We start from the raw sequence: 132,043 nt of genomic DNA, 5'->3' as shown, positions 1-132,043 counted from the left end.
TATTACAGAACTCATTCAGAGGATCAGTTCTGTGAAGTCGTCTCCATCCACTCATAGCTCCGTTTCAATAACAGGATCTAAGTTCTAATTTTGCTTATAAAAGTTTTTACAAATTCAGTTACCATCAATAAAAAACTCCAGAGTTAAAATGTTTAATGGAATCAGACAAAAATTCGTTTGCGAAGTGGTGATGTCGAATTTAAAAAAAATAGGATTTTGTTGTTTACCTTGAGATCAAATAGATCCACATATTTGAGTAAGCATTTCAAATTTATTGAATTGGTGCAGGTACAATGTAATTTGTTTCGTTACAAATTGTTTAAAAGCCTTTGGCCTGGAAGAGTTCACTTGTGATAAATTGGCCGTTCGTTGAATAACAATTTCCAATCTTTATACGTACATGATTTTGCTCATGCAAGTTATAAGCAAATTTTTCGTTCCGTTTTTATGAATTGCGGGGAAATTTCGTTACACGTTCTCGTTCGAATCGAATACCATTTTGATTCAATACAAAAAGGGGGTTGCCGTGCCAGGACATATTGCAATGAAAAATCAAATTTCTAGAAACTGGTAGGGTTGGAATTTCTAATTTTGACAGTGCAAACTGGAACTTACTTTTCATAAATTTTTGGTAACATTTTAATCCGAATTCGTAAAACAAATGTGTTGCGTGAGCCAAGTTTTGACGACAAGCTGGCTCCAGCATTAAAAATTCAAATTTCTCCAAATCGGTGAGGGTACAAATTCTAATTTTTGTGGTAGAAATTGGTACACATCGAGTACACATTTTTGGTACCGTTTTCATTCAAATTGCAAAGGAAAATAAGTTATGCGGGCCAGTTTCACCCGCCACCAAAAATTATTAATATAATTTCTCGAAATTAGTGGGGGTACAAATTCTTGTTGCGGCGGTGCAAATTGGTACATATTGGGTTCAAGTTTTTGGTGCGGTTTTGATTCGAATTGGAAACAAAAATAATTTAGCCGGCCAGTTTGACCTGCCAAATTCATATTTCTTGAAATTGGTGGGTATACAAATTCTAGTTTTGGTGATACAAGTTGTTACATATTGGAAACAAATTTTTGGTACAGTTTTGATTGAATTGGGAAGAAAAACGTTTTGTGCTCGCTATCTTGACCTCCTAACAAAAATTCAAATTTCTCGAAATTATTCCGGGTACAAATTCTTATTTTGGTAGTTCAAATTGGTACATACTAGGTACAAATTTTGTAAGTTTTTTGATTCGAATTGGAAAGAAAGTGTTTGTGGGTCAGTTTGAACCGCCATAAAAAATTCAAGTTCCTCGAAATTGGTGGGGCTAGAAATTATAATTTTTGTGGCAAAAGTTGGTACATTTCGGGTACAAATTTTTGAACAATTTTGATTCAAATTGGAAGAAAAATAAGTTGTGTGGGAAAGTTTGACCTGCCAACAAAATTCTGCCTGACATGACCTGCCATGCTTCACGAAATTTCTTGGGATACAAATTCTAATTTTGGTGTTACAAATTGGTACACATTGGGTAAAAATTCTGGTATCGTTTTGATTTGAATTGGGAAGATAAAAGTGTTGTGCAAGCCTGCTAGACTCGCCATTAAAAATTCAATTCTCGCGAAATTGGTGAGGTTGCAAATCAATTTTGGAGGTACAAATTTTTACATAGTGTTTGCAAAGTTTAGTACCGTTTTCATTCGAATTAAAAAATGTGTTGTGTAGGCCAGATTGACGTCATACTGGTTCTCTATAAAATTCAAATTTTGCCGAAATAAGTATGGTGTACAAATTCTAATTTTGGTGGTACAGGTTGGCGCATATTGGATACAATTTTTTGGTATCGTTGTAATTCGAATTTGAAAGAAAAATAAATTGTGCGATCCAGTTTGACCCACCATCGAAAACTCAAATTTCTTGAAATTGGTGGAAATACAAGTTTTAATTTTGTGGTACAAATTGATAAGAATGGGGTACCAATTTATGGTGTCATTTTGATTCAAATTGGAAGAAGAGTTGTGCGGCTCTGCTCCACCCGTTATCAAAAATTCAATCTTTCGAAATTGATGAGAGGACAAATTTTAATTTTGGCGATACAAATTGGTGCATATAGAGTATAAATGTTCGGTACTATTTTGATTCAAATTTTAATGAAAATAAGTTGTGCGGGCCAGTCTAATCCGCCAACCTAAATCCAAATTTCTCGAAATTGGTGGTTGTACATATTATAATTTTGGTAGTACAAATTGGTAAATATTGGCTACAAATTTTTGATACCGTTATGATACTATTCGAAAGAAAAATAGGTTATGCGTGACAGTTTGACCCACAATCAACAATTCATACTTCTAAGTATTGCTGGGGGTGCTAATTCGATTTTTGGTGGTACAAATTAGTACATAACTGGTACAAATTTTTGGTCCCGTTTTCATTCGAATTGTAAAGAAATTGTGTTGTTCGGGCCAGCTTGTCCTCAACCAGCTTCACACAGCCCCCAATTTTGTTTTCTTAATTTTGCATAATCTATTACGGTTAAATTAAAACTCATTCTGGTACAATACAGTACTAACTAAGTACTTTCATATGACATACAAAAGTCATGTGTACCCGGTGTATTATGTGGTGATGTGAGGGCGTGCTTGACCTGGGACTCCATTTTGTTTCATTAATTTTTTCATAATGCAAGACGGCACAAACGAAACAAACTACGGTACAATCCGGTACAAACGAAAATCTTTCAAATGAGCCAACTAAATCGTTTATACAACGTTGGGAGGGGGACAGGTTCACACAGCACCCCCAATTTTGTTTTCTTAATTTATCATTAGCGTTGTCACGAGACGAGACTTCAAGCTGTCTCGTCTCGTCTCGTGCAAAGCATGTCTCGCCTCGTGTCTCGTCTCGAAAGGATATGCTCGTCTCGTCTCAAAGGGTTTTGTCTCGTCTCGTCTCGTTTATCTCGTTTTGTCTCGTCTTGTCTCGTAAAATATTGTAGCATATCATCCGAACGAAATTAATATGTAGCACTCTGCGCCATGCTGATCAAGATACAACGAAGTTATTACTCAGAACACAGAAGATAAGAAATGTCACGGTAGCTACAACGTGAAGCATTCACCTCTGGTGCGTATGGTAGTCGGTTCGATCTCGGTTAGTGCCATGTGAGCTTTGTGGTGAAAAACGAGTATGTGTGTTGCCTCGTATCCTACCACTTTCTTCATTCTACTTATTTTCTCATCATCATCCATTCAGCGTGAGCCAAAGTTGCCTAAAGATCTTAAAAATAAATTCAAAAAAGCTCACAAGCCAAGGACAAATAGTTTACAAAATAATATTTCTCTGCTGTTAGTTGTCTGATTTTCCTCGACCCTTTCTTTTCTTTCTTTTTTTTTTAATATTCTGAAACATTGAAATTTATTTCACGAGTTTCAATACACGAATATACAGTAAATTGCTCATAATTACATCGAAGACGAAGACACTTGATTCCATATATTCTAGAAATATATACCTAGGTATGTACTTTGATTTCATATATTCCAGCCTTTAGGTTTTGCAGTGTTAACCCAGACCAATCCAAAAACTACTTTCCATTTTAGCATGTTTAGATGTGTTGCAATTATTTAAAAAAAACAATAGCTTGGAACAAAATAATTTTATTGAGTAATAAAAAGTATTTAATTGAAATTTAATAGGTTACTGCACAATAAGCTCTATTTAAAGTGCCATAGTACTGGAAGCTGAGCGACACATCGGAGGAAAGAATGCTTGGGGGACATTCTACACAATTTTACAAATCTGTCCCCATCCCCACGATGTCTGTGCCCCTATATGGTGTTTGCCCCGTTTGTGTAACATACTCATGACGGTACACCCAGATTAGCAAGTGGTGTAAAAAATGATTTTTGGGTGGCCATTTTCGATTAAAGATGGCGACTTTTTAAAACATTTTCTTATATTGTCGTGATTTATTCGTGACCGTACAACGTATACCTCATACCAAGTCGAGCAGTCTGCGGCGATATACCATCGGCTCGAAGGCCCCGGGTTGAGTCCCGGAAGGGTCATGTGTGTGGATTTTAACAGCGCTTGTCTTTTCGTATCAGTGTCAGAGAGCAAAACCGTGCGGGATAAGAGGATTTCAATTTGAAAAATTTGGGGAGAATATCCTCCCCAGGTTACTTTCATGCGGGTAAGAAATTAGTAAAAATATAGGATATACATTTTATAACAGGATTAAAAATATGATTTGGTATCCTATTTCTTTTTTGTTAATTATGCTGTCAGTGTTCAAATTTTGCCCGTTCTCATGATATTTTCTGCTTTCAACGGACTTCCATGAATATTATACCAAATGTTCTTTACACTTATCAAGTTCGAAAGGTTTTATGTGCCTGTAGGAAACCGTTTCTGAAGATAATCCAGGTTCTAATTAATATTATTCACTAGGAAAGGGAAGTATTCCCCTCCTCTCAACATCGAAGCAGAGGCCAATTTCGCACTCTGGTCAGATCCAGCATTTCCGCGTAACAAAACAAAGACAACCTCTTCACCTCCAGCGTTATCGTTAGTATCATAAATTTACTGAATGCAAACAACAATTTGAAGGGTTCGTCGACAATATCTTGGCTTTCTTTGTCCTTCGCCCGGCTTCCAAACGAAGAGCTGAATTTTACAACATGACTGCTGTATATTGCAGATGCCACTAAGCTAGCGATTGGTAAAATGGTAAAAGTATGTGTGTAAGTGTGTGTGTACACGCGCGCGAGAGAGATACAGAGAGAGAGAGAGAGAAAGAGAGAGAGAGAGAGAGGAGACAAAATTTTAGTTGCAGGACGACGTGCTTCAATTGCCGTTTTCGTTGCATTTAGCAAAAAGAATACCGCCACGAGAAAATAAAGACCACTGTAGTCTATACTCTTCCGCCAACTCAGCCAGAACATTCAACTACAGCTTGTGAAGAGTGTACCCAGTTTTCAAATTGAATGGATGGTGGTGGTAGTTCGGTTTCTTGAGCTTGTAAAAATGTTTTGTTTTCATCATTCCACCCAGAAATGGAGAAAATATAGAGAATTCCTCAGTTTACAGTAAGGAGAATTTGGGACAAGACATTAAGTATGATATTCCTGGAAGCTCATGTAGCACGATTGTTTCATTAAATAGACAGAGGACACTTTTCTATGAAGGCTTTTCAAAATGTTTTCTCAGAAAGGGGATTTTCTTTTGCAATCTATATGACAACTGGCAACTTCAGTCTTGGCCTTTCCCGCCAGCGTTTTCATTTTCGAGACACGAGACGCGACGAGACATTCCACGAGACGTCACGTCTCGTCTCTTGTCTCGTCAAAAAGGGGTTCGTCTTGTCTTGTGGCAACACTATTTATCATAATCTATTATGGTTAGACTAAAACTCATTGCGGTACAATTCGGTACTAACCAAGTACTTTCATATGATATTCAAAAGTCATGTGTGCCTTGTATATTAAGTGGTGATTTGAGGGCCTGCTTGATCTGGACCCCCATTTTGTTTCGTTAATTTTTCATAATCAAAGACGGTACAAACGAAACAAATTACGGTACAATCCGGTACAAACGAAAATCTTTCAAATGAGCCAATTAAATTGACCCTAGGACATTTGGGGGGGGGGCAATTTTACGAAGCCCCCACTTTGTTTTCTTAATTCCTCATACTGCAGTGCAGTACAAACAAAAATACTTGCAGTACAAACCGGTACAAACGAAGTACTTTTTATTGATATATTGGGAATCGTTTGTACCAAGAAGTGCGGGGGTGGGCAGGTTCACAAGGGTGAGTTTGATCTCTAAATGTGGAAGCTGAATCCTTTGGGAGAATAATTTAATTCCCAGTGTCTGTGGTATGTAGTGCGATCTCCCAGCTTATAGTGTACACAAGTATTAGTTTGATTTGGGAGATAGAGTCACCGAGTAATAAACTTCTTTCAATAATATTGTATTTCTGTATTTATTTTTTATTTTTTTATTTATTTTTTGTATTTTTATATTTTTATTTATTTTCTGTATTTATTTTTTCTTTATTTTTTTCCCTGCTCAATTATAAATTTTCTAAGAGCAAACCTACCATGAGCAAAATATGTCTCAATGGAGCACGTTTACTTACGCGATCAAACATCTCTCGAATACTACTTGCATTCTTCGTTTGTGTATTGGAAGCAGGCAAAGTGAAACAATTCCACTTTGCTCGCCGTTTGTTATTCCTCTTTGCCCGCGTCAGCACAATTTACATTTTATACGTCTCCAAATCAAGGTTTTCATCAATTCACAAAACCATTTCATCTATTTCTACTATGAACGATGCCGTACTTACCTGATTGCAAACTACGTATTTCCATCGAATATTCAGGAACAGGGACGTACGCAGGGGGGTGTCCTGGAGGTCCAGACCCCCTCCCGAAATTTCGACTTTTGTGTAAATTTAGCCTAATTTTAGGTGCAATTTTAGGAATTTTAATATCAAATGCCCTCATATTGAGTTTGGACACCCCGAAATAAATTCCTGCATACGCTACTGTTCAGGAACTACAACTCTTTTCTTCTTGGCCTTTTGAAAACGCCTTTTTATATCACATGTTTTCCCTCTATTACTCACCCGCAACGCAGCACATGGAGTTTTTCATTACATCATAACGCCATGCCACTTGCCTCTCTTCAGTGCTACCACCTATGTCTTGATGTATAGCTTCGTGTTTCTGGAAATTACAAATTACACTTTGACCGCACGTTTCACTTTGCCCACCCTTCCCCTACATATTTGAATTTTAGCATTTAAGTCAATTACTTTGCTCGATTTCTATTGAAATATAGCCGCCTTATGCAGAATCGTTTTGACTTATGATTAGCGTCATACTAAAGGTTTGACTACTGCAGGAAACATATGTTAGTCGAGCTCTTTAGTATTGCACTAATCACTTGTCAGAACGACTCTGCATAAGGCTCTTAATGTCTAACGTTATATTTGCTTAATATTCTCTCTTACCTCGTTTTCACCTAATGTGTTCTGACAATCCTACGGAAAAGTAGTGATAAGAATCTTATGACATAAGTCATGGACAACATTACGAACATGCTTTGGAACACGGAAACTTTAATGACGCTACTAGTCAAAGCCTTTAATACGACGCTAATCAGATGTGAAACAATTATGAATACCACCCTGACTCTGTCTTGGTGTTAAAATGAATATTTAAATGTTAAATTAGTCATTTGCTTTAGAAACCATCGTATCCAAGTGCCTACTTGAGTTTCAATGCACCATGAAATATTATTGTGTTCATAGGTCTATACGAGAAATGAAGCTAGTTAACTTCCATCATTACTTAGTTTTTTCCTTGTATCCATTTCAAATTGTACCTAGGTATGTGCTGTTGGATATGTAACCGACAATTCCTCTTTTGAAGTTTAACGTCGTGCGGATACGTTTCGAGGCAAAGTAATACAGTGATAATCATGATGAACGAAATGGTGGAATGAAAAATGGGAAGAAACGGGATATCCCCAAGACAAGCCACACACTTGATGTTTGTCCACCACAAAAGCTCACTTGGTGCGAACTGGATTAGAACTAAGGATCCACGCAGAAGAAATGAGGTTGAGTTGTTTTAGCAACATTAACTGTTTTCCATTTCGTGAATAGCAGGAATTCTTTGTGCTGAGTGAATCCTGGTGGACCTTTGTGCTGGTACTTGTGTTGAAGTTCAATAACTCTGTATGGAAAACATTTATATTTGAAAACAAGCTCCTCATATAATCTCAATATGATTATTTAAGCCAGTACAGTCATTTTGCAGTCTCTGTCATGGTAACTGGCAAAGCGAGATGTATAGATTACACACAATCCCTTCGTCGGAACTTCAGATACGAAACATCAGTTTGATAACCATTTATCGTTTGAAATACGACTTTGCTTTTCTAAATAAAGAATTTGGGGCAAAAACCCGTCAAGTCCAAAAAATTAAAGTGTAAAAAATATAGCTTCTTAAGGGTTTCTCGTCATCCGATTTTCTTCAAACTTGGCACATATTTACTAGACCAAATACAAATCAACATTTATTTTTTGTTTCTTTTGAAAAATACGTTAGGGGTCCAAAGGGTCCTTTTTTAAAAAATGGTCCCCTTAATTAAAGGGCCACATTAAAAAAACGAAACTCTGCCGATACAAAGATGACTTCAAAGTAGGAAATATGTGTTTTGTCGTTTTTGCGAGAAAAGGGTTGCAGGGGACAATGCCCCTGGTTCCCTTAATTAAAGGGCCACATTAAAAAAACGAAACTCTGCCGATGCAAAGATGACTTCAAAGTAGGAAATATGTGTTTTGTCGTTTTTGCGAGAAAAGGGTTGCAGGGGACAATGCCCCCTTCGAAATGACAAAGGACACCACACAATCCTTACAGAAATTGGATTTCGGTGGAATTGCTTGAAACCGTGATATGTTGTAGATATGTTCCTGAGAGAAACTTTCAATGGGCACAATAAAAAATCACTGACCGTTCGGCCATTTTTTTTTTTTAAACAGTCGAAGACAACGATATTCTGGATTTCGGTAAACATGACCAAAACCGCGACATGTTCTAAACATTGTGATCCTGAGAAATAGTTCCAATGGCATAACCACCAATCTCTGATCGTTTGGCCACTTGTTTGAAAGCAGCCGAAGATAACGATATTTTGGATTTCGGTGAAAATGACTGAAATTGTGATATGTTATAGATGTTCTGATCCCGAGAAAAAGTCTCAACAGGTACAACCACCCATCGCTGACTGTTTGGCCACTATAGGGCCACATTTTTGAAAGCAGCAGAAAGTGAACGCAGAAGAATGCTGCTTTAATAAATGTTGTCCTATAGTGGACAAACGGTCAGTGATGGATGGTTGTACCCAGGAGTGCCCATCCCCCCCAAAGCTGATGGCGCACTCCCCCCAAAACTAATAATCTCTTCCCTCCTCAAAACTCAATTCCTCTAAAACAATTGCCCAGTGTAGCAGTAGTTTTTATAGTACTAGTAATTGTTATTTTTGTTGTTGTTTTTATTTCCTGTAGTAGTATTATAGAATGCTTGTAGTAGTAGTAGGGGCAGTAGTAATTATAAAAATGGCATTACTTTTATTAGTAGTCTTGGTAGTGTACAATACTAAATATGTTCTATAAGGATATTGAAGGGTATAAAAACTTCTACACACTGTGTATGGCAGTGGTGCCCCCCACCTTATGTCCATGACGCACCCCCCCTTCCGCAATTGTCTATCCATAGGTGTTCTTCTATGAAAAAAATCTTTTCGATAAATTTTTACTCCCCCTCAAACATATTTATATAGATTTTTACCCCCCAAATATTTCAATGACGCAGTTTGCGTCATAGCCCTCCTTTGTGGGCACCCCTGGTGTATGGCACAGGTATTCTTTTTTTACAATTAGTAGTATTATTTTTTCTTTGCAAAATATTGATATAATTCCCTTGTACATGAAAAGTAAGACGCAAGTTACAAGTTATTGAGTTTGATACCAAAAGAAAATGTTATCCTCGAAATTAGCCTACAAAAAGAAGTGATATCCAACAAAAAACATTCCTGTAAAAGAGCCAAGTACGAATGGCCTTAAAAAGAATTGAAATCACAAAAATAGGCGCCAAGTTCTGATGGACAACAGTTACAAACACTCACTTGCTCACTTCAAATTTAGATTTGAAACTTGGCTGTTGTATGTATGGTTACCACTACCTCACAATTATGTCAAACCACTTTATAATTTTCAACAGACAACATAGGCAAGTTTCAAATCTAAATTTGAAAGTGATTCCTTGAGTGTTTGTAACTGTTGTTCACCAGAACTTGGCGCTCATTTTTGTGATTTCACTTCTTTTTAAGGCCGCTCATACTTTTTTTTTTTTTTTTTTTTTTTTTACAGGAATGATTTTGTTGGATTAAATTATTACTGGTCGTGGTGGTGACATTAACCTACCCTTGATATCCTTTATAGAGTAATAATTTTTTTCTTTGCTCACTCGACAAAGCAAATTTGTCTATAATATCGCTGTTGGGAATGCATTCTAAAATGTATTTTTCATAAGAAAGGACAAGCATGTCGGAGAGCCATACATCTCCCATGCTGCTTCTTAGTCTATTTTTTACAATCTTTACTTTACTCATAATCCTGTCTGCTGAGCAACTCGTTGCTGGTAATGACAGAAGTATCTGGTATAATATTGTTATGTATGGAAAACCAGACATATTCAACAAACCTTTGGGCGGCCCTTCTCTCTTAAAACGAACCAACCTTTCCTTTCATACGGCTACTTGCGCGGTACTTCATTCATCGAGTATCGAAGCAGGGGGTACGGGGGTTCACCCCGGAAAATTTTTGAAAATTAGCTTCTCAAAATCGTGTTTTAATGCTATTCCGACAGTAAAATTGCTAGTTCGAAAGTAGAGTAAAATCCCCCCAAAATTTTTCTCAATGGGGCAGCTTGCGCCATACACCCCCCCTGTGGGCGGCCCTGGTTGTACCTTTGAGACTTTTCCTAGGAATCACAATATATACAACGTATCACAGTTTCAGTCACTTCCATCGAAATCTAGAATATCGCTATCTTCGTCTGCTTTCAAAAAAGTGGCCTCGTAGTCGCCAAACTATCAGAGATTGGTGGTTTTGCCCATTGGGACTTTCAGGATCACAATATCTAAACGTATCACGGTTTCAGTCATTTTACCGAAATCTAGAATATCGTTATCTTCGGCTGTTTTTAAAAAAACTGGCCCTGTAGTGACCAAACGGTCAGTGACTTTTGGCTGTGCCCATTGAAACTTTCTCTCAAGAACACAATATGTACAACATCACGGTTTCAAGCAATTCCACCGAAATCCAATTTCTGTAAGGATTGTGCGATGTACTTTGTCATTTCGAAGGAGAGCATTGTCCCCTGAAACCATTTTCTCGCAAAAACGACAAAACACGTATTTCCTACTTTGAAATCGTCTTTGCATCGGCAGAGTTTCGTTTCTTTAATGTGGCCTTTTAATTAAGGGTACCATTTTTTAAAAGGACCCTTTGACTCCCGTAACGTATTTTTCGAAAGAAATAAAAAAGTAAATGTTGATTTGTATTTGATCTAGTAAATATGTGCCAAGTTTGAAGAAAATCTGATGATGAGAAACCCTTGTGAAGCTATCTCCTTTACACTTTCACTTTTTGAACTTGACTGATATTTGCCACAAAGTCTTCAATTGTACAACCGTCCCCATTAGCCTAAAGCTCATAATAGTGGGACGTTAAACTGAAAGACTTCATTTCAGTTTTTTAATTGTACAACCTAGGGGTAAAAGTGAATCTGAAAAGGTGGGGAAACGGTAGGTATCGGCATCACGCTACGCCGTTCCCCCTGCCTATGTTTGCCCATTTTAATTTTTTTAGGAACTGGGGGGACGCCATACATATTTTTCCGAGGTGGGAGGACGGCGTACCCTCGCATCCCCCCTCACTTTTATCTCTGGTACAACCATAAAATTGTTAAAATTTAAACATTAAATTCAAGACACAATTCCAAAGATACAAATATCTTACCGTCTATCACCCCCTTTTTTTCGAATTTCCGCGACACATTTCAGTGGGAATATTAAGAACTCCCGAAAGCTGTCATTGAAAGTCCAGGAGATGAGAAACCAAACAACATTTCAAGCAGCATTAAGGTTTTGGGCCTCTTAAGAGTGCGTGTACCTGTATCGAAACGTTAGCTACAGAAAATCAAACTCTAGATAGTGAAATAGTTGAAATGGATGGGTTTCTTGTACAGTGAACAGTGTTAGTGTGATGTGTAATTATGAGCAGATATTTGCTTTAGTAATTACAGAATACGTGAGTAGACAAACCTTTCTAACATTATCTGAACCTACCATTATTGTCCATTCTCAGCGTAATTTCCATCTAAGCTATGAGTCTGAGTTCTTGGGGAATAATTATTGAATTTTTAGTCAACATATCGCATATTCGCTGATTTTAATGGTATTTTGGCCTATCAACTCGGGATCTACCTGTCACGCATAAATCTTGGCTGTCTGTATCCAGGTGATCTAGCGGTTCTCTCCTTTTAATCATGTGTTTGAATAATTTTTGCAAGCTAAACTAGCTCAATGTTTCCGTTCTAGGTTGGAATTATATCTAGACATTCATCATCACATGATAGTAGTATGAACTTTTGTTTGCTCAAATTAGTTCTAAGCTAATCAGAGGCCAGGAAATGCTCACATGATCTAGGTCGTTGTCAGTCTTGGGAAGTAACGTAACGCAAGTAACGCGTTACTTGTAACGCGTTACTTTTTAAGTAACGTTTCCTAGTAACGCGTTACATTTTTTCCAAAGTAACTGTAACGGTAACGCGTTACAAATTTTTAAGTAACGCACCTAGTTTGCGTTACTTTTTTCGCGTTACATTTCGGATGAGTAACTACAATATATGTATATTTTTTTCGGAAACAAATATTTCTTTCCTGTAAGTGAATTTCTCAGAATGGAACAATGGAGCATGAACGATGTCAGTGACCGACAATTCCTGTTCTGTTCGCCTTTTCCCGTTTCGCCTTATGACCTCTAGCAATGAGATTTGCATGTTAAACCTGTTATCACTTTTCATCTTAATGCAAGGCGGAACGGGAAATCTCGATGTGCATTTTCCTGTTTCGCCTTACGAACTTTACGTTGGTAGGCTTTCATAGATACAATTTGATTTTTTATTTACATTTAAAAAAAAGTGCCACTTGCTGTTTTTGGAAGATGAGGACAGCCTCAGGGAAATTACGTGTACTGATTGCAAGCACCTGGAATATTTTGTCTTAGATTTTTGCTGCTCCAAATCAATACATTCAGTGAGTGAACTACGAGTGCAATGGTACTGGTAGTCTATTTTACTTTGAATGGTGTTGTTTTTTTATAAAGATGGAGAACGAAAATATTTTTTCGTTCGAACATTTGAAAGAATACTTTTTCTTAAAAGCTGAAGATGATGGTAAACAGCAGTGGCGTATTTAGGGGTGGGGCTTCCAGGCTTAATCCCCCCCGAAATCTCACTTACTATAGTAAAGTATATAAAATATCTTGCATAATTTTCACATTTCCAGGCAAAGCCCCCTCCCCCCGAAAGTTAGCAAAGCCCCACCGAAACAAAATCGTAAATACGCCACTGGTGAACAGAATTTAAAAATAAAGTGGTGCCCCGGCGGGAAATATTTATCAACAATTAGGGTGCCATAATTAACGACATTCAGTAAGGGTTTAATATGAATAAACTGTGTTCTGATGATCAGGCCTACTTTATTGATGTAATGTTGATGGTATGTAATATTAAGGTTCTTTTAGATCAGTTTGCATATCCTAAAGTCCCGTTGATTATATACTTTGGAACAACTAGATTTAAAAAGCATGTATCGATTTTAGAGTTATTGGCAAATTTTGATTCACCCCCAGTTCATGTATTCTCATTTTCTCAGTTGTAGGGTAATGTTTCTCTATATTCTGTATTTTTAATTTTACATAGCAACATTGTTATTATTATATAATTAGTTTAGCAGAATAATAATAAGCAACCATTTTTTCTAACGCATAGGGATGGGCACGAGTCAAGCTAAAACTCGACTCGAATCCAAGTCGAGTTTCGAGTCGAGTCAAAAGTAATATTCTCGAGTCGAGTTCCGAGCCGATTCACTGCTTTTGGCGTCGAGTTTCGAGTCGAGTCGAGTTTGATAAATGGCTCGCTCGTTTTAACTCGTTTTGAAATCTCGGCCTGATTACACTGGAAAGTGAAAGCCATGAGAAATGTAAGCTAAACAGTAATATGAAATACTTTTAGTGTTGTTCACGAGAGGGGACACTGCTCGCATCTCGTCTCGTATCGATAGCAAGAAAACAAAAGATTTTTTTTATAGCAAGCTTAGCTCGGCTCGGCTTAACTAAGCCGATGGCTCGAGCCGGCTCGCTTGGGGTGAACCATCGGTCGAGCTGGCTTGGTTGGGATAAGCCATCTGCTCGATTCGACTCAACTGAGCGAAGGGCTCTAGCCAACTCGGTTGGGTGAGTTGTTGGCTCAGCTCACTTCCCGGTGTCGATAGTGAATAAGCTGTGAGCCGATCTGGTCGAGTCGTTGACAATTCTAAACTCGAGCCGAGCAGTTTTGAAGATATTTGGCTAGTGCCCTATAACTTTTAACAACGTTTGGCTCGAGCCCGAATACTCAACGTAGACCCTCAACCCACATTCAGAAGCTCGTGAACAATGTCCTTGACTCCTAGACTTCGCGACTACCGAGGTTGGCAATCAACTACTTTTTTAGTATTCATATATAAACCGCCTATCTTTCATGTTTATACACAGTGTTATACTACTACTACTACTACTACTACTACTACTACTACTACTACTACTACTACTACTACTAATAATAATAATAATAATAATAATAATAATAATAATAATGAGAAGAAGAAGAAGTTGTAGTAGTAGTAGTACCATTTATAATAATTATATTGTCTATGTAAGATACTTGAAGAGAGTACTCGAAACTATACACCAGATTTGGCTCGGCTCGACTCGAAACTCGACCCGATTTCGAGTCGAGTTGGAGGAAATTTTTCAGGCTGAGTTCTCGGGTCGAGCTCAAATATGTCTGTTTCTAGTCGGATCGAGTTTCAAAGAAACCTTGCTCGTATTCACTCGTGCCCATCCCTACGAGTAACGCAGTATGGCATTTTAGTCAATGTTATATTACATTAAAATGTTCATATAGTTGTCAAGTAAAAATTTGTCCTTGCATTTACATAAATCGATTCAGAACGTGCTACAATAATAATAATAATAATAATAATAATAATAATAATAATAATAATAATAATAATAATAATAATAATAATAATAATAATAATAATAATAATAATAATAGCGGTAGTAATAGCAGTACGGAAAACTGAAGTAATAAGATTTTTTTCACATATTCAACGTTTCGGACCTAAAAGTAACGCGTTAGTAACGCGTTACTTTTGAAGTAAAGTAACAGTTACTTTTTTGAGGCAAGTAACGCGTTACTAACGCGTTACATTTTAAGACAAAGTAAAGTAACTTGTAACGCGTTACATTTTTACAAGGAACTTACCCAACACTGGTCGTTGTCCTTGGTCACGCGATGTGATATCATGTTAAGTAATCTTGAGGTCATTGACTGCGGTGACGTACTGTGATGTCATAGTGTCTTGTGACCTCCGGGTATTGACCTCGACCACGTGGCATGAACAAAAGGCCATTTGACTACCTAATTTTGGAAGGGTCTATGGGTCCTAAGTATGTACCTCTGAAAATTTAGGGTTCTAACAGTGACGTAACATGAAGCTTCAGCGCCCCCAGCAAACTTTAGTTATGCGCCCCTACTTTTCATATGCTTTGCGCCCTACTTTCTATATATTTTGTGATCCTGGAGCTCGTGTGTCCCACGCGCCGCAGGGGTTGCGGTGCTGCTATTTACGCCTATGAGTCCTAGCTCCTTACCTTAGATGAGTTAAAATTGCCAGAAGTTGTAAATTTCATGGATTTTGGCGTTATTTGTCCTCTATGATTGGTGTTTTTGGACCCATACAGGGGTATTTCACTCACTTTCATATCTCTTAAGGACCAATTATGTACCCGTGTGGTTGCTTTGAATTAGTGTGAGGTGGCCCAACCTTGTACCCCTTATGTTTAAGATGGATGTTCGTGGTTCTCAAACTCACTTGGTCTGGGATTCAACCAGGGACCGCTATTATCAGAAGTGAACCACTGTACTCCCCACAATACTAATACAACTAAAATTACAGAAATAGTTTTCAAGAAGCGGTTAATTCTACAAGAATGGTTTTATGCGAAGGAGTCAAAGCTGAATTAGATAACACTGTAAGTGCACATAATACGGATCATTTTCGAGAACAGCACACAATTAACGCCGATAACTATGAATCATGAAATATGCAAGCTTTTAAGTGTCATGTGGATAATACATATTCATGGCAAGAAAACACAGACAAACTAAGCAATAAGAAGATCCTAAGCTAGATGCATTATCCGTATTCTAGGCCCAACCTTAATCTACAATCTCTCATGTCGCTGTACCACACCATATTTGATCTAATATTAAATACGGGATTACTTTCTGGGGATCTTTGCCACAACCTTAGAATATATTCAAAGAAAACTTTAATGAAAACATTACTATACGCACTTTGTTAAATACGATGCCAGTTTGTTGTTTGTACATAGGCCTACTTGGACTACATGAAATTGCATGGGATCAGTAATATTAAATGAGTAGTTAGTTTATTATAGTCACAACTTCCTATGGAGACTGGAAAAGATAATTTACCTTCTGTGTATTATCGACCTCCGCATATAAAATTGAAAGTCTATATTTGTTCTAATTACTATGGCTGTTTTGAGCATTGGAGAATTTCATTCCATTTAGTATTAGACCTATACATAAAACGTACGTGAGATTCTATCATTAACAATAAATCAAATAATATCAAATGTCATTACCAATCTTCGTAAAATTTTTGTACAAAACAATAGAACGCAAAAATGGCGCAAACTCAATACATAATTTTGCGTTGCGTTGAAACTAAGCGTTATGTAATGTGAGTGTTATTCTCACATAAATTTCATGGAATAGTTGTTTTGAACAAGCATGAAGTCACACAATTGAAACACATTGGGCCTTATGCACAGTCGTTTTGACGTATTATTAATGTCATGCTAAAGGTCTGACTACTGCAAGAAGCATAGTCGAACTCTTTAGTGCCGTTCTAATCATGAGTCAGAACGACTCTGTATAAGGCCAATTATGTCTGTCCCATTTATACTTCCGATAATACGATTATATAATAGTTTTTATTCTAGGAAGAATAGAGGAAATAAAAAACATAAAATATAGTGATATTATTCAGCGAGAATTCCGAAAATTATATTTTCTCAGATCTCTAATGTAAGTTCATTCATACGAGAAGCGACAACGTTATTCATTCTTATTACTGTAATAGTACAAATTGTGGGATTTCTGAGAAGAAAGAGGACTAATAAATAGTTAACAAGTGTTTTCGTTGTAGGTTGTGGAAATGTTACGGTAACAAGAAAGTGTTTTATATTGATTTTCTTTCTGAATTGTTAAATTATAAAGCTTGCCAAGATGATGATGCAATATATGAAAGAGTTAGAACAGGTAATATACTTATATCATACACTATGGGGTAGGATAGTTGTCTTCTGAAATTTTCAGATTGACCCCTGAGTGCAGGGGCGTAATGTTTAGAAAATAAACATAGGAGAGGAAATGATTCTTTGATTTCGGGAAACTGTAATTAAAAGTTACAAACAATAGATTGAAGGCTCCTCCGAGCAGGCTTCAAATTAGTGGCATGCAAAAATCCGGGAGAAGTGAATTAATGCATAAAGAATAGTCTGTCAATTTTTAAAGAACGTTTTTCTTTCACTGTTCTTGCCTTAAATGATTCGCTATGAAGTTCCATGGTTTGTTATTACCCTAGAACATGCTCAAATAATTACGTACATATTGATAAAATATTAATATGTATTATCCCTAACTGAAAACTTACTCTGGAAATATAATGCTACTGTTGTATTATATGGAATTATAGGTATGTGTTCAGATGTATGGCATTAAATGCTCTATTGCCGGACCTCACGAGAATTAAAAAAAGGAACATTATTTAGTTTTGGCCTATGTTTAGCAGAAGAGGTCCACCTATTTTGTCTAAAAAAAAAAAAAAAAAAGGTACAATTTTGGTATTTTCTATTCACATTAGGTTAGGACAGGTCAGTTTAGTTTAGGTTAGTTTAGTTTATTTTATAGTATGTTAGTGTAGGGTTCCAGCATAATTTTCAAAAAAATGATAGAATTTTGCGTATTTCCTCTAAAATTAGGTTAGATTTGGTTACGTTATGTTACGCCTAATTACTTGCATCACCCATTTCTCTTATAAATTTTGTGTTCTTTTCGTGTTTCTGGATCCCTTCTGCTAAACATATTCCTTAGTTTCTCCCCCAAAGCACTAGGTAGTGATTATTCGAAATACAGTGTAGACGTATGGCATAAAAGCTAATGCATAAAACAGGAACCAACTTGTGCTACTTGATCATTAAAAAGCATGAATGGTATCTGACTTTCGAGAGGAGCGTATCAGAGGGGCTCGGACGTTTGCAAGAGGATGGGTCTAAGGGGGCAGGAGCGTCAGAGGCGGTGGGTATACGCATAAACGAGTATATTGGAAAAACACTTTATTCCTATATGTCATAAAATACGTGACTTACATGTTCTACAGCTTTGGGAAAGATACTAAATGTCATCCAAAATAGTACCAAAATGTACTAAATTACAGGGCTCATAGCGAGTCACTTTTTAAAAGTAAAAGTTACTGTTTTGGGAGGTAAAGTGACTTTTTCGTGTTTTTTATGTTTTGCATTGGCAGTTTTCTAAGAAAAGTATTATAAAAATAAATGGAAAAAGGCAGAAACTTGTTACTTTACTCTTCTAAAAGCTTCAGTACTTGCTACCACATGTGAAACAGTCACCTTTATTCTCACTTGAGCTTTTATTCTTTGTAAAGCACAGTGGATGGTTGTTGGATGCTTAAACTCTCAAGGTGGGGTTAAGAACCCTTCTGTGTCTCTTTCTTCTATCATAATGGTCTTTTAGTTTTCTCTCGTAGTAGTTAACGTTCCGCTCAACGTTGTGTGGTTCATCATGTTCGTCTTGTATTATGCTTTTTGTATGTTCTTCTTACGAGTAGGTGATGAATTCGAATATTTCATGACTTTGAGAACTCTCAGTGCTAAGTTAACGTCTGGGATGAGCAAATTCAGAGATGGGCCAGAACTGATTCCACTTACTCAGAAGCTTCTTACATCTGCTAAGTCTGCTTACCGTAACTACAAAGCATACTTAGAAGACGTAAGAAAGGAGGAAGCTCATAGCGAAGTAAAGAAGAAAAGATGAAGCAAAACAACAAAAAAGAGAGAGGTGATGGAGAAATTGACAAAGGAGAAAAGGGCATGATGAGATTTTGGTCACTTTTCAACTGTTCACAGATCAGACCACTATGAGCCCTGAAATTAGATTAGATTTGGTTTGATTAGATGTTTTCTTCTTTTGTGTAGTTTCAATTCGTTTTTACACTTACAATAAACTGTTCACCTATTTAGTGGACTATACCTTTCACACAATTTCAACAACTGACACTCTTTATTTTTGTACAAGTCGATAAAACTCGAAACACGATAGGTGACAATCTTGTCATTTACTCACTGCTATTTCCATAAATTATAACAAGTGTACCTTTGCGCCAAATAGTCCCTTCGGCCTCCACATATAGTGCCGCTTATATCAAAAACAACTAACAATAACCCGTATTGCCTTAAATTCAACTATTCCTCTCTTCCTTACAAATCAAAATAAATTCTCCATTTCATCTGGTAAATTTTCTAAAGTTGATCCGGCGATACAGTAGTTAACCCTAAACGACTGTGCGAAAACCAGACCTTAAACCAACTTGTGTTAGGTTGTCATTAAAAAGAGAAAGCTAGCTAACCGAGTCAGGGGGAGCGCAGCGGGGGGTGTCCGCAAGGAGCAGGCGCGCGAGGGACGGAGAGCATGCGCATAAACGTGGATATTGAAAAGAACATATCTCATACGTTAGAGCACTTGTAGTGGTTTTTCATTAGCAGATACACTTATATATATATATATATATATTTCAAATTTGGTACATGATTGCAGATTAACTCCGCTGATATATTTGTAAGTATGTTACACAGTCGTATTTAACATGCGATCATACATTTTAACCGTGGTGGTTTTACATTAGTAAAATAAAGTAGGCCTACTGGTTTCTTACATTGTGCAGACATGCTCCGACAGAGAAGATTTACAATCTTCTTTTATATGCACTCAGTCATTTCAACCGTAAATTTACTTCTACGGGGAATTCTGCACCAGTAGCCAAGTTCATAGTATCTTCTTTGATGGGCATTCTTAGACACATTAACATTGCAAAGAAATCTATCTATGGGATCGCAGTTGTTCATTGGGAGAGTGCTCAGCTCACCTCTGGTACGTGGGATTCCTAGTTCGATCCCAGCTCTCACCAAGTGGTCTTCGTGATGGATGAACGGTGCGGATTTAGGATAGGGATTCATACTTAATTTATGCATATATATATTTCTTTACTACATCGGCTGTTTGTAGCTTAAAACGGTCTTTTTTGGTGTATGGAACTGTATTTCTTGCTGCAGAATCACCGTAGAAGGGGTATGCCAGAATATTGTACAAAAAACTACAAACTGGCTACTGAAAAACACGAATGCCATCTAACTGAATCAGAGCAGGAATGCAGCAGAGGGACCCCCGCGGGAGTACGTCCGTAGAGGGAAGGCGCGTCAGCAGTAAAGGGATACGCATAATCGAGACGGCGAAAAAACACTGTATATGAAAAAATGGAAACTTACATATCGGATTATGTATTCGCCAAGTTATTATGGACGTTAGACATAAAATTCTGAGGTGTTTTCATTGCTTACACATTAGTGTTCCAAAATAACTATCACACTACTTACATAAATTTTATTAATTTGGGGGATCCCTTAACACGGATACCGTACTCGTCTATGGTTAAACATCATGAGTTAGCACTCCAAATATTTAACTTCACCTCACTTTTCTTTATATAGTGCTTGGTGGTTACTTTATGGAAAAATTGATGCTTAATAAATTAGACTTTCATTAATGTATTTCTAGGTATGCTTGTGGTGTAAATTTAATAGGAAATGATAGGATAACAATAGAAATAAGTGCAGGGCTCTTATTAAACGCTTGCAGGAACACGGGTTTAAAATTAAATGCAGGGAAAACTAAATACATGGAAGTACGTCAGGATCGTAATACGGCAAATTATGGATGCGTAAAAAAAATATCGAATAATACTTTTGATAAAGTGGATACTTTCAGATATCTAGGATCAATATTAACAGACGAAAACCATATTCACGAAGAAATTAAGTGTCGACTGAAAGCAGGCAATTCGTGTTATTATTCTGTAGTCTCCTTTATGGCTTACTACATTTAGAAGGAAAAAAAAATGTATATATATATATATATAATCTAGGCTGAGACAATTAGATTCATTAATCCTACAAATTTCTTATGTTCGACGTAAACATACTATAATTTATTATGCACAACAATTATTTATTTCAAAAGAATTGACTTATTTACCTGCACATCCAAGAACTTGTGGCAATGCATTCCAGCGAGAAGTATAATACGTCTTTAGAATTTTGTCGAGTCATCCATGCATACTTTTAACTCAAATGTTATTGCTATTGTTCTGACAATAAAAGAGTGAATTTTCGAAGTTTAGTAACCAATTTATTTCTTTTATTAACAGACAACTAAAACTCTAACATCAACAATAACAGAGAAGAGAAGAAATAAACAAAATCCGTTTCTATCGGTGGAGTTAACTTCAAGAGGAAGATTTTATGCAATTCTATCTGTTAATCTTATTTATTTATTTATTTTATTAGTAATTCACAGGTGTATTGCTATGTATATGGAACAGTACAATAAACGATGAATATTGTATATACCTCTAAGATCATTTACGTAGTTAGTTTTCTTTAAGATTATAGAATTTATCGTTTGATCAGTCTAGATATCTTTTATTGATATATTTATCATATTTCGATCATACAGATTCTATGAACGTCTATTCATATAATAAAAAAAAATTCACGGTAATACCCATTCACGGATTTTAATATTATTCAATATTCAACAATTCGCAGATGTCTGTAATACATATCACTTAGTTAACAGGTGCTTTACATAAATAACAAACATATCATCACATTTCACGTAGAGCATTCATTTTACATATGATTCGGATATTTAAGCATACGGACACATTTTCAGATTCAAATTACTATTATCCGTACATTCTATCACCGGCATCAATTAAGTTTGAACATATTTAAATCATCATATATTATCAACTAATGAAAGAAAACCTACCCTAACTAACCTACACTAACTTAACCTAAATATTTTATTCAAAGCACTTCAATTTCATAGTACATTCAAACTATTATATTTCCGTGAGGTATTAACCGTATTGTTATCTAGACTGAAGCATATGAGACAATTACTATATCGAATAATAATAAGTCATTGCTCAAAATCAGCGATTAGTCCATTATAGTATATAGCTAGTATAATGAGTATTCACTGTTCGTTTACTGTCAAAATTTCCATATCTACGATCAACAACATGGATGACTATGTGGAAAAGACACTCATATAAATCTTTCAGAACATATTTGCGATAAGGTTAAATTTTACTCCTCCATAGGCCTACCCGGGCTTGTGCAACTACCGGTATTTAGCTTCGCATGGTCAAGAAGTGAGATTTCCTCTGCAAAACTAACATCACTATAAACAGTTTAAATTTCCAAGATAATTGTTATAGTTAAAGTCACAAAGTCAGTACAAAATGGCAGCGTGCGTCTGAATCCCCATGAAATTTTATGTTTAAATTTATTTATATCACTTACATAATCGGCAAGTACCTATATTTCTAAAATTTACTAAGATTGTTCTAAAGACAATTTTTCCTGAGGTTTATGGTCTAATTGCCCTTTTTCGGGTAGAATTTCGAAGTTTTGGTACTGCCTTATAAACACGAACTTACTTCACTTTTACTTACTTTTCACTGCACCGGAAGTCATAGCGCCCTCTAGGACAACTACTATTATTGTAACATATTTCCAGAGTTATATATATATATGTAATTATTAAATCTCGTATTATTTCACTTCCTAAATTTCTAATTTAACTTCTAAATTCCGCTTTTGTCCCTTTTCTGTACATCCACAATAAATTTTATACTTAATTTGAACTACTGCACTTCCCGTTTCCTATTTCCGGAAGAAAATAAACAACGGAGGATTATGCTTTCTTGACAAGCATAGTTACTTTCGGGCAGAGTTTCGAAAAACTTGTAGTCGGTAAGTTCCCTAATTTAAGATACATTAAATTTTACTAAATTTTAAGGAAATAAAACACAACTTACATGATTACTATACGTTTAACACAGATAGGCCTACTTTATTCACTCAGTTCGTGAATATGTATATTATGTGTTTCTGCTCTGCATATCTAATCAACGCTATAATTATCCTCTTGAACCTTGTTTACATGCTATAAAAGGGAATTTTGTATTATAATAAACAATCCTAAATGCCGATAGTGTAATGCATAATCATAAACATAGTCAGCAGCCGTATTGTGTTCACCAGCTGTTGCAGATTAAGGATATATGGACCATAATACTTCCTCTCGAAAATAACCCATAGGTTTATCAGTTACTTAGTAATATACAATCTACGCTTTTATATATATATAAACGTACAAAATAATATTGTTACTGTTTACGGTAACAGTGAACTGTAACAATGTTCCCCGACGATTGGAGAAAAAAAAAAAAAATAAATAAATAAAAAGATTTTTTTTTTTTATTTGGGATTTTGTAATAACTCTCGTTTCTTTTCCGCCGAACAATCGAACAATTTGATATTCGACAAATTTTGACTTGGAACTTCTTTCCCATTTAAATCTGTTAGAGCTACATAGTTATTTTGTTTTCTTTTTACAATATACGGGCCGCTATATGTCGGCATATATTTATGAATCATTTTCTTATACGCGTCAGATAAGAAGTGAGTTTTAACCATCACCAAATCTCCTATCTGTATTTCTACTGGGTTTACTAACTTTGACTGCTGTTTTCGTTTTCTTTTCGTTAAGAATCTAGGGGTCACCTGGATAAATCTCTTTGATTCATTTACTCTTACTAATTCTGATGGCCATGGGAAATTTTCTTTAAATTTTTGAGTTGCTGAGAATGACATAAATAATTCTGCCGGTGTACTATCAATGCTACTATTGTAGGAATAATTAAGAAGGTCTTGAGCCGTCTTCAACACTTCTTTCCATTTCGTATGATTGTTCTGGCACATTAATCGGATTATACGGTTAAGTTCTCGATGCGAGCGCTCCACTATCCCGTTCCCTTTCGGGTTGTATGGGGTAGTTAAAACATGTTTTATTTTATGTTCCTCACAATATTTCTTCCACTTCTCCGAAAGAAATTGGGGGCCTTTATCCGAGACGATTTGATTAGGATATGGAGCAATGTAAAAATAATCTTTTTCTAAGACTCTAATAATTTCTGTAACTGTAGATGTTTTAAGCGGTAAATAGCATACAAAACGGGAATATACATCAACAATAGACAAAATGAAATAGTACCCAAAACTACATGGAAGTTTCCCCACCAAATCGATGCACAACTTTTGATGTGGTCTATCCGCCTGGATATGTACATCTTCTCGCGCTAGTACCTGATTCGAAAATTTTGTGCGAGCACATAACTCACAATTCTTGATATACTGTGTATACATTTGCTTCTGTTTTCGCCAAAAGAATAGAGTTCTCGTTAATTTCATACATTTGTTTATTCCAAAGTGTCCAACATTATGGATATATGATATTATCTTATCTGTTAATGCCATAGGAATCACAAGTAACCAAGGGTTAAATTTAGACCTTCTTATAAAAAGTACATTTTCTACCACCCTTATATTTTCGCAATTTGGATTTTCATTCAGGCGTTGTTTCAACTGTTGGCAATACCCGTCAGACGCTTGTAAATCAATTAATTCCTGATATTCGAAACAATCTTTAGCATCATATGATACGAAGTTTATATAATAGTTGCTTGGATCACTATCTACTTCTGGTGTATTCCGACTCAATATATCGGCTATTTCGTTATCTTTCCCTTTTATATGTTCGAACTTTAAATCGAAACGTTGTAATTTTAGCAATATTTTCGTAGTTCTATAATCTAAATTTTGCAAGGTGAAAGCGAACATTACAGCACGATTGTCGCAATGCACTACCACTTCCCGACCTAATATATAATATGAGAATTTTTCACACAAAAATAACACTGCTAATAATTCCAATTGGAAAATCGAATATGAGATTTCATTTACTTTTAATTTCCTACTAGCATATTCAATAACTAGAATATCTCCGTTGTCATTATATTGCGCAAGATATCCAGCAAGATTCTCCAGTGACGCATCTGTAAACAAATGAAATGGCTTATCGAAGTCAGGTTGACTTAATGCGGGTGGCTCACTTATTAATATTCTCAGCTCTCTGAATAACTCTAAAATTTCTGGTGTTAAAACAAACTTATTCGTTTTTTTCAAGAGATCAAATAGAGGTGATGTCAAGGCAGCAAAATCCGGAATAAACTTCCTTCTCCACGACAGTAGCCCAAGGAATGACCTTAACTTTTTCTTAGTAGTAGGAATTGGAAAGTTTTTAATAACGTCATTCTGTTTAGGATTTGGTTTAACCTCTGTCCCATTTATTATATGTCCTAAGAATAAAGTTTCTTTCTGAAAGAAATTACACTTCTTGAAGTTTAATGCAAAATTACCTAGTTCTAAAATTTTGAAGATATGTTCCAAATGATTAAAATGATCCCCTATACTATTGCTAAAACACAAAATGTCATCCAGGTATATCACTACGAAATTTCTAGTATCTAACCCGAAATAAGAATTCATTATATTCTGGAAAACACTAGGACTTGACTTCAGCCCCATTGGTAAAACACAAAGGACGTATTGTCGCCCTAAGTAAAGAAAACTAGTATATTTATATGAGTCAGGATGCAGCTGAATCCCATAGTACCCCATGGTAGCATCCATAGAGCTGAAGATTTTTGAACCCGCAATTCGCGTAAGGATCTCATTAATAGGCTCCACCTGGATTTTTGGTGTTATTACTTTTAAATTCAGTAAGCGGAGATCAATTACCGGTCTAATGCCTCCCGATGGCTTTCTTACACAATGAATGGGATTGCGATAACTGCTGGGACTTTCTTTGGCAATACCTAAATCAATCCATTTTTGTATCTCACACTCGAATTCCGCTTGCATCGCTTGTGGTATTGGATATAACTTTCCAACAACGGGAATTTGATCTGTCAGTTCAATTTTGTATGGTTCGCAACGAATGGGCTTTGGGTATTCACAGAAAAGAAATTTATACTTAAGTAACAACTGCAATAGTTTATCGCGCGTATCCTCATCTAAATCATAACGTTCTTTAACATAATTTCGCAACTCTTCCTCAGAAATTTCTCCATAATTATTAGATTTCGATATATTTTCCTTAGTTAAATATTTATTCTCCTTTTCAATAGCTACCGAATTTTCTTTACCTAGATAGTTTTGGGATTCATCTTCTATACGCACTGACAATATTTTCGGATACGAAATATCAAGTACAATAGTTTGTAAATTGTCACTCTCTAACACTAACTGTTTATTTTTATTATCCAATATTGCTTTAAATTTTACAAAGAAAGGGGATCCCAGTAGTAAATCAGCCTTCATATCTTTTATCACAAATACAGGAACTTTAAATAAATTTTCTTGAATATTAATAGTCAGCTCTGTCGATCCTTTCACTGTAAAGTTTTCTTTTCCGGCGAATGCACTCAACTGCATCCTTGACACTGGCTTCAATTTGGCCGAAGGATACAAATTTTGTAAGGATAACCATATATTATTGTTTAACAAATTCAATTCTGCGCCAGTATCCAGGATACAGTTTAGATGCATTCCTCCTATATCGCAACCAACTATTGGTGATGGGAAAAATTCTACATTTGACTCATTATCCTGATTATTTTCCTTTAACACGAACCGCGTAATAAATTTCAAAGGCTCTGATTCAGATTTTAGATCTTCTATTTCTACATTATTTTCTAGTTGTGGGGAGAGAAGTTCCATTAAGCAGACGTCGTTCTCCCCTAAGGACGACTGCTTACTATGTTTTCCGATCGAGTTACAGTTCCAGCCGACGAATTATAAGAACTTCCCGAATTTACACCGATCGCAGAATATGGAGGATTTAAGGCAGAAGTTACCGTGGTAATTACAGGAACCGATAAAGGCGGATTAAACATTGTTACTGTTGGAAAATGGCCGTAAGGTGGTTAAAATCCATAAACAGTAGAAGGTAAGTATGGAGGAGGAATCATAGTGTAATCAGACACGGATACAGGAGTTGATCCCCCAGTAAGAAAAGGATTACGGTTTTGACAAGAATTGTCAATCCTAATTCTACCATTCCCATTTCTATAATTTACTCGATTGTTACCATTTCGGTTGGGCCCAAAATTTCGATTAGTATTATTATTAAAGTTACCTCTTCTGTACTTATTCCCCAGTACAGGTTCTGTTTGTACAGCATTGTCCATTTTCACTTTCTTTGCTTGTTCAACACTAGTTTGCCTAATCATAGGTTTCTTCATCGCGGTTTTGAAATAATTAAAATTTTGTTTGTCCATATTCGAAGGATGACCTTCCATGTCTTCCAACCTTAATGTCAGTTCCTGAACTGTATTTACACTTCCTAATTTAAATATTTTAGCCTCTTCCGCAGGTAAACAATCTAAAATTAAATCTTTGAGTTCTTGTTCAGAAGGATAACTAACCACGGAATGGTAAGTATCAATTATGTACCATACAAAATCGGACAACGAGGCAAACTTTGATTTATCATACCTTAGAGAATAGAGCCGACGCTTTTGTGCCCTCTCTACTCTCGAAGAAATGTATTGGCGCTTAAAAAGCTTTAAGAAATCTTTGAAAGTCTTAATTTTCTCCTCCACACTCCTATACCATGTCTTGGCGGATTTTTCCAAGCACCTATTTATGATGTATCTCCTATCTTTCTCCCTAAGCTTGTACATTTTCATTGTTTGTAATAAATCATCTAAGAAGATTCTAGCAGCACCCGGGCTTTTACCATCAAATTTAGGGAAGTGATGTAAATTCTTTAAATAATCCCCACATCGTCTTCCTGATGCTTTATCCTCCGAATTACTCTCATCCGTACTCTCATCATAATTCTTTTTACTCTTTCGGTTTTCTTTTCTTTTACAACCGGAATTACTATTTTCTCGACAACTTACACATCGGTTCACTGTTAATTTTCGCGTTTTCTTTGAATTCCGAGATACTTCATTATTTGAATAGCAAGTGTTTTCATTATAATTGCTCTCGTCTTGTTCCGTACTATCTACAGAAATAGATAGGTCACTATCATGATCACTCGTCTCCGAGACTACTCCTTTAACACGTGTTTTACATGCATTTCGTCTTTTAATCGACTTCCCGTCATTTTGCCTCGAGGTCGAAGCTATCGGTTTACTAATAGACGGAAGGCCAATTTCCCTATTTAGTCTCCCTTCGGTTCCGTCCTGTATTCCCGGCTCGGTAGCATATTTTTCGAACTTAGCATTCAGTTGACTTATATTTTCTTTGATAATATCTTCACATGTAGTCTGCACTTCCTGAACTTTCCTATCCATTATTCGATCCCATCTCTTTTCTCTTTCGGCACATTTCTCCGAATTAATTCTAATTTCTTTAACCGTTTCCTGTTCTAATAGTTTTACATTGACCGAAATTGTCTCATTTGCTTCTTTCAGTTGATTGTACTGTTCCCTAACTTGTCCTAAATCTGTTATACAATTTTCCTGAAAACTATTTACCTCCACTCTTAACTTATCAAAATCATTTGCTAACACATTCATTTCAGTGCCAATATTTTCCGAAATCGATACAATATTTTGACCTAATTCTTTTTCCATATTTGATAAATTTTCTTTAGTTTTGTCCAAATCACCTTTAACCTTATTTATACCTTCAGCACATTTAGTTTTTGTTTCATTTAAACTTTCAGTCAATTGAGTTTTTACCATTTGGATTTCCGATCTTACCGCTAATAACTCAGTGGACACCTTCTTATCTAAATTACCAATGGATACTTTCATTGAGTCAATATTCGAATTTACTTCAGCTTTGACTGCTTTCACTTCTGAATCTAAATTACCAATGGATACTTTCATTGAGTCAATATTCGAATTTACTTCAGCTTTGACTGCTTTCACTTCTGAATTAACCGATTTTATTTCCACTGTCACACTATCAATCTTCGAATTAACCTCAGTTATCATTCGATTTTGATTAGCTATTAAATCTTTTAAAGTTTCGAGAAGAGGTCCTCCTCCAATCTCAATCTCCGGTATTTGCTTTCGATGGCCAACTCCAACCCCCCTAGGGTTGCAGGATTCACCGACCATTTGGGATCTTCCGTCACTAATGATGCTATTATTAGCATCATGACCAATAGACTGAGCGATTTCATGTGATCTATCACTTGCTCTTATTTCTTTATCACACGTTTCACATAACCATTGTCCACCATTTTGTTTGATCAAATCAATGTCGTCTTTCGACATCCCAATACAAGTTACATGGAAGAATGTGTTACATTTATCACACCCCACTGATTCTTCCTCATTTGCATTTTCTTTACGCTTACAACACTTATAAAGTCTTGGATCAATATTACTAGCACCGCCAGTAACAATCATTACTTCATAGAACATTCAGTTGCACAAATCCCAGGCAAGCATATGAAAGGATTAACACCATAAATTGAACATTTTATTATTATTATTATTATTATTTTTAACCTTATCGCTTCTCACCAGAAATGATCATCCCACCTTATCGTTATATCCTGGCTAAAGGGTCGCCACTTTATGTAGTCTCCTTTATGGCTTACTACATTTAGAAGGGAAAAAAAAAATGTATATATATATATATAATCTAGGCTGAGACAATTAGATTCATTAATCCTACAAATTTCTTATGTTCGACGTAAACATACTATAATTTATTATGCACAACAATTATTTATTTCAAAAGAATTGACTTATTTACCTGCACATCCAAGAACTTGTGGCAATGCATTCCAGCGAGAAGTATAATACGTCTTTAGAATTTTGTCGAGTCATCCATGCATACTTTTAACTCAAATGTTATTGCTATTGTTCTGACAATAAAAGAGTGAATTTTCGAAGTTTAGTAACCAATTTATTTCTTTTATTAACAGACAACTAAAACTCTAACATCAACAATAACAGAGAAGAGAAGAAATAAACAAAATCCGTTTCTATCGGTGGAGTTAACTTCAAGAGGAAGATTTTATGCAATTCTATCTGTTAATCTTATTTATTTATTTATTTATTTATTTTATTAGTAATTCACAGGTGTATTGCTATGTATATGGAACAGTACAATAAACGATGAATATTGTATATACCTCTAAGATCATTTACGTAGTTAGTTTTCTTTAAGATTATAGAATTTATCGTTTGATCAGTCTAGATATCTTTTATTGATATATTTATCATATTTCGATCATACAGATTCTATGAACGTCTATTCATATAATAAAAAAAAAATTCACGGTAATACCCATTCACGGATTTTAATATTATTCAATATTCAACAATTCGCAGATGTCTGTAATACATATCACTTAGTTAACAGGTGCTTTACATAAATAACAAACATATCATCACATTTCACGTAGAGCATTCATTTTACATATGATTCGGATATTTAAGCATACGGACACATTTTCAGATTCAAATTACTATTATCCGTACATTCTATCACCGGCATCAATTAAGTTTGAACATATTTAAATCATCATATATTATCAACTAATGAAAGAAAACCTACCCTAACTAACCTACACTAACTTAACCTAAATATTTTATTCAAAGCACTTCAATTTCATAGTACATTCAAACTATTATATTTCCGTGAGGTATTAACCGTATTGTTATCTAGACTGAAGCATATGAGACAATTACTATATCGAATAATAATAAGTCATTGCTCAAAATCAGCGATTAGTCCATTATAGTATATAGCTAGTATAATGAGTATTCACTGTTCGTTTACTGTCAAAATTTCCATATCTACGATCAACAACATGGATGACTATGTGGAAAAGACACTCATATAAATCTTTCAGAACATATTTGCGATAAGGTTAAATTTTACTCCTCCATAGGCCTACCCGGGCTTGTGCAACTACCGGTATTTAGCTTCGCATGGTCAAGAAGTGAGATTTCCTCTGCAAAACTAACATCACTATAAACAGTTTAAATTTCCAAGATAATTGTTATAGTTAAAGTCACAAAGTCAGTACAAAATGGCAGCGTGCGTCTGAATCCCCATGAAATTTTATGTTTAAATTTATTTATATCACTTACATAATCGGCAAGTACCTATATTTCTAAAATTTACTAAGATTGTTCTAAAGACAATTTTTCCTGAGGTTTATGGTCTAATTGCCCTTTTTCGGGTAGAATTTCGAAGTTTTGGTACTGCCTTATAAACACGAACTTACTTCACTTTTACTTACTTTTCACTGCACCGGAAGTCATAGCGCCCTCTAGGACAACTACTATTATTGTAACATATTTCCAGAGTTATATATATATATGTAATTATTAAATCTCGTATTATTTCACTTCCTAAATTTCTAATTTAACTTCTAAATTCCGCTTTTGTCCCTTTTCTGTACATCCACAATAAATTTTATACTTAATTTGAACTACTGCACTTCCCGTTTCCTATTTCCGGAAGAAAATAAACAACGGAGGATTATGCTTTCTTGACAAGCATAGTTACTTTCGGGCAGAGTTTCGAAAAACTTGTAGTCGGTAAGTTCCCTAATTTAAGATACATTAAATTTTACTAAATTTTAAGGAAATAAAACACAACTTACATGATTACTATACGTTTAACACAGATAGGCCTACTTTATTCACTCAGTTCGTGAATATGTATATTATGTGTTTCTGCTCTGCATATCTAATCAACGCTATAATTATCCTCTTGAACCTTGTTTACATGCTATAAAAGGGAATTTTGTATTATAATAAACAATCCTAAATGCCGATAGTGTAATGCATAATCATAAACATAGTCAGCAGCCGTATTGTGTTCACCAGCTGTTGCAGATTAAGGATATATGGACCATAATACTTCCTCTCGAAAATAACCCATAGGTTTATCAGTTACTTAGTAATATACAATCTACGCTTTTATATATATATAAACGTACAAAATAATATTGTTACTGTTTACGGTAACAGTGAACTGTAACAATTCAGTTCAAAATCTCTATTAATATTTCTTTGTGAATTAATAGATTTCACCCGAAAATTTTCAAGATCTTGTCATCCATAATCTTCATCAATTATTTAGCATCTAATATGGCATAAAGCTGAAGTTTCCTATTTACTTATCTAGTTGTATCCCAGTTGATGCTATACATTTATCTATTAGAATTAATCAATCGATCGTATCTTTACTTTGAGGCATTGACACGTGGGTTTTCTCGGGATTCTCCCGTTTCGTCCCACTTTCTTCATTCCACCATTTCATTCATTTCTCATAATCACCGTCTCCTTTAGCCTAGCCGGTATAACTGTGGGAAGTTTCATTTCACATTTTTAATCAACTTCTGGAAAATGATGACTAGAAACGCTTATTCCGTTGATTGTGTCTGTAAGATTTTTACTGGACGGTTTCTGCTATAGCTTTGTTCACCAAGTTAAGTTACTCAAATGAAGTTCAAATCACTTTGTAACAAGGGAAGTATGAATGAGCTCATATCGAAACCTACCGTAAAATTTCACTCAGAGGAAGAAAGTCCCATAGAAAGACTACACTCAAAAAAGCAGCTGCGTTTTCGAAGTGGAATTAACCAAAATGGCAGATTGAAATGTCGCGTATCCATGTCCACAATTGCACAATACGTTCAGTACCACGCCTTGTAAACGGCCTGTTAATAATAAAAAGTCAATAACAACAATGTGGGCACATACCATACCTAAGGGGAAGTCGTACTGTAAGGTGATCCTTGACAGCAGCCATCTTGAATTCAGATCAAGTTTTGTAAATAGGAATAGGGCAATATGATACATGATTTTGGGCTAGAATTTAAGCAGAAAAACAATGGTAGTAATAGTTTTAAGATACGTGCATTTGGTAAAAAGTTACAGGCATATTTATTGTGTATGTTTCCATGTGAACATCTCCCGAATGAAGCAGCTATCCAACAAATTGTAAAATACAAAAATATTGGAAACACACTCTATATTTTCCCAATTTGTTCCAAATGTTGTTGAGCAAAGCTACACACTTGTAGGAGATTAGTCGGCAAATTTGGTCCAAATTGGTTGAATAGGGGCGGAGATAGACCAGATTATACGAAAATTTAGCCAAAATCGCTGATAACAAAATCGTTATATTAAATGCCGTATGTGCAGTTTTCCTCTGATCTGTCTCATTTCTGCTTTTCTTTCGTCCATCATTGAAATATATTGTGGAACTATCAAGTAGGAGTTACATTTCAACAACAACAACTTGTTTTTGTACAGCTGCTTCATTCGGGAGTTATGCACATGGAAACATACACTAAATGTGCCTATAACTTTTTACCAAATGCACGTATCTTAAAACTATTACTACCATTGTTTTCCTGCGTAAATTCTAGCCCAAAATCATGTATCATATTGCCCTATTCCTATTTACAAAACTTGATCTGAATTCAAGATGGCTGCTGTCAAGGTTCACCTTACTGTACGACTTTCCCTTAGGTATAGTATGTATCCACATTATTGTTATTGACTTTTTATTATTAACAGGCCGTTTACAAGGCGTGGTACTGAACGTATTGTGCAATTGTGGACATGGATACGCGACATTTCAATCTGCCATTTTGGTTAATTCCACTTCGAAAACGCAGCTGCTTTTTTGTGTGTGGTCTTCCTGTGGGACTTCCTTCCTCTGAGTGAAATTTTACGGTAGGTTTCGATATGAGCTCATTCATACTTCCCTTGTAAATACATTTTCACTGGTTCGTACTCGGAAAGAAACATCTTTTTATACTGGTTGTTTATGTAGAAAAATTTTTACACCCATTTCTTCGCGAGAGAGAGAGCCAATCTAACAATAACACAGTGAGAAATATCTGGAAACTAACAAAACATATACGAATGTCTAAATTCTTATAGTCTGTTTCTTTGATCTTTTTCTTTCCATAGGAACCGTTTGATCCTGAAGAATTTGTTGAACGTTTAGCGTGGCGGACTGTCGGAGGTCCAAGAGAAGAAGGTGATAATTTTGATCCGATTTTGCTCCATGATGCTTTTCTTCAGGCAATTAAGTAAGTATTGCTATATTTATTTCTGTTTATTAAATATTTTAATTAGAATTTGATACAGATAATCTAGAGCACATATTGAGCAAGCTTAGAACGTCGTAATTTTGTAACTTTTTGTCTTTATGCGTAATAGTATTTTTTCTTACTGTAATTCCAGCTTGCCAAAGTGAATTTTGCCATATATGAAATTAGATGTGATTATTAACAAATATATATTACCATGACGAAGAAAAATAGACGCTAGGACAAAGAAATACGTCCAAGACATCAAGGGCATTACCCCAGCGGTACCAGGATTTTCGAGAAGTTTACATAACACTAATCATTACATTAACAGGTTGACTGCTAAGGTGATTTGAGGGTACTGCTCCCAGGAGGCCATAAATTTCTTCTTACCTATGGCTCAATTATGGATAGCCATGTCAAATTTTTGTCGCGATATTTTGCTTCTCCCGAAAATGTACAAATGGGAGCCGAGCACCATATGTCATGTTCATGGTCTCACAGTAATTTGAGACAATGAGCATCATATATGATGCTCAAGAACCTGAATAGGTTAGTAATTTGTGATATCGAGCATGAGCATCATATATGGTGCTCATGGACCCACAGAAAAATAAGGTGAGCACCACATATGATGCTCATGGCAGTCAACCTGTTAAAGACGTAAATATTATACACAAGACATCTTCCGTAGTGAAAAGATCCTGTTTGAATCTTATTTTATCAGAACGAAGGATCCCAAATTAAACTTAGATAAAGAAATTTAAATAAGCAAGGAGATTTTATAATACACTATCCTTTAGTAAATATCAAAAGTACGTAGAAACCTAATAGAATCACATACTTATACTAACTTCGAAAATATGGCAACAATATACTGATGATAATAATATGTGAGTGTAACGCGAAAAATGTAAGTATTTGCTACACGTTCAATTCAAGGATACACAGCAGTTCTCTTCAGATATACAGCAATATACCGTAATTATAAGTGTTTAAGCGTTTATACCACATTACATTGTTTAAATACAAGAGTCAAAGGATGTAAATGAATTTTGATTTCAACCACCATTTGAAAATAGGCGTGTTGAAGGCTGCAGAATTAACAAGCTGAAATTATACTCAGAATATATTATATAATATGCATCAAGGTAAGAAACTATGACCTTTACTATTGAATTATGCATAAAATGCGTACACAAAGATATTACTAATTTTGTATTTAGTTGAATATTCGAATATTTCAACGTTGAAATTCTTGACGATGTTTCAAGAACGAACTATTTTTTTCTCAGGTCTACAGATCCCACATCAATTTTTTTCTTATATCTTGAAGCGAAGACCATTGTAGACTGCTAACAGACAGCAATAAAATGTGTAGACTCGAAAAATACTTAATGATAATCACTCAAAAGAAACAGTTAATACAGTTGGTTGCCTTATTATTAAAAAAAAAAAAAAAAAAAAAAAAAAAAAAAAAAAAAAATGTTAGCAAACATCGCTAATAAAGATCGAAATTAAACTATGTAGAAAAGGTATAGTAAAATTCGTAAAACACTGCTTTCCTGATGACATGCTGTAGAACAGTTGACCGCGTAATCATAAACTTGAAAAAATTCATGCCAGAGTAAAATTCACAGTAGAATATAAAAAGGAAAATTCGCTTAGTCATTTAAAGTTAGTGTTACATTTAAAAATAGTGTCTTGTGGAAAAATAATAAATTTGTTTCTATTTAATGTAGGAAGACTGTGAATAACGTTCTGTCCATAAAAAAATCTGCTCATTCTCATCTCATGAAGCCCAATATATGTATGACTGAGAGTTAAATCAAACTTTATTTAAAGAGGAGGTTGTTGCTGTAACGTATTCTGTACCATTCCACTTCCGTTGTATCATTTTAGAGACTTACAGTTACTGGAAGAGCGACAGCAGAAGAAATGTGAACGTCTGGAAATTATTTGTCGAGAGGATGAAAACAGCCACTGGCAGCAGATTGCTCAGTTGCAGGAAAGAAATAGGGTAAGTAATAGATTTATGTGCATAAACAGTTTGTTGCATTTTGACTTTCTAATTATTTAAAAAAAAAAAAATCGGTTTTATGTAGATAGTATTTGCTAGGAAAGTCTATCCTAAGATTTAAACTATTATTGTATTCTTTGGCGGAAAGTAGCTGATAAGCGTGGAAGTTTTAATAGGTAGTCAGTCAGAAAATATCTTACATTGGTTCCTACGCTTGATTTTCGTGGATCAGTATGGGCCAGTTTTGAGAGAGCGTTGATTTTATTTCAAGTCACGTCGAACCTTAATTTATTAATACTGTGTACGTAATAATTATGTTTTGAGACTTTTTTATTATTTTTTTTCAAAGTTCATCATTAAGATAAAGGTATATGCACATATTATCAATAATAACCTGGAAAAGTTTAATCTGCTCTTACACCTAATTGAATCAAAAGTTGCGGTATGCATCGCAGACATCCGGGAAAGTACATACACGCTGTATAGATCAGTAGAGTATTGTCTGAATGTATACAAAAAGTGCACTCACAACACTATAAAAATGAAAGTAGTGAACACACAACCCTATAAGCAATTACTATGATAATTGATACGATGAGATGCATATCTAGTAACGAACCGTATGCAGATTTATATTCAAAAGATATAAATCTGCATACGGTTGTGAAGTACTTCACAGAAGAGAAGAGGAGAATGTTGTTGTGTTCAGTTTATTGGCATTTAAATAGAACGAAAGCAAGGAGTAGAATTTCATAAGAAGAGAAATTGTTGGTTTTGACGTAACCTATTACAGTCTGATCTGAAATTATTAATCTTTTTGAAATATGTAGTACTGGAAGAGAGACTGATTTCTACAGAACAATAATAATTATAAATAGTTGCTGTTTACGAATCTTATTACAGGAAGTATTTCGTGGGTGTTTAAAAGTTTCAAGTTACACACACATGCATAAAGTCGACGTATATTACAATATCATGGATTTGCTGAGTGATTCACAATTCAAGATCGTCAGTTCAGTATTTGCTATTTCTAGTCAAATGTAAAAGTGCATTTCAAGGATTTTTCCTTACCCATAAATTGCGAAGAGAAGGAAATCTTACTATCGAATTCAAACCTTATCTCGCCACTTTTATTTTATAAGATCGAATTCTTTCATATCAGTCTTGGATGTAGCAACAAGTTTTCTTCAGATCGCCGGAGGAAGCACAGAAGAGTGCCTCAAAATAGTTTTTTATTTATTTTTTATTTTTATGTTTAACGTGAAAATTTTTGTTTTCGGTTACTGTATAAGCATTTTTCTGAAACACTTCATCAGAGGGAGAGGAAGAATAGGCAAAAAAGATTGAAAGAAGGAAAGAAAAGAGAACAGTAGCCATGAAGCTTCCAGGTGGGTGCCATCTTGGAATGCAGTCACGTGGTAATGTTGCAAGTAAGAGTGTGTCTCAGGAGTGGAAGGTAAAACTTAAGTTCGGGTAAAGACGTGTCGAAGATACCTCGCAGTCGAGGTCGAGGTTTAAGTCGCGGTCGCTACTTCTATGTGTAGGTAGGAATGGTTGAAGGGCGCACATAGCGAAAAGGTCGCGTCCTCGCTGTAAGTTCTCAGCTTTAGGAGAAACATTGCTGTGATGCGTGTGAAATTATTCCGTCAGTGTATTAAAATCACTGCAAAACTACATTTTGAAATTGAAATGATCAAACAATGTATAAATAGAGATGGAGCGAGATGAGACATGAGAAATGCCAAAGTCTCATCTCGTGTTTCGCAGAAATATTTGAGTCTCATCTCTAATCTATCCCTATCAATAAATCAAAGACTTTACTTAAAAAAAAAAAAAAATCCGTGAAGAAATGCCCTCTTTTAGAACTTGGCGAGAAAATAATTTCCCAGTAAAATCAAAAACAGGAAGATCTTTAGGTTTCCGGGTGGAGGGGGTATTAACTTCACCAACTGAAGTTTCGTCATTGCAATTCCATTGTTCGACATTGCCTCCTTATGGTTACATGCTTGTCTTTACAACTATTGTTTTACCGTATATCAGTAACGAATTTAGAAGAAATTCTTTTTTATTAATCTCTGAATTGAGGGGGGCGGGTTGAAGATTTTAAGCATAGATATGAGTAACACTAGTTTCTTTTTTTGCTTTAGAAATTCCGGAATTCGGGGGTTTCAGTCCAAAAGATCCGCTTCCCTTAACCGCCACTGCCCTATATAATAATAACTTACAGAAATTCTCAAATAAATATGAATAGCTTGCATGACATTCTCATTTGAGTTGCTGTTTTCTTCCTTTCTCTATTTAAAACGTGCCTATTACGTTGAGTATACTTCTTATCCCATATTGTTAGAACATTCCTCATTACTTCTATTAATACGTATTTCAAATTAATCAAATTTAACAGTGCAGCAAAACCTCTCAAGCATAGACACACAATCCTCTGCAGACGAAATTCTGAACAAATGAAGATTTTATTCCGTGCAGCGCTTCAAGGAGAACCAATAGGAACACGAGTCACAGCAGTGCTTCCACTGAACATTGATATAAAAAGAAACTTGGTTGTTTATCATTGCGACCACTATTTCACCATCGCTGTCGACTTCTAGGTTGCGATGTAGCGTATATCTCCGGCATGCGCTTACTTATTTTAATCCATGTGTTTGTGCCATCATCGAGGCAGTGACCGCGACCTAAACCTCAACCTTGACTGCGAGGTATCTTCGGCATGTCTTTACTCTTACATTTTGATCAGTAAGGATACTGGAAAGAGGAAGACCCATAGATGAAGAGAAAAATCTAAATAATTATGTCAAAAAATGAAATGAATTGAAACAATGAGTGATAATACAGAACAGAATCATTTACAAGAAATGATAGAATAAATAAATAAAAATACTTGTAAACGCACTAAGTATAATGAGTTGTGTATTAAGAGATTAAGACCACGGGGAAGGGGCTTTCGGTTAGTTCGTTGATTAGTAGCGTTTCGTCACCAGCGAGGCTATATGAGACTTGGACCTACAGCTTAACGAGGGGTATGAACCACGTAAGCTGCTGGGAATCGAATCCGGGTCTCCCACGTCAAAGACGTGTACGCCATAACCGTATAGCCGCGAGAGGAACGCATGTTTTACTTTGTTGTTAAGGAAAATGGAAGAGTCTGGGAGAAAGATTTTTAGAATGCAAAAGGCGTGGTTAAGTGTGCCGTTGTAATGGGGTCTGGATTAGGTAGATGGGAAATTTGAGTACTGGAAAAGTATCGGTAATTGTTAATTCAAGACTAAACAGTGAGTGCATTCTAAGATGTAAATGAGACTGGGAAAATCACGACTACCGAAATGATAGAATATGTGGGTTGCCTTTGCCTTTGTAAAATATTTGATGATACTTGTGCCAAATATAGGTCAGGTATTGCGTCTGAGTTTGTTGCATTTTTTCAGTGGAGGGAGAGATTTTAAGAAACTATTTATTGCAATGAGGGAGATAATAGAGTCTTCGGTATACGACTTTGTATCCGGAAAGTGTTTTCAGTTTCGAAAGAGGTTGCGGGTATGGGTAAACCAAAATTCATTATTTGAAATTTGAATAGAGAATATATTATAAAAACCTCTGCTGTGAATCGAAGCCAGGAAAAAGGTTGAAGTTGTAATGAGTGACGTATTTGTTGTTCCGAGCGCTCGATGAATAGGTTGGTGTATTAGAGCCCCATACAGGTGTCTATGGCAGTGCCTTTGATTTACAGCTAGTGGATATTTCCAAATGTAAAGTTTTTCATTATTTCCGAATGTAAAGTTGTTCATGTGTAGGACAAATTGAAAGCTGGATTAGGAATCCTTCAGGGGATCAAAGCCATGGGCAAGTAGAATATTAGTGTATAATAAACTACGTCTATGGATACCAGGATAATATGTGGTAGAGGTTCGTTGGTGGTGCAAATAATGAATAGGAAGTAATTTTATCTTTGAGGTATAATGGAAGGGCTTGAACGTGAGGTTGGAGGTGGTACTCGAGGAAAGTAAAGATGTTTGGGTTAGCAATATTGAAAACTGGGATTTTCTCGGTTGCCGGGTTTGTATATTCTAGGTCGTAGATGATTAAGGAATTTTGTAGTAGTGTGTAATGTTGTGATTTAGGATAGACTTTCGAGTAGATAGTGGCTGGCAGAGTAAAATTTGAGTTTAGTAAGTAATGAAATCATGGCTGCAACCTTCCTCCAAAGGTCTGTAGTTGATGAGGTTAGAAAGTTGCTATAGTGATTCAGTCTGGTGGTCGGGATAATTCTTGACCTCGAATCTGGAATACTTATGTGCGGAGCATGTAATAGTGGGATCAGAACGCAGCGCCAAGATTGGGTGAGAAAATGGCGTCTATGATTAAAAATGAAAATGGCCAGACAGAAGCCTCATGGGGCTACCAAAGAAATTCACTTAGGGGACCAGCTAGACAGCCGTAAACATTCCAGGGGGAAGATCAATAGAAGCCCAAAAGTTAGTGAATCAGTTCGCTGAGTTCTTAAGTCGTGGAAAACTTTGATATGTTGATGCTGAAAGTAAGACCTCGAAGAAGAAGTAAGGATATTTCTTCGGTTGTTAAGTTTTTATATGTGTGTTTGTTCCGACATCCTCAGCTGAGCTTTTGAAACCTTAAATTTGTTACCTTCGGTTTTTTTTTTTTTTTTTTTTTTTTGTTTTGTTTTGGAGGGGGGTATCCAACTTATACTGTTGTTGCCAGTTTTCGAATAGTAATAGTACATGGCTAAATCAACATGTATTCACCATAATGTGGTCAAATAATTAAACAGATCGTTGAGTGAACAGGTTCCACTGATTAGTGAACCATAAATATGACTAGAAACTTTTATATAAGATACACTGTGTAGTTTCATATGTGTGACATGTGACCTGTCAAATTACTTGACGCATCTATTAATTTCTTTTCAGGGAGCTTTCAGTATGTTCCAGGAGTTGGATGAAAGAATAAACTATGTGGCTACCAAAGTAATCCACTTAGGGGACCAACTAGAGAGCGTAAATACTCCGAGAGCGAGGGCAGTAGAAGCCCAGAAGTTAATGAACCATTTTGCTGAGTTTTTAAGCCCTGGTCCGTTGTTATCTGAAGTATTTACAGACAAAACACAGGTAATTCATATTAATTAAGTGTTACAACACTAGAGAATGGTATTTTATATGGTATGAAAATCGAGAAAAAGGACAACACAAACGACAGTATTTTGAAAGATTGTTTTCTTGTCCAGCTTAGGGAAAGCAGATAAAGCTGTTAAGGAATTAGGTAAATGAAACAGTGAGTGTGGACTGACGAAGATACACACTGTTTCTCTGTATTCTAAATTTTTAGGGAGTTTGGTTTTCCAAAACTACTTTTTATACCGGTATACTTAATCTGTACGTGAGTCCTTGTGGGAGGGGAAAAACAAAAGAACTACTTGATGGAACACGATTAATTTTGGCCAGATTGTAGTGTGTCAAAAGTTGGGATTTCAGGTTTGTTGATAAAGGTTATATTCAAACAGGAAGTGGCAGGAATCAGCCATTTCCTGTTTTTATGTTGATCACTATGGAGCAAAAACGGGAATAGATAGCGGGAAGCAGTTTCCAGCAATCGACTAAGTGTCCCAAAAGTACATTTAATCTCCATCCTTAACTATACTTAAACCTTATGTGATAGAAATCTACTGTAACTTCCGGTTTCAATATTGATCTTGATAAACCAAAAATGATAAGAAGTAACAAGAATCTGTGTTTTGGGATCGATTTTAGTGTTCTAAATATAGATTCACTCTTAACCCACTCCAAAGTGGAAGAAATAAACCATTTGCGGTTTAAACGTTGATCGCTATAGAGAAAAACCTCAAAAGATAGCGTGAAGCAATTTCTATAATCATTTAAATCGCTCTGTAATCATTTAAATATGTTCCATCTCCACTCGAATCTCTACTGAAACCGGAAGTGATGGAAGTGTACTGACACTTCCGGCTTCAATATCAATTGAGAAAACACGCCATACAAACCAAACTTCTTTGCTTGGCGTACACCTAACATTGCTGCTTCTTCTACACTGCATTTCCTTGTATCATGAATCGGAATAGAAATATTAACAATAACAGTAAACCGAAGTGAAACTAGAAATAATTCTTTCCCTTGTAAATGGCCTTTTAATTTGTATATACAGTGGTGAAAATACATTTAAGAACGCCCTGTAGATGCAGTATGATTCAAACAATTTTGCAGCACAGAATGTCGGGCTGCAGAAGAATCTTAGTCTGAGTTTGAAGTACCAACACTCCGAGTTAAAAAAAACTTTCCACACTTGTATCATCTAGGCTAGAGGAAACGGATGATTAATGAACGTGGGTGATTGTAAAAAAAAAAAAAAAAAAAAAAAAAAAGGTGAAATTAGAATGCAGGAGAAATTGGAGAATTCCAACTAAAACCCTCGAACTTTTACGAGTAGTTGTAACGTGTCAGTGGTCCATCGGTTCACTGACGACATGTTAGGAGGCAGAGGTTCCCTTAGCAGTGTCACCACGATGCACTGGCAAGTAGGCCTAGATAGTAGAATAATTTGGAACTGGACTAAGTAACTGATTTCCACGGTGAACACAGAAATAATAAACAATCGATTAGTGGGAGCACGTTTACATTTTCGCGCACCGATTATTCCTTACATCTTCCTATTCACGAGAACGTCTTCGTTGGTGTCAAGAGGCTGTAGTGGCGAGGCAAATGAAGAGCAGTGGTATTCAATGATAAGAGTCGTTTCAGTCCCGAACACTGCCGTGTGCTTATGTAGGTGAGTAGGAAAATTCAGCGTATGTTGACACTCGCCATACAAGGCCCACATCTGGGATAGTAGTATGGGATGAATGGGAATAAACTACACGCCTCTCTTGCTCGGGATCTTCATTCAAGGGGAGGGGAAGTTTGACTAGTGCGTTGTACATACGTGACGTCAGTTCTATCCTCCGATCTTATCTGAACACTTTGTGGAACCTCATCTTCCAGCAGATAACGCGTTTCCCTATACTGTCAGGGCAGTCCAGCTTGCTGTATTTACACTAACTACACTAGCCTGCTTCCTCTTTCGATCTAAGCCATGGTTGAATGGCACGTGACCGACAGACTGAACAGCAACCATCGACCAAGAATTACTTGTACAGCGTGTGTGGGATACATTACGCCAGACATTCAACATCTGTACAACCGGCTTCTTACCCAAAATGTTGCGTGTTAGGTAATCAATATAGTGAAAATGTCTTTTAAGCATATTACTATGAATGTTAACGAGTTCCACGAAGACATACTGAAAGAATTTAGGATTTAGATTTATGGGCTTTCAGCATCTATAGCCATGTTAGCCCGTCACGTATGAGAGATGACATCCCTCGGCGATCACATTATCCGAGGAAAGGGGAGGAAGAAAGGATTGGGGAAGGAAGGAAGCGGCCTGGGACCTATATATCAGGTACCACCCCGACATTTTGCCTGGTGTGAATGAGGAAAATCTCATTCCGAATAGCTGGTCTGAAAAAGCTTTTTACACTTTTTCAACCGAGTGTCCCCACCGGGAATCGAATCCAGGACCGCTCGCACCGAAGGCCTGAAAGAATTTAACAGGATACAGATTTTGCCTTACTAATCGTACTTATAGAACGCAAGATGCAATTTATGAATACAAAGTATCGTACGTTGATATGATCAAGATAAGTATTTGCATATAGTATAAAGTACACGTTCGTGATTGTAAGCTTAATGATATTCCAATATCAGGATTTCCACACAAAGGATTTCCAAACACACAAAGGATTTCCAAGATATTGTATAAAACAAAAGGGTTATTAAACAATCGAATTCAGGAAATGGAAATCAGAATAAACTCAAAAGATACTCACCTTACTTTTTGGCATCCTATACAGATTTATTCAAAAAATCATTTCACCTCTTTGAGCGGTTTACGTTAACAGTGAAAACTAGAAGCTTAAATATTTTTTTCAACAGATTATACCTTATAATATTCATATTTTATTAAATAAAATAACATCGTATCCGTGGATTTTCTCCGGGCTTTTTCTTTTCTTTCCACATTCTCATTCCACCAATTACATCACAATCATTCACTAATCTGTCTCCTTTAGCCTAAAGGGCATAACTGTGCTACGTGAAACCGCAAATTTAATTTCATTTGCTAAATCGAAATGAATTAATAAATATTAAAATATGGATGTTAAATATTAAGTAATCGGATAGATCATTATCCAATTTTTGCAACAGCGCTGTTTCAATATTGGAAATACTACTAGAATCCTATCTTTGTTATTGCTATACAATGTGACACCTGTGAGTGGAAGCATTATTTTTTCTAAAAGTAATTTATTTATAATTTATTTATTTATTTAAGTTTGGCGTCCCTTTTCATCATCGAGGTTATAAGACGTTGACCTACAGTTTATGGTGGAGTCAAAATTACCGTAATGCCGGGGCCACGGTAGCTCAACGGTAGAGCGCACACCTCTGGTGCATGGGGTCCCTGGTTCGATCCAAGCTCGTACCAAGTGAACTTTGTGATGGACAAACACCGTGTGCGTAGGTTTCCTCTGGGTTCTCCCGTTTCCTCCCACCTTCTTCATTCAACTATTTCATTCATTTCTCATCATCACCGTCTCCTTTAGCCTAGACGGCATAACCATGGGACGTAAAACTCAAAGATTTCATTTCATTCCACGTACCGTAATGCCTTCAAATTGTTTCAAGGCCCTCCCACCGGGAATCAAAACCGAAACCTCGTGCACTAATCTCAACGAATTAGTTTGAGTTCAGATTTTACAAATTGAAGATCAAAGATGAAACTGCATTTCCACTATATTTTACTATTTTACGTTCGTGAAGTGGAGAACGTATGTCAAGCTTGTAAAAAGTTGCGGGAAATTTACGGTGACCATACTTTACAAGAATATCAGTGCGAAATTCTGTGCTGGTGACTTTGATATCAGCGACACTCTTCGGTTAGGGAGCTCCATCGAGGTTGATGAAGGCAAAATCAGGGTATTGATCAAGTCAAACCCACTTTAGACGACACGAAATATTGCAGTATAACAGAAACATTGAACATCAGTCATTCTAGTAGTCACAACCACGTGAATAAGCTAGAATACATAGGCAAGCTCGATGTTTGGACTTCTCATACACTCAAAGAAATTCATTTTATGAAGCGTATAAACAAATGCAATATACGTTGCGATGAAGACTACATTCTTTTATTTTAAGCGACTGATAACAAATGATACAAGGTGAATTGTTTATAATATTTTGCGCAAACGGCTTTGGTTCCGACATGATGATTCGCATCAAACGATATCGAAACAGATATTCATTTGAGGAAAATTATCTTCTCAGTGTGGTTGTATTTAAAGATTTGATTTTGAACCTTCTACCAAAAAACTAAACAATTCGAATAATTACAGTCTGAAATTGGCCAGTTCATCATCCGAAGTCCAAAATCCAACAAATCATCATCTAGAAACGTCCATATCTTGTTAAGTATAAAGGGTTTGTGTTCCATCACAACAATTCGAAACCATTCCCAAATTCGATTACGCGTCAAAAATCGCTGAAGCGTGGATTGGATTTGTCATACCATTTTCTCCTGACTTTGTGCCATCAGACTTCACTTATGTTGTTCTCTTCAGAACTTTTTCGATAGATTCTTGTGTGAAAGAGGAATTATGAAGCTCACTGGAAGATGTTAAAAGGTTATCGAACAAATCGGGCAATATATCAATCATTGAGTGATATTTATTCTCTTTATAATTAAATGACCTCCGAATAACATAGAGGAAACAAATCATGATTTTTTCTAGACAGCCAAATATATATACTCGTAAGAATGTGAAATTAATATGGACTTGGACATATTCAACACATGACTTTTACTTCTTCGCAACTGCAAAATTTGGAAAGAATATTGGAGAAACAAGTTTTCCAAATAAAGTTATGCATTTTTGTAGCTGTTGTGGAAAAGATATTTCCTGACATTTTTACAATTGTTCCTTTCATTCATAGATTACTACAGAAATAAACCATTAATTGCCTGAAAACAAACTCACTTAATATTTCACTTGACATTGAAAATTTCACTTATAGAAGATTATATTATTTTTTAACCAAACTGAAGAAAAATCAGTAACTTAACTTACTATAAATAGAAAAGTTTTGCTGTTTTCTGAACACATATAGGCATAAGTTATATTTAAGCATTAAACAGAAGCATGTTACATGTTTCCACATTTTCTTCCTTCATTGTTGTACGTTTGTCACTTATCACCAGTCCATGTCATTGACTAGCTAATTAAAACGACCCCTCCCATCCAGCTGCGATGGTGATAACTCACGTGCAACATGTTCTCTATAGCCGTGTCCGAATTACCCAAAATGCACCTTCATGTCACGTTCTACCGTTCCCTTAGCAGAAAACTGGCGTTTTTAAATGAAAACGCATTTTTAAAATTTCGCGCCAAACTACCGATTTGGCGTTTTATCGGGCAACGGAAACTAATGAAAATACACATAGAATATCATAAAACGCCAAGAAACTGAAAATTACTTAATTCTGACGCATGTCGTTTTATCGCGCATTGCGAAAAACTCGTGCTTCTAGCTAGTTTGGTGTAAAGCATGACTGATTATAGGGATCTTTATTTGTTTATATTTTTATTCTACATTGTTTCGTGTTTTTGAAACATTTCGAATATTAAGGACATTGAAAAGTCCTTATATAGTTAAGGCATATATAACTTAGTTTATATATATAATATAGTTTATATATATAACTATAATATAAAGTTAGTTTTCTTATTCTCTGTGGCTTTCTGATTTCAATTTAGTAAAGATTTCCATAATTCACTCCGTAATTATTTAAATTTAAGCTTTTCAATCGCCGAAAACCATCAGAGAAAGTGGGAGAGGATGAATCTAGAAAAAAGTTATATATCGTGCTATTGTTCCTTATGCATGTTTAATGACTTAACATTAAAAGTAATTGAAATTTTAGCTAGTTGGGAAAAGGGTTTCCATAGATTAACTAAAATACGAGAGAAAAGGTACGACCTACAGAAGATGGTATTAGAAAAGAGAGAATAAATTACGTATTGTGATAAAAAGTAGCTGAAATCTTCCGTTAAAAGTAGATAGTTCGTTGAAGTAGTAGAAATTGTACGTACTGTATACAAAATAGTGTTACTTGTTAATATTAAGTGCTGTAGTTGTTAGCTGGGGTGGTTTCTTTCTGTTAGTTTGATTTTTTTTTTTTTTTTTTTTTTTTTTTTTTCAGATAAACGAAGCAGCTGACATTATTCAGAAACTGCATTTAATCGCTCAAGAACTACCGTCTGGAAAGTAAGTTTATTTTCTTCATGTAATTTATATCTAATTATGAATATAATATATGAATTTGTGTTTTGTTAAATTTTGCATATAGTCAAGGCTGTATTTAGCATGGACCGCCATGGCCTAGGGTGGCAAGTTTTGGGGAGTGACAAATTTACTGGGATAAGAATATCACGTGGAACTTTTACATTTGTGGTTATCCAAGAATCCGGCTAGCTGAGAGGCAATTAACATTTTAGTTATGAATTTATGTTAATTATTTTTCTTCTTCCATTGTTGACACCGTATTATATTATTTTAATTTCGTAACCTTCTGTCGTTAACTTTTAGAATTTTTACAGTTTCTCCACGCTTATCAGCCCAGCCGCCATCGCAAGAAATTTATGAATTTCGTTCTCGTGACAAACTTGTGTTATTATTCTTGAACTTGGTAGTTTAAATATTTAAATTCATTAGTTGTTAGCTTAGATGCAGCTAACCAGGTGTAACTGACAATTCGTTCTTGTTCAAATATAGCGTAAGATACGAAAAAGATTAAATGGAGCAGAATATAGAAAATAATCTAGTCTTAAAATTAACACACAATCATAGTCATACGTTGTGCGAATAAAATAAAAAAATAAACATACTGCTGAACAAGACTGCACTTATTTAATATAAAAACACATTTACACGTGACGTTTCGATCTTTTAGCCAAGATCCTCATCAGACGTACACTGAGTGATACAAAAAACTACTCAAGTATATATACACAATTCATCTCCCTATCTGCTCTCTCGTTGGCCCTTTCAAACAGCCAATCAGAAGCGTGGAAATCTATCTGAACTGACCAATGGGAAAACATAACATTCTACCAGAAAGAAAAAACAAGGAGCAAGCAATCATTGAAATACATTTTTCTGTATTTATTAATATTTCTCCATTCTTTATTAACCCATTAGTGCACAGCGTCCGATAAATCGGACGCGTGCTTTTATTCATTTTTCGAAGAAACTATGTTTTCAGCCCTTTAATTCTTTGTAGTTCGTGATTCTACTATCTATTCTTCCTAGAATCACGAACTACAAAGAATTAAAGGCTGAAAACATACAGTTTCTTCGAAAAATGAATAAAAGCACGCGTCCGATAAATGGGTTAATGCTGTGCACTAATGGGTTAATGCTGATACCTTTGGTCCAATTCATTAAGTTTACATCCCCTTCCTTTTCTATCCATCAGACCTCTTTCCACTTTCTCGGCCACAACCTTTTTTCCCGTTCCAGCACAATAACTTCTTCCCAGTTCACATCATGTCCTTTTTCTTTTACGTGTTTAAAGATTGCATTAGTTTCTCTGCCATATTTCACATCACTTTTATGTTGTTTAATTCTTTCTTTTAATAATTTCCCTGTCTCCCCAATATATTTCATATTACAATCCTTACAATGTATACAATAAATGACACCTTTCTGATCTCTTTTTTCTTCCCTTTGCTTTTGACCATGTCCAACAACGTTCTGCTACCTATAGGAAAGATACAGAAATTTTTCAGCTGCTGAAAATGAATGGCTCTTATATGAAAATGAAGACCACGGTATTTATTGATATTGAGAGGCGACAGTTTTTAATGCCCGGGGCGGCAAAAATGTAAAATACGTCCCTGTTTATAGTTGCACAATGAGTTATGTAAAACAGAAGGTATTTCTGTAAAAGTAATAGTAATACTATATTTTGTGTTTAAAGTAAAAGCAAAGTGATACACAGACACATCATATACCATATATGCAAATAAAACGTAGCTTTGAACCCGCATGGTAATCTTCATCAAGGAAAGTAGCATGGTATAGAAGGAAAGCATTGACGTGAAAATTTGATAAAAACGTAGGAACATTGAGGCCTACTCATGTTGATATCTTCGATCTCTTTGCTGCACACAAGCATTAAAAGAAACATTCCTTATACTCGTACTTTTTGTTAGTCATAGCACATATTCTTCGAACTTAAAATTATTTTTTTCTAAATGTATGTAATATTCAAGAAATGCTAGTAAGAAGACGTGCTGACTGGGGTCCAAGCAGAGAGTTAGTTTTGTTTCAGTGTTCAAGTGTTTTTAATTATGACTGTTTAATTTCCGTCAAATGTAAATTGAATATTTTATATACAAAATGCACGTAGCATATGCTGTTTTATTTTGTCTATTAATGTACACGTGACTTATCCTCGTACTTTTGAATTTCATTACACATACAAATGCCTGGACACACACGATCCACTATGGTGGATGAGTTTTTTCTCCCTTCTTATTTCATTTTTGGGTACATGCTTCGTTAATCTTCGTGTGTTTTATTTTCCGGTAAAAAGCATCGAAGTAAGGAAACCAGCGCTCGTTACGTTAAGGCCGATATTGCAGATCATATTTTACATTTTCTGTAGACCTACCATAAGAAAGAAGCGTAATTTTGCTATTTCCTTAGCAATTTCAGTCCTCAGGAATCAATATAATAACCACTAATTCCATAAATTGTATTGTGATGAAAAGGTTAAAGGTATTCCATTTTTTTTTTTTTTTTTTTTAAATAAAACTCGTCACCTCAAATTTTTATCTTCTCCAGTCATAATCTCAACAATGCTGCAGTTGTCATTGAAAAAATAGGATACACTTGTTTTGCATTTTATTTAGGAATTTCATTTTATTTAGTAGTATATATGCTGTACAATAATCAATACATTTTTACCACTCTTTTGTCATTTTGGGGTTCGTGTTTAACATCAGAGAAAAAACCTTATTTGGCAATTAATTTACTTTTAAAATTAGAGTAATTAGAATCTCTGAATACTCGTAGTACTCTTTAATAAAAAATTCACTTCTTTAAAATCGTTTGTTGCATGAATCTACTCGTCACCCATTATACCTACTGGACATAGTTGCAATATTACCATGAAATTAATATAACTTATCTTAGCAGCACCTAAGAGTGACATTACTATTTTCTGGCGTAAAAAAATGTTCACAAACTAGTGTATGTCTTCAATCACAATCACAAGTAGCAAGACTAGTTTTTACATGTTCTATTAGTTGGTACTCCGCCTCTGGATCAAACGGCAAAATAAGGCATATTGATATTAACTTGATATTTCATTTCAACTCTTCAAATAATGCGTAAATAATCAATACAGAAGACATGTTTTTACATAATACTTTCATGCATCTTAATTAATATTCACATGCTTAACACTCCACTGTAACAATATCAAGAGAACAACTGAGTGCATAAACTTACCATCAAAAACTTACTTACATGCCCAGTATACTAAATTAGACAATATAATACAACGATCGATGTCGCCAGTTATTTACCAGATTATGACTGTTTAATTACTGTAATTTTGTCATAAATCCATTCAAAATTTTTCTTGCGTTTATTGTTTAAGATAAATAGCGATCCTCAACTGGAACACTGACAAAATCTGGTGACTATCTAACGCGTATCTAAAGAGTGTGGAGAAATCAAAGACATAAATAGAAAATTGTTTATATGTATGCTCCTGATCATCCCAACATGGCTAACAGGTATACTTACTAAAATTACTTTTGTGTAATTGTTTAGTATTCAACGACTTCTGTTCACTCCCAACATGGCTAACAGGTATACTTACTAAAATTACTTTTGTGTAATTGTTTAGTATTCAACGACTTCTGTTCACTATCACCTTTATTAAATTTATTCTTTCATGTTTACTTTGTGTCTTGTTCTAGGTTTGAGGAAGCCAAGAAGAAAATAAGTAAGAAATACGATGAAATTGAAATATCATTAATAGAAGAATTTGTAAAAGCACATCGTTCGGATAACAAAGCGCGGATGAAGGAAATAGCTTCCATATTGTCTCATTTTAAAGGATACTCTCAATGTGTCGATGCATTTATTGAACAGAGTCATATGGTAAGTTTATTTAAACTAAACTGTGAAAAATGTTAAATGAAATTAATGATATTCATATATTTGTTACTCGGTTCCATTACCGTATTTTAAACTAAACATCTTGTCCAGTATAACATGGTTAATAATAAGTACGTATATTGTAAAGTAGTACTTTATTCATACAATAGAATATGTGTAAATTCTCATCATTACAAAGTACTCTAAGTTGTAGTTTTGGAGTCTTACAGCTTTCAAAACAGCATCTCGATTCAGAAGAAACGTGCATATTACGTAGTAGTGATATCATAAATTCTGTTACAAAGTCAATAATAAAATACCGGAACAGTTGTAAAGGTAATTTAATAATATTTGGATATGAGAAACTTACAGATATTGATAGCACAGAGCACCAATCATCAATTCTCGAAATAGCCATCTCTTGGGTTCATACAGGCCTTTAATTTCTGAGGCCAGTTATTAATTGTGGCATGCACAATTTCTGTTGGAAAATTCGCCACTTCCCTCGGAAGAGTACCTGTGATACTCTCCACCAGTAGCTGCAGGAAGCTTTGAATACTACTTAAGAATGAAAAGTTCTAGTCTGATAGGACATAACATTCAGAAAATATGAGAAAGATATGTCTTTTTCGATAGAGTACGAATATGTATATTGAGCATTTTGGGGCACTTAAAAACTAAGACCGTACACCAAATCCGCGGGAATCAAGTAGTATACAGAATTTAGTAAACCGTTGAGTGATATTCAAAAACTATAGCCACTAATCTTCTACGAAAGACCACTCGTAACATGATGCATGATATTTAAATACTTGAGCTTGTAATAGAGTTTTAGTATAAACAAATGACTCTTTTTGATATATACACTTCCACGTTATTGGTTTGATAGCTGTTTCATTACTGTGAACATTTCAACCACTCATTATCAGTTAGTATTAACTACAGTTACTGTATATGTAGTTGAACTATACAAATCCCACCACAATATTATCATTGCATCTTAAAGAAGATAACTCGTTTGTTTGCTTATAAAAGGAGATTTTCAAAAGTTGCGTATATTATGTTACCCTTGCGAGTGGTTAAGTTGTTTTCGCTAGAAATTGCGAAAGAAACTTTTTTTTTTTTTTGTTGTTGTTGTTGTTGTTGAAGCTATTTTAAAACGTGAACGAAGTTCCGAATTTTTCTTTTTTTCATCATTCATATTCCGTTTCCTTCTATCAACTCCGTCTTCAAGTCAAGACAAAAAATCTGTTAAGTAACTTGTCTGCTGAAACTCTTTTTCTTTCTTTCTTTGGAAAATAAAATACCTGTGAGAATGTGCAACTTTTCCACCTCAGAACTTACACCGCCAATAAAACAGAATGACACAGTGTTGCTAACTTATAGAACAAGTATTATCATCTAGTTCAGGGAAGTAATAAGTAAAACAAACAAACAAACAAACCAAAAAGCTTGTAAAAAACGTACAGAAAGAAAACCAGTGACAGTCCGTTAAATATAGTTAATATAGTATTCTTTAAGTCTAAAAAGGATAATAATAATAATAATAATACAAATTTAGATTTAATCTATGTGGTGTCATTATTATGGAATGATACTGTTATTAAATTTTTACGTTCCAGGGAGCGTTTTCAGGACGTGACATATTCAGTGACGTCATTCCTCTTTGCGAAAAGAATTTCGCAATAATGACAGAGGTGTTTAGCAATCCGGAGCAAGTTATGGCCAAATACGTCCTTAACATTTATCACGGAAAATTGCAGGTAAGCATATAGTAAATAGTACAAAATAGTATGAATAAGTATTTTTACGTTCAGTACTGTTTATGTTTTATATAGCTATAACATGGGGTTACCTATAGCCTGACCTACGAATTAATTTCCTAGCAAGACATATGGTTGGAAACAAAAGGGAACTTACTCCGATACTTTTTAATATGGCTTTGAAATACTAATAATAGATATAAAGAAATAAAAATAAGCTAAGTGCTTCTGTTTATGCATGATGAAGATAATAAGATCATTAAAAAAAAAATCCTATAAAGGCGAATGTAGATTATGTGAGTGCATGATGACAAACTTAGACTATTCACGGAATTGAGGGAAATCGTAATCATAATTAACCTCGAAGACAGATTATTTAAATACTTAAGCATAATGATAAAAGTACGAATATAGTTACTAAGTAAAAAAGGAAGAAAATTTATGGCAGGATACGCGTCTTATTATTGAAGACTTGCGTAGAGAAGCAAACACTATGCCCAATTTTTTTCCCAATAAATAACCTGATGAAGGTTAAAAATTTTCCTTTCAAATCATCTAGAGAGTTTGCTAAGAGCTTTCGAAAACAGAGTATTAAAAATAATTGGTTGGGAAAAGAGAACAGATGATTGGTTGGAGAAAAGTACCCAGTGGCATCACAAAAGTTAGATTATTGTCCATGGATAAGTAATTTGTTGTTATGAAATTGTGTTAATGTATTAAATAATAATAATAATAATAATAATAAAAAAAAGGAAAAAAAAAAAAAACCATCAAATTTTGCAGTTCCAGTCACATCACTTTAAAGTACTATCGACATTTAATGTATACAAGTAATCATTTATTTTATGTTTTATTTATTTCTTTTTTTATCTGAGGAAACTGTAAATCTGTTACATTTTTATATAAGGAACAGTGAAATACGGCACAAGAATGCCTTTACATTCAAATGGTACAGGGTTATGCTTTGAAGTCAAGTTTGTCTCTATACGAAGGCGAGGTGAAAAGTTCTCGATCTGACCTAGAGATAACACTCCAATCAGCAAAGTTTTATTGTTCTTGCGTGGGAGCGCTTTCCAGTTGTTCGTATAACAAGTGTCAACTTGTTCTCTCAAGTAGTTTGTGTGCAGGCATTGTTGCAGTTAGACGTCTTGCGTGTTAGTTGTGAAAATGGATAAACCTGAATATCGTGCGGTAATCATTTTTTGTTTTCGTTTTGGATGGATTAACCCCTACGGAAATTCATCTGAAGTTGACAAAAGTTTACGGGGACTCTGCTCCTTCCATGTCAACCGTTAAAAAGTGGGCAGCTGAATTTAAACGTGGTCACACATCCCTCGAAGATGACCCACGTGAAGGAAGGCCGAAAACCGCAACCACGCCGGAAACAATCGAAAAAGTGCATGATATCGTGTTGGACGACAGGCGAGTGAATGTGAATGAGATAGCTGAGAGTGTGGGGATATCTGAGGAACGGGTGCGAAACATCTTGCACTAAGAACTAGTGATACGAAAGCTCTGCGCAAGATGGGTGTCGCATTTGCTGATTGCCAACCAAAAGCAAATGCGAAAACGATTTTCGTATCTATCTTTGGACCGATTCAAAAGGGATCCGATCGATTTTGTGCGGCGATTTATGAGAATGGATGAGACATGGGTTCACCACTACACGCCAGAAATGAAACAGCAGTCCAAGCAGTGAGTGGAAGCCGGTGGTGCAGTGCCGAAGAAAGCGAAGACGATCGTATCGGCGGGAAAGATCATGGCCAGTGTGTTTTGGGATGCGAAAGGGATCCTGTTAATTGATTACCTTGCCAAAGGGAGAACAATTACAGACGAATATTACTCCAACCTTCTTGACCAGTTGGATACCAAAATTCACGAGAAGAGGCCTGGCTTGAAGAAGAAGAAAATAATCTTTCACCAGGACAACGCACCTGTGCACAAGGGTGCGTTGACGAAGGGAAAACTGCGGGATTTGGGGTACGATTTGCTCGGCCATCCCCCATATTCTCCTGATTTGGCACCATCGGACTTCTGTCTGTTTCCATACTTGAAGAAATTTCTTTCTGGGAAGCGCTTCACATCGAATGATGAAGTTGGGAGGATTGTGGATGACTATTTTCACAATTTTCCAAACTCATTTCCGGGAAGGAATACTAATGTTGGAGAAACGCTGGACCAAATGCATTGAAATTAAGGGAAATTATGTCGAAAAATAAAATCATTTTTGAACTGAAATTCGCAGTCTTTCATTGTCAGGACGAGAACTTTTCACCCCGCCCTCGTAACATGACGAAATTTTGAAAGCAGAACGACACTGAAGAAAGGAATATTGTGTAAGAAAGTGGACAGAAAGTGTTTAAACAGAAACCATGTTGAAGTCTAATAGAGGTGCTTATGTTGTCTATTTTCATGGTAAAAGCAATGAGGTTTATTTCTTGTATTCTTGTATGGAAACTTACGCAAACGTCTGTTTTTGAGAAAATTTTTGCAATATTTAGGCATGAGCAAATAAGTTTTAGATTCAAACTATGTACTTAAATTTCTGAACGTTCATCTAACTAATAATACATAATTAATATATCATTTAGTTTGATTTAATTTAGTTATTAGGTTATATTGTTTACATGCTGAGATTTTTTTTCCAGGAATATATAATAAGTAAACTATCAGACAGAAGTGATCCAGAAAGATATCTGAAGAACTTGTATGAACTCTACTCAAGGTGCGTAAGTATAGTATGAAGATCAATTTAGAATCTCATAATTTATATCTGTCTGTTCCATTTTTATTCTTATATTAAGATTGTTGTGTTTACTGCAATAAAAATGTAAAGAAATATGATTAACATTTTAAATTTCGTAGTGTTGTATATATATATATTCTCGATTGAAGTTGATAGTATTTGTGTAACGTAATGAGCACTTTTGTGTTTATGCATATAAGCAAAGTTAAAAAATGAAATGAAATCTTTAAGTTTTACGTCCCACGGTTATGCCGGTTAGGCTAAAGGAGACGGTGATTATGAGAAATGAATGAAATGATGGAATGAATAAAGTGGGAGGAAACGGGAGAACCCCGAGAAAACCCACAAGCACGGTGTTTGTCCACCACAAAGTCCACACGACGCGAGCTGAACCGAACCAGGGACCTCAAACACCGGAGGTGAACGCTCTACCATTGAGCCACCGCGCCCTCAAAAGCAAATTAAGTAACTAGAACAGAAGTTTAGTATACACCTACCAGAAAATTCGATTAAATAAAAGTACGGTTAGTGCCTCAGGTATGTGGGAGCCACTGTGGCTCAGTGGTAGAGCGCTGGTGAGAGGAATCTCATTTTCGACCCATGACCATGCAAGTTTATGGTAGACAACAACATGTCCATGGGTTTTATCGGGGGTTCTTCCTTTTCCTTCGACATTATTATTCTGCCAAATCTTTCACAATCTTTCATTTACATTAATCATCCGTTTTCTTTATCTTCAAGGACATAATCGTGAGATGTGGAATTAGAAATTATATGTCATTCATTTTGCCTTATGTATGCTTTTTATGTTAAAAGAGCCAGCAATAAATGCATATTAAGATGATTGGTAAAAGGAGAAAGGAAGGAAACAGATAATTCATGTGAATTATACGCTTTCTGTTCATCTACTGCAATAAAAACAACATTTGACCAAAGATCGAACTAGCGAGTGTAATCTTCAGAATTGAGCACAATAGCCACAATGACCCCTAATATTCAGTTATATTGTTACTGAAGGAAAGTATGTGCGATGTTGAAGCTGCTTCGGTGAAGTCGGAGAATTACAGGTAGCTTTGGAAAAGCAGAGCTCACACCTTATTTGAGTAACAAGGCGAAAGAGCTATGCGAAAAAATGGATGAGTACGTGGCAGTATGAGATGTACAGGGTTCCCACATTCTGGAAAATCAGGGAATGTCAGAGAAATAAAAACATGTCAGTGAAATCATGCATTTTCGTAAAATGACAGGGAAAGTCAGGGAACGTAAATGTACAAGTGTAACATTTTCTTTTCAATCTAAAATTGTTTCCTCTATCAGTTGTACATATTGACATGACCACAATGATACAGCATTCCCAGTGGTGTGACTGTGATGCAGTGTTTGCTGTTTCGTGCTGATGCAGCGAGGTACTGTGTGAGAGACAGAGAGAGAGGGGGGGGGTAATTGGTCATATAAAAGCAGAAATCGAAGTATGATTTGTCATCTTCGTGGAAATTGGTCTTAGGACACAAAAACTACTGAAAGAACTGAAAGCATCAGATAAAGATAAACTAGCTTTCAGGATTGACTTTCGAAGCTTTTTGCTGGGCATAATCAAGATGATTGTGGAAAGAAATTCTCTGAAGTACAAACTTGTACGTGCTCTGTCAGTAAAAGAACAATCCAAAACTTCCCCAGAGTAGGATGAAACGCATCCTACAAACTCTGCATGAGCACAACAGCATATCTGATTCTTTAGCTGAGAAACCAGTGTCAGTTTGTCTTTTGACTTCAGAGAATACGAAGACATGATGGACATCATCAGATTAGATTACTTTTTTGCAAAGGTAATGTCCAAGAAACAAGAATATTTTGATTTATGGCATGTTGTGAAAATATTTAATTTCATCCCACGGCAATGCCTCAATGGAGGGCGGATTCTCAGTCAATAAGATACTTATTGTAGAAAAACAAATCGAAGATTCTGTGGTAGCACAGAAGCGGATGCATAATTCGGTTATGTACTATGGAGGTGTAGAATCTGTTTCTGTTAAACGAAGAATTCTTCTCCCATTCGTACAGCTCGGAGACGCTAAGATAAATACCTTAAACAGAAACGATTCAAAAGTACAGAGGAAAGTAAAATCAAAAGTGAAAAAAGAAAACTAAGTGCTGAAGTAACAAATTGAAAGCAAAGAAGAAACAAATGGAATAGTGTTACAAACAAGAACAAGACGCTATCGTAGAACAAATTCAAGAACTGAAAGCAAAACAAAATTCTTTTTAAAAATGTAAATGTGAGGATTAACATATCTCAGAGCTGGCAATATTAGGACTAATAGTGGGCCACGATGGCTTAGTGGTAGAGCATTCACCTCTGGAGCATGGAGTCTTTGGTTCGATCCCAGTTCGCGCCAGATGTTCTTTGTGGTGGACAAACAGGGTGTGCACGGATTTTCTCGGAGTTCTCCCGTTTCCTCCCAGTATCTTCATTCCACCATTTCATTCATTTCTCATCATCACCGTCTCCTTTAGCCTAGACGGCATAACCGTGCAACGTAAAACTTAAACATTGTATTTCATTTCATTTTAGGACTGATAGTATTAGGTCTCAGGGAGAGTTGGCATTATATTCTTGACGGCATGTTATATTGCTTTTTATTGTTTTTTGAAGCAAAAGAAAACCAAGTATAATTTGCAATGTCAAGGTATGTGGTATTGTATCAAACATATATTATTATATACTTACATGATTAATTTTGTGTAAATAACAGTTACTCATAGTGAACATTAACGAATATGTAAATTAAAGGAGTATATTAGAGGCTATGACGATGGAGGAGGCTCTTAAAAAAGTGTATGGTGGAACTTACCCTATTTCCCATTTATATTCAAGAATTTATGTCAGTGAAAACAAGAATTTGTGTCAAGGAATGTAGGGAAAGTTAGGGAAATCGATCTTTACTTTCTTGTGGGAACCCTGGATGTAGTATTGCAAAATAATGAGTGAAATAATGTAAGTTGTTCGATTATGTCGCACTAGGTGTCAAAATAGCACTTTTTTTTATTATTATTTATTTTGTTCCTAACCGGGCTTTCCAGTGCGATTTCAGTTTATGGACATTAAAGTTTATTATTGGAATATTTAATTTGAGTACTGTTGATGTTTCTTGAATTTTTTTTTTTTTTTTTTTTTTGAGCTCCTCTGCTATGTATAAAGTTAAAATCTTAAGAGAAATACGAGGCTATGCCAGAAAGATGTTACGCTTACCACGATAGAGATGAACTAGAGATCTGAAATTTGATCCTCTCTACATATTCACCTCGTATTGCGTTACATTTATTACATCTATGGATCAATCCGTTAATACCATCATCATAAAACTTCGCGGAGTTGTTGGGAAACCACACTAATGGCATCCTCACCATCCTCAAAACACTTATCCCAGAAATGTTTCTTCATATTTTGGGTGAAGAAGTAATCGGACAAAGGCAGATCAGATGAACATGATGGGTGGGGGAAATGTGATTTGTAGTCACGTTTGTGCACATACGTCATTGTATCTGCTACTCCGTGTGCCGGTTCATTGTTCGCTAGCAGAAACACACCTTTCGAGAACAAACCCTTTCTCTTTGCTTTGGTAGCATTCTGTAATCTTTGCAGTAGGTTCTTGTAGTGTGTTCCTGTGATTTTTGTTGCCCCTTTTTGTAAGTAATCAGTAAAGTTCATACCATTATGGTCCCAAAACATGTACTCCCATGCGCAAAAAAAAAAATTGCGCGTATACTGTAACTCACGATTTTTCGCAATTATTTCATTTTCCTTATGTTTATGGGCAAAATTCAGTTATTAGTATGTGGAGATAATAGAAAGCAATCCATCTAAGGAGATATTTCCAAAAAATATAATAAAATAATAAAAATATAAGCAAAAAACAAAATTATGTTCGGTTTTGTGTATACTGGCAATAATGTTTTCGAGGGAATTTTTGGAGTAGCACAGCACGATTCTAGAGGGAATTACAGAATTGGTAACAGAACAGTTGAATCAAGGAACAGGAAAGTGGAGTAAAATATTGCATTTATTGGCTTAAATCTAGGGTGTAAATTGTCTGCCAAATATAAATTAGCTTCTGTAACCAAGATGTTGTGCGGAAATATATAAACAAAGAGAAAAACTGTTGTCTTAAGTTTGGAAGTGACATGCTCTATAGCCATGAGCATTTGTTTCTTAAGAAAAAGATAAGCAATAAAAGAAAGTCTGTGTGGTTAAGTGGGTAGAGTGACGGACTAGTAATTCTTATACTGTTTTGACCCCAGATCGAATCCCATCCGATCCTGTTCAATTTTTTTTCTTTACAAAACATTGTAGAAAGTGTATAATTTTTATGTTAATAAGAACCGAAACAATACAATAAAGAAATAACTTTTTGTTTCCTCTGATGACGTATTTATTTAGAATTAGCTTACTATTTATTACTAATAGCGATTGTTTTTAGTTTATGGTATGGTATGCTTAATCATTCCTCATTCCCTCTCCGTTTTTTTTTTTTTTTTAAACAGCAGAAGTAACTTCAAACTTCAACTCACTGCGAGTGTGTCTGTAAAAAACAAAACAAGCGCGACCTGCAGCTTTACACACAGCGTGACGAACACAATCACAGCCATAGCTCGTTGTCTGTTCTAGTGTTTCTGTGTGTGTGTGTTCCTTTTTAGAGTATTGACTCTCTCTCTCTCTCTCTCTCTCCTTTTGTTTCATATCAACAAGTGCAACAAATGCAAGTCTGTGAAAAAAAAAATCAAGAATGCTTTCTTTAAACAAAACTAAATTTTACAGCTCTCTTTGTGAATAACACGAATGCTTCCGACGAATTATACAGTAGCGTGAAAAACTGATAATAAGATGATCTAACATGCATAAGCTTCTTTTTCTAGCGTGACAACACATTAAACATAACAAATGAAATTTTTGGGATTACAAATTATCACATTACGTGTCGGTGTAGGCCTATTCGTTTTCACATTCGAGCGACGAAAGAAGAAAATGTGGTTACAGTTATAAAAACCGAATACCAGATTTCAATGAATTCAAGTTACATGGCTCCTACATATCGAAAAAATGATTTTCCGATGTCTGTCCATCTATTCGTCTCTCGGTTCGTCACGCTTTTACACGCACTCAAATAGAGGCCATACTGTTCAACGTATCTGGACCGAATTCTAAACATAACGTTTTAATAACATACTATCTTTCGAATTTTATGTCCTTCGACATCTAAAAGTAAGGGTAATTTACTGAAGGATTAAAATTTAAAACAATTCAATTTTCTCAAGTAAAAAAAGCTGTGACGATTTTATTTACTTTTTATAAATATATATTTTATTAACGAATCTCCACCGCATATGAATAATTTTTCTGAAAAAATATATATGGTGCAATTTACTGTATGGTATGCGTTCTTTTTGCAGAATTTTCTCAACCACATTTCATAAATAAACGTATCATTAATAACCTAAAAAACAACTCGTTCGAAGGAGTAGCTTAATCTTAGGGTGAGCTTTACCCCGATAGTTTTCCCATTAACGCCTCAGGCAATTTTGTTCATATTTCGTAAAGAAATGTTTCATTAATAAACTAACATACAGCATAAATCGTTTATTCCGATAACATACAGAAGTGGTTTTCTCAAGGGTTGAATTTTTTTGGACAATTTTCTCAGTAATAACTGAGACAAATTTGTTCTAATTTCAGTAAAATATTTTCTGTAATAATCTTACAATATGGTATAACTCGCTTGTTCCGAAAAGAAAAATCCAAAAGAGATACTTTGACAGTGAATTTTTTCCCGACGATTTGCTTAAAAATTACTCGATATACTGTCAAAATTACAGATAGAAGAGTTTACCTTTGGGGGTAAGCTTTTCCCGATGACCTTCCTAAAAAACACTCAGGAGATGTTTGTTGTTCATATTTTATAAATACATGTGACATAAATAACCTAGCTATATGGTATAATTCCCTCATCCGGAAAAACTAGAAATGGTATATTACTTTTGACAGTAAGTTTTACCCTGCGATTTTCTCAAGAACGACTCAGGCGATTGTGTTCGTATTTCATAAATAAATGTTTTACGAAAACACTAACAATATAGCATAGCTCGTTTGTCCTGAAAAGATCCACAAGGGATAATTTATTCTTGGGGGTGACTTTTTTCATGATTTTCTCAGAAATTATTCAGACGCTTTTGCTTATAGTTCACATACAATTATATCCTTAATAATTCTAATATATGGATCAAGTTATTTCTAACGAAAATATGACTAATGGGTACTTTACTTTTGGGCCTGAAGTTTCTTCTAGCAAAGTTTTCCAAAACATTATTTTATTCGCAATTTCCCAAATAAATATTTCAATAATAGTTACAGCCTAACATAAATCAGTGTAAAAAATTCGAGCGAGAAAGTACAGTGCGTTTGCTCCGTATCCTTTCTTAAATATATATTTTTAAATGTTACACCTAATCACAATTTTCCGAACAAAATCGAAACTTCTTTTTAAATGTGCCTTGTTGTGGTCAAATGGTTCAAGTGCATTGGTTCTGGATTTGATTTCCAGTGAGAGCTAGTGTATTTTCATCCAAGAGATGTGACACGTCGGTGCAAAGAAAAAAGTGTTTAAATAAGCCTAACCAAGCTAATCAACAAAAGAAATAATACAATATTACGAAATTATCGTAGAAATGTTGTTAATATTAGGTAGGTGCGACTGAAATGTCCAAACGATTATTGTCAATTCCAAAGGCCTTTGTTTTCGTCCGGCGGGAGCTCATGTGGTTCGGATTCTACGTTAATCAGTAGGTCCACGTCTCATATAGCCTCGCTGCTGAAAGGGACGTTAAACTCAAAATCACATCACACGCCTTTGTTTTAAATGTCTCTGTTCAAGAGATCCTTAGTGGCTAAGCGGTTAGCGTACGCGCCTTTGGCGTGGAAGACCCGGCTTCGATTCCCGGCGAGAGCTCACGTGCTTCGGAGTCCACATTAATCAGTAGGCCGACGTCTCATATAGCTTTGTTGCTGAGCGAGACGTTAAACTCAAACTCAATGTCTTTGTGTATGGTTTTGCATATACGTGGCATGGACATTAAATTTTGATTTCTACGCCATATGCATCTAATTACATACACAGCTATAGAACGAACACAACAAACTTGGAATATCTACATTGTTTGCGTATGGAAAATAATCACGCTCTACTGCACAGGAGAGCCGTGTGTATGGAATTCCATACACATGGCAATCAACGTAATAAGAAATGTATAATAATAAGACTTAATAATAATAATAATAATAATAATAATAATAATAATAATAATAATAATAATAATAATAATAATAATAATAATAATAATAAACAGAAAACGATACGATCACTTACATAATTTATAAATATAAGTTAACATTTAATAAGCATATAACTGCAATGGAATTAAGTTGTTTCTCTCTCTCCCTGAACGCAACAGCCCTTATTGTGCTAAGGCGTAGAAGGGAACTTGTGGCACTCACGATCTGGGGCGGTGTGTGGTCACAACTTCGGATCCCTTTGTTGTTAGTCCCAGCTTTCTAGACGGATGCAGTTATTCCCGGTAGAATATACAAGCAAATAGATTTTGTATTACTATTAAAGTAAATAATTATACTCATTCCCTCAATGTGATACTTGTAGTTGCTTAACGTTATACAGACAGCTGATCCATGGACGAATCGTTGATAATAATAATAATATAATAATAATAATAATAATAATAATAATAATAATAATAATAAATAACAGAAGCTCGACAAATATTCTTGCAAATAATAGGAAAAAGTTTTCGTCACACAGTTCACTTTGCTGGACACACCAGTGTGTCGCGTTATACCGATTGTGGCACACTGGAATATAGGGTATGTTTTTTTAAATTTTTTTCCAACTATTCCAACTGCTTCAATTGAAATGGATCTATAATAATAAGAGAGTGAATTTAGTCTTCTTACCCTTCGATTTAGAAATAAGGTTCGCGAGAATTTCATAAAAGAATAATATACTCAGAATTGTATATAGTAGTTTGTTTTATTCGAAATTACATACTTCCTGCAACTGGTTTTTGATTGAAATGATTTGAAATGAAATCTTTAAGTTTTACGTCCCACGATTATGCTGGATAGGCTAAACGAGACAGTGATGATAAGAAATGAATGAAATGATCGAGTGAAGAAAGTGGGATAAAACGGGAGAACCTCGAGAAAATCTACACACAGTGTTTGTCCAGCACAAGGTTTACTTCGCGCAAGCATAGATCGAACCAAGGACTCCATGCACCAGAGGTGAACGCTCTACCACTGAAACACCGTGGGCTCTGAAATTACTTAAAGGAAAAAGGGACTACTTTATGAATACATTTGTTAAAAAATACATGCTTTTCGTGAAATATTGCTTATAGACAGGGGCGGATTAAGGCTTTTGGGGACCTAGAACCGACTGTTTTAAGGGGGCCCTATATTAAGAATAGTTCCAGTGCACAAATTTTCTTTTCTGCCTTCCACAGCCTCATAGGCTATGGAACTACTGAGAACTATGCTGTAATATTTGAATGTGCTCCAAGTTTAGAATAATTAGTTTAGTTAAATTCATTATTAACAATTAAATAATTGCATTCATTATTAACAGGTAAATGCTGCTGATAGAAAGACTTAAATCTAGCGATACCGCGAGCGTAACGAGCGGAAAAAAAAATAGCATCGGTCTGAAGCCTATTATATAATAAGTTGATTACTATATTTTAGTATTAAACAGAGGGATTTTAAAGAGCCCCCTGAGCTTGGGGCCCCGAAGCCTGGGCTCCATTGGCTCCGCCCTTAATCCGCTAATGCCTATAGATTATAAATTAAAGAGGACGGGCCGGGTCCGTTTTAAAAATTCCGGCCCGTGCAGACCTCTAGCCCCTGTGTATATGCTATCTTTGAAAATACAGTAGAGTTTCGCTTATCCGACATGAAATAGGCAGGCAGAACGCCGGATAATATGGATGTATTAAGAAAAGACCTATTAAAAGTCAAACTATGATATAATTTTACATATTACGCATCTAATTATCATGTTTTGCAAGAAACAAATACAATGCATTGACTCAGTGACGTATCCAGCATGAGGTCCTGGAAGCTGTCCCTTACCAAACCTCAAGCACTTTTTAATAAACCTACTTTTTCCCTTTTGAGGTTCTTTTATGTCAGATTACTTTGAGTCAGTGTCCAAACTGTGGACAATGCGTTGTTGTTATAATTCTAACAAGCAACACTTCCCAAGTGTAACACTCCGATTTTGATAAAATTTGGCAGGTAGATACTACATATAAAATAAACAAATAAGTGCTTCTTTATTTTTTGCTGAAAAACGGTTTTAGGGGGCAAAAGCCCTCACCCAAAATTTTGAAAGTTGACGACCGAAAGGCAAAAACAAGTGGACCAAAGTGAACGAAATTGTGAACAGATATTGCGGACATAAAATTAGGAAATACGTGTTTTGTATTTTCCTGCAAAAACCGGCTAGGTGGGGCACAGACCCCTCCAAACCTTTGATCATGAAATATCAAAAGTGCTAATAACAGTATGCCAGAAGTGCCTAAATTTACACGAAGAATTGGAACAAAACTTTGTGTTAGTACAATAAGCAAAAAATAAACAAATACGGCTTTTTTATTTCCTGCGAAAAAACGGTTTTAGGGGGCAAAAGGTCCCACCCAGAATTTTGAAATTGGACGCAAGAAAGGCAAGAAGAAATGGACAGAACTGAATGAAATTGTTCACAAATGTTGTAGAGGTAAGATGAGGGAATACGTGCTTCGCATTTTCCTGAAAAGAAAAAAAAACTGTTGAGTGAACCGAGGCGTTGAGTGTCGGAAGGAGAGGACCGAAGCGAATGAAATTGTCTGTAGATATTGAATATGAAAAATAAAGCCTCTCGTGTTTCACAAGCGTCTCCATCAGATTTCTTCAAATTTGGCAGATCAACAACAAGCACAAACAGTTAGCGTATTTTGTAGTATATCACGAGGCAACTTTAACCCTTATAATGTTTTTCCGCATAAACAAAAACACGTGCCGATTAATTTCCTGTTTGTTGTTGATGTGCCAAAATTGATAGGGACATCTTAAAAACACGAAAGTCCTTATTTTACATACAGTCTATACAATATCTACACACAATTTCATTTGCTTCGGTCCATTCCTTCCTGCACTTTTACGGTAATATTTACTTTTTTTTTTTTTTTTTTTTTGGGAGGGGCTCTAGGCCCCAACACTGTTTTGTCGTACAAATTAAAACGCATTTCATTTATTGTTTTGCAAATTGTCCCTATACGAAGTTTCGTTGCAATTCTCCATACTCTTTAGGAACTTCTGACGTATACTTATTTGCACTTTTAATATTTCGTAATCAACAGCTTAGAAGGTCCGTTCCCCACTCAACCGCTTTTTTTTTTCAGGAAAATACGAAACACAATTACCTCAATTTACGTCTAGAATATCTATGCACGATTTCAAAATTTTGGGTGTGGAATTCTGCCCCCTAAAACCATTTTTTCGCAGAAAATAAACCCGTATTCGTTTGTTTTTTGCGTATTGTCCCTACACAATGTGTCGTTCAAATTCTTCATGTCCTTTAAGCACTTCTGACATACTATTATTAGCACTTTTGATATTTCACGATCAAAGTTTTGGAGGGGTCTGTGTCCCACCCAAACGTTTTTCTTTTTTTGTTTTCTTTTTTTTTTTTTTCAGGAAAATACGAAACCCGTATTCCCTCATTTTTCGTCTGCAATATCTTTGCACAATTTCATTCATTTCGGTTCACTTCTTCTTGCCTTTCGGGCGTCAACTTTCAAAATTTTGGATGGGGGCTTCGTATAAAAAAAAAAAAAAAAAAAAAAAAAACAGGTATTCGTTTAGTTTTTGCGTATTGTCCATACACAAAGTGTCGTTGGAATTCTTCGTCCTTTACACACATCAGACATATTGTTACTAGCACTTTTGATATTTCATGATCAAAGGTTTGGAGGGGTCTGTGCCCCACCTAACCGTTTTTCCAGGAAAATACAAAACACGTATTCCTTCATTTTACGTCTGCCATATCTGTGCACAATTTCGTTCACTTTGGTCCACTTTTTTTTTTGTCTTTCGGGCGTTAACTTTCAAAATTTTGGGTGAGGGCTTTTGCCCCCTAAAACCGTTTTTCCGCAGAAAATAATAAAAAAAAAACATGTATTCGTTTATTTTATGTGTAGTATCTGCCTGTCAAATTTTATCAAAATCGTAGTGTTACACTTGGGAAGTGTTACTTGTAAGAATATACCGTAATGCCATCGATACCAGGTGGAATTAAAGAACACTTTTAAATGGGATTACAATTTCGTTTCCGTTCTGTTTATAACATTACTGTATTAGAACGATACACTCATTGCCATTTGCTATTTTTGTTATGTGATATACGTAGCAGACAGTTTTTCTTACATGTCTCTAGAAAATATTTTTTTGATTTCGTTTGTGTTAGAATGCAGTTTGACCGGTTCATAAATGAAAAGTAAGAAATGTTTAAGAGAAATACAGAACTGTTGCATTATTATTATTATTATTATTATTATTATTATTATTATTATTATTATTATTATTATTATTATTATTATTATTGATATTTTTGAAACATTAGAATTACGTGCTTACGAGCTTTCGTGTCGGGCCCCCTCCGAAAAGTAAAGCTGGATATGTGCCTGCACTGAATGATAGACGTATGAGTCAAGGTATAGACGGGCGTGCTAGGCGATCGAGTCCGGAGCATCAAAAACAGACTAAGACCACAACTTGCACTTTTTCTTGCCAATTGATGCTGCTTTTTACCTGCTATGATATGTCGGATAATAATGTGAAATAAACGAAGGTCAAGACCATGGCGTATTGGTGTTTCATGCACCTAGACCTGTAAAATATTTGTGCCGAAAACATCTTTCACCCACTAGCTAAATTTGTGGGAATGATCGCACATCTTGCCTTATAAAGTATAGTCTTATAAAGAATATATATAGCATGCTAAAAACCTAAAGACCAAATTCAATGATTTTCTATAGTTTTCTTTTTTAATAACGGGAAACTTGTTTATTTCATCACGATAAATCACGTTTGATACTAAGATGTCTGTTTCTGTCTATATATATATTTTTCATACTTTATTGGAGACAAATTTGTTTTTTTTTTTTTTTTTTTCAAGAAAAGAGGATGATAAAAGAAGCTATATAACAGCATGAACTGAAAGCAATGGCTATTACTAATAGTACACTAATTCTAAATAAATACGTCATCAGAGGAAACAAAAAGTTATTTCTTTATTGTATTGTTTCGGTTCTTATTAACATAAAAATTATACACTTTCTACAATGTTTTGTAAAGAAAAAAAATTGAACAGGATCGGATGGGATTCGATCTGGGGTCAAAACAGTATAAGAATTACTAGTCCGTCACTCTACCCACTTAACCACACAGACTTTCTTTTATTGTTTATCTTTTTCTTAAGAAACAAATGCTCATGGCTATAGAGCATGTCACTTCCAAACTTAAGACAACAGTTTTTCTCTTTGTTTATATATTTCCGCACAACATCTTGGTTACAGAAGCTAATTTATATTTGGCAGACAATTTACACCCTAGATTTAAGCCAATAAATGCAATATTTTACTCCACTTTCCTGTTCCTTGATTCAACTGTTCTGTTACCAATTCTGTAATTCCCTCTAGAATCGTGCTGTGCTGCTCCAAAAATTCCCTCGAAAACATTATTGCCAGTATACACAAAACCGAACATAATTTTGTTTTTTGCTTATATTTTTATTATTTTATTATATTTTTTGGAAATATCACCTTAGATGGTTTGCTTTCTATTATCTCCACATACTAATAACTGAATTTTACCCATAAACATAAGGAAAATGAAATAATTGCGAAAAATCGTGAGTTACAGTATACGCGCAATTTTTTTTTGCGCATGGGAGTACATGATTTTGCTAGATGAATATTGCATTTTAGCCTTTTAGGGGTAGGGAACAAGGCTAAAATGAAATTTTTGTTTTCACATTTCTTTGGTTTCAAAATCAAATAGATACACCCAGCATTCATTCATAGTCATTAATCTATTTACAGAAGCATCTTTGTCCTCGTTTTGTAGGTCCAAAATGCTTTGTGCACGTTGGTTTCCTAGTTAGTCTAGTTGTTTGCAAAGTGTCAGCGGTTGGAAAACTCATCTTGCTGCTTCATATGCAGAATATCATATAATATTTTGTGAACGAACCCATTATTAATGCTTATTTTTCAGCTAAAAAAAATAAGTATATCTTCAAGCACTGGTGCTCATAACTTTTGGCACAGTACTTGAGTCTATAGCCATTGAAGGATGACTTTCTCTTGAGTAATTCTATAGACTTGTGCGGCCACATTTGAATTCTCACTCTTCTAGCGTTTTACTATGCCATAAGATGGGCATTCCTCACCATATACAGCTACCATCTCTTCATGCATCGTTTGTGCCGATTTTCCTTAAATATAAAGGAGCCTAATCATATCTTGGTTTTCGATTTTGTTCAACATGCTGCCATTGCCTAGTTTTCTGGGTGTAACATCGGTTCAGTTGGACCTGTAAAGACACATATTAATGAGATTCCAACTTGTTATTATGCAAATTTTCCCTTTACTGTCGTATTTCTATCATGCTGGGGTAAGAACTTTCTGGCCTTCGCTCGTACACAGTTTCTGACGAAATGTTTTAGAATAAAGTGTGTAGTACGCCAGTAACATTACCTGGGTTTTTGGGAATGAGTCTGCATTATTTTCTATATGCAATGCTAGTAGTAAATAACTGAAATTTAGAATTTCTGATTATTTCCTTTCATATTTAAAGGCACTTCAGCAAGTCCTAACTGCTAATGTTGCTTTTATAGATAATTAGTTTTTATGATTTTAATTTTACTAATTGGAGTAATTTATCTTTAACAGAACGTTGAAACTTTCAAGTGACCTATCTCATTTTGACATGGGAAACGATCCAATGTTTCTCAGCAAGTTAACACGTGGTATATTCCAGAGATATTTGGAGACTTATATAAGGTATGTGTGCGCTGTATATTTTGGAAATAAATAATTTAACAAGAATTTTAGGAATGATCCACAAATGGATTAAAAGATCGCGATCTTGGCCAATAATTAGTTTTTGCCTCAGGGGCAGTAAAATTTTTGAACGACTCCTAAATTGAGTTTTCGTATTTTTTACGGAATAAGCACATCATACTGAGTTAAGTGACCGCTTGGGTTTGGCTACACTACATGTAGTTCTGCAGATGTAAGGCTTATAAGAAAAATTTTGATTGAAATGTATTGGATCTTTTGATTTTTAAAAAATGTTTGTTTAAAGATTTCTGATTGAATTCAAGATATTCGAGAACTTGATAAGTAGAATTAGTAGTTGTATATTTTTGTCTTAACTATGTAATAAATATATTATAAAAAATTAATATTTTAAAGTATATTAATTTTATTTTCAGTGTGGAGACAAGAGCATTAAAAGAGAAGTGCGCTACAATCTTACAACGATATTATGAATCGAAAAACCATCAGAAGAAACAAATTCAGACTGGCGGGTAAGTGACACATGTGTTGTTCAACGTTATGTTTCAAAACTTTGTGAGTGACTAGAAATAAGGCTCATTTAGTAAATAACCGAAAAAATATTTTTGCAGAATATTTATTACAAGCAGTAAAGTAACTACATTACTGTTTTTTAATGTAATCCCTCCCCGTTCCTACTTAAATTCACCTGCGTCCGCGCTTGACAAGGACACTGATTTCACAGGGAAAAACGTCTTTTGGACGCTTGCATAACTTCTCAAACACCACTGATTAGACTTCCTCGTCACTCTGGAACTTCAATCCACTTAGTACTTCTTTAAGTGGGCCAAAGTATAAAAAATATTAGATAAGAGATCGGGCAAATAAGAACTCAAACCGTAGGTCCACGATAGTAAACAATGTTGCTTTGACAGTATGTGGACTCACATTGTCATAGAGTAGAAGCACACCATTGAACACCAGACCACGTCGTCTCTGCAGAATAGCTGGTTTCAGTTTTTCGCGCAGAAGGTTGGAGTAGGTCGTACTGTTTACACTTCATTACAGGGTATGTAATGTTCCAAAATTGGCTTCTTGCGGTCCCAAAACAAAGTTAACATTACCTTTTCAGCACTCTGTTAAGCATTCACTTCTTTCGGACTGGCAGACGAAGGATTTGTCATTTCATTGTTATTCTCTTTCACTCTGGTTCATAGAAATAAACCCAGCTTTCATGTCCAGTGTTAATAGGATATAGGAACGCATCATCGTCAGCTTCTTACCAGCTGAAAAGGTTCCTGCACACATTAATACGTCTCTCTTTCATTTCCGGTATCAGACATTTCGGAACCCGTTCGCACGTTGGAATCGTACTACGTCATGAAAAATATGGGCTGATCCTCGCTTACTTCCATCCACGAAGGAATTTCACATTCAGAGTAACACCCGGTCTTCCCGTATTAAGTCGTCTTCTTTAGCAGTGTTGCTTTCCGTGACTGTAATGCAAGAGCGACCTGGACACAGTAAATCTTTAACATTGCTTATGCCCTGTTTAAACTTCTCAGCCCATCCGTAAACTTGCGTTAGGATGCGCAACAACCTAAATGCGCATCCTGCGTTGCATACAGCTGTCACCGTTTTGAACTACTATGCGGCGATGAATTTCTGTCGGTCTTATGCCTTCATTGAACAACTCTGATGATCACATTTCGCTGCTGCATTTTAAAATAATTCTAAAAGAGTACTCCATATTGTATAATTTTCCTAGCGCCCCGTGCGCGACGCATTCATGCCATTCGTAGCAGCATGGACGCCACTGCAAAATAACAAACACATAAGCATCACAGTCATATTCTAGACTTTTTCGTATGGCTCTTGCAGTTGGTCTAGTGACCAGCACATGCACCTTTGTTGAACACGATTCTGAGTTCGACTCCCGTTGGAAGAACATTAAAATTTGAATTCATTACGGTGATTCGATTCCACCTTGAACTGTAAGTTCACGTCTCATATAGGTTCGATATTTAAAAGGAATGCTAAACTTCATTAGACAAACAATTAGAATTTTTTATACAAATTTTCGTTTATTGAATGAGCCTTATAGTCGTATTGCTTTGTTTCTAAAAAGAACGAAAAGTAACCCATTTTATTTTTAACTAGTTTAACTAGTTTTATAGTATTTAAAGTTTAAAGTTGTCCTATAGTGTTTTAAAGTCAAATGAAATGGTAGGAAGCACTTGTTTAACAATAGAAATTGACACATGTCGATAATAATTAGTTAAACTTGTTACTTTCTCACGTCCTGCTATAATTTTCCTGCACAATTTCGGCAGATTCGCCAACTAACATAATCATCACTTGAAGTCCTGTTCTAGAAAATTCTCTCGTATCACAAAATTAAACGTTATCTTGTATAATCTGCATGTACGAAATTGATGGAAGACGAGTCAAATCTTAATGAACAAGAGTCTTGTTCTTTAAAAGCATTTGAAGTCGAATAGGGCTTCCTGTATTCGTAAAAACTTAAAAATGACAGAAATTCTTTTCTTTGAGAGTTACGAAATGGAACACAATTTTCTAATATACTACACAGTCGTTGCACTGAATTTCAATTTAACAGAAATTGTAAAGCAGGTAATGATGATTGAAGACTACATTGACTATTGATACCGTTGTTGCGTACATCAATCATAAATAATAATGTAATTTGTTGTGAAAGCTAGTTTTTAGTGCTTTTAGCATATAAGAAACAATTTTTACAATATTATGACGTTTAATGAAGAAAAACCCCGAACTTGAGATTTATACTAATCGATAACTCTGATTGAACTGAACACAATGGTATTGGTGAGTGCAAATCCTCATGCGTAGTTTTTGAGAAACTCGAAAAAAAGTTCGTAAACATAAAAGATGATGCTTATGATAAGCAGTTCACGTACTAAGATGAAACAGGTACTGAAGCATACTTTCTTCAAGCTTTTCACTATAGCATTAGCAAGAAAACACTACACAGCATAGTTAATGAAATATGGCCCAAAATTAACTCTAAAGCTTTAATTTTTCTTTAACTAGATTTTTATGTAAGGATGATATATATATGAATCGATAAATCACATTGAGGAAACGTATTTCTGGCGCTACAAAATACGAAATAACGTGCCAACCGGCAGAGAGAGCGCTCTGCGGTTACTGATCACACCTAGCGGCAGATTTAGGCAACAAACTGCCATTTCCTCGTTTCGCTATGATCGTTAATCGCTGAGCTGCAGCCACTGAAGTGAAGTGAGCACGTACACAAGCTGTTCGTCGGATTAATGGTACAATGAAAATGAAAGAGCTACAAGTTCGCTACAAATTTGGCAAAACATTTACGGAAACATTTCAATTTCTTTTCAATTCATTCAGGGTCTCCCCTTAAAAAAAAAAAAAAAAAAAAAAAAAAGTCGATCAAAGATCAATGTTATGTGGTTTGTGTTTTTTGATTGGAAAGGTATTGCTCATCATGAATTTGTATCACGTGATCAAATGGTAAACACAGTTTTACCAGGACATGGAACACCAGGTTGAGGTATGTTGTGCGCAGGAAGAGGTCTGCATTGTGGGAAAGCCAGATTTGGATGGTACACCGTGCTAATGTGCCTACTTACGCTTCGCTTCTCATCCGCAATTATCTGGTAAAACATCACTTCTGTGCCCCATCCACTCTATACTCCGGACCTAGCCCCAGAAGATTTTTTTCCTCTTTTCCAAACTTAAAATAGCTTTGAAAGAACGTCATTTCCAAACCATAGAGAAGATTCAGGACAATGCGACAAGAGACTTGCGCACCATCCCAGAAAGTGCATTTCAGGAGCCTTTCCAAAAATGAAAGAAACGTTGGGAACATTTATTGTCAGTATAGGGGACTACTTTGAGAGGGAGAGTGCTTAAAATATACAATGAGCAATAAAGATGCTATAGCAAAAGTTAGGCTTATTTTGAACACACGTCGTATGTCGCTTGTTGCTAATAAGTGATAATTTTTTTCTTCTTCAATAGATTATTTATGTATGTGTATACTGTATGCATGAAAAGAATACACTATTAACTATTAGATCGTACCTATCGTCGTGTGTTTTCCTAACAGTGACATACAGTTTTAACAATGATACGTTGTATTAACAGGACGCACTTACTTCTTGTAATGATAACCTTGAATTTGTTAATCTCATCACGAAAAAAAGGTGAGAGCTCACCGAATAAAATCGTAAATTGGTTTTCCTTTGTAATGGAGAGGTGAGTAAATAGATTCTTCTTAATTCACATGATGTGTTCAGTGCTCCAAATACAATATATGATTACTTTGTATTTTTCAGTTTCCAGGATTTGCGTCGTGATCTTCAAGCTGTGATAGGCACGCGAGCCAACATTAACATTGCACAAATAGAGAATTACGGTGGGGAAACATTCCTTTCAGAAGAGGTTGCGATAGCATTATTACAAGAGAGTAAAATAGCCTTCAGGCGATGTGAGGTGGTAAGTTAAATTTACATTTGTAAGTTTTACTTTAATTGTATGTCATTGTGTCGTAGTACAGTCTTTTTACCTGACGTAATATTAATTCCTTTTATCACAAGTAGGCATTTAATGTAACACAAGGTACCCAACGAACAAGAATTCCTGGAAGATCTGATATTGCTTGAATTTTTTTTGTCGAGATAAATACAAGAGTAATACTTAAAATGGGCAATGGAACCGAGGATTCTCTTCTTGCTACTGGACATCATTGATAAGAGTATATGCTTTGAAATATGAAGACTGATAAGAGCTGCTGGCGTTAGGCCTAATATGCTTCAAGTATTAGTTAAGCATAAATTCTAAGACAAATGGAATAGATCAATTAACATTATAATGAGTCCTGTTCCTTTCCAACAAATATGTGCCAAGCATTATCAGTATTACATTCAAAGATAAATGTTCATTTACACTTAAATTTATTTATTCTTCGGAGTACCCCCATTTGTAATGTGTAGAATCCATGTACCATCACATATCTGTACTATTATTTCAAAAAGCTCCTTCGCTTAAATATATAAACCCACTAAAACAACCTTAATTTACAATCTAACAAGTTTCTTTAGATTTCAAAATCATGTTAGTGTATCATTTTCTTTCTCCTCTTTTATTTACTTATTCTATCAATTTAAAAAAAATGTATTGTAGCATCGTTTTAGTTTTTCAATTCACTTCGTCCTGTGAATTTTGTGCTTGGTCGTGTTAGAAAAGATTGGCTCTAGGAAGCATGTAGTATTGGGTGGAAAATGTCATGGATATGTGAAAGGAATTCATTGTCTTTCTTTATGTTATTGTTTTTTTTTGTTATATATATATATATATATATATATATATATATATATATATATATATATATATATAATAAAGTCGTTGGAGATATTTTGGAATGATAGATATATTTTCGTAATATATTTGATGAGATTGTATGTGAAATATATGTTTAGTGGAGACGATGTATTGACGTACAAGAAGAATTAGAATTATGAGAAAACATGTGTAATTGATCATCTTCTTGTTGTTCAACTCAACCATAGGTTGGTGGGCAACATTGGAGGCCTTTGAAATGACCCGCTTGGGAGAGCTGTTTTATACTTTGATAAGGCCTCTTCTTCGTAACTGCATCTAGATATTCTATCGTTGGTCTTCCTCTTTCTGGGTTTCCTTCTGCCTTTCCCTCTATCAGCACGGTGATCCAATCGGAGCGCCGAATAAAATGGAAAAAGCATGCTGTTTCTTCTTTTTCCTATTATTTTCATGATCTGTCGTCCTTCCTTTAGTACGTGTTCACTTCAAATGCTTCCAGCTTGGATATTTCAGCTTTTGTCAATGTCCACGTCTCTGATCCGTAAAGCGCTACGCTCCATACCAGTGTCTTGATAAATCGTTTACGAACGTCCAGCGACACATTTCTTGATGTTAGTAGTCCTCTTTTCCTATTGAATGCTTGTTTAGCGTGCGCTATTCTGGAACTTACGTCTTTTTCACTTCTTCCGCCCGAGGAAATTAGACATCCTAAATAGGGGATACGTCTTATCGTCTTCGATTTTCTCTCCATCTAGCCATACGTTTGGCTCTTTCTGTCCTGCTCTTGTGCACTTTATCACTTTTGTTTTCTTCTTATTTATCTTTATGTTGCATGTTTTTTCAGTTGGTCCTTCAAGTTGGAAAGTCCTCATCGTTCTCCGCTATCAATGCTATGTCATCAGCAAACCTTATTGTGCTGAAAACTTGACTGTTTACTTTTACGCCTTTCTCGTTTTTCTCAAAGAATTCTTTCATAGACTCTTTTATATAGACGTTGAACAGGAGAGGTGAAAGTCCACATCCTTGCCTCACTCCTTTACTTATTCTTGCTTCCTTGTCGTCTGTTCCTATAACAGCTGCCTGGTACCTATAAAGTTGGTATATTATTCTTCTGTCTCTGTAATGCACTTTCAGATTCTTCAACGCTCTGAACATGCAATTGATAGTATGCAATAAAAGAGTACGTGTTATCTGTTCCGGGGATTGGCAAATTTTAACGTTTTTTCAGGCGGCTAATGTCGTAAAGCAAAACTTGTGTACGTACTTATCCTCTGAAGATTGAAAAATGTTAGTAAACTAATAATATTTTAAGCCTCAAAATTGCAAAATGACGACGCATTTCTTTTATTGAGTATCAATATATTACGGAACAAAAGAAGTGAGTATTATTAATGAAAGGAGGAAACACCCGATTTAAACTTACTTTTACACACCAAACCCTCAATAGGGTTTGGTGTGAATTCAATAATACACAAAGTGCATGGCTGGATCGAGATTCGTACCCGGGATCTTAAACGTACCATGCCGATTGCTACCCAATCCGCTCTCAGAACAGTCATACACTCTCCCAGTGTGCTTGTACAAATCTAGTGTCTATGTTCAGAACACCGCTATCGGTTGCATTTATCATCGTATTAATGAAACAAGGAAACAACCGATTTAAACTTATTTTTACATACGTATATGTATAATACCTATACAGAAAAGCTCTTTATTAATGAAGGAGTTAATTTTTAGTAACTTTATTTCAGCTTTCTCGACAGTCGGATCTGGCAGGCAATGCAGTGCAGACCTTCGAAGTTCTTTTGCATTATTTGATTCTTGAACACGTGGACTATGCTCTTGAGCTAGGACTTCAAGCCATTCCCATTCCAGAGACGAAGAGCCATCCTCAGGTTTACTTCTTCGATGTTGTTCGTCAATGCAATGCAATTGTTCACTTATTGGAGAAGCAGTTCAGTGATAGTCTCTTGCCTCTTGTAGTGTAAGTATATTTTGGGAGATGAAATTAGCATTGAGTAGCTACGTGGAACAGTAGATCAAAGAGAAAGGATTTTTTTAAAAAATATAATATATAATTGATGTCCATGGTAGTTCGTTTAGAGGAGATGGATTTGCACATGATTTATGCCTCGATTCTGAATGATCGGTATGTACAAGGGTAGTTTCAGGGCCAGAGGCAGTACTTTGGAAGATAATAATATGAGTAATTCTAAGAAAAGAAAAGTTTATATGAATATTCTAAATGGTTTGAGAGGTACAGGTTGTGAACCATTTTTGACCTTAACGTTGCTTGTTGTTCACCTTGTAGTTATTTTACAGAGGTGAAACAGCATATTTGAAAGGTGGTGGAGTGGTCTTTCCAATAGTAAGCAACATGTGGCAGTGGTGTCTTTGGAAGGGAAGTTATTGAGGGAAATTTGAAAAATCAAGATTATTTCAAAATCATGTAAGAGAATTGGATGGTAGCACCTAATCCCCTCCAAAGACACCACTGCCACGTGTTGCATACCGTTGGAAAGTCCATTCAAATCACCTTTCAAATGTGCTGTGTCTCACTCCTATAAATTAACTACAGGGTAAGCAATAAGCAGCATAGGATTGATAACATATACTGTCAACCGAGAATTGGACTTATGTTCATATGATTTTGTTTGCTTAGAATCATCCATACTACATTTCTCAAAGTATTGCCCTTTCCCCCTTTCCCCCTGAACAATTGTGATAATGTCTTGCCGATGATATTATTTGCATCTAATGTTGTGACGATGATACTGTTTGTAATACAGCCAATAAGTACGGTTTCGTCTTGTTAGTTTGTTATGTTAATAAGATAGTATTGACTCCGGCTGTCATGGTTGAACGGTCGAAGGTAATGGGCTGGCGATCACAAGACTTGTCTATCGCGGGATTAAATCCAGCTTAGGGCGTAAGTGCTCTTTCACTATTCATTTCATTGTCATAATTCATTGTTCATGTTTCCTTTAGCCTAACGTAAAGGATACAACCACAGAATGTAAAACTGAAAATTAAAGAACTGAATAAGTGGAAGATTGGTGTGGTATAATTGTTCCTGTTCCCTTAATGAAATCTGTGGATAGAAATTTACAGGTAATCGATCATACATCATGAAAGTTCGTAATTCAAACTTGTGTGCCATTAACTATAAAAATGAATTTATTATTGCAATATAAATTCCAGTTCCTTGACTCTATTAACAACTTACATTTATTCCATGTATCGGATGTAATTTCATCTTATCTTAGTAGTTGAAATATCTGATCTTGAATTTTAACCATCTTCCTTACTTATCAAAACACAAAGTTACCTAACCACAACATTTCATTTCCTTTTAATTATCCTACTAACTGGCAATACCCAACAAACTAGTATTTACGAATCCACCTCAACTACTATTTAAATACTCTACCCCAACTTCATTCTCGTAGCGAGCTCTCTCATGGCTAAGTGTTTAGCGACGCGCCTTTGGCGTAGGAGACACGGGTTCGATTTCCGGCGTGAGCTCATGTGGTTTGAATCACACATTAAACTGTATATCTACGTCTCATATAGCCTCACTGCTGAAAGGGACGCACACCCAAAATTACGTATCATTCATTCTCTTAGCAACACAAATTTGGTGACAAGAGTGGAGTCGAAGCTGCGTATCTTTTCACTGTTTTTAATTTTTTTTTACATATTTTTATTAGTATAATTTGTGGAAGAACGAACATCCTGGTTGAAATACTTTGATGTGAATATTGAAAGCAGTTCAAAAATAAAAACACGTAATACAAAGGTGTTAAACTTAGTGCACATGGTTCAGGGTTCGACATCCCTTGAGGAGAACACATGCATTTGGAATTTTAATCAGAAGAAACAAACGAAATAGTGATATCCATTATTAGTTACCAAATACATTTTTTCTTTTTTTAGTTTTTCTAGATGATGTAAAAATTTGAGAAAATATTGATATCTCGCATTATGCTTTTCAGATCAACTCCGAAGCATGGTGATTGTCTTCAGAAGAAGAAATACCTTTTAGAGCAAATAGAACTGAAATTGGATACCGGGTTAGACAGGTGTGTTCAGAGGATATAAATTGTATTTATCGTAACTTTTAATACGTAAACATTATAGTAAGAGGTTGATGTTAATATAGAAATAATAAGTGAATGTTTCATGTGAGCTGTTCAAATTTTAAAATAATGACTACACACGCAAGAGTCCTATGGATTTTATTTATTTATTTATTTATTTTATTATTATTATTTTTTTAAATACCATCACTTGATAATTTCTGTAGGTATTTAAATGTTCTAACTTTGAAGTACGCTAGCTGTACTCACTTTTAGGAAATAACCAGAAAGAAAATTTGTTAGGAAACTGTGAAGATAGGTAAGAAATATCAATAGAAAATCTGCAAAATGCTGTCAACGCCGTATATTTTCTGTATAAGTTGAAAAATCTTTATATTGATACTGACAAAATGAAACTCATCAATGTATTTCAGTATGAATGTTCAATTTGTGCAATGAATTGACTGAGTAATTACTAAAAGAAAGTAGATGGGAAATTTCACGTCCCAACTACTGAATACATATGTATTTGCATTGCGCAGAGTTTCGATATATACGTAATATCGTCAGTAGTATTGATTAGGTTCAGATTCGTTCTCGTGTTGTTTTACATCCTTTTCAGTTACATGCATGCCCCATTGCAATAGTAGGCCTAACTATATGTTAGCTAATCGAAGCTGAAAGAATGCGAGATATACAAGTCGTTCACTGGTATCGAAGTAACTACGAGAAGTAAACGATTTGTTTATGTACTTTAATTCCTTATTATTTCATTGATGACAGGGGGGCGCGGTGGCTCAGTGGTAGAGCGTTCGCCTCTGGTGCTTGGGGTTCCGGGTTCAAACCCTGCTTCCGCCAGGTGAACTTTGTGGTGAACAAACACCGTGTGCGTGGGTTTTCTCGGGGTTCTCCCGTTTCCTCCCACTTTCTTCATTCCACCATTTCATTCATATCTCATCATCACCGTCTCCTTTAGCCTAACTGGCATAAACGTGGGACATAAAGCTTAAAAATTTCATTTCATTTCATTGATGCCAGTGAAGGTTTTGTATATATCGAATTACAACTTTGACAAGGTAGCATACAATTATTACAATGCGTCATACACGTAATTGAAGATGTAAGATAACACGAGCAAAAATTTGAACGTAATCAGGGTAAAAATGCTAAATAAATATTAAAATTGTTTCCAGTATAATAAAAGCGCCGTCCAATGGTAAGTACAAATTTACATTCATAAGCAATTACTGACTGCTTCTTGAAGAAAGAATTGAATGATCCGTGTATTCTGTTTTCTACGAACACCTCTGCTGTGATTAAGTTTTACGATCAGGAACAGTTAAACCAGAAATATTATTCTGTTAAAATCAAATTATTACATTTTCTCAGCTCTTCGCTCTTTCATAATAGAAGAAACGAATAAAAATATATTTTTTTAAATTTTCTTCCTTCCGTTTTGGTGTATAGTTGATATCTCATTGTACTTTATAGATCAATCAATGCCATCGTCGGTTGGGTGAAGATCTATCTTCAGACTGAACAAAAGAAGACTGACTTTAAACCGGAAACCGATCAAGATACATTAGCTTCTCCGGTAAGTATTTTCGTTGTTACTTAATGCCAAATACATTAAGTACCGGTACACGGCAGAGCGTGCGAAGGAATAAACACCCATTTTTAATTTGAATAAAAGTGGTAGTAATTTGAATCTCACAATTGCCATGGAATATTATACGTAATGCAGCAAGTAAGAATTTTTTTTTTTCCTGCGAAGCTAGTTTTGGTACGGAAGTTCTTCATAATGATGAATTTTACGTGCGACCTTGGAATATTGCAGTAATATTCAGGTTGCGCGGTCGCAAGTGTAGCGTGTGACAAGGCTAAATATAGATGTATTGTAATACCATGCCACCATTTCAACAATGGAACGTGCTTATAGTGACACTTAGTTGGCAAAACCCACAAAGTGTTGACATAGGCCTAGAATTAAAAAAGGAAGCCATACTTACGAAAAAGAAAAAAAATCGTAAGCGACATGCAGGACTATAATATAGAGTTGTCATTATCTTAAAAGCTAATTTCTGGTCCGAAACCTTACATTTTCCTGATTAGATGCCAGCTAAATGAAAATGATATTTCTTCTGGCCGTTGAAACATTGCATCGACTGAGAGTGCCAAAACAGAAAAGCAACAATGCAGAGTTTGGTTTTCTTAGAAGAAACTTGTAACGTGCCACTATGTGCTCCGTCCTGGGCCGCTGGTTGTAATAACCAGGACAATTATTAGTATGCGGGATTCGTAATTTCTATGTATACTGGCTATATTTTGAAAGTAAGCATTTAAAAAATTTCCATGCAGAATTATCTTGAGTTATTCTATATTTACAGTGAATTTCAGACTTGAACTAGCTTAAATATTACCAGAAAAGTGCTATTATCTTCATAAGTTAAAAAAAATTGTGAAATACTAAGGTAATTTGGATAAGTGAAAGTAACTGTTTTTCTAGCTTGATAAATTTTATAACAAAATTCATGAAAAATTAAATATGCAATACAGAATAATCTTTAATTAAATATCAACAATTTATAAATAAAATTGAAAATCCAAAATATATATATCTGAGTTGACTGGTAAATATGAAATCTTCACAACAAGAATACAACTTTCGGTAATAAATCTAATATATATAATAAATATAATACCTCCTAATCCTTATAATTCCAATATGAATTCAATATTTGAACTGCAGGAAAAATTTAACAATATATATTGAGACATATTAAATAATCAAGATATAACACTCACCCAATTAAATATGCTTTGAACAACCATCAAATATCTCCAGGAGGACTGTTTCGTATAACCTCTGTTAACACGATTATTATATTATCACACCAATTATAGATATTTCGGTATCGAATATAGAACACTCACAAATATAATATGTTGATATTTTGATAACAATTAACAATTTTCACATAATTCTTGAAATTTAAATCACGTTAATTTTCGACTAAACCATGCCCAGTTCGACATATCGTTTCGAATGGCTGTTCAATCTACCTACAGCTCATTCGAACGTATGTGTTTTCAGAGATTTCCGCTAGAGGCGCTCTAGTACCCTGAAGTGTAGGTACTGAAAGCATAACCTTCTAGGATATCATTGACATAACTTTTTTTTTTTTTTTTTTTTTTTTTTTTATAATGTGATCTCATCACACGTAACAAATATCGCCCTCCCGGCTATAAAAAGTTGGCACAACTTTTTATTTATATTTTAAACCATAATTTTAAAGTATTTTTATTCCAAATTTAATTATGAATAGATAGATTCTGTTAATCTTGCTAGGTATCTATTACTATTAACTTCTACCAGCTAATTAATCAACTACTGATTCTAACTAACCATCACTCTTACTCTATTCACTACATACCAAACGAAAAAAATAACTGAACTAAAGAAAAAAAATTTCCCATAAATTCAATCACACCACCTAACATTCTAATAATCCCAACTACTCTAGTTAGTTAATAAGTATTAGTTATTACTAATAGTCCCTATCTATTCATAAACGTTTACAGAATCCATTCTCAATATGTTTCTATATATATTTTCAGGAGGTAATCATACTCTTTCTTTTGAAATTAATTTCAGTAATAATAACAATATTCATTATACTCATCAAACATAGCACCATCATAATTCCAATCAATCTTCAGCTTCCTTACATCTGGTTGAGCTTCGTTACATACATTCCATAAAATTTTCCATGCCGGAATTTGGACTAATACAATTTTTTACAGACATTTTTGGGACATAGATACAAGACATTCAGATCTGGAACACTAACAAAAACATATATTAGAAACACATTAAAATATTTTTAAAAACAATTTAATATATTATCTCTACTTATATAAAGTTTATCTGACTAGATGGTTTGTAAGATTTTTTTTTTTTATAATTCTGACTAGATTAATTTTTTCTACCTTTTTTTTTTAACTTCAGTTGGGAATCAAGTACAGAAATATGCTTAATACATTTAATATTTATGATGCATTTCCTCTCCTTTCTCTATACTTTTTCGTCAAACTAACATGACTCTTACGGATATCTCTAGGATTGTCTACATTAACAACTCTTATGGTATTCCTACCCAGAAAACATTCGATCTCGAATGGTCCACACCATTTCGCACACAAAGATTTTGTTCTTTTATCTTTCATTGATGATAATACCTGTGATTTAATTAACACCTTGTCACCCACCTTATAATCATTATCTAGCCGGCGTTGATTGTATATTTTCTTTTTACGTTGCCATGCTCTTTCCATGTTATTTAAAGCTCGATTCCATAACTCGGGATCCCTAGGATTCAAGTCCAACATACTTATTTTCCACTTAATATCCAGTGGATTACAAACATTATAATTGAATACTAAATCCATAGGACTGCATTTCGTATCCTCATGGATGGCATTATTGACAGAAAATTCAATTTCCCACAATCCTTTATCCCATGAGCTTTGTTTCTTTCCAAAATATATTCTTAATGAATTTTTTATAGTTGAGACGTATTTTTCACTAGGATTTGAAGCCGGGTGATAAGGGGATATACTAATATCCTTAATACCATTTGCATAAAGAAAATCTTTGAATTTAGCCGATGTAAATATTGAATGATTATCATGACATATGCTAAAAATAAATCCATTTCTACACATTAATTTATATAACTTATTAATCACACTTTGTGACGACAAGACCTTAATTGGTTCTAGAAATACTCTTTTAGAAAAGGAATCGACAACTGTCAAACAGTAACGTCCTGACTTACTTTCAATTAGTGGTCCTAGTAAATCTACTGCCCAGAGCCCATTAACTACATTCTCATACTTAGATACTAGCTTTCCAGTAGGTTTTCTATTATGGCTCTTATTTAGTTGACAATCTGAACAAGTGGATACGTAATCTTTTATTTCCTTCAATATCCCATTCCATGTAAAACGAGCACAGATCTTAGCTATAGTTTTATTTATACTAGCATGAGAACCTGGCAAAATATTTGAATGAAAGAATTCTATTATACTAGGAACTAATTCCTTGGGCAAACATACTTTGTATGGATTTCTTATGGCTCTTGTTTTCTTACATAATATGCCTTGGATTAATTTATATCCTTCTACTTCCCTTTTTGCTTTTAATTCCTTAATAATATTACCTAATTCAGGGTCCTTTAATTGATGTTCTTTAATAGATATATTAGCAAAAGGCATATTCCAAAGGTTAATTAGACAATAATTATTTACCTGTTCGGAATGAGAAAGTTCAGTTTCCATTTCCTCAAAATTATTCTGATCATGTAACCTTGAAATAAAATCTGCTGTTATATTCATATTAGAGGATATAGATTTTACATCAAACGTAAATGCAAATAGTCTGTATAATAATGATCCATAACGTTTAACCCTTTTCATATTCCTCAAGGCATACACAAGTCCAGAATGATCCATTCTTAATTCAAAAGGTTTATGCAAGTAAGTACTAAAACGTTCCATAGTTTCTATAGCTGCTAACATTTCTAGCAAGTAAATCGGCTTGTTAAAGTCATGTTTCTTTAGACGTCTACTATAGAATGCTACAGGTACCAAGTTATTATTATCATCATATTGTTGTAGGACTCCCCCTAAACTTTTGAGACTGCTATCCGTATTGACAATAAACTTCTTATTTAAATCGGGTAGTTTTAACATTACATGATCGGCAAATAATTCCTTAATATCTTCCAATGCTTTTTGTTGTTCCGGTCCCCAAACAAATTCAGCAGAAGCAGCCCTTAAACGTTCAATAGGTTCCATAACCTCATGAAACTGCGGGACGAACTTTGCATAGTATTGTAAAAAACATGATAAAGAAATTAATCCTTTTTTTGTCTTTGGAGCAGGTAACTTTCTAATTACTTCTAACCTTGAAGGGTCCATGTACATTTTCCCATTTTCAATAATAAAGCCTAAATATGATATCTTATTTGAAAAAAAGGTACATTTCTTTGTGGATAAAGTTAAACCTTTTTCTTCCAATAACCTTAAAACTTTTTCCAATAATTGCTTATGGCTTTCTATATCTGAACTTTTGCAAATTAGGTCGTCCATATACCATTGAACCCCTTCATCTTTCAAAGGATACAATAAGTCAGTTAATATTTTAGATAATACATGACTCCCTGCTGCCAAACCAAAAGGTAAGACTTTATATTCATATAAACCCCTATGCGTAAGAAATGCTGTTAGATGACGGCTTTCCTCTGTTAAAGGTATGGTTAAATATGCTTTCCGTATATCCAGATGGCTAAAGATTTTACCATCAGATAATTCAGACAATATGTCTTCTATCCTTGGTGTGAACTGAGTATTTAAATAAAGATGACGATTCAAATCAGAATAATTAACTATTAATCTCTTTGTTCCGTCATTATTATTTACTAAAAAACAAGGGAAAGCATAATCACTGTTACTTGGTTGTATTAAATCGGCCTTTAACATCTCATCGAGAATTTTATCCATCTCTCTTTGAGAACTCCGTGATAACGGGTAAGCCTTCTTACGAATAGGAGTGTAGTTATTTAACTGGATTTTATATTCAAAGTCTTTAATTTTACCAACATGTGATGAAAAAACAGAAGGATATTTACTAAATATCTCGTTAACATACCCTTGTAATTCAGGATTAGCTTCTAATACAACAGGATCCACCCTCAATGGGCTATCCATCTGGTCCGACTGGATGTTGGGTCTGCTATCCAAAGATGGACTAATAGATGTGGCAACACTGCAAAATCCCTGTGCTGGAACTCCCGGATGTCTACCTCCATCCGTATCAAAAGCCTGAACTATGGACCTTTCCACCAAGTCCGAGTCACGCAGAAATAGTTTAGAAGTCTTATGGTCTGGTTCACTGTAAAATAGATCACACGAACGAGTATCTCGATTTAAACAAGGGGGGTGGATATTTAGTGTATAATGTAACTGTATGTCCACTCCTTCCAAAGGGAGAAATAATTTATTATTCACTAAATCAATGTTCGCTTTCAAGAATTTTAGTTCATTTATTCCCAGTATAAATACTGGTTCTAAATTTTCAACTAGGAAAAACTTTAGTCTGTAAACACGGTTTTTAAACTTAATGGGTATAACTACGCACTGATCCAGTGTTAACTTTTGTTTATCAACACCTATACCAATGAACTTCTCATTTATTATCTTCACTGGGTAGTTCAACTGCCGATTCCATTGAATAAAGCTTTGTCTATTAATTAACGATGCTGTAGAACAAGTATCTAAGCCTCCTCTAATACTTTTACCTAAGACAAATGCATCGACAAAAGCCGCAGTCAATGTTCCCAATGAGAAAGTATTTCTATTTTCACTTTTATTTCCATCAGCACTAATTTTAATCCCATCAATAGTATGTTCGCTTTTATTATTATCTTCTATTTGTTTATAATTACTAAAAGAATGCAAATCCTCTCTATATAATGGTTTGCTATTTTTACTGCTGTTCCCTCTAGAGCCGCCATTGCTTTTAAAGTCACCGTAATATTGTTCACGTATTCCTTTTTCACATTCCCCCACATTCACAGGATTCACATTGAACACCATATTCTTTTCTCCCAAATGTTCACTATTATGTTCCCCTCGGGATCGAGTCCGGAACCCCTCCATAGGAGTCTTCATCCGAACATTATATTTCGTATGTGTGTTTTAACCCGCACTACAATTATTGTTTCCACCTCCTAACAAAGTTCTTTCTAAATCTGTTTCTTCCCTTTCTGGAACTTCGGACCTCTCACTTTTAGTCTTTAACCGTGACCGTCGACTATTCCCTGCAAAGCGTCTTTTATCATTGCCATTATTATATCTAAACTGTTTGTTATTATCACCCACACTACTAGGTAAACCATTAGTTTGAACTCCGGTTCCTATAATCTGAGTCGGAGCCCTTAACCGGTCACTAATAGCTGCAGAGCGTCTTTCCGAGTTCACATCCATATTCAATTTAACTAACTGTTTATTTAAAAGGTACTGTTTGTTAGAAGCACATTTTGCAATGCGATGTTGTCCACCACAAAAATAACACTTAATCTTATTTCTCGGATTTTCACTTTTTTCCGATTTCCTCACCAGTGCGGTATACATTTCTAAATTACGTTGATGTTTTTCGTATTCCATTATATTACCCATAAGATCATCTAATGACATTGGATAGCTATATCTATAAATTTCAAATTTAATTTGAGGTTGCATGCCCTCCATAATAATATCCAACAATTCACTAGATCTACTATCATTTATAGCTCCGTAACATATTTCATAAGCATCACAAATATTACTAACATACTCAAGCAAATTTTCTTTAGGTCTTTGTATCACCTTCACATAACGATTTATGAGTTCTCGCCTACCTAAAGGAGTTATTAATCTACGAAACAAATATCCTGATATTTGCAACCAATTATTAGTCATTTGATACAATGCTACTAGCTCCTGATTTAAACGACCTTCAGCTTTACTCAAAGCTGCTATCAAAACAGACTCAACCGGGAATATTTTTAATTTAATTATTCTAAGAACTGTCACTAGAAATTGAAATAACTGTATATCGTCTGTTCCATCTGTTCTTGGGATATACTGTATTTTCTCATTAAACAAATTACTGGAAACACTTCCATTTAATTTATCAGCCCGTATTTGGAATGGCATAAAACTATTAACCAAAGGTTCGTTACCAGCATTCTTTTCTTTTGCCACTATCGAGTCTTTATCTACAAAAGGATTTGTACTACGATTTTCTTCTTTTTCTTTTATGACAGCTGTTTGCCCCAGGTCAATAAACGGGTTTGTCTCTGCACTGACACAACTAGCACCAGTGCATTTTTTAAGAAATCGCTACTGGGTATCCAGGCACAACAGGTCCTTTGTCACACATAGTAGAGATATTTTAAAGTACATTTTTGTATAAAGTACACTTTTGAAATAATGACATACAAAATGACGTATTTGTCAGATACTATTAGGACAGTCCATTAATTGTGTAACGCTACAGAGCATTAGAAAGATTTTCAATTTGTTACGTTTTGTGACATAAGGGATTCTTTCTAACAATTTAACTGTCGCAAACTTTTAATCATTTTCTAGCATTATCACTGTTCGTAAAATTACCAAACGAAAGGAAACATTTCTGGCAGTATTTAAGAAAACTCGCACTGAAGAAAAAACTGAAAAGTACACAATTACTATAATCTGAGTATTAGAGATTCTAATATCTGAGTATAAGGGGAAAAGGGGAATGGGCACAAAGGTGACCAGCAACAAATTTAGAAAAATATTTTGGTATGAGCTTCTCTTAGGAATACTTCGTGGTTAGAAGTCCCAAAATATTAGGGGGGCGGGGCTTGAAGATTATGAGTAATGTTTAATTCGTTTTCTATAGAAATCCTAAAATTTTGGAGTATTTCAGCGCCTTCACCGCAGGCGCAAATCTGCCACTGAAGGTAACTGTGCATCAAAGAGGGTCAAAGATTGTTAAAAATAACTCTTTGTACTTAATGAACAATCTCTTACTTTCTTTCAAGTTTGTGCCATCTATTAATTATGTCAGAAAATGTGCCTGAACAAATCTCAATTACCGATATTGCCCATAACAGACACGAAATGTTTGGTTGCAAGGAAATGTTAGACCAGGATAAAACAGGTTAGGTTAAAGAGAACAATCTTTGGGAAGATTGGAATTGGGCGATAATGAAAATTGGGAATCTCTGGAAAGGGGACCAAATTACGAATGCACGAGCGTAGCTCAGGAATAGCTGAAAGCCAGTCTCAACAGGACTCTAAAATATCGACTTCAACATTATGTATGTATAATCAATGCACTCACATTGTCAATATATAACCCAAATTAAGCAAAAAATCAAAAGTTGTTTCATCAAAGTTTATAACTTAATATGCGTCGCATCAAATGAATATCAACAATATAGTGCATAGTAGATCGGTGTGACGGTAGGATGAGTGAAACAATCATATGATGGTAAAGAATAAAAGGCAATCTGACTTTAAAGGAAAAAGCGCCTGTGATCGCTTCTTCTCAATAAAACAGATATGGATTTTAGGAAACTTGATATTCAGTTTTCTCCAGAAACCATAAAAGCAGCAAAACAAAACAAACATGGCAAGCATTCTGTCGTTCTAGTTCCTTCCTATTTACCATAACCTTCTCTTCAACAGATAGGTTAAGTTAGCCTCAAATATGTTCTAACACGTGAGCCTACCTTATAGATGACAAACAATAATCCTGGCTTTGATTTCACGTAGCTATATTAATCATTCGGCGTGAGAGATTTTCACTTAAAAGCCATCGGCGTTGACACTCTGAATCAACAGCTCCTTCTTGCTCTACATATCGCCGTTTCTGATCTAAGGTTGCTACGTCAGAAACACAACTGGCTATCGTCGCAACGCAAAGTGTTCCCCAAAAGTGTAAAAGGTTTATTTACAATATTTTTAATCAGAAATAATGAGTCTTAATTGTAAAGAACCAAAACAGTATTGTAAGCTAAGTAAAAATTCCATTTCATAAAATTAAATATCCAAATAACAAATTGTTTTCTTGTTATTTTCTCTCAGAGACTATTCAAAAGGTATATAGGATAAACGTCATTTGGACCGTTACATGTGAGAGTTCGGCTTCAACCTTTCTACCTCTTTAGTCGGTCTATTAACTTTCTCTGTATTAGAGTATTGTAGAATAAAAGTGCTAAATTCTCGAGGTAGACAAATGAGTACGCAAAACGAAGGAAAGAGGAATATCTGAAATTTCAAGAATGAAACTCTCCAATTTTATATTTATCCACAGAATACAAGCTAAGTCACAAAACCAAAGTATATTGAAGTAATTTCAAATGTACAGTAATTTAGGCAATTTATTGTTCAAGTACTTTCCCAGTAATTTAAAGATTTATGACGTGCACTGGGTATCCAAACTGCTGGGACTGGGTATCCAAGTGCTGAGCCTGGGTATCCATTTGGACACAAAAAGGTAGCTTAAAAAATGCCCTGACTAGCACTATCTACAGACATAAGCGGTTGGAACTCGTTATGCAACATTCCACCTTCTGCTAAACTCGCAGTGGTGTTGCTTGCTATAGACAATGACTCAACCATTTCGCGGGGTTTATCTACCGCAGAAATATGTAGTGACCTTGACTCCCTTCCGGAATCTAAATACGATAAATCCCATCGTTGACCTACAGTCTGCGGTACAACAACTCCAGAATTTCCATTTTCAAATCCATTCAAAAATAAACGTGGTTGATTTCTTTCTTCCTTAAATTCCATCTTAATTACCAAACAAACACAAAGAGCTATTCTAATCCAATTTAAATATCGAAAATAATTACTATACCTTACGGTAAGCGACAACCCTTTAACAATCATTGACAGTTTTATTGCTATAGGCTATATATTTTACGTACTCTGAAAATACTGACATTTAATCAATCCTAACTGAACTAACTTTAATATCCTCCTTAACATAATTCAAAATAGATAGATATATACAGATTGATCCTGAAAAATGTCCATATATTTAATAGCTTACTTAACAAGTTTCCCACCTTAGTCAGATTTTGCCAAACAAAACCCCGCAATCTTAACATGTATTTTACTTCGTTTTTTGAAGTTAGATTCGAAACAATATGTTTGTAACGTGCCACTATGTGCTCCGTCCTGGGCCGCTGGTTGTAATATCCAGGACAATTATTAGTATGCGGGATTCGTAATTTCTATGTATACTGGCTATATTTTGAAAGTAAGCATTTAAAAAATTTCCATGCAGAATTATCTTGAGTTATTCTATATTTACAGTGAATTTCAGACTTGAACTAGCTTAAATATTACCAGAAAAGTACTATTATCTTCATAAATTAAAAAAAATTGTGAAATACTAAGGTAATTTGGATAAGTGAAAGTAACTGTTTTTCTAGCTTGATAAATTTTATAACAAAATTCATGAAAAATTAAATATGCAATACAGAATAATCTTTAATTAAATATCAACAATTTATAAATAAAATTGAAAATCAAAAAAATCCTCACTGGAAACGTACCTACAGAAATTAGACCACTATTTTTTGGAGCGTCGCTTATAGCGTTAAGGAAGAAAAGTGGTGATATACGCCCCATCGCTGTCGGTAACGTTTGGAGACGGCTTTCAGCTAAGATAGTATGCCAAAGAATTAGAGAACCGTTATCTACTTTCTTGTCACCACATCAGTTGGGAGTGTGCGTTCCTCATGGCTCAGAGGTTACAGCCCATGTCGCCCGACTGTATTATTCTCATCCCCACAAACAGGAGAAAATTTTCTTGAAACTAGATTTCCGGAATGCATTTAACGAAATTAACAGAGACTCTATGCTTACAGCCGTTAAAACGCATTTCCCTTATATATACACCTTCATACATCAGTGTTACTCACAGCCTAGTCATCTATTTTTTGGTGAAGATATCATACTCTCCCAACGAGGTGTTCAACAAGGCGACCCCTTAGGACCTGCCTTATTTGCGTTAACACTTCACTCTATTGTCAGAAATATCAATACGGAGTTAAACATTTGGTACCTCGACGATGGGACTATAGCTGGAGACAAAGAAGATGTCCTCGAAGCTTTGTAAAAGATTCGTACTCAATCTCGTGACATTGGATTACAGCTCAATTTCTGCAAATGTGAAGTCGGTTTCCTAGGAGTCTCAAACGAACAGGCTAACACCCTTTACTCCCTTTTCAACGAAGTTGCACCTGGAATTCAACTTATATCATCCGACAGAGCCTCCCTTTTAGGTGCTGCGCTACACACTGATACTAGACGCATTTTGTTATTGGACAAGATATCTAAATTAGATCTCTTCTTCACTCGCCTGTCTAAGATATCTACCCACTCAGCTTTTTATCTCCTACGGGCCTCATTAGCCATTCCTAGATTGTTATATTTCCTTCGTAGTTCTCCATCCTGGCATGAGACAGATCTTTTGGAACAATATGATGAATCCATCCGACATGGCCTAGAATCTCTTCTAAACTGCTCTCTCACAGATAACTCATGGCTACAAGCATCTCTCCCTGTGGATCACGGAGGTCTAGGAATTCGTCGAGCCCTTGACTTGGCTACTCCATCTTTCCTTTCATCCATGTATAGCTCTATGCCTTTGATCACTTCTCTTCTTCGCCAGGATATTCATCAGGATTCAGAAGCTGAGATAAATGATTGTATCTCCCAGTGGATATCGTGCGGCGGACTCGATCTACCTGATTTTGATAAGAGAAGTTTTCAAACTTCATGGGACGCTCCTCTTATAGACTCCAGATTATCTTCTATTCTTCACTCCTCCACCAATCCTGAAGATAAGGCACGTCTTCTTGCTACTTCTTCCCCTGAAGCAGGTGCCTGGTTACAAGCTATCCCATCTTCATCCCTAGGGCTGCATCTTCCCGACGAAAGTTTTCGAGTCGCTTGTGCGTTACGTTTGGGAGCAGATGTCTGTGAACAACACCAGTGCCCTGCTTGCGGAAGTTTAGTGGATAAGAAAGGTATACATGGCCTATCATGTGTTCACAGTGCTGGCAGATACTCTCGACACTCCACTGTTAACGATCTCATTATGAGAGCCCTCATCTCCTCTGGAACGCCTTCCGTGAGAGAGCCAATAGGGTGTAGTCGCTCTGATGGCAAGAGACCTGACGGAATGTCTTTGGTGCCTTGGAAACGAGGGAAGGCTTTAATATGGGATTTCACTTGTACTGATACCCTAGCCCCCTCTAATCTTCCTTCATCTTCCACAAAAGCTGGGACGGTTGCAACTCGCAGAGAATATGAAAAGAGACGAAAATATAACAACCTCTTGGACAAATACCACTTCGTCACCATAGCCATTGAAACTTGTGGGTCCTGGGGTCAGGAAGGTCTAAACTTCATTAAGGAAGTTGGACACCGCATAACTATTAACACAGAAGACACCCGAGCCTCATCCTATCTTATTCAAAGAATAAGTATGGCTGTGCAAAGAGGGAACGTAGCCGCGATACTAGGAACTCTCCCTCCGGGAAAAGCTTTGGACGAAATTTTCCTTTTGTAATCAATCTCCTCTCACCAAACTCCTTGTGGCATTCACTTCGAAAGTTTCCAATTTTGGACAGAATATTTTATGTTACAGAAATAGCTACATTCCTCATCAAATAATAAGTATATTTGATTGTTAAATTTTAAATGTAAAATAACTAGGCAAAAATCGCTTTATTTGTGATTAACAATTTATAATATATGGATATAAGATTAATTGTCGTTTTCGCGATTGTAAATTATAATACTGTTCTATGTTCTGTGCTTATTGCATCAGTTTTAGTTTCCTATTTAAAAATACTCAAAACATTTTACAATGTATGTACATAAGGAATATGGTAAAAATGTAATAAATTTACAGTAAATCCAAAAAATATATATCTGAGTTGACTGGTAAATATGAAATCTTCACAACAAGAATACAACTTTCGGTAATAAATCTAATATATATAATAAATATAATACCTCCTAATCCTTATAATTCCAATATGAATTCAATATTTGAACTGCAGGAAAAATTTAACAATATATATTGAGACATATTAAATAATCAAGATATAACACTCACCCAATTAAATATGCTTTGAACAACCATCAAATATCTCCAGGAGGACTGTTTCGTATAACCTCTGTTAACACGATTATTATATTATCACACCAATTATAGATATTTCGGTATCGAATATAGAACACTCACAAATATAATATGTTGATATTTTGATAACTATTAACAATTTTCACATAATTCTTGAAATTTAAATCACGTTAATTTTCGACTAAACCACTTCCATGAAACCGTTAAAGATTCACATTAAGCAGAGATAAACCATGCCCAGTTCGACATATCGTTTCGAATGGCTGTTCAATCTACCTACAGCTCATTCGAACGTATGTGTTTTCAGAGATTTCCGCTAGAGGCGCTCTAGTACCCTGAAGTGTAGGTACTGAAAGCATAACCTTCTAGGATATCATTGACAACTTTTTTTTTTTTTTTTTTTTTTTTTTATAATGTGATCTCATCACACGTAACAAACTAAACACGTCTTACAGAAATGGACTGTCTGCACTTCAGTAGGATGACATTTCTATTGACCAGATCCTGTAGAAACTAGATGTAACATGTCTCGACTGTAGCATATCTTAATTACATGTTTAAAAGCTGGGAGGGAAATATACTGCAGAATATTTTTTGTCGCAAGTACTCGACGTAGAAGTGGAGAGATGGTTTTAACAACCAGGGTGGAAAAAGTCGTTTTCCTTTTTTAAAAAAATTATTTTTATTCATTTTTTAAAAATTTAAATCAAATCTTTCTCCTTGTGTAATACAGGTCGCGAACTGAAGACAAAACAGTAGGAATTAATGTTAAATGTTAATTATGTCATTTAAGTGAAAGTATTGGAGTTGAAGTTTGAATGAATCCCAATCATTAACCTATTTCAACCCCAAACAAGGTTTCTTAAGCATTAAGAAAGAACTACAGCAACGTAAATTTCGCCTGTTATAAAAACTTTTTTTTTAAAAAAAAAAAAAAAGAGAGAGAGATCGGATCCCTTTAAATACGTCTCTGTTATCTGGGAAGAAACAAACAGACACGAACACAGAAGAATTTTCGTCTTAAATGTCCATGGTGATTTCCCCGTTGGAATGGTTAACGATTTAAAAACCCTATGTTACGAAGAAAAGAAAGCAGGATTTCCCCCATTACCCGTTCAAAACGGGATTTTCCCTAATCATCTTCTGCATGACACCCGTTTTCATATTGTGCTGTACATACATTTGAGTCTCATTGTATTATGATTATTATCTTCCATAATCGAAATAACAGAACAGAAACAAGATTTTAATTACTTTCGTTTTAAATTAATTTATTTCGGAATTTGATTTAAATCAACGATTTTTATTAAAACAATCAACTGATTTAAATCAATCCCCCCTATTAACAACCGATTCCAGGAACCTGAGAAGTTTTAGCAACTTGTTCGGGCGAACCGGCTCAATGACACCTCTGTTTACAGTGCAAATAGTATGTAGTTGCTCCTAGATATTCACGTTTATTGATCCTATAATCCAACTCCCTTGAAGGCGAGATAATGTGGTCGAGAACATTTTATACCGTGAAGATTAATCTTACATGACGGTCTATGAACCTGTCAAGTGCACCGGATTCAAGCCCTGGTGGCCGTGGTTTGGATCCCGCGTTTTAAAGTAGGTTATGCTCTTTATAATCTTCGTATTGTGTAACAATACAAAACGCAGAAACTCAACTCAGACTCAGCTTGACGTTTACATTTTATTATTATATTCTTGTTTCAGCAAGTACATTTCAGTGTAAATAAACTTTCCTATACAGAAATTGTAAATTATGGGCAGATTATGCTAATGAAAAATGTAAAGAAGTTATTTACTTATATATATATATATACAGACAAACAAACTTCGTTCATCTACGAAAATCCACCATATGTATTTATAATGGTCTCTACTCCACTGGCGCAGTAGTAGAGCGTTCACTTGTAGTGCATGAGGTCCTTGGTTCAATCCCAGTTCGCACCAAGTAAGCTTTGTGGAGGACAAACACCATGTACGTGAGTTTTCTCGGAATTCTCCCGTTTCCTCCCATTTTCCTCATTTCACTATTTTATTCATTTCTCATCATCGCCGTCTCCTTAGCCTAGCCGGCATAACCGTGGGACGTAAATCAAAAATTTCATTTTTCCACTGGGTAAACAATATCGTAATAGTAAGAACTGAACGTAAGTTTTCAAGTAACATGTGGGAGCAATTGAATACTAGTTGGCATCTCATTGGACCCATAGAATGTCATAGAAAGAAGTCGAAATCATACTTTAGGAAAATTAAACCTGGTACAGTAATTATTATTATTATTATTATTATTATTATTATTATTATTATTATTATTATTATTATTATTATTATTATTATTATTATTATTATTATTATTATTATTATTTGTAATGTAAGGGCTAAAAGGCAAACGTAAACTTATTATTGGTACGATATTTTCTTTCTAGGCTTGTCTAGCAGTTGTGCAATTTGTGAGCTCGATAGTGGAAAGGATCCGGGATAGTCTTGATGGAAAAAATGTGGAATCACTGATGATGGAATTAGGTACCCGATTTCACCGTGTTATATATGAACACTTGCAGCAATTCCAGTATAACTCGGCAGGTGAGCTGTTTTAGTCTTAGATAAAACTTGCGTGTTAAGACAAAAGGGTTCGAAAGAAAGTGTTTGTAAGTACAAAAGGTTGTTTGGTTTAGATCGGACCGAATTAGAAACGACATTGCCATCTGCTGAAATATTCTTGAACATCGCGTTACTTATTGTGAGCAGTATTATATCTGAAGTTGTAGGTGCCGTCAAATGGCGCCTAAATTATACCGTTACTGGGAAAGGTATGGCAGGGCCCTTTTTTACGCTCGTTTTTCCTACATATGCTTAGTAAAAGTCTTGTGAGAATGGGTTTATACTCGGGGTAACTAATGCGGAAGTTATTGTTGCCCGTACATAAATTAGGAACCTGTGGCGGAACAGTCGTCTACGAAAAACACCAGGAACAGAAGAACTCCAAGGAAAATGACACCCACAATGCTGCAAGGAATCCGCCGATTAGTGTGTTGGGAAAGTCCTCGACCCAACGTGTGATGAGCCAGCAATTCAATTAGACACCTTGAACTATGAACATAGGCATTCATTAGCGTCCCAGCTTGAGATGCTTCCATGAGCTCATGTATACTACTACTCCTGCACCACACATCAATACGAGAAACGAATTGCAGGATTACTAAGAAGCATCTGACTAGGCCTAATGGCAGGCAGTCGTCACAATGTATGAAGCATACATCCATCTCGCTGGTCATGCTCGAGCTCTGACATACCATGACTGTGATTGCAAGACCGCTGCAGTTTTATTCGCCACTGCCGGGAAGATTTTCCTCTTGGTTTTATGAGATTCAGTTATCCGGGGTGAAAGTGAATGCAAGGTACTTCCAGGATTATTTATAACACCTATCTTTCTGATTGATATCCTTCAATTGTATGATGCGGACGCCAACCAGAGAGATTCCATATAGACAAGTATTCAAGTCATATCGCCAGAAGATTTCTGCATTTTTATCACGAAATAGAACGGGAATTAGGAATTCATATCATTCTGTTTCAAGACTTCTTGTGATGAGTCCTGATGCCTTTCGTAATGGATTTCTGCAGCTGTGGTCTGTTGAAAAGATGTGTCCAACATCGGCGTACAAACACTCTCGCTGGTCTCGGGAAAGCTTGCGAGAAGGAGTGGGACCGAATTTCTTTGCTCGTGCTTCGCCGAAGTTTAATCCAGTGGAAACTTCGATGTCATGCAGTAATCCAAAGTGCTGGTGGTTTATTAGAACACCAATAGAGATAGCAGCGTAATAGTATCCTTCAAATTCGGTACGATATAAACCGAACAATCTGCTGTATTTTGCGAGGGTCTGTGATTCCTTATTTAATTTTTTTTTTCGGTTTTTAATTTACTAATGGGGTAGATATTGCAGATGATTTCTTTTTTACTTTCTATTTCAAATCACAAATTCTATATAGAAATGGTTTCTGATTTTCGGAAACAAATTCGCGATTTGATTGTCATACCTCCACGTACGTACTGTACTCAAATACATGCATTGAAGACACCACAGTGTTCATAGTGCCTGTGGCTTTTGTTGTAATGGATGTGGCTGTAGTTTTGTTATATGGGATCGACACTTTATAATATCTGCATGTAGAAAGGAGAATATCCTATTTTCTTTTTCGAACAGTTACGAACAGTTATTGTACAGTTACGAATAAGTAGAAGTAAGAGTCTTTATTTCTTATGACTCCAACCTCGACTTATTTATGTTCCTGACTGTATAAAGATTCCTTCGCAGAGAGATTTATTCAGGACACTGATTTCTTACTCGTGTTGTCCCCAGAGTAATATTAATTCATTAAGTCACTGCATACGGATCCGGCCTCTATGTCCTTCCATATAGATGACTCATCTATGTATCGTTATTATAATATATAAACCACTTGAAGAGTAATGTCATCAATAAACTCAAAAGGTCAACACTTCGCTTCTTTATCGATTGTTTAATGAATCATATTAGACAGTGAATTTTGGCTGACAGCTTTCACCATTATCAAGACTTCAAGATTAATGGTTCCTAGACCTTTCAAAGTGGTCAACTTCGCTTCGACATACTTGCGGCGTAGTCCTGTAATCAGCTTTGTTAGGAGTGAGATACCAGGGTGGTCATACGTTCGTGGCGTTGGAGGACGCACCCATCGATGCCGGAAAACCGTGTACAACGTGTAGAACAGTTGAAGGTGGTGGTGGCAGAACCCGTGTCACGTGTTTGTATTTTCACAGCGCTAACAGTGTGTAGGAAGAAAACTCGTTGAATACACAATTGGCAGGATAGTGACTGAGGAGAAACTTGTGTGTCGCGTGCTTCTGCACCATTACTGGAAAAAGGGGTTGAATGCAGCAGCAGCAGCCAAGGAAATTTGTGCTGTTGAAGGTGAAGGTATTGTCCACCCTTCCACAGCTAGAAAGTGGTTTCAACGTTTTCGGGCTGGTGACACCAGTCTCGATGACAAGTCGAAGTGTGGACGTTTTGTAACGACGCATATCGATGCCCTCCTGAACGTTGTGGAAGCAAACCCAGGAGCCAGTACCCGTCAGCTGACAGATGAGGTCCAGTCATCACAAACCAGTGTCGTTCGTCATCTGCATCAACTTGATTTTCATTTCAGACAATCGAGAATGGTTCCCCATGAATTGACTCTAGCTCAAGCTCAACAACGTGTGACCCTGTGTGAAGAACTGCTTTGAAATTCAAAAGACGATAGGTTTTGGCGGAGGATCATCACGAATGATGAAAAGTGGATCTTTCTTCGTTATCCTGACACCGGGAAACAATGGCTTCGACCAGGTACCGAGGCGCAGGCTATTGTTCAAAGAGGGCGTTTTGAAGAGAAGACAATACTGTGTGTGTAGTGGAATTTCGAAGGTCCTGTGCACTGGGAGCTCGTTCCACGTGACTGTGCTGTAGAAGGGACATTGTATGCAAGGGGTATACGACATTGTTTGTCGTCGTTATCCAGCACTGGTACATCAAAAGCGACTTCTCCAATTTGACAATTTCATGCCATAGGTCAAGAAGAGTCCGCCAGAAAATTGTGGCCATGGATGGCGTGGAAATTTTACCCCTCCCCCTTACAGTTACGACCTTGCGCCATCTGATTTTCATCTGTTTCGTTCCATGGCACACTTCCTAAAGGACAGACAATTCCATTCCGTGGATGGCGTGAAATACTGAGTTATTTGCTTCAAAACTGCAATCTTGTATCGTCGGAGGCTTGTGTCATTGATGGAACGTTGGAGAAGGACCATACAGTGTGATAGGATGTATTTCGCCGAATAGGCTTCTGTGGTACAGGGGGAGTCGGGTGCTGAATATTACCCATAAACACGCTACGAACATATGACTTTCCCTGGTAGTATGATGGAGGAGGCCGAGTTTTTGTGTGAAGTTGCTTTGCATAATGGCTATACATCCGCTGACTGCACTACAGTTGATTCCTGACATGGTTGGAAACCCACTTGAATAGAAATACTGTCCTTCATAACATTGGTGTTCCAGAAACAGGGTGTCAAGTGTCTATTGACCTGAAACACCTGTATAAAAGCTTGTATTTTAACCAGAAGATATCTATAATGTTTTACCATTTTCACCATTTAGATGAGCATTTTATAAAAATAAAGAACACTTTTTGAACTAATAAATGCAAGAACATTGATGATACATTTAAACTAATTCACTTTGTAGTAAAATTAATAGATTAAGTAAAATACAATATTAGTTTTCAGTTTTACAATCACTTAAGAAATACACGAGAAGTGTTCAGTAGAATCTCATAGTCACCAAGTAAACAAAATAACACAGAAACCAAAGTGTGCTTTTTCTTTCAACATATCAAGAAAGTAAAATACCACAGAAATCAAAATGTGTGCATTTTGTCAACATAATCTTCTCTTTTAGTGCACTTTGTCGATCGCCACTCCAAAATTTGTATGTGCTGTTGGAAACAAATATCTTTCTGCTTTCGAAATATCTGTCTGCAAAATTCATGACAGCATTATCATCCGGGAAAGATGGTCCTTGATATAGAAGTTTCAGTTTTGCAAATAGGAGAAATTTGTTGGGGACAATTTTGACTGAGTACGGAGAGCGATTCATCCGTTAGGACAACAACATGAGTACCAGCAATCCATAAACGTAGCACATGAACGGAAGCAATGTGATGATAGAAGAACATTTCATGTGTGAATAGTCCTCTTCCATTATTCTTGATTTTCGGGGATAGGTTGGCATAGTATTGGCTTGTAGTAGTTGCTTCATGTTCCAAATCTCTCGGTGTTTCCAGTGAAACCATACAGAATCCCACTTTGCTAAGAATTTTATATTAGTATAATATTTGTCTTGGAAATACTTGAATTAACTTTTCTTAATATCATGCATTTAATTTCAGGAGCTATGTGCGTGATCTGTGATGTCAACGAATATAGGAAGTGTGTGAAGGAGTTCAAAGTTCCCTTAGTAAATACTTTATTTGATACACTTCATGCACTTTGTAACTTGTTGCTAGTGAAACCAGAGAACTTGAAACAAGTGTGCACGGGTGACCAATTGGTAAGTATAATCCAGATGAAAAAAGTTTTTTTTTTTAAAAAAAAAGAAAATTTATTTTCATTGATTTTTTTAAAAAATTTAAATCATTTGCACTTAATTCGTTAAAAAAAATGGTGTTACTTGATGGGTAAACTGCGGAGATTTCGTGTTTCTTTAGAGTAAAAGCATTAGTATAAAAGAATAAAAACAATGTTAGAATAAAAGCGAAATCAGGAATCCCGTGTTATTTATGTTGTGTTTTCTGCGAAGTATTTCTCATACGCGACAATTACTCAGTAGCAGTACAATATTGTTCACTGAGCATCTAAGAGCAGTCGCGGTCATCGTGGCCTTGCAGAGCCTATTCACAAGAATTGGACGAAAGAAAGATAATGTATTATAATTAAGGCCCGGATTTTTATGTAGTACAAAGTACCGAAATATGTACATAAATATGTAACAAAAATCAATGAAATATGTAAGAAATATGTTAAAAATATGAAAATATGTAAGAATATTTTTTCGTGTTTATTTTGTGTCTGTGCTATTTTCTTAGCTAATAAATATACTGTAACATCTTTCTGTAATAACTTCCCACAGATACGTACAAATTTTCAAGAGAAGCAAATGAAAATATGTATCAAGAAAGTAAAAAATCACATTATTGAATATAAAAAATAATGATTTTTTTTCTAGCTTCTCGCTAACATTTGTAATCCACCCGAAATTACTTGCAATGTACACTAGTGAACAGTGAACAACAGGATTTTTGAACGCACTTTGAGAATCACGTACTGCTGCACTGGACTCTGCAGGAAATGTGGTAACAACTGACTTTACAGCATCAAAATTTTCATTGTAGAAGTTAACAGCCTGTATCCAGGTGCCCCGCCGTGTCAGTACAGGCTGCGGTGGTAGCGACATATTTGGTAGCATATTGTTGTAGCACTGCACACGACCAGGGGCTTTCACAAAAACTTTCTTAGTAGAAGACCCAAGCTCATTGACTTCAGGGAAGTTGATCCGCACTTCCTCTGCTACACGATGTAATCCATGGACCAAACAGCACATATGAATGAGTTTTGGGTAGAACACTTTAAGCGCATCGGCAGCTCTTAACATGTACGCCGCAGCATCAGAACACATCAGAAGCACTTTTTCTGCAGGAACACTTTCTGGCCACAACACTCTCAGTCCATCATTTACGAAACGTGCAACTGTGGAATGGTTTGTTTTGTCCAAAACTTTTGAACAGATCAGAAATGGTCGTGATGGAGAATCAGGGTCAAGCTTTCCTACTACCAGATTGGCAACGAAACGTCCTAATACGTCTGTAGTTTCATCCACCGCAAACCATATATGCGAATCACCAATTTCAGCTCGAATGTGTTTGATAGTATCTTCATAGCACACATCCGAATAGTTCTTGCGGATAGTAGATTCGTCAGGAATGTGTGTGTCTCTTGCAAAATTTTTCCAAAAAGGACGCGAACTGTGAGACTTGCAATTTATACCACGGTATGTCTGCTGCTATGAACGCATTGGCAAGGTCTTTGTAAAATTCACTGCTGTTTTCAGAAGCTGGTTTTGTTTGGGTTAAAAGTTTTTGCTTTGTGGCAGGCTGTAACACCTTGTTTTTCGTGTGAATAGCTGTTTTCGTGTTCTGGTCCAATTGCGACTTCATTGAACAGCCCACTTTCTTATCGAATACTTGACAAAATACAATTTTACCGTCTGTGGTATAAGCGTCATCCATAGCTATCCACGATTCCAATTTTGACGCTAAAGAGGAAGCCATCATTGAAAACAAGAAACAAACTGACTCGGTCACAAGCTGCACACTAACAAACCGGTTGCGAAACTGAATCTTTTTTCCCTTTGTTTGACGGAAGAAGTGGCGAAGTAGCCATCGAGTCATACAAAAGCGATTTTTTATTCGATTTAAGAAACAAGTGATAAAGCCTAGCCGCTCCAATCACCTCCCTCTCACCGCCACCCCCACCCGTAGAGGTTGCACATAAAAAAAGGTGAGAGAGCCAGTCAACTGTGTGCGTTTTAGTTTGTTTTGTCGGCATACATCCGAGTGGCGTCTGCGAAGGCGATAATCACAGAAATCCTTATATTGTTTTCTTTCTTTATATATAATAAACAGATTTTTTTTCAGGATTGGAAGCAATAACTGACGACGTTTCTTTGCATATTGTAGGGTGTATGATTTGTTTTAACCCAGCTTTTCCGCAATGCAAATCAGTTGAACAAAGTGGGAGAAAAAAATACAGATAATTAAATAAAGTACTTTTTGAGTTATTGTTCCATATATAAGCCTATTTTTATTTGCGTATTATTTAAAGAAAATTAGCGAAAAGGAGCAAGGAAACTGAATTTATGTAAAAATATGTACAGTAGACGGAAAATATGTAACAGACTTCAAAATATTTAAAAATATGTAACGTGATTTTGGTTTATATGGCTCTTTACTTCGTAATTTGCGAAATTTTCATATTTTCACCAGCGTACATACAAAGGAAAAAATATGTAAAAACATAAAAATCCGGGCCTTAATTATAATATTAATTTTTCTCTTTTAAGCATTTTAATCAGTAAAGAACGAAAGTAAAATATGCAATATAGAATATATTACCATTTTGCAAATTTCAAAAGATTTGTACTGCGCTACATAGCGAGTATGTAGCCTTTTTAATGTGTTTTGTTTATAAATTGAATATACAATTTTTAAAACTCCTTTCATCATAACTTTCTAATTATGAATATCAATCTTTTACTTAAAATTGTAAAATTATCCGAGACAAACTTGTATATCAGCATGAATTGTACATGAGTTGACTTTGCCGAAGTTCAATTTGTTACGCTCATTGCCGTGTGCATCAACGAAGTTGAAACGAGAGTTCACCCAAACGCGTCGTGGTTCCAGGACTTTTGCTGCATCATTGAAAATCGAAGTTCAGTACATCTCGTTTAAGTAAACTTCGGTCAATTTTTAAATCGACTCTGATTGGTTGTCGTCGTTTGTCTCTGATCTTCGTTTAACAAAGTAACAAATGAAGAAAGCATACCGCGTGCCGGTCTTTTCGACTTTCGACATTGTGTGCATAGAGTTGTGAGTAGTCTAATTTCAGTAATCATAATTGTGATGGAAAAATATCTTGAAACCAGGAGCAGAAATTTTTTCCGAACAGAGAAATGTATTGTAATTTCATTAATGGAAAAATACAAAGACATTATTGAATGTAAACTGACTGACTTGGATCAACGAAGTTTAAACCCCTAAATTCAGTCGTTCAAGCTAAAATCAAGTTTATCCACCATTTGACCGAGACTTAATCTTGAACGTTTGTTGGTGCAACAGACATTTTCACCGAGCTTGGTTATGATCTTTGTTCAACAGTTGAGCTTCGTTGGTGCACACGGCCATCAGTATCGTTTGATTTACCAATCAAATGTTTAGACTTCCGTGCCAATGTTCATAGATGAATCCATTGATTCTTTTGAATTTTCCTATCATTGCTTCTGGTAGCGCAGTAGTTACAGGTCGACTTGGAGCGAGGCGCATATGTAAGATTTACGCATCATTTTTGCGATGCCGATATGATCTATACACTCCACCTTTTTTGTGAATTTCAGTTGGTTTTCTATTTAGCTCACGAAAATCTGATACAACTCGTTGTTTCTCCTTTGTAGACAACTTCAAAATACGCGACATTTTTGTGTTATTGACTAGATTTCTCCCACCAGAGCGACAGATGATCCAACTGCGCCGATCGCTAGCGTAAACTTTAAACTCGTTATCTTCCAACTTGCACCCCACAAGGAGAGAGCGAGATTGAAAAAGTGCTTGTTCTGTTTTAATTTTTCGCCGTATAAAACTATATATGTACAGGGTTCTTACTGGTCAAGGAAGTCAGGAAAAACTCAGGGAAAATGATGCAGGAAACTCAGGGAAAAGGACTAGAGATCAGGGAAACTGAGGGAAATTGTATAAAATATATTTTTCTAACATTAATTATACACCAATTTGTACATTCTCTAAGAGTAAATGTTCTCATATATAAATATTCACCGTTATTTATTCCTTATTTATATGTTAACGTCATTCGACATCTGTAATGAAAGTCAGGGAATTTTCTGCCAAAGGTCAGAGAAAGTTAAGGAACTAGATTTCTCCTGATCAGTAGGAACCCTGATGTAGTCGAGTCTTTCTTATTGTATGATATACAGTGCTGTCATCAAATGGGTTCTCGTATCATTTAAGAAGTGCCTATCTTTTCGAAACTTTTAAATATCAGCTGACTGCTCTCTATATTTGTTACAAAAGTGAATTGTCTTTCATACGTTAAGGTAAGAATTTAATCCTATTCAGATATTAGGTAGCTACGAAAGAAATCATTGTTTGAAGATATTGCTTTGACATGAAATAGTTAATCGAGAATTTCTTGCGTGTTGTATTTTATGTCACGTAGGTTAATCGATTTGTAAGTTGCGGTAAAAAGTCATGGGAAAGCTTGTTATCAGTGGTGAAATCACTTTTCACAGAGCCAGGAGCTGGTAAGGGAAGATAAGAGAAAGAAAGAATTAGTGCATAAGTAGATAAGTGCAGTTCAAAGGAGGTTTTAAAAGTTCCCGTCCAATATAGAAAAGCGGCAGACATATCAATAGCAATACAAGTTAATTCAATGTAGTTCCCTTTCAGTTCAATACATTTCGACAACGATCCTGCAACAGCTGTATCTCTTGGAGAGAGAGAGAGAGAGAGAGAGAGAGAGATGTATTTGCCTTGATGCCACGTGTTAACAACATCATTGTTTGCAAAACGTATTTCTTTTGAAGTTGATTTTCAATCTTGGAAACAAGTAAAAATCTGACTTACTAAGCTTGGAGAATAAGGGCAATGGTCAATCACTTTATAGCCTAGCTTGTCCAATTTCTGCGTTCTTATAAGCACGAAGAAACCTGATGTCTTTCAGCAGTTTTTCCTTCCTTTTCTGTCAAATGACTGTATTCAGTTTGTCCAAACATTATTGTAGTAGTTGGCATCACTGTGGACTCTTGCTGAACATATTCCATATGGATGATTCCATCCGTATCCCAAAACATAGTTGACAGCGAATTTCTGTTATCGAAACTTCTTGTGCCATAGTAAACTTCTATGTCTCCCACGTTGGCTGCTGTTTGGTTTCTGTAGTTGTCGAGCCATGTTTCATAGATAGTCACAAATGGATCACAAATCGTGCTCCTTAATTGTGCTATATGAAGGACTTGGTTTACATATACTATAACCTATTACATCATTAATCACATTGGGCTCATGCCTCTAGATAAAAGATAATGGGTTACCGATCTTTCCTTGTGCCGGTTGATTTTATATCTTGCTGTATTACTCACCGAACCTGCAACAACAGAAATTCCATAAATTTTTGATGATTAGATATTTACAAGATGTTTAAATTGCAACTGAAGTACATACAGGAATCACTCTATCACATACTTCAGTCATTACTCGTATTAATATCTGTCCCTTGTATGTTGGAGCCTTGTATTAGGTTGGAGTCTTTTCAAACCCATTTTTTTCAACGTCCTTAATTAATCCTCCAGTGGTCACCCGCGGACTCTCACTCCGTCCACTGAAGTCGTCACTCTTGTCAGCTCTATTTGACCATCCTGCTCTTGGACCTGACAATATTAATACAATCTTCCTTTGCAATGCAGTCGGGCCAATTGTTTATCCCTTGGCTTTATTTATTTATTTGTTTATTTATTTATTTATTTATTTATTTATTTATTTATTTATTTATTTAGTAGATGTTTTACAGAAGGCTTTTTTCTTCAACTTTGGAAACAGGCTAATTTTATTTCAATCTATAAATCTGGCACTAAAACTTATGTATGTTCCTATAGACCCATTTCTCTTCTTTGTTCGTTGTCAATACTTTGCTAGAAAATCATTAAGGCCAGACTTTACAAGTTAACGAACCCGTATTTGAACATAGCACAGCATGGCTTCCTGGAACAGAAATCATGCCTTACCAACCTATTAGAATTTTGTATTCATGATGTAAACTGTATTTCAGGAAATTCTCAACTAAGTGTAATATACTTAGATTTCTCTAAAGCTTTCGATAAAATTGATTTCCATCTGCTTCTTTACAAGATATCCAACAGATTTAATCGTCATGAGAAATTCCTGTCTGCTAAAGGATTATTGTACTGATTATATGCAACGTGTTGTTCTGCCAGATGCATCATCCAAATTTGCCCTCAGTTTTTTTTTGGGGTTTCCCAGGATAGTGTTCTAGGACCATTGCTATTTCTTCTTTACATGGATGATTTGTCTCCCTTCCTTCCTGTCTTTACCATCTACATTCTTCTCTTTGCTGACGATTGTAATATTTTCTATAAAATCTCTAACATCGACAATGCCTTATGACTTCAACGAATTCTCGTTAAACTTACTGACTGGTGTGCGACTTGGAATTTAAAACTAAACCCTAAAAAATGTTTCTCTCTTAGTATTTCTTTGAAGAAAAATAGAAACCTCAGAGTATTCCGTGAAAACCTTACATTTGCTGACCACATCACTCTTATTGTGAAGAGTGCCATGATAATACTAAATATTCTTTGCAGATTTACTGAAATTCGCGATCTCAAATCACTCAGTATTTTCTTCAAAGCCTTTGTATCTCGTAAAATTGAATATTGATCACCGATATGGAATATGGCCTGTACTTAAAACTTACCCCGTTTTGATTCTGTCCTTAACTTTTTCCTGCCATTGTCAAACAAAGATTAACTTCAGTGCGTTAATAAGAGTTAATAAAACACAGCTCATAACCAAACATAATTTTCAGACTTCACTTATTGGACGCATAGTGGCAGACTTACTGTTTCTCCATAAAATTATCAATGGGAAAATTAATTCCGAATTGTTGGTCTCCGTTCTCAATTTTCGCGTACCTTCTCGCCTTATTCGCAGTCATACGCTACTAACATATGTAACATACTGGCTATCAATTATACAACGTCCCTTATCCTTCAGGCTAGTATCATTGTGTAATAGTTTATCGTCAGATGTTGATATTTTTGACTGAAAATCATTTTAGATACAACTTAAAGTATCTGTAAATGTAGTAATATTATATATATATATATATATATAATAATAATAATAAAAAAGAAAACTAAATATGTTTCAGTGTAAAATGGGCATAGATCAGTATCTGAAACTTCATAAATAAATAAATAAATGTAACTTACTACCACGCCAATCACTCTTCTCAATTCTCATTTTTCATACCTTACAACAGTTAATTTCTGCTTATCAGAGTAGAGTTACACTTCGAAATGTGCACTATTGTTGGAAGTATTGATTTTCACAATGCAGTACATTTTTATGTTTTAGAACATATAGTACGTATTTGTATGCGGAGTGTTAGTCCGCAGCGACTACGTATGAGAAATCATTGAGAACGACTGCAGCAGGGTTAAATGAATTTTTCGCAGCACTCACGGATAATCCACACCGCGAATCATCGGACTTTACTGTATGTATACGGTATATATATATATATTTATGAGTGTGTGTTTAGAGAGAGGGAAGTTAGATGTCAGTAAACTCGAACTTCCATCAGCGATTTTCCAATGGAAATTCTTTTTAAATCACTGTAAATTTCACTTGTTTTAGGGATAAGAAGTAACTTTTATAGTTTCATAATTTGCACAGATAGAAGTGTATTTCCATTCTTTTCTACAAGAAGAACCAGTATCTGATTTTAAGAGAAAAATCAGTTTTCTAAGCCATGAGTAAACAAAGTGAAGGGTTACATATTTATTGAAATTTTCCTTGGTAGCAAGAACTTTTAATTCTTTTTTTTATTCTGCTTTGTTTTTGTGTAGAATGAAAGTTAACATTACTTTTTTTTTTTTTTTTTTTTTCAGGCGGGGCTGGATCGTTCAATTCTCTTGAATTTCATCCAACTGCGCAGTGATTACAAGACCCAGAAGTTGGCGAACTGCTTAAAAGGACTAGCTACATGATTGTGCATTTCTGTTGCAATTCATTGTATATTTATGTATTGTAAAATTGTGAGTCAAGTGAATTGATGAGGATGTATGTTGGTATGTTGTGTGTGTATGTATGATATGGATAAAGTATGTTAGTAAGATGCATATATTTAAGTATTGTATATAGTATTGCGAAGTTAATTAAAATTATTAAAAACAATTTTGTTAAATATATATACTGTTAGTTAATATTATTGAAATTAATTCATTACTCCTGTGTTCATTAGCTTATCGCTTGCACTCACTATTCAAGATTTAACCCCCAGAAGGGACCGGGAGCCAAGATTTTATGGCATTGATCCAGCGCACAGTGGCCTGAAATCCCTATAAACTGATCAAAATATGAAACTGTTGGTCAATTTGCATGATATTACGAATATATAGGTGTTCGAGGTCGGTGATAACAATTATGAGGTCACAAATCAAAAATTCAAAATGGTAGATCCAGTATAGTGAGCAAACTTTAAAAAAAAAATCCAAATAGACTGAAAACTAGTTTCATTATATGTTTGAGATCGTTGGTGACGATTATAAAGTCAGAATTTTAACATTCAAAATAGTTATGAAGTAAACTGCAATATAACAAAATAACATATTATTAATATTGTTATAAATTGGTATTCTTGATATCCGTTGAGAAACTTCCTGCATAAATTTTGCAAGGGCACCTATAGGCAGCTATTTTTTGTGAATTCGTTAGCGTATAGTATTGCGTGTGTCGTAAAATTAGTATGTCGATACAATTATACGGAATTCATAACTGTTTTTCTGCATTTATCTACTTTTTGTTCTTCCTTTTTCTTCAGTTTTCGTTTACTGTAATAATAATTTGTGATAACTGTTTTCTGAGCTTAAATTATTTAAATTTTAATTCTACATACCTTCATCTATTTTATTCATTTGGAAAATGTAAATTAACAAAGTTATGATACTTTAAATCAAAGTAATTTTTTCACGTTCACGTTCACTACATCCGAAGCGATCAAACGGCACTTTTCGGATGACTGCCTGCTCCGCAGGTATAAGAAAGAAAGGGGATGTTTTAACGAAATTTCATACTTGAAACATTCTACCATACGACCCAAAACGTAAACATTCTTAAATCGAAAATTTGTTTTTTTGACTTTTGACTATCTTTTCGGGATTTCAGCCCATTGTGCAGCGTCGTAAGAGGACAAATGTGGAAATCCAACTGAATGATAAACGGACAGACTGTGTGTCAGAATGCCGCATAGATAAACAGGCTGTGTTAGGCATTTTCTTGGTGACTTACTAACTTCTTTGTAGAAAACAGTTTTAAATTAGATGCAGAAATAGTGAAAGCAGATGACTCTTTGGTGCAACGTATGTTAATTCCAGATCTGACTCTGAACAGCTTAAATTGATAGGACGTTTTAGTTCTATTGCAATCAAGTAAAACGAGAGTCTTTTTCCTTGAAGTAGCAATATGTGTATGAAAATGCTTGTGTGATTTACGTGAAAGGGATTATAATCCCTTTAATACAATCATTTACTTCTGCAGTAAGTGTTCCAAATATCTGGCAAGTTTATACGCCACAGTGTTGTACGTACGCTAAATTGTGTTAATTTCTTAATAGTGATGTAACGATTTATGGTATAAATTTAATTCCACGCACACGTCGTTCTTTTCGGTGTTGTAATTTTCACGAACGGTATTATACAAAGTGAACTATATAACAATATCATGGGCGCACTTACTTTTCTTTTTTGGTTAGAACCCCGCTTTCACAACATCTTTAGATTGTTAAACAGAATTGAATGTGCTACAACATCCATTGTTGCTTAATATAGGGATTTTGACAAAATCTTTACAATATCCACATTACTGCTTCATTTTGTAGTAGCTTTCGAAGAGGATGCCCTACGGCAGATGATTAGGATGCCTCGGAAGCATTTTCCTCGTAGACTAAAATTTGAAATCTAGAAATGAACCATACGACCCACTCATGAGGAATTCAGCCCTCAGTGTCTGAAGCCCACAGTAAAGTATCCGACAAAAGTGATGGTATGGGGTTGTATGTCTTGTCGTGGTGTTGGAAGACTTCACATCGTTAGCGGAACAGTGAAAGCCATGGATTGCCATGGATTACATTGAAATACTACAAAATAAATTGCTACCAACTGCGAGAGATCTTTTTGGGAATCAGTCATGGATTTTTCAGGACGATAACGCCCCTTGTCACCGTGCAAAGGTAGTCCAGAAATGGCTCAAAGACCATACTGTGAATAGAATGAACTGGCCAGAACAGTCTCCCGACCTTAATCCGATAGAGAACTTATGGTTTAAAATTGGTTATGAAATTTCAAAGAAAAAACTTTCAAATAAACGTGAGTTAATTGAAGCTTTAATATTTTCCTTCAATCATATTATCACGAAAGAACTTTTGAAATTGGTGCATTCCATGCCAAAAAGGTGTAGAGCCGTAGTTAAAGCAAACGGCTGGCCCATAAAATATTAATGTTCTAACATGTGACAACAATGTAATTTTCAAAATGCGTATTAAATGTACCGTATTTGTCAATTTTCGTGTTATTCTTCTATTCATATTATGTTATTCTATATTGTTTTATTCTGCATATATTTCACATTATTGTGTTCAGGCAGCTTTACTACAAAAAAATATTTTAGGCATTAAAAAACTAGTAGTAGATTTGAAATCAGCATGAAAAATACATTAAAATCAATAACTATTTAAGATAGTGCGATAATTTCGTAACGAAAAATGAAGTTAAACACAAAAATTAGGCAATAAAAAAAATGAGTGTGTTCAGGACTTTTTGCCACCACTGTAGTTTGGTAATTTCCAAACCCGTTTCTACTATAAATTCTATCTCAAGGTGGGAAGAGCACGGTGTCTCAGTGGTAGAGCACTTACCTCTGGTGTGTGTAATCACTGGTTCGATCCTCGACCAAGTAAGTTTGTAGTGGACAACATCGTGTTTTCTCGGGGTACTCTCATTTCCTCCTGCATTATCATTCTACCAATTCTTCAATCTTGATACACTTGCCTTGATCATCCGTCTTCCGTAGCGTAACGGGCATAATCGCGGAACGTTAAACGGAAAGATTTTTATCCATCATGTACGTCACATGATGGATTGTACTTCACAACTACGTGGTATACTACAGATGTGTACGTTACATGTGTAATGTACAGTCATGTCCAAAATGTTTGTCGCATATCATATAACTGTTTTCTTGTAAGAATATAATTTCATAATGATTTTGCAGGGTACTTTTAATACTGATACTATGTGTATAATCGGGAAATATATATTTGTGGTAAATTTCATAGGAAGAGAATTATAAATACGAAAATTAGAATGAGTAAAACAGAATGTTGCTAAATGGACAAGAAAGTTTTATTTTAGTTTTATTGTTCTTATTTACTGCTCCTTTGACATGAAATTTATCACATACATGTCTTTGCCGATTATACACATACTAACATTATAAGAAATATCGGGCGACTTCGTTATCAAACTATATTCATACAACAACATATTTATATACATGCGAAAATAATCTTGGACATGAGTGTACCAGGAAGTTGTGAAGTACAACTAACTGTTTTCGTAATGGTAGGAAAAGTGGTCTCGCCGACCAGCAGGTCATAGATGAGCATAGTAACATTAAATATTGTTTCAGGTTAAATTTGGTGCTAAAGGATAATCCCTTTGTAATCATATCCTAATATCATCGTTACTTTATCTGTTTTTTCTGTTAATTTCTTCGGGGCCTAGTAAAGATAGAGAAAGCCATTTATTCTATTACTAACTCAGATTCGTATTATCTAGCTCATGATTCTTTTATTGCAGTAGTGCGATGAAAGACTTTTTCTCCTTCTTTCTCGTAACTTTACACGTCAATGCCGCGCACATTTTCATCTGTGCCACTTCTGCCCATCGATAAAGTCATGTAGTACCAATTTCGCCGATACTTTACACATGCAGGGTTCTTGTTAACATTGGCACGAAACTGATGGTAAAATTTAATGCAACTCCTAATTCTTTGATATAGCAATCAGTAACCATTTTCCAGCAAATACATCCAGGTGATGGATTTATTGCGGAGCGAAGATGGCCGACGGCGACCTTGAACTACCCTTACCCGTCTGTCTTGTACATTACGATATAATTTCTGCATTTCAAATTTTGTGTTTTCTAACGAACCTGTCAGAAGTGATGATCGCATACACATTAAACGCCATTCTAATGATGACTGCAATCTGCCAGCGTGAATTGTGAAACGTTAGCTACGATGGTGCGAAGTGTCATTAGATACAACATGCATCTCGGCTGCTACTTATTAAACTACCTCACTAGTGAACGCTACTTAGGGAAGTTGTGGAGACCAAAATCATTTCCTTGCTTCAGACAATTCGGGACGCCACATGTATCCAGGAATGTACAAATCATCTTCGAGAAACGAGTACTGCTGCTGCAATGGTCTGCACCGTCACTTCTCATGCCCATCTATCAGGTTGGTTGATTAGCAACTTGTTAAGAATTTTAGGTAGAATATTTTTATTTTAAAAATATGTGTAGAACAGGTGTAAATTTCAAAACGTAAATTTTCATACAAATGTTACTACATGAATTTTAGGAATGATCCAAAAATGAATTAAAAGATTGCGATCTTGGCCAAGAATTTTAGAAATGTTCCAAAAAATGCATCAAAAAATTGCGATCTTGGCCAATAAATAGTTTTTGGATCAAGGACCACAAAATTTTTGAACGGCTCCTAAATCGAGTTTTGTCTTTTTACGGAATAAGCACATCATACTGAGTTGAGTGCTAGTCTGGGTTTGTGTACACATTATGTAGTTCTTCGGATATAAGGCGTGCAAGAAAATTTTTGATTGAAATATATTGCATCTTTTGATTCATTTTTGGATCAGGGGCCACAAAATTTTTGAACGGTCCCTAAATCGAGTTTTCTTATTTTTAACGGAATAAGCACATCACACTGAGTTAAGTGATAGTTTGGATTTACTTCAATATATGTAGTTTTCCAGATATAAGGTGTACAAGAAAATTTTTGCCTGAAATATATTGGATCTTTTGATCCAAAAAAAAAAACTAATTACATCAAGGACTCAAAATTCCCTCATGTATTAAAATGTGTGCCTAAAACAAGTTCCAGAACACAATGCTATTAAAGTCACAATTTCAGAAAACTGTTAATACAAATAACATTTAAACCTCCGGCCTAAGTATTTTGTATGTTGGAAAGCACTCAAGATCATCGATTAGAGATAGCCGTGATTGGTCATTTTGTTGTTGCCAGCTCCCATTGCTTTCGCCTAACGCAACTGCACCGAAGCAAAGTTAATGTGATGCAACACACGTTCTGCATTACTTGTTTAATCATTGTAGAAATGAATCAAAAAAGAAAAAAGAAAGAAAGAAAAAGAAAAAAGTCCCTCTCCAGACAAAGGGCATATCTCACTTCCTTAATTTTTTTCAGGAGACAAGTTTAAACCTTTTGTCATTATTTATTCTATCGTCGTCCTTTAAAATTTAGTGTGATCTTCTTCGTTTCAGATATATAACTTACGAGATCAAATTAAATTTTTAACAGAACACGATAGAATAAATTATGATAAGATCTGTAAAGTTGTTTCCTGGACAAGTTGGGAAAAATGAGGTATGCCTCTTTGTCTCGAAAGGGACGAAATAAATAAATAAAAATTTAAAGTCAAAAAATATGATGATGACAAATGAGAAGAGGTGCTTATATTGGATAAAAGTACGAAAAAATGCAACCAAAACATAGTTTTCTGTAAAACAAAAACATAGTAAAACATCCAAGCAAATTTGGATGTTTTAATTGAAAAAAAAAATCAATGTGCACCACCTAAAATTCCTAGTTCTATTTATCTATAGTCACTATCTGTAACTGACAATGCTGATTTTTTGTGGACTCATATACAAGCAACGTATCAGGAGATTCCTGAGGAGCACAATGAATCCTTGTTTGATTTGGTTTCATGACATGCAAGGGGCTCTTAACTGCAGCACATGAAGGTTTCAAACTCATTCAACTAATTGGATAATCATTCTTATATTGCTAAGCGTGGAAGATGGAAGTTATTATTTATGATCATTAGAAGAATAACTTTGCACCCTAGTCTAATTTTAGGATGTATTTACCAAGGTGAAAGGTAAACATACCACCTAGTCTCTGAAATGAAATAGAAAATTCCTTTTGAACCACATACTATATGACGAGAAAAATCATGATTTTATATAGACCTTTTTTTCGTTTTAAATGCTTCTTTTAAAAATAAGGTGTTCGAAAGACATTTACAAATTAGTATCATGAATAACCTACCGCTAGTAAAGAAATTTTTATTAGTTTTCACCAATTTTTAGTATATAAATGTAATCACTAATTTTAATGACTATATTTTCTTTGCGTAGTAAGATAAAACATAATTTGAAGTCAGTTGTTGAAGCAAGATCTCAGATTCCCAAAAAACATATTTACTGGTAACGATCTTTCCTGAATTTATCTCCATATTACTAGAGGCGGGAAGGCATGCGATTCAATTTTCATTAATTGCCTACTCTTAATTTTCAGAACATTTCTCTCTTCCGAATGAAAAATTTAATATACTTACAAATAACATTCTCAAATTAATATTTTCACAAGAAAAGAATGGTTTAATTGCTCAGGTAAGACCCTGCGAATTTTGCTGTACCAACAGTAGTTTTAAAATAGGGTAAGCTGCTCCTCAAATTAATAAACTATATGTAAGTATACTGTTTATAAAGAATATATATACCGGTACTACACGTTATATTTTTATGCTAACAATGTTTCTTAGCTGGATAAACTTGTATGATAATGTATAGATAGAATTGTTGGGATATTGCAGGTAACATCTATAATAATGAGGAAAAGACAATTGTTTTGTATTAAGATCTGAATCTACGATTACCTTGTTCTTGGAGTGAAGTCGCAATGCCCAAAGTTAAGAAGTGTGGGACGTTCGCGTACAAAAACGTTAGATCGCACAGGTTAATATGATCTGGTTTTATTAGTACTGTAAGACGGGGTTACTTTGCACATGATTTAAGGAATTGTAAAGAAAATTGCATGTAACTTACAAACGTAATGATTTAGAACACTGTATTTTAAACATATAATAGCTAGATATATGTGAAAAACATTTGTGCAAGTTCATTAGTAAACATTCAGTATGACCATAGTTATTGAAATATAAACTTTGGTGCAAAGTAACCCCGTAGGTGGGGTTACTTTGCACAATATACAAAAAAGTATGTTCAACATACGAATATAACGTTTCTGTGCAATGTTTTCCCTTGAGTATTTATACATTTTACTTTCTACACAAAACTGCATACAGTTTACAAATATTAATATTAGAATGAGGGTACTGGTATCGATACTTAGTATGAATTACCAATATTTGTAAAGAAAATTAGCTATGTATTTTCTGGTACCGGCACAGGAACTACAGTTTAGCATGTCCCACAAAAATGCCAATTCAGGAACAGAAAAAAAAAAACCGTGAACTGATTTGCCTTGGTTATTCCTTATGTCCAATAATTAGTGGAAGATTTGGGGTTTGGGACTTTCAGGCTAAAGTCCACTCAAACTGCATGATTTCTTTTTTTAAAAAAAAATCTAATGTTAGTCATTCCTATGCGTATAAGCTTTAATCCCCCCCCAAAAAGTCTAGTTATTTCTTTAAAAAAAAAAAAAAAAAACAGCCTTTGTGAGTGAAGCCCCTTCCAAACTATTTTTCTAAATCCGCCACTGTTCATAATTTATTTTCCAACAAGAAATTCATTCCAGCATCTATCTCAATAGCAAATTTACCTAAATTTAGAATGCAAGAGGTTCCAGTAGTAATAATTTCCTATCGAAGAGGTATTTTGGACCTGTGCAAAGTAACCCCAATTAGAGGCTGAAACCGCCTTCTTCCAGTTTTACTTTTTTTCATGACTAAAGGTTTCAAATTTCAATTTCAACTATTACATCAAGCCCCATTATACACAGTAGTATTGTACGAAAGTGACTTAACTTTGACGGAAATTCTTGTAGGTAATATCTTTCAAATTTTGGCGGTCTTTACAGGACTGCTTTCCATATCTCTACAGCAACAAACCCTCCGGAGTATTAGAGCTGATGTTAACCGCCAACAATATAGCCGAAATACAGTTGGATGTTCTATCTTACGGTGGCAGTTGAAACTTCCTCATTACAGTTCATGGTTTTACCGACAGAGGCAGAGACGGCGCTAGAAAAATTTGAATGGGGTGGGCGGGAAAATGCTGACCTAGTTGCTGGGTGGGCGGACAATGAAAATAAGAACTGGGCAATGTAGACATTTTTTGGACAATAATTAAGGTTCAATCTTTAAACTCTTTAGTTAACTAAGGTTCAGACCGAAATAGGGGAGGGACAAGGATGTGGAAAACAGCTGTCTTGGCCTTATAGAAGGTACAATTTCGGCATTCACCTAGTAGGACTGAAGAAATGCAGGACTTAGGTTGGGCTGCGGGAGTTCGTGGCTATATGCTCGACGTACCGAATTCCGCGTAGCAGACACACTACCTCTATTTCCAGTTTGTTTTAACAATAATAACGGTGTGTACTGTGTAGCCGATAAAGTTCAAGACAGCTTTACCTTCTGTCCCTCCAAGAATGCACGTGAATGCATAGAAATAAAAGAAGGTTCAAACAACACGGACTAATAGATAATACTCTACCTTTCGTTAATATCATAAAATACACAATAAGTAAGTAAAGTAAAACAAGAATAAAATAGGCTGCTGCAAACATTTTTATCTTTGAAGCGTCTATTACAAAAAAGCAAGAGACAAAAAAATATAAATCATTTATATTTTCTCTCGTATATCCTTAATTTGTGCACATTAGATTTTTTGACATGGTCTCTATATGCAACAGCAAAGATCTGTTACTTAAAAAAAAAAAAAAAAGGGAAATTCGACAGCATATATTGTTTGATCATACCTTACACAGAAGTCTTTGAAGCTGAAACTCAAGTTGAAAAAAAAAATAAAACAATTATAAATTGGACAAAGAAGTAAATAGCAATTAACAAAACATCATGATCTACAGAAACAATAATGTATTTTAAACTATGAAGGGCTGATCACATAGTACGATCAAGCTTACAATAAACTTTTATACCTGCACTTTAATGGAGTACATTGCGTTGATTGTTATGTCCAACATCGAATAATTTTACCACATTCTCTACAGCATTATTCATTACAAGTTTTCTTTCTACTAAAAGGAAACAAAGATTGCTTAGGCTACAGTTTGCCATTCGATTTCTTAGATATGTTTTAACCCGTCTAAGACACGAGAAAGAACGTTCTCATAGTGAACTAAATACAGGAATGGTAACAGCAACTACGCCTAATTTGTGAATTTAATGAAAAGCAATTTTGAAACGATCCATCACTTCAGTAAACTGAGAAACGGAGGTAATTTTGCATTGCTTTTCCTCCTCATAACGTTTCAAAACTTTCGGGAGAAGTTTCATTTTCACCTCTACACTATCGACATCACATCCATAATGACGTGCAAGTGGTTCAATTTTCCCAAATGAGAGGAAATATTCACTTTGAGGGTGAAGACTTCTTATTCCAGTGTAAATTGGCGTTCAGCTGTATTTGGAACTATGTTTGTAAATAAAATCATTGTTCATTACAGAGTTAAACAGGGTCCTAGAACCTATTACATTACAATCAATAGTAATACCTGTTGCTTTTGAAGTGCAGGATGTCACCTTCATTATTCTACTTCTGTTGGGGTGGGCAAGGCCATTCATCGGGTGGGCGGTCGCCCACCCCCGCCCACCCTTAGTGCCGTCCCTGGACAGAGGAGTGAAACTCTTTTCATATTTTGTGCAAAGTAACTCCTAATTTGCAAAGTAACCCCGTCTTACGGTATCATACTTCAACAGAAACACTGCCGCGAACATCAGACCTCGCTCCGAAAATAGTAGACTCGTGAATGAAGTAAGTCCCCGTTCTGATGTCAAGATAATTTTCCCTTGTACATACCACATGAAATAACGTTCGACACAAGTCACTGTAATATGCTACTTATGATATAGGTTCATCTGTTTTGCTAACTGAAAATAGGTACAGAATAGCGGACATGATTAAAGAACATTGGAAAGGTATCCATAACTACTCGACAGGAAGAAGGATCGGCATTCAGTTATACGTCTTACAAAATCATTTCGTTATACAAAATCATCTTCCTGAACGTCTCCAAATATATATTTAGCATACCAAATTCACTTTTATTAGTAGTTTCATTTCATTGTATCCAATTACAGGTTGCTTATTAACATTACTTTGTTTATTCAACTTAGATTCATATATAATTTATGATAAATATCCTATTGTCGTGTAACTAAGTAAAACAAAAAGAAAGAAAAAGAAAACAACCTGCAGTTGCCTGCTTTGAGAGAGTATTTCAAAACAGAATTCAAAAATAATCATTATCCGTTGATTTCCTGTGCACATAACGTCGATATCAATTTTAGAAGTTGGGCACAATATACAGTATATGTAAGTTAGAATAATTTGTTACATATTCTCAGTCAGTTATGAACGTGGATGAAGAAACTTAACTGCCAGTATATTTATTTCAGACATGACGAACAAGTAAATGGCTTGAAGGTTCAGGTAAGATGTAATAACAATAACAAATGATCTTATTTGCTACTTTGAGAAGTCTTAACTTGCACTAAAATTAATCCTCGTTGATTTTAGAAAGAAAGAATCATTTTAAATAAACTTTTCAGTACATTTAAAAGCAATCGTACGAATAATAGTAATAAAACATAATTCAAGATTTGTAAGGTAAAGGCGCTGGTAGATGATGGGTTCAGTAGTTGACACTTTGCAAATTGCAGGTTGAAGTTTCACTGAATATTATCTGGCATCATTACACAGAGTTGCATTATATAATGGAGTGACATTGTAAACTTTTCACGCCGTTGTGAGGATACGTTGTGTGCTACAGCCTTACCGATTTCGTTAAGAAGATGAGTACCTTCTATTTGTAACTAACATCATGCAAAACTATGTTTGCTTTGGTATAATATCTTTATTTATAATTTTACGTGTACAGTATTTTCGGTGAGTAACAAAATTAATGCGAGAAGTTTCAACAGAAAATTGAATGTTGTTGGAGGGGTGTCAAATACTGACATTCAATTCTGCTTGGAACTAATTCCATCCATTCTTATACTAATATTAATGTTTAGCGCTTCAAACACGTTGTAACAATCGGAAACATTAAAATTTGCACCAGAAAGTAAAACAGCTGTATGGAACAAGTACTTGACATGAGTGTCAAACATTACTACCAGTGCATATCAAGTAAACTACTACCAGTGCATGTCAAGTACTGAATCTACCCTTTGTTGGATCTAAGAAAAGTTTTCAGGCTTTGTGTTAAAGTTTTTCTTACTAATTATCAGAATAATAAGCACATAAGTAAGTACTTTCTTTTCTGGAAAAGTATTTAAAATATATGGCGTAAGTAATTCCTTCAAGTATTTCTCTCATTTGAATTACAAAGAGACAGGTACACATAGCAAGAACCATCAAATGCTTCCAGGAAATATTTTTCAAATGTAGTAATTAGTTCTGGTTTGAGCTTATATGCTTGACAAAAAGTCAATCCGTGAAGAGTTTTACGAGTCACATAGAAATTCTTCATTAATACACTTTTAAAATATTACCCTGCAAAGTAGATTCTTAGCTGTCACTTGTCGCGATCTCCCGCTAATCTCTGTTTCAATGTATAAATCACCCTCCCTAATATTATCTATCAATTACAACCTCCTCTTTCCACGTTCTTTTTTTCTGCTTCTATTTCCTGTATCACATCTTTCAAAATACAACTTGTTAACCAAGTACGGATCCAACGAATTTCTTGTCAAGTTTCTGCCCGTCTGAAATATTCCTCTCGTTTATCTTGCTTTTCCCATAACTTCCTGATCAGCTTTCTTCTCTACCCAACCAACGTTCTCAATTTTCTTGCATATTCACCTGTTGAATTTTCTCGCCACTTTTCCATTTTTCTTTTGCCTCGTAGAGCGCAATGCTCTATTCACACATCTTAATCAGACTTTTTTGAAACACTTTGTTCAAAGGGTCACAAAATATTATTTTCTTTCCAAACATTTTCTTTGCCATTCACGTCAACCAGAAATAAATAAAAATTACTTTCTCCTTTTAAGATGATGCAGCTAGTAATTGGAAGTTTCTTGTCGTATTCCGAGAAACAAATAGTAGAAGAAATAAAGGATGTTCGTCAACATGGAGTGTTCGTTGCAGCTTCAGCCAAGAAACATGGTGTTCCACGGATAACTTTACTATATAAAATTAAAGGAAAAACGTTAATTTGAAGGAAAATGGGCCCAGCATCTATTCTCACGGCAGAGTAAGAAGATATTCTAGTGAAGGAGTGCGTAGCTAGATCTATCTCTGGAAGTAGTTTAACTTCACATGAACTAGAAATAACTTAGAAAGTGATAATAGAGAAAGATAAGGTCAACATGTTTCAATCTATGTCTCACATTGAAAAATGGCCTGGACCAAAAGAAAATCTTTCAAACGTGAAAGACTGTTACAGCTGCATTAGAAACAAATGAAAACCATCAGATCATAGAAGTTCAAGAGGGCCTGTTTGAAGAAAGTCATCTATCGTGTAACGTGGAGGTAGAACATAAAGTGGATATTAGAACGTAATCACAAGACAGTGCATCACTGAATGTGAACGCAGAACTATGAATGTGAGCAGAAAAGTAGTAGATAAAGAACCAGAAAGAAGTTTGTCTCATGAGGAAGCAGAACAGTCAGTAGATATTGGAAATCAGGGGTTAAGTCAAGAACCTGTCACAAATTCGTACGAGGTGTCAGGACAGGTGGAAACTGTGACCTTGTCAATACACGAAGAAAGTACTACAGGTCATAATGTTAAGAGTATTCTGAGCCCGTTTAAAAGATATCTGTTTTGGCCTGAAACCAAAGTGAACAACATAGAAGAGAAAATTGAAGAAAGAAGTTCCACGTATTGATTTTTCAAATTTATGGCAAAAGTACTATGAAAGTAAAGCAAAGGAAAAGATCTGGAACGCCAGAAAAAATAAAGAGTAGCAGAAAGACAACAAAAGAAGGAGGAGACGAAAAGAATTAAGCGATTGCAAGAGCAAGAGAGAAAAATAAAGCTTAAAAGCAAAAGAGATGAACAAAATGTTAGAAAAAAGACTTGTTAGCTATATTTTCAGGTTCCCGACCAAGTGACAGCGCCACATCAGACACCGAGAGTGACAGTGTTTCTTATAAGATTCCTCTAGCGAAATAAATGAAGGATATACTAGTGGTTCAGAAATCGAGTCAACTTCCATAACAGTTGAATCCAGTAAAGAAGTAGGAGAATTTGTGATCGTAACATACGAGAACGAATATTTTTCTAGGAAATTACCAGTATTACAGATAAAGGTGCGATCATGTCAGCCATGCAGAAAAGCAGAAAATACTGGAAGTGGCCAGAAAGACCAAATGAGTTAGAGTATGTGTGAGAAGATGTTGTTGGTCATATTGAAGAACCTCAATCGGTCAGCAGGGGCGGGGCTATTTCTTGATCCTCAATTGGACAGTATTTGGAATTGACGTTTGTTTTCAGTGTTAAGGTTATTTCTATGTTTCATTTAGTGTTTTATTGAGCTTCTTGTCTTGTCTTGTCTTCTTCACTCTTAAAAGTGTTTGAAAAAGGGCACCAGGAAATAACCAGTTTGTGCCATAAATGATGAAAAGAATATAGTTGTGAGTTGGAAAATTTCTTCAGTAAGAACTGTGAGGATCAATAATAGTTGGTATACCTTTTGTTTTTCAATGTAATTCCGGTTTTTTTTTAAGGAATTGTATTAATGCCTTGATTGGCATTTGTTGATTTGTTGCTAAGATGTATTTATATGAGAAAGGAGCACTTCCTAAATGAATATAAAGTTGATTTAGAAATAGAGATCTAAATGATTCAAAAAGTTCACATTCAAAGATAATATGATTCCTGATCCCAATGCCTCTATCACACCAGCAATGACACGTGGGATTTTTCTTAATTTTTTTCCTAATTTGGAATGATTTTAATGGAGTTAATGCTGTTCCAAAGAGTAGACGATAGTAAATTATAATATCTTGTCGAGTGAGACTTAAGTTGAACTTTTAACGATGAAGATATAGACCAATAAAATTTTCCTGGTAAGGTATAAATTTATTAAATGATGTAATTTACCATAAATATTTTGGAAATTCCATTGTAAAAAGATGAGACTGTCTTTCCTACCAATATCCATTTTTTTAATAGCTGTAATAAAGAACATAGGTTGTTGAAGATAATATCAGATGTAGTATGTGTACTAACTCCCTCGTTTGATATCATTGCTGAATGAAGAATCTTTCTAATTCCTTCTTTTAACTTTTGTTGAGGTTGTGGAGTAATTATTGATGTTGTGATAGATTCTTTATCCTTTCCAGAGAATTGTATTAGAGTTGTTTCCGGATGGTCTAAATTATGAGGATTCTTTCTATTTATTCCCTTCGAATCTTCAAGGGCGAAGTTATGGTTTCCAAAACATTCCGGTACCGGAGAAGTCACTTTTCTTCGTACCATGTTTGAATTATCTTTATGTAGGATGAAGTTATCGGCTTTTTTATATGTATTGTCATTATCATTTGAAGAAATTTTTATCTTGTTAAACTCATCATTTGTTGTAGGGATTGAATTAAATCTTATATTTTTGTTATGAAATTTCCCCTTAACTAATTGTGAAGACGATTGAGAAGAGTTCCATGAAAATAATTCCACTTGACTCTTGCGTCTCTTCTCCGGTGGAGAAGTAGGAAGGTCTCTTGAGACATGAGTTCTTGGGGAAATTTGTTTCGGAGCAGGAGTTACCAAAGGAGGCATATGTTTTATATTGAACAAAGATGCATAAGATGTATGACTCATATTTGAATTATACCCTTCTGTTGACCGAAGGTTAACGATAGCGTGATCTTGATTAGAATTTGAGTTAATGTTGATTGAATTCTTTTTTTAAAAAAATCGCATTCGCTTCAGTAAAAGATATTTTTTCTTTCGCCATTAGTTCCATGAGTTTACCTTGTCTAATTCTCTCCGGACAATCTTGAAAATCAGCCGGATGATTTCCACTACAATTGATACAATGAGGAGGGTTGTTACATGTGACAGACGGATGCGGTTCTCCACATTTTATACATAATATTTTATTTAATCTACAATTATTCTTTCGATGTCCAAATTTATTGCAACCTGAGATACACTGTCTGATAGCCGGTATGTATGTGTGAACCAAACGTTTAATATAATATAATTTAATATCATTAGGGAGTTGCTGAGAATCAAATGTCAAAATTACTGTGGAGGTAGGTTGTAGTTCACCCGTTGAAGTTCTTTTGAATATACGTCTAGCTGACGTAACTGTAAAGTCACATTTAATATCATTTAATAAATCCGACATTTCTATATTTATTTCTATGCCATGTATCACTCCCATTGTGTAAATGAGATGATTCGGGATAAATGCTAGCCAATTATTTTGAGACAGAATTTCATGATCTAAAAATGAATTGGCTTCCTCGCCCGAGCGAAATTTTATTTTCAGTAAATTTCGGCCAATTTTATCCACACTTTGAATACCTGAAATGTCTGCAAGGTATAATTTTCTGCTAAGTGCCATAATGTGCTTTTTCCCTAATTCTTCCGAATTAGATTTGACGAAGACATAATATGGTGCAAGATGATGCGATCCAAATTTAGTTATACCTATGGAAGTGGCATTATTAGTATCTTTAAAAGTTGTAATAATAGATCTTTTTTTTTCTTGATACCGTCTACGGAAGAAAAACTTATTTGATTTGGTTGAGTCCTATTTGTATTCGATTCCTGGTCATTCGTTTGCGATGTAATCATATAATCATGTTCGTCTAGAACATTCGATTCTGTATATTCAATTTCTACTTCATTGATCATATTGTATTAGTCCAGTTGTGTATAACAAGAACATGATAAACCATCGAAAATATGAGAAACACAACACACAAATTAGAATTAAAGAACTATCACAGTCAAAACACTAAGTACAACACTATTTTATGTAGAGATAAAGGAATGATCTCACCAAAAAGAAAATCTGGAATGTTCCAGAAATGTTCACCAAACTGATTGCACTCTATAATTATTTATGCAGTTATTCGAAGTGTTTTTTCCAATAACACTCAAATCGTAAACAATATGTTACACAGAAATTAAGCTGTTATTATAAAATGCACTCGTTTTTGCAATTGATTTTACTTTTTTAAGGCAGCCATTTACCCATTCTCTGAGCACTTGACGCCATTTTGACAGCTTCCCTATTGAGCTTCTTGGAAACAAGTTCGGTGAAGTGTAAAAATGTACTATTTTTTATTGCCAAGTAGTGAGTTTTAAATTTTATTTGATACTGAAGATTATAATATGAAGTGTTGATAATACACATTGAACCCCTTCGTGTTAACAATTTTCTTTTCTTTTTTTTTATCTTTCATGTGTATGAAAAAGTAGTCGTCAACTACTAAACTTTTGTAAGAGTTTCGAATTAAAAAAAAAAAAAACATACTAAAAACTATACCATCCATTTAAAATTATTAAGGTTTGTAAGAAAGAAATTCAAAGTATAGAATTTTAAAAAATCATAAAATAATCACAGTTTAAAAGCATTTTATAAAACAATAAACCTGAAAAATTTCTTAAAGTGTCAACTACTACCGCCTTTAAATTACATCTTAGGAGACAACAAAGTTAACATATTGAAGGCCATGCTCGTGCATAACATGAGCATGGTATTTTGTCCAAGCCGGCCATGCACGTGCATAGCACGAGTAGATTAATTTTATTACATAACGTTGCTTATTGCGTTCCAGACACGTTAAAAATTATATTACACGCGTTAAAAATTATTTTACCTACGATACACCCTTACTTTGACTTTATTACCCAGGCGTGCTCTTCGCCCCTTGATCCCGGCCCATATTGACAGTTGTCGAATGCATTAGTGGATTTTTACAGGCAGGTGGTGGTCAAAGCACACTATTCGCGAAGTAAATATCAAATACCTCGCCGGTAAAAATAGAAATCTTTCATTGTTTTCCAAGACATTTTGGTGCATCTAAGAACTATTAAAACAATTGGTTTTCCCTTCTTTGAGAGAGGGGACACTGACACGGACTTTCGAGGCAAACTGAGGTAAAAATTTCACTTTGAAAACCTGAAAATTATAGTCATGGCCAGTGGTGTCATTCTATATTTTTGACAACAGGTCCTCTCTCTCTCTCTCTCTCTCTCTCTCTCTCTCTCTCTCTCTCTCTCTATATATATATATATATATATATATATATATATATATATATATATATATATATATATACGATACATATATATATTCGTTGGGTTAAAATGAAAATTTAAATGCACAACTCGGTATCTCATGTGTTTGGTACCCGTGAAGTATGTTGCTTTCGTTTTTAGTGGCATCGATTTAAACGGTATTGGAAAGATCAGTGTTCATCTCAGCGACTCGGAAAGCTATGGATTCGATACTAATATAAGTTATTTTCGATCATATATATATATATCCCTCTCCCAAGTAGCGGGGCTGAATTTGGTTTTAAACGGCATCTGAAGTGTCAATGTTCATATCAGCGACGGAAAACCTATGGATTAGACAGTAATATAAACCATTTTCGATCAATTTTATATATACATCTCCCCTCCCCTCCTTCATGTTGCGGGGCACTGCATCGGAAGTGTCACCGTTAATATCAGCGATCCCGAAAGCTATGGATTCGATACTAATATGGGCTACTTTTGATCAGTTTTAAGTATTTTCCTTTCCCCTCTCCCAAATTGCGGTGCTGAATTTAGATTTAATCAGCATCAGAAGTATCACTATTCGTCTCAGTAACCCCGAAAACTATAGATTCGACACTAATATCGGTCGTTTTCGATAATTTATAAATGTTTCCTTCCGCTCCTTCCTCTCAAACTGCACCCTCAAAGTGATACAACTAAACCATCTCAGGCCTGAATTTCACTTATGATGAAAATTTCATCGAGATCGGTCGGGTGGTTGAAGAGTGATGAAGTTAGAAAGATAGTTACTTTCATTTATATATATTCCTCCTCCCCCTCCTCTAAGTTGCACCGTCAAAGTAAAATAATAAAAATCATCACAGGCCGAATCTCATCTATGCTGAAAATTTGATCGAGATCGGTCGGGTGGCTCAATAGTTGTTATATATATATATATATATATATATATATATATATATATATATATATATATATATATATATATATTGCAAGGATCCCCACATCATGACAAGAGCACACACAACACACATGCTATATACAATTCGTGCCCATTGAGATTTTTCATCAGGGGACCAAAATACACAACATACTGCAATACCAGCAAATTTAACGGAAACCGGATTTACACAAGCTCTGAGCGGGGTCCTTTGTCTTAATTCGTCTCGAAATCTGCAATGATTGTCTACACTCAAATCTCGTCTCGTTTTCGAGTCGAGTCGAGACGAAATTGGAGACATGTATCGACTACGTATCCCTATACAGTATATACTAAAATCCAGTGGCGGTCGGTGGTTTGTGGTTTCGGGTGTTGCAGTACGAACGATCGGAGACAGAAGATATAAAGTGGACTCATTGACTAATCAGCATAAATTTAGATGCAAATGCTATGTGACATGTTAAATTAGATAAAAATCTGTTTTTAAAAAATAAAAAATGCAGAACATTTAATCCGATTAATCACCTTATTTAATTAGTAAGTTCATTCTTCTCTCTTTGATTGGAACAAATCTGCCTAATACATGCTGGTTGAACTCTAGTATTCTTATTGTCAGGTCTTTTTCGATGGAAAACATAACCAATGGTGATAACCTTTTTTGGGACATTCAATTTCTTGAAAGTGTCAATTCTTTTTGATGTGGAGCTCCTCCGTGGCTAAGCGGTTAGCGTACGCGCCTTTGGCGTGGGAGACCCGGGTTTGATTCCCGGCGGGAGCTCATGTGGTTCGGATTCCACGTTAATCAGTAGGTCCACGTCTCATATAGCCTCGCTGCTGAAAGGGACGCTAAACTAAAATCAACTCAACTCTTTTTGGTGTGAAAAAGAACTTTTCTTCTTTTACTGACGCCATAGGTACACTTAATATTAATTGCAGAAGCTTTGTAGATTCACTAAATATTTTTTCTAGATTTTTGTGAACAATTCATTCTAGCAAACTCAGTCCCTGACAGTGATCCGAATTCCTCTTCAGTGTAGACTGAAGAGAGTTCGTAGCAGAGATTAATGTTATAAAAAAATGTACATTGAACACGCTTTATTCACAATTTATCTAGGAAAATTTCAAATAAATTGTGGAAATGTACCTAGTGCATACAACATTACTGCCAAAAAGTGTCCTGTAAACTTAAACCGTTTTTTTTTGAACACTCTCCTGAATTGCACTTTGCTTGTTTTGTCTAAGCCTTAATTGTAAGTTTTCCTCAGTTGAAAGCTGGGCAATTTTTTTTTTTGTAAGTTATTTACAGAAGTCATGATATGCAATTTATTCAGAATTTGTAGGTTATGTACAGAATTAAAGCACACACAAATAAAATTAAATCTAATAACTAATAACCAAAACAGCTGATACAAAAGAGATACTAGTATATGAATTGCGAATGTCACATATTCATATTTAGGGCTGTAAACTGGCCGGCTTTTCATTGGCCTGGCCGGAAAAATTGCTGTTATTTTGATTAAAGCCGGTGACGGGTACAAACTTCTCACCAGCCCTTTTATAACCGTTTTTTTTTTTCAAATTTGTATCTAGTTCGAAGTATAGATATTGAAAAGTAGCTGTCATTCTGTAAACTCAAAACTGTTACCTTTCACCATGTATCAACGATTAATATATTTTGTTCACCTGTTTAGAAAATTTTAGAGTGAGACAGGGACTGTATCAGGGAAAATTTGAAATTTACTTTCAAGGAATTTTATACATTTATTAAGAGTGGAAAAGGACTTCTTAAAGCAATTTCCTATAGTTGAAGTAGAGACAATATGTTTAAAGAGTGAATTTCATTTTCCAAATCCAAAATTGTCACCTAAAGATTATTATACTTTTGTTCATCTGTTTCGATAATTTTAAAGGATTGGTAGTTACTGGTAAATACAATAAATTGATCAATGCCGATTGATCAATTTCAGTTTCTCATTTATAGCACAATGTATTTATTAAGGTTATTAGTGAATGTTATAAGGACATACAGAATATATGTGTTAATGCACTTTCGTTCACGATAGTACATTTCCTTTCCATGGATAGGTCCGAACGAGATACTTCACGCTGAGACCTATATCGTAGAGAATTTTGAGGAAGTGTCGGTTCTTTTTATTTTACAGATTTGGCAACCCTATTCATATATCAACACACACACACACACACACTTGTGCGTAAAAGAAAAAAAGAACTACATTCCAAATCATCCGTCTTGGTTGTTACGCAATGCACGATGAACACAATATACTTCCACATGAGGCGAAACAATGTTTATCAACGTTCTGGAAAGCAACCTTGAAACCTGCCAGATATAGGAACAACATGTTAGCTGGGAGGGGTCCAAAGTATTTGAGGAAGGTCCAATACGTCTACGTAATAACGAACCTGTCTTTTACTGTACCCGAAAAGATAAGTAATTCTTAGTTATTGTCACCTATATTTTTAGAAAAAACGATAGAACGATTATTTCTATAAGAAAAGAAAGAGTACATGATGAGGCGTAAAATAAAATATTTAGCTTACATCAATCATTTCTCTGTTAAACAAGTATAGTTCGTTAAGAAAGTCTACAAATGCTAGTCGAGTTTCGAAATTTTGGGGAGGTCCGGACCTGGTGGACCCCCCTCGTGGCTACGCCTCTGAGCATTGCTAACTAGTCCCAAATTCAATGTGGCGTTCCCCACCATTCAGTTCCATCAAGAGTATAAAATATACTTATTTTATAAAAGAAATATGTATATACTAAAATACTATCCACAGACGGGGGGGATTCTGCATATTGACTTATTAATATTTGGTTCACAAATTACTGTAGAAGAAATTTTCATTATCTATATAAGCTAAGAATTAACTTGTAAATGCGGATCTACTTTCATTTGATTTCTGCTCTACTATATATTTTCTTTTTCATTTTGTAATTCTGCTATCACTTTCTTTAATTGTCATTATACTGATTTGCTTCAGTATTAGTACCGTAATATAAAAATATGAATGCATAAAATCAAATTCCATTTGTTAACTGCTAGTGAAATAAAATTTAGAAATCTTATTTAGCGCGAAAAAAATTCTCGTTCACTGGAAACCGTGCTGTGTTGCAGAAGCACTGCAACGACCAGACCCTCTAACTTCTGAGATAGGGGAAAGGAGACTTAACATTTGCTCCAATTCCCGCGCTGAAGGAATCTGGTCGTTGCATGCTCGCTGCAACACAATATAAATTAGAGACTCTGTGACGGATTATTTTTCGCATTTTAAAACGGATTAACGAAACGGACAGTTAGAGAAGTAAAAAAATATGTTATTTGAAGTATATATGGGAATATTAGAAAGTATTTTTTCTGTTCTTTACTACTATTGCTAATAATATTTTTTTCTTGAAATACTTTGGTCGTTGCGCAACGCTGCAACACTAACATTAGCCGCCACTGCTAAAATCATAAGTGTTCTGAAGGGATGAGGTTGAGTACTTGATCCCCTTTCCTAGTCAAACATGACTAGCTTTCTGTTGTGTTCAACTTAATTCAGTCTATCTCCATTGTCATTAGGTGACCAATAGACTTCCAGCTTAGGGGTCTTATCTCCACCATCAGCTTTAAGAGCTGGATTAAGAATGTAATCTATCTATTAAAATGCTACAATAGGATTTAAAAGCTCCTGAGCTCCAACCTATAACTTTGGCTTCCAAATCTTTCATTTACAGTTATGTGTGATTTCACGTTTAACAGAGACAAACATTTTGAGTATTTGTACTTTAAACAGTCTAAATTGGTTAACTATATCTTTTTCATAAAGTTTATGATATAAAATTATTGTTCAAAGCCTTTGTATTTTAATAAGCCTTCTATAAAATCAATGCATGTGAATTGTGCTTCCATCTTCCGAGTTCTTTTA

At 35.1% G+C, this 132,043-nt stretch overlaps 1 protein-coding gene across 1 annotated transcript; it reads left to right on the top strand.

The window, feature by feature from the left end:
* Positions 1-17,085: 17,085 nt before the first annotated feature.
* Sec10 (Exocyst complex component Sec10) lies at positions 17,086-109,865 on the top strand. Its single transcript, XM_081730450.1, has 17 exons — positions 17,086-17,247; positions 34,172-34,293; positions 36,196-36,313; positions 41,251-41,448; positions 47,654-47,718; positions 51,447-51,630; positions 53,250-53,390; positions 56,039-56,115; positions 70,189-70,299; positions 70,734-70,829; positions 74,652-74,811; positions 77,406-77,638; positions 79,650-79,736; positions 81,225-81,327; positions 96,936-97,092; positions 101,476-101,636; positions 109,566-109,865. Exons 1-17 carry the CDS (start codon positions 17,215-17,217, stop codon positions 109,662-109,664), a joined length of 2,145 nt encoding a protein of 714 aa, XP_081586576.1. The 5' UTR covers positions 17,086-17,214; the 3' UTR covers positions 109,665-109,865.
* Positions 109,866-132,043: the final 22,178 nt, after the last annotated feature.

This window comes from Thermobia domestica, chromosome 11, assembly GCF_964235325.1.
Source record: "Thermobia domestica chromosome 11, izTheDome1.hap1.1, whole genome shotgun sequence".
NCBI classification, from domain to species: domain Eukaryota; kingdom Metazoa; phylum Arthropoda; class Insecta; order Zygentoma; family Lepismatidae; genus Thermobia; species Thermobia domestica.
The sequence above is the reverse complement of the archived record's forward strand: the minus strand, read 5'-3'. Positions and strand labels throughout refer to the sequence as shown.

Coding starts and splice junctions, on each gene's coding strand:
- Sec10 (XM_081730450.1), top strand. CDS start 17,215: ATGATGATGCAATATATGAAAGAGTTAGAACAG. Junction 17,248..34,171: donor ATATGAAAGAGTTAGAACAG/GTAATATACTTA, acceptor TTCTTTCCATAG/GAACCGTTTGATCCTGAAGA. Junction 41,449..47,653: donor TATTTACAGACAAAACACAG/GTAATTCATATT, acceptor TTTTTTTTTCAG/ATAAACGAAGCAGCTGACAT.